This window comes from Canis lupus, chromosome 30 (genome assembly GCF_048164855.1).
Source record: "Canis lupus baileyi chromosome 30, mCanLup2.hap1, whole genome shotgun sequence".
Lineage (NCBI taxonomy): Eukaryota > Metazoa > Chordata > Mammalia > Carnivora > Canidae > Canis > Canis lupus.
This window is the reverse complement of record NC_132867.1, coordinates 34598388-34719015: the sequence shown is the minus strand read 5'-3', so window position 1 is coordinate 34719015 and position 120628 is coordinate 34598388. Positions and strand designations below refer to the sequence as shown.

Below are 120628 nucleotides of genomic sequence, written 5' to 3'. Positions count from 1 at the left end.
ACAGGATGATGGAAAGGCTTTTTGTTTGTTTTTTTTAAATGCCCATTTTGGGCTTTTTGCTTTTTGTTTTTTCCTTTTATCTCTTTATTTGTCCTGATTTTTTGGGGGGAAGTTTAAGCACATGTTAGGCCTCCAACACTGGTTTTTGTTTCATTTATTTATTTATTTATTTATTTATTTATTTATTTATTTATTACTAAAAAAGCCAAACCACTTAACAGATTTCTCCCACCCACTCTCCACCTATTGCATTTTTTACTGTGATAAAACTTTTTTGATGACTTTATTTATTTATTTGACTGAGAGACTGAAAGAGCACAAGCACTGGGAGAGGGAGAGGGAGAAATAGGCTCCCCGCTGAGCAGTGAGCCTTAGGTGGGACTGGATCCCAGGGCCCTGGGATCATGACCTGAGCCAGCCAGCGGTAAGAATTCAAATAATACGGAAATATAAAACATGAAATTTACCCCCAATCTCTTCACGAGAACATATAAACAATTTGTTATACATTAATCTAGCCTATATGCTAAATTATTATTTCCAATTCAGATGGTCTCCCCACTTGCCATAATTCTGCTTAGGATTTGTCATTTTTACCATGGTGTAGAAATGATATGCATTCTGTAGAAAATGTACTTGGGGGGTGCTTGGGTGGCTCACTTGGTTAAGGGCCTGCTTTTGGCTCAGGTCATGATCTCTGAGTCCTGGGATTGATCTGAGTCCTGGGATTGAGCCCTGCATTCTGCTCCCTGCTCAGCATGGAGTCTGTTTCTTCCTCTCCCTCTGCCCCTCCCCCTGCTTGTGTGTTTTTTCTCTCTCTCTCTACTCTCTCTCAAATAAATAAATGCAATATTAAAAAGAAAAGAAAAGGAAAGAAAAGGAGAGAAGAAAGAAAGAAAGGAAGGAAGGAAAGAAAGAAAGAAAAAGAAAGAAAGAAAGAAAAGAAAAGAAAGAAAAAGAAAGAAAGAAAGAAAGAAAGAAAGAAAGAAAGAAAGAAAGAAAGAAAGAAAGAAGAAGAAAGAAAAGAAAGAAACTGTAATTGGAATTTTGAATTTTGCTCTTTGGCTTGTGTGAAAATTAATAACCGGAAACTTCACTAAAGTGGGGTTCCAGCTTCCACAGGGGAACCTCTCTCCTATGCTACCAATCCTTATCAATCCTTATCAATCACAGACCTAACAGGAAGAGATCAATTTAACATTACCCAGACTTGACTTTGCTCCTTGGTGCTACTTTACTATCCTCTGGGGGAAAGAAGAAACCCTTATCTCCCACACCTCTGAAACAGCTCAGCCAAGAAGCCACTATATTTTGAACTCCCAGTTTACTCCAGTGGACTTTTGAGTTTATAACAAGCCTTCTGTATTTTTTTTTTTAATTTTATTTATGAGAGACACAGGCAGAGGGAGAAGCAGGCTCCATGCAGGGAGCCGGACACGGGACTCAATCCCTGAAGCCTCCAGGATCAGGCCCTGGGCTGAAGGCGGCGCTAAACCGCTGAGCCACCTGGGCTGCCCTACAACAAGCCTTCTCAATTTACCCCTTTTCTCCTTAAAAAGGGATACTTCCCCTTTATTCTCTGGACTCCACTATGGGTCTTACTGCAACTTGTTTGTCCTGGGTTACAATTCTCTTTTATTCTTGAGTAAGCCCTTTTTTACTAGTAAAATAACTGGCAGTTTTTATTTTATTTTTAAGATTAACACTGGGCTAGTGATATCTGGTATGATCCTCTCTCCTGATGCTGAATAGCAGCGAGCTGTAGTTCCCTATCAACCATACTATCAGGGTGAATAAACAGCCTCTATACACTTACAACCATTGCACCCAAACAACGCGTTTTTCACTTTCAATATGGTATTTAATAAATTACATGAAATATCCAATACTTCTTATAAAATAGGCTCTGCATTAGATGATTTTGTCCAACTGTGGGCTAACATAAGTGTTCTGAGCACATTTAAGGTGATACTAGGCTAAGCTACGACATTCAGTATGTTTGGGGGTATTAGATGCATTTTCAACTTACAATATTTTCAGTTTATGATGGGTTTATTGGAAGGTAGCTTTATCGTAAGTTGAGGACGATCTGCACAAATGAGAAAATGATTAGGGGCACCTGGACGGCTCAGTTGGTTAAGCACCTGCCTTCAGCTCAGGTCATGATCTCAGGGTCCTGGAATTGAACCTTGCATCGAGTTCCCTGCTCAGCGGGGGACTTGCTTCTCCCTCTCCTTCTGTGCTCTCTTTCAAGTAAATAAACAAAATCTTTAAAAAAAATAAATCTTTTGTTGTCACCCTTACCACTCACCATTGGGTAGATGACATAATGTGAATCACCTAGCACTTGTAATGCCCTGCACTGGAAAATTTCTGTTTCCTCCCACATTAAGATTGTTATGTAAGAGGCTTTTTCATTAATTATTTTTCTTAAATTATTTTTCTATTTTAAAAAACATTTTTATTTATTTATCTTTGTGAGAGAGAGGGCAAGATAGAGAGTACCCTGGAGCAGGGGGAAGAGCAGAGGGAGAGGGAGAAGCAGGCTTCCTGCTGAGCAAGAAGCCCAGCCAGGACTTGATCCCAGGACCCTGGGATAATGACCTGAGCTAAAGGCAGATGCTTAACCCACTGAGCCACCCAGGCACCCTCATCAAGTCTTTTTGAGAGCTTTCTTCATGTTTGTCAACGTCAGGGCCCTAAGGATGGAGGGGTCACCGATATAGAGAATTTATGATCTCAAGGCTGTGTTTGTTAAATTGTGGCCCATTTGTGAGTTCTGAAATCAACTTGATGAGTCTCTACTAGAGCTTTGTGAAGAGCAAAATAGAATTTTAATTTGGTAGTATAGAGCGATGTCAATCTAGGCCTACATCCAACTTCCTCACTTATTAGCTATGTGCTGCTTGCTTAGTAAACTTTGATTTTGAGATGAGATTAGCCTGGATTATGTGGATGGGCCCTAGATACAATCCCAAATGTCTTTATAAAAGAGGCAGAAGGAGACGGGGTCATAGAAAGGTTATTTGACCTCTGCAGCAGAGAGAGACTTGAAAATGCTATGCTGCTTGCTGGTTTTGAAAATTTGGAAGGGGCCTTGAGCCAGAGAGTGCAAGGAATGCAGTTCTAGAAGCTGGGAAAGTCCAGGCGATTCCATTATAGAGTCCCCAGAGTTAACAGAAGGAGGGAACGTGGCCCAGCAGACACCTTGGTTTCAACCCAGTGAAACTTATTTCAGACATCTGGCCTCCAGAACTAGAAGAGAAGAAATATATGTCATCTAAGCCACTAAGTTTGTGGTAATTTGTTAGGGCAACAAAAGACATAGACCATAAATTCACGTATAAGCAAGTGCTTACCTTTCTATACATACAAATTCTTGTCCCTGTCTCCCTTTTTTTTCACACACTTGAGCATACTGTGGAATTCTACATTCTCAAGGCTTACTCATGTCGAAAAAAATGTGAGGCAAACATGTACAGGCTAAGCTTACACCAGGTTGATATAAAGGACATTTTACAAGAAAGTAAATGCCCCACCACACCCCTCTGGTGCTGGTATTAGACAAACCCAAGCTTGCATGGAAATCTTTATTACAAAGAAGTCAAAGTTGATGTGATTTTTAAAGAAAGATTCATTTATTTTAGAGAGAGTGAGCAGGAACAAGGGCTCGAACCCACAACCTCAAAATCGTGGGTCACATGCTCTATTGACAGCCAGCCAGGCACTCCTTGACGTATATATATTAACTTTTTATTGAGTTTGATTGCCTTTAGGCTAATCATGCATTTCAATTAGCCACAAGCTCTACCTCTCTCAATCGTGTTAAACAATTTGCCTGTTTCCTGAAGGATTTAGATTCCTTAACAATTAGATTAACCTGGCTTAGATTCAGAAACAAACATAAAACAATTAGGACAGAAACATGAAAGGAGATACAATCAAGTGCTTATTAGTTAAGATAGTATCTTCACCTTAACACAAAGAGCTCCACACAGTACAGTAGAGCCCAGGGTCAAGTGTTCAGCCTCCGTAGAGCACAGCCATGCTTTGTTGTCAAAGGATCCAGTAAGAATTGAGACAAGCTCAGTGAAGACAGAAAGAGCAGTCCTCACATATTTTTCAGGTGGGTTGGGCTGACTCTGTGGAATTGAGCAGTTCAGGGACCAGCAGGGAAGCGTGGAGGAAAGCAAGCCAAGCCAAGCATCCTCATGCAACCAATACTGGGTGGTCAGTGAGGCAACAGGGAGGTGGTTAGTAGAGTGATGGAGGGTCAAAGTTTGGAGCCAAAGACCCAGTGTTCCCTGAGCCCCCAGCTATCTAGTCCTACAAATCACTTCATCCAAACTTGGTTTATTCCCCTTGCTTCCTCCTCCGGCACCATATTTATCAGAAAAATCAACCTTTATGTTTTTTCATTTAGTTATCTTGGGCTGCCTATATATGCCAGACCCCAAAGGAACGGAAGAGATGGCTCCGTCTCTTCCACAAGAGGGGCACTTGCCTTGCAGCCAGTGATGGGCTATGCCCTTAGTATGCGCTTTAATAGGGCCACCCTGTGACCAAGTGCCTCATGGGGTCTGGGGAACTGTAGAAAGAAGCAAGACTGAGGAGTTTGGATCTCAAAAACAGGCTCCCGTATATTTGTTAAATAAATGACTCGAGCAGTACTTGCCAGGTGAAAAGAGGAGAAAATAGTACCAAGCTGTTGGAATGACATATGGAAGAGATGCATGAGATAAGTAACACTGAGTGGTTGGAGGAGACAGAAGAGACAGCTGAGAGACCTCCAGGTCCCAAGAGTCATTATTTCAATTTCAACTTGGTGTAACATGTTAAGTGACTTCTTTCTTTCAGAGCCAAAACATGGACAGGCAAGTTTCTCCTTCATTTTCCACCTCCCATCTGCCTCTGGTTGACTTTGGGCAGGGGAACCCAGGATGAGACAGATGTTTGCTTCTCATATAAGGGGGAACCCCAGCTGTCTCCCATGCCCTCACTTTAAACTCCCAGGATTTTTGTTTTTGTGTTAAAAATGTTATTGGGGTAACATATACAGAACATAAAATTTGCCATTTTAACCCTTTTTCAGATGTCCAATCAGGTGACATTAATTTTACTCACATTGTTGTGTCCCCATCACCACTATCCAGCTCCAGAGCTTTTTCATCATTCCAAACTGAAATGCAATACCCATTAAACACTAACTCCCCACCCACCGCCCCAAAACCCAATACCCACCATTCTACTTTTTGTCTACGACCTCAGCTATTTCAGGTCCCTTGTGCAAGTGGAATTACACATTTGTCCTTCTGTGACTGGTATACTTACCATGACCTCCTCAAGGTTTGTCCATGTTGTAGCAGGTGTGAGAATTTCCTACCTTTTTTAAGGCTGAATAATATTCCCTTGTGTGTATAGACCACATTGTGTTATGCATTCATCTGTCAGTGGATCTTGGGTCATTTCCACCTCTTGGCTATTGTGGCAATGCTGCCATGAACGTGGGTGTACAAGCATCTGAGACCCTGCTTTCAGTTCTTCTTAGCAGAATTGCTGGATCATATGATAATTCTATTTTTAACTCTTTGGGGAACTACCTTACTCTCTTTCTAGACCTACAGAATTTTGAAGTTTATTTCCTTTCCCCCTTGGCTTAAAGGTAGACTTCTTTGATTTAGATGAAGAACCACTTGGAAAGGGCTACCTATATGGGAGGGACAACCGCTCAGTGGTTGAGTGATACCTTCGGCTCAGGGCATGATCCAGGGATCGAGGGATCCAGGGTCCAGGGATCAAGTCCCACACTGGGCTCGCTGTGAGAAGCCTGCTTCTCCCTCTCCCTATGTCTCTGCCTGTCTCGGTGTCTCTCATGAATAAATAAATAAAATCTTAAAAAAATAAAAAGAGCTACCTATATGGTATGAGAAGTAGTCAAACAGGCTCAGCCTTGCTGGTTTCCATAAAAGTCATCACATTTATGAATAAATTGCTCTGAAAACTCTCCGAGAATGGTCCAGGAAGCACCTGGGACTGAAACATCTTGATTACACATGCACATACCTTTTTTTTTTAAATTGGAGTTCAATTTGCCAACATATAGCAGAACACCCAGTGCTCATCCCGCCAAGTGCCCCCCTCAGTGCCCATCACCCAGTCACCCCAACCCCCCTGCCTACCTCCCCTTCCACTACCCCTTGTTCATTTCCCAGAGTTAGGTGTCTCTCATGTTTTGTCACCTTCACTGATATTTTCACTCATTTTCTCTCCTTTCGCTTTATTCCCTTTCACTAATTTTTATATTCCCCAAATGAATGAGACCATATAATGTTTGTCCTTTTCCGATTGACTTATTTCACTCAGCATAATACCCTCCAAGTCCCACATTGGGCTCCCTGGAGACCTCCCTCCAGGTCCTCCACGTCGAAGCAAATGGTGGGTGTTTGTTGTTTCTAATGGCTGAGGAATATTCCATTGTATACATAGACCACATCTTCTTTATCCATTCATCTTTCGATGGACACCGAGGCTCCTTCCAGTTTGGCTATTGTGGACATTGCTGCTAGAAACATCGGGGACACATGCACATTCCTGAATGTCATCCCATCTACTGATTTAGACACTCCAGGGAGGATGCCTGGCATTCTGCAAGTTAGCAAGCTCTTCAGGTGGGTCTCATGCCCATAAGAGTGGGAGAGACCCTTGCTGAGCATAGTTGCTTTGCTGGATTCTGACAGATTTCTAACCTCAGGACACTCCTATGCATCCTCAAAAATGCTTGAAGGGATCCCCTTCACTCTGAGCTTAAGAGACAGCACCAAGTCTGGTTGAAGAGGATTGAACGGTCTGGAATGATCGCTACATGACTTAACACAATATGGAAACATGATCACATACATAGGACGCTAACATCACACTCACAAGCCCAGCTGTTCCTTCATGTAGAATGGGGAGACTCCTTAGTTGGCCCACATCATGCTCCTAATCATATTCTCTTCTTTGAAGGTGTTGGGATTTGCATGTTCATTGGTTTGTATGCCTCACTGAACTGCAAGTAATCCCTCCTAGCAGGCCCTGTCTTACCCCAAAGCATTTTATTCCAATGACACAGAATTTTGTCTGGTCTCCCAGGGAGTTGTTCAAAACGTTTAAGTACAGCCGTCATCAATTACTCCCACGAATCTAGCCACTTCTCCTAATTCAACTGGGCATAATGTAGACTAATGGGAAGTGAGGCTTGTTCTCTAAAACTCATCTCACCACACCTTCAGAGCAAGGAGCTGGGCCGTGCCCCTTCTGCAAGCTGGTTTTGCAGGAAGTCATAAATGGGCGAGGTAGTTTCAGAGACTGCCTTCCACACGTTACCAAAGAGCAGTAGCCACCTCAGGGATTTCCTCTCGGTTTCTCTTGAGAACATAGGGTTCTAGAGGGAGACAGACTTAGGTTTTGTTTCCTGGCTCTGCTGAACTTGTAGAATGGGGTGAGCCCCTACTTCCTTAAGAGGTTGGAAGAAAGAAAAAGAGGCAGGTGATGCACTGGGCACTTGCCGGCCCCTGGAGAGCACCCCAGTAGTAAGGATCATTTCATCCCCAAGCACAGGCACTACTCTTCCACCAACACTGCCTGCAGCTCTAGGTGTTCAAAACTCTGCTGTTGGAGCATCAGTCTGTTCTCGTGTGCTGTGGCCACTCTTGGCAAGCTCCACCTCCCCCTGCACACTCCTTGCCCTAGGCTCAGTGCATAAAGGCTAGACACAGAGCACCAACTCCCTTGGGGAGGAACGGAGTCAGAGCGGTTGGCTCTAAAGTGGGAAGCAGAAGGCCCTCTGTTTGGAAGAAGAAAATATCAGAACTATTAATCTTGGTTTTTCCTCATGCTTTCAGACATTGGGGGTGGTGGTGAGGGTACACAGGCTTTCTTACTGATCTGTGATCAAAACTGTTTCTGGATCACAAAGGTGGCACAGACAGGATTAGTTTCTACAACCCTAAGATATAGTTACATTTTGATATTCCCATTTTATAGATGAGAAGACTGAGACACAAAGTTTTGCCCAAGTTATCATGTGGGGAAGGAAATGTCACACCCAGGGCAAGTCGTCTTCAGAGCTCATATCCTCAACTGCTGTGGTAGATGCAAACTAAAGATTTAGATGTATGTCATGTTTGTAAAACATCTTTAGTGTTCTAGGAGAAACCTAGGGATGTGTTGTTGAATCCTGGTCTTTTAAGATTTCCATTTAATAAGTAAGGATTAAATGACATATGGTATTTTCAGAGGCCATTTAGCTATTTTAGATATTGGGGAGGAAAAGCACAATGAAAAATTGTAAACCTAAGTAGTGATACAAGAGCTGCCTTTCATGGCATGACAGCTGATGACGTTATTAGTTTTGTTGTAAATTTTGATATATGAACATATGCACATACCCTGATCGTAACCATTAATCAGCCGATGGTTATCTCCTCACAATCTGAATTAAAGCTAACTCACAGTATAAATACCCAGGATTTATAATTCTACACTTCAATATTTAAAATATCAGTGACCAGAGGTACCTGAGTGGCTCAGTGGTTGAGCATCTGCCTTCAGCTCAGGTCATGATCCCAGGGTCCTGGGATGGAGTCTCACATCTGGGTCCTCGCAGGGAGCCTGCTTCTCCCTCTGCCTGTGTCTCTGCCTCTGTCTCTCATGAATAAATTAATAAAGTCTTCATTTATTCATTTTTATTTATTTATTCATGAGAGACAGAAAGAGAGAGAGGGAGAGACACAGGCAGGAAGCAGGCTCCATGCAGGGAGCCTGATGTGGGACTCGATCCCAGGACCCCAGTATCATGGCCTGAGCCGAAGGCAGATGCTCAACCACTGAGCCACCCGGGGATCCCTTGAAGTCTTAAAAAAAATTTTTTTTCAGTGACCAAACTTAAAATGTTTTTAAAGATATCCCCTTATGTGCAAAAAATCATAATTTCCACTTATTTTTAAAAATTTTTCTTCAAAGATTTTATTTGAGAGAGAGAGGGGGGAGAAAATGAGTGATGGGGAGGGGTAGAGAGAGAGCAGCAGACTCCCCGTTGAGCAGGGAGCCTGATGCAAGACTTGATCCCAGGCAGGACCCCAGGATCATGACCTGAGCCCAAGGAAAGACACTTAGCCGAGTGAGCCACCCACCCAGGTGCCCCAATTTTCATGTCACTTTAACACATATTTGTACGAATCCTATATTTCTAGCAGTGCTTTTTTCTTCTTTTTAGCTCTTACTTAGGGAATCGGGTGGTTGTGTGCTCCCCAAATCCTATTTTGGGGCCAATGACGCAAAGTGCTTCCGCACTGCACACAAACCAGTAAGCAGTAGGATGTTAGGAGAAACTTCACCAATAATGCTGGCCGAATTCCAGAACACCCTGGTTTACAGAAAAGATGGACAGGAGAGCGTGCGTGAGGCCTCGTACACATCATCTGGCCTGGGGAGTGATTCCATGCAACGCTCCGGAGGCTGAAAAGGGGACATGAGGTAGGCAAGTCTGGAAGGCAAGCCACGCTCTCTGGCAGCGTTCAGGCTACCACAGCAGAGCAGGGGCGCCAAGCCAAGACTCTAAATAGGGTAGCTGGCATAAAATAGAGAGGCTCCGGGAGAGTGGGGAGACCTGCTGCCAGAAGAGAGGAGGCCGTGCTTAGAAAGGGATTATTTTAATGAACAATGATGTCCCCGACGTGGTAAAGAGATCCCAGGAAGGACAGAGTACGAGGGAAGAGTCCAAAGAGTCAGTTTCCCTGACAGTCACTTCAGGCATTAAAGGCTCCATGACAACATCGATTGATTTATATTAAATGGAAAGTGCTGGCAAAGCACGTCGTGGTACATAACTAAGGTTACAGCTGTCAGAGTTTTGAAAACTGTGTATTTCTTCTCAAGCTGGATACACTGTGATTTTAACACTATTTTTTAAAAAGCATTTATTTCTAATCCTACACTCGATGTGGGGCTCGAATTCATGACCACAAGGATCAAAAGTCACATGCTCCACTGACTGAGCCAGCCAGATACCCCTTAACAAATGATTTTTTAAGATTTACTTGAGAGCCAGCGAGCAAGTGAGTGCACATGCACACAAGAAGGGTAGGGAAGGGGGAAGGGAGAGGAAGGGGAAAAGAATCCTAAGTAGACCCTGCTCTGAACATGAAGCCTGACCTGGGGCTCGATCTCATGACCCTGAGATCATGACCTGAGCCGAAATCAAGAGTCAGGTCATTGACTGAAGCACCCAGGCTCAACAACCATGTGATTTTAATGGGCAAGAGTAAAGCACAGTGTGGTATCTTCAAGCCCTCTCCGCTGCTGATTAGTCAATGGTAATGGGCAATTGTTATTTTCAGAAAATAATATACTTTGGTTTAAAATGTGACACCAAGATAACTGCTTTAAAGGACATTATGTGTGAAAGGTTAAAAGTAATATTCAACAAGTGTAAACTTTTAGAGAAATATACTGACACAGCCCACATTTCTACATCAACAAAGAAAACAACCTTCACACTCTACTTCATATTACAAATTTTGTGTTAGCATTAGATGATATATTAATTTTATTTTCTTTACATAAATTGAGGAAGAAACAATCAGATCCAAATATATTACAAGGCATTTAGAGAGGTGTGTTTTGTTGCCCAACAGAAAATTATCTGAAATCGACCTTCAAAATTGAGATAGACTTCTTTAAAAGCATCTTCCTGGCTCCTTTCTTGTTTAGAACACATCCTGGTTTTCACAGAAGTATCAGTAAGTAGATTTGAAACACTTTCTGTCTTACGTGGTTAAGATTCCAGATGTTCCAAAAAATCATATTCAACACATTCTTCCAGTTGTTGTAAGACCCTGGGACTATCTGTGACAGGAAACTCCAGGGCTGGAGGTCCTCGGGTGTCAGCAGGCAGTTTACTCTGGGTTTTAAAAGCACAATTTAGAGTCTCGAAGAATGGCATCAATTGCCTAATGCTGGAGACAGAATGTTGGCGCAGAAGAGGGAATTCATTCTTCATGGTGATTTCATCAGAGCTGCCAACTTCCTGCAAAAAGCCCCCACAACAACCCATAAGGATGATATGGCTTTGCTAAGGGTTAGAGATGCAAGTGAGGTACATGCAGGTGTCAAACCAAGGAGGTGGGTGCTTCACGAACATTCACTACCAGCGCAATGGTGGTTTCCAGATCAACTTAAGTTCTGGTCTTCAACTGATAGTTTCCAATAGGATGTCAGCCCAGGCCATCCTTGCCGCCCCACCCCCGACCCTCCCCATGCCTCGGGACCCCAGGCCCCCACCATTCTTCCTGCAGGTCCTTTGTCTGCATAATCAGGGGACTCTGTGTATAAAACTACTTCCACAGGACCGCGATCGTGTTACCCAGGATGCTTACCTCAGCACCTGGGACGAGAAAGTGACATATAAATGAAAAAACCAGGATGGAATTTGTTTTAACACATGGATCAAAGAACTTGAGAAAATTATTCAGTCATTAAAGTCAAGTGGTGCACGAAGGACTCGCTACCTAGACTTTCTCCCCTCTGCCACAAATGTAAATTGCCAAAAAGGAAGACAGTTACCCCATATTTTAATTTGAGAAGTTCTAGAATCCGAACGGTGTGGGGCTTGCATTCTTGGTGATTCTCCTCTAGATCTGATGGGAAGGCAGGGCCCTCTGTGTCCACTTCTGGAACAAATGCCCACCTGTAGCTGGACGAAAAAAAATCTGAGGTCAGGCATGTTGGCTTGGAGCCCACTTCAGAAAGATTTTTAAACACTTTTATTGAAATCTAATTCACACACAATATAATTCACCCATTTGAAGTGTGGCATTTAATTGCTTTTCATTTATTCACGGAATTGTCTATCCATCACCCATGATCAACTTCAGGATATTTTCACCACCCCCAGAAGAATCTCTGCTCCCTTTAGCTATCATCCCTCAATCCCTTACACCCCGTTCATCTAGACCACCACCAACCCATCTTCTATCTCTCCATATTTTCTTATTCTGGACAGTTCCTATAAGCAGATTCACAGAATATGTGGTTCGTCGTTGTGACTGGCTTCTTTCACTTCACATAATGTTGTCAAGGTTCATTCATAACCCAGGACATGTCAGTACTTTGTTTCATTTTACTGCTGAATATTTCATTGTATGGATATATCACATGTTATTTGTCCACTTGTACACAGATAGACTTCAAATAGTCTCCACTTTTTACTTATTATGAACAATGTCACTATGCATATTTACATACATTAGAACTCACTTAAAAAAAAAAAACTTCCTTTTTTGGAGTGGTTTTAAGTCTGTGACACAATTGAGCAGAAGTCTATATGCCCCTGCCCTCCTCTGCCACGCAATGCCTTCCCAATTATCAACATCGTCCACCAGAGTGGTACATTTGTTACAATCGATGAACTGACATTGACTCATCATTACCATCCCAAGTCCAGAGTTTACCTTAGGGCTCAATCTTGGTGGTGTGCATTATATGGGTTTGAATGAATGGATAATGACATGGATCCACCATTATAGTATCAAATAAAGTAGTTTCACTGTCCTAGAAGTCCTCTGTGTTCTCTCTTATTACCCCCTTTTTACTGTCACCATAGTTTTGCCTTTTCCAGACTATCACAGAGTTGGAATCGTACAGTCTATAGTCTTTTCAGATTTGCTTCTTTCACTTTGTAATATGCAGTTAAAGAGAACCCACACTTTAACCACAAACATTTCTACATGGCTCCTGTCTTTAGGAGGATGGGACAGAGAGAAGTGGCATCTGGGGCCAGGCACGAAATTAACCATATGAGCAGCTGTGTTAAGCCTACAGGAAATGTAAGCCAATAGGGGCAAAGTGAGCTGGACACAGCGTGTTCCACTTATTATGAACAGACAGACAATCTACACAAATGCAGTGAGAAACACCAGTCCCTGTCCCTTGTTTCATAAGCGTTCAGTAGCAAACCCCCCTGAACACACGCACATACCACAGAAACTCATCCATAAGCACTACAAATTCAGGAAACCACAGGTGTTGTAAGGGCTCTGAAACCCAGTATTCTCATCGGCCACTAGAAACCCCTACCATAGCTTTTCACACGCTCTACACAACAAGTGAAAGCGCTGACAAGGAAAGTCACCATTTCAAAGAGGACACATGATCTTATCTGACTTACATTTGAAATAACGGCATCTTGTCAGGTGGAAAAGAGAGTGCTGTGTCCAAGAATTTGCAAGCCGATAAATATAAGACCAGTTCACTTGGGGGTATCTCCCCCATTGAAGGCCCATTTCCATCAGCAACCGCAACTTTCATTCTGTTGATTTTGTTGCTGTTTCTATAAATTTGCAAAGAAACTCGTGTTACAAATTTGTTCACATATGCTATAGTCCATTTGCCTGTGCAACGTCCATAAGAAGCTGTTCCGTTTAAGAAACAGTCAAATAGCTGGTCCCTTCACAAGTACTTCAGGAAAATAATACTGAGTGTTAGATAACCCTATATCATAGAGTGACGTCCATTCACATATGCATACAGACCTGTGCACAACTTACCTCAACGATTCATCGTCCTCTTTCAGATCTTCTTCAAGCTGTATGAATATCTGAATCTTAAAAAGAAAACATAAATTCAATTTACTGTTTGAGAGAGATTAGACCTAGCATAATGTTTAAAATGTGTATGTCCATATACAGTAACAAAGCAAAAGAATCAGCAAAACGAAAAGACAACCTACAGGGTGGGGAAAAATATTTGCCAACCAAATATATGATAAGGGGTTAATATTGAAAATATATTTAAGAAATTCATACAACTCAGTAACAAAAAAAGCAAATAATTTAATTTAAAAATAGGCAAAGGACTTAAATAGACATTTTTTCAAAGAAGACATCATGGCCAACGGGTCCATGAAAAGATGCTCTGCATCACCAACCATCAGTGAAATGCAAAAAAACAAAAACAAAAACAAAACACACACACACACACACACACACACACACACACACAAACCCCCAAACCCAAACAAACCCCAGTGAGAGATCCCCCACACCTGTCAGAATGGCTAGCATCAGAAAGATGAGTGACAACAAGTGGCGATGAGGACGTGGAGAAAAAGGAACTCATGTTCACTGTGAGTGGGAATGCAAACTGATGCAGCCGCTGCAGAAAGCAGTATGGAGGTTCCTCAAATTTTTTTTTTTCAAAAATTTTTTTTTAAAAATTTTATTGATTTATTCATGAGAGAGAGAAAGAGGCAGAGACACAGGCAGAGGCAGAAGCAGGCTCCATGCAGGTAGCCCGATACGGGACTCAATCCCAGGACTCCAGGATCATGCCCTGGGCCGAAGGCAGGTGCTAAACCACTGAGCCACCCAGGGATCCCCGGGTTCCTCAAAAATTAAAAATAGAATTACCCTATGACCCGGCAATTTCACTTCTGGGAATATATGCTATGTGCTACCAACTTGAAAATTTTCAGATAAAATTAGATATATGTGAAATAGTACATTATTCCTGCAAAAGGAATTTTGAAAATATTCCTGAATACATGAATATGCGTTCAGAATCTTATGGCATAGCTGCATGACTATTTTTATTTATTTTTTTTTAATTTTTTAAAAAATTTTTATTTATTTATGATAGTCACACACAGAGAGAGAGAGAGAGAAGCAGAGACATAGGCAGAGGGAGAAGCAGGCTCCATGCACCGGGAGCCTGACGTGGGACTCGATCCCGGGTCTCCAGGATCGCGCCCTGGGCCAAAGGCAGGCGCTAAACCACTGCGCCACCCAGGGATCCCACTATTTTTATTTTTTTAAAGATTTTATTTATTTATTTATTTATTTATTTATTTATTTATTTATTTATTTATTTATGAGAGAGGCAGAGAGAGAGAGAGAGAGAGAACAAGCAGGAGGGAAAGGGGCAGAGGGAGTAGACTCTGCTGAGCAGGGAGCCCCACATGCAGCTTGAGCCCAGCACCTTGAGATCCATGACCTGAGCCGAAGGCAGATGCTTAACTGACTGAGCCCCCCACGTGCCCCTGTATGACTAAATGTGTGGAGTATTTCAGAAGCGCTGCTCTTAAAAGCCTCCCCATAAACTTACGGCGCTTTTGGAGATTCATGGTTGTTAATAGCCTTCTAAACAGCATTAAGTTTTCAACCTTAAATATTTCTATATAAGATATGGCTTCAAAGAAACTCACAACATAGGTGTAGTGGGCCTCTCTTGGAAATCTAGTATCAGTGAATATAAACATCTGGTCATGAAGTTCTTTAACAGAAATATGAAGAATTTAGTAAAGATAATTTTTCATTAGGAATTTTTAGTAGTGTGGATTCATGGTAGGTTATGCTATGTGGTGGTAATATTTCTAGTTATGAATGTAAACTCTTATTCAGAATTTAAAGGATTAACCTGCAGATTATGTAATTAATGTCACCATAAATCACAGCTTACCAGTAGTTCTGAAACATGATGACCTGACGTCTCCCCTCTAATTTGCTTTTGACTTCACTTGAGATAGAACTTCCAACTCAGATATTGTGAAGGCATGCATATTTGAAAATAATCTGAGTTTTTTTTCTTCCTAGAGGTACTAGATCTAAAAGAGCTTACCGAGGAACTTTCCTGACAGTAGTAGCAGGCTTGTCTGATGGTGGTCAGTTTGTAACATGTATATAATTATTCACTGTGCCTTAAAGTTTTATACTTTGCTTATACAAACTATAAAATTTCCCAGAGATGCATTAAATGGTTTTGTCTTAAATCAAATTCTCTATGTAACCAAGAGCTGACTATGTACTACCAACTTAGTTGAAAATTTTGTGATAAAATTAAGATGTAGATAAAATAGTTCGTTATTCCTGCAAAAAGCATTTCAAAAAGCTCCAGCCCCGCTTTCAAGAGTGAAATAGTTGTACTTACTAATTCAGAGACCATTATGGGCCACAATGAAGTCAAATGCTGGGGAGATATTCTTAGCAGCAAAACTCTGAAAAAAAGAAACATCTGAGCAGCAACTATGGATGTCTGTCCAACTCTGAGATTGTCTGTCAGGCGTTCTAAGGAAAGAAGATTTTAAAGATGTCACACAAATGTGCAGTTTGAGGTTTCTCATTAGACCAAAAAAACCCCACAAAAAAAACTGTACTTGTTTTGACATTTAACAACAATGCAGCCTAAAAAATGGGTGCCAGGATGTTTCTGCCCCTCATTTACCCCAGCCTTCTTCTTTATGAAGGGGAGCAGTTCATGACCTTTGCTAAAGGAAGTGAACTAAGGGGCTCTTGTTCCCTGCCGCAGCTGACCAGAAAGACACTGACTTCTGACTTAAGCTGGACATCCATTGGATGACCAATGACCACTAAATTCCCTTCTGAGAATATGAAATATAAGACACAAGAACCCCAGACAGTCCTTGGTGAGTGGTGGCGCCCTAAGATCACAGAGGTTGGCTGGCAGCTCTGGGAGTGAGAGGTTGGAAGCTGAGTAAGTGAATGAAAGTAGAGGTATTGTAAGTTTGGATTTCATGGCCATGACAGAAACTTTAATTCCTGCAGGAAGAAAAGGTGTGAGTTCCCCTAGCCCTAAACAGTCTTCCCCACTTCTCCACTGAAATAACTGTCTGCAGAATGTGAATCCCCCTGCCCCCCACGATTTGAGGTTTCTTAGGAACATAACAAATCAGTATAGCAAACAGCTGAACTATAGTCATGCAAGTTAAGATTTGTTTGCAGTATCTGAGTAATAAACTTCTCTTTATCTGAGCTAGCTTAAGTAGCTTTTACTTCTTGCTTTGAAAAGTACTCTTGACCAGGGGTGCCTGGCTGACTCAGTCCAGTCCATAGAGTACGTGACTCTTAATCTCAGGGTTGTGAGTTCAAGCCAAACCTGTAGGTGTAGATTCCTTAAATAAAAATTTAAGAAAAAAAAATAACTCTCAACTAATTGAAGAGTTGAGCATCACTCAAACAGTTAACAAACAGGTTGGCATTTTTACTTAAAAAAATTTTTTTAAAGTAATCTCTATACCCATCATGGGTCTGAAACTCAAGACTCCAAGATCAAGAGTCACACGTTCTATGACTGAGCCAGCCAGATGCCCGGGTTGGCATGTTTAAAAAGTGCTTTGCGTTTCTGGTTCTGGATGAGATGGAGTAAATAGATTACATCCCATTTCTCTAACTGCAATTAAAAAAATAATAACCTTGAACAGAAATATATAAAGTGCATCAGAAAACTGAAAAGTGAAGGAAAGGTGACAGGACAGGCTAGAATCCTTGGGACTTAAGCAATGACCTGAAGGTGAGTTCCCTAGGGTTTTTAATTTTATCCTGGCCTGGGCACCCAAGGAGAGGGTAAGCTGGAATGCCAAAGTGGCAACCAGAACGAGAAAAGGTAACAAAACACACCAGTGCAGAGATGCCACTGAGGTTAGGGTTATTGGGAGAGGAGCTTAAAGATGTGGTCTAAAAACATTCCAATAATCAGTTACAGACATTTGGAACAAATAAAAAAAAAAAAAGAAAATGTCAGCAAAGAGATGGGAGATATAAAAAAATGTCAGCAAAGAGTCAGGTGGAAATTTTAGGACTAAAAAGTAAAATTGCTGAAATAGAAGAGCTCACTGATGGGCGTGACAGTGGAATGGCGGTGAGAGGGGAAGAGGGAAGTAGAAGATGGAATCTGTGCAAATTACTGAAACTGAACAAAAGAAGGAAAAAAGAGGTGGCTCAGGGACCAGAGGAAAGATGACAGATCTAACATTTCAGTCACTGGAGTCCCGGAAAAAGGCCAAAGGGTACATATTGGGAAAATATTTGAAGAAATAATGACTGAAAACCTCCCAAATTTGGTGAAAGACACACATCCACAGATTCAAGAAGCTGAGTGAACTCTAAGAAGAATAAAACCAAAGACATCCAGCTCTGCTACATAAGGAAACTTCTGAAAAAGTAAAGATAAAGATAAAAATCTTGATAGTGGTTAGAGGGAAATGATATGCTCCAGTGGTCCCCCTGTCTCAGCCATGGTCTACTTTCTGAGGTTGCACTGGGCCATGGTCAACTGAGGTCAACTGCGGTCCAGAAGCCGATGTCCTCCTCCTGACGTACCATCAGAGGGTCAGTGGTAGCCTGATGCTCAGTCACATACCGATGTCACTCACCTCTCTTCCTCTCATCACGTGGGCATTTTATCATCTCTCATCGGTCACAAGAAGGGTGAGGACAGTGTGACAAGGTATTTTGAGAGAGAGAGAGAGAAGACATTCATGCAACTTTTACTCCAGTATATTGTTATAATTGTTGCATTTGATTATTGTTGTGAGAACGAGAGAGAGGGAGGCAGAGATATAGGCAGAGGGAGAAGAAGACTCCCTGCGGAGAGCCCGATGTGGGATTCGATCCCAGGACTCCAGGATCATGCCCTAAGCCAAAGGCAGATGCTCAACCACTGAGTCACCCAGGTGTCCCTGATTATTGTTGTTGCTAATCTCCTACTCTGCCTAATTTATGAATTAAATATCATCATAGGCATGTGTGTACAGCAAAAAACACAGTGTGTGTAGTATTGGTATTGTCCATGGTTTCAGGCAGCCACTAGGGGTCTTGAGATGTAGCCCCTGTGAGAAAGGGGGGCTACTGTACCTAAAAGGAAACAATGATTTGAGTGAGAGCAGATTTCCCTCAGACACTGCAGTCAGAAAGAAGTGGCACACTTTGCAAGTGCTGAAAGACAAGATCTTCCCCCAGAATTGCATTTCCAGTGAAAATATCCTTCCTTCTGGGTGTTTGGTCACCCAGACCAGAAAGGAGGAAGGTGAGATAAAGAGTCTCCATGAAGGGAAACAGAGAAAACTTGTGGCCAGGAGATGTGGACTCAGAATGTCCAGAAGATGCTCTTCAGATGAATCAGAAATGGTAACAGTGGGAAACATGGAACATTAAGACAAAAGAGCAATTGAAAGGGTCAATCCGTGAGTAAAGACGGCATTCCCTGTCTTTTTAAACTAGGTTGGCCAGTCGATGTGGTTTTCTGAAGGATCATGCTCTGTGAGCTGTTCTCACAGGGAAGGCTGGACACACAGGACACAGGGACGCTCAGTGCTGCCTCTGCAACTCCTTGGGAAATCTTAATCCGTTTCAACATAGGAGGTATTAGGGGAAAAAGTGGTTTGTACACATAGGTACATTTGGTGCTGGAAATTTCATACTGGTGCTCCAAATAAAAGCTAAGTTCATGAGATTATTCTTTAGCTAAGATGCTGTTTTTGAATCACTAATGTTCTTTAATCTCTAACATTCCTTCCCTAGCTGAGTGATGAATCTTATCAACCTAAGGAGTTTTTTCTTTTTTTTTTTTTTGTTGTTGTTGTTGTTGTTGTTGTTTTTTGAGCAGTGAGTGGGAGAAAGCCCTGAGCCAGCTTCCCTCCACCACCATTCCAGGTCCTGGGACCTTGTTCAGGCTGGCTTAATTGTGCTGCACAGTCTCCCATCTGTGAACCCTAGTCTGGTTTCCCTACTCCACTCACCTCAAGGGGCACCTGCTAAAGGCTATTGCCTACCATTGGGAGCCAAAGGGCTCAGATTTCAGGCCAGGTTTTGCCAGTTGATGGCAATACACCTCTGAGCATCAGTATCTTGATGTAAAAATTGAGCTATTAGGTACAGGATGATGAGGAAGACTTCAAAGATGGGAAGGACTCCAATGGACCTGGGACAGGCCAAAGTCACCCAGCTTAAAGGGTACAGAGCGTTGCTGCTAGATCTTTCTGATGCCCCTAATCAGGGCCTATATTGGGAGTGATGTCCATCTTCCTCTCATCTTAGACAAACAGCATTTTGCTTTAAAAAAAAAAAATCCTTGCTTTGGGCTTATCTACAGGCTCTTCTATGATCAATGTAAAATTTATGTGACTCTGAACCAAGATGCATGGAGCTGCTCTACACCCTGTGCACACCAACCTCCTTCAGGGCTACTGGATGGTGCCACCACCCAGGGAAAGGGACTTCCGGGTATACCCCAGAGAATAAATGTTACAAATTCCCTATTCCTGGGTTTGAGATGAGGCCGAAACTTAGAAGCTTCTAGATGTATCTACTCCTTCAACTTGGGCATTATTGCTCCACAGGGGCCAGTCCAGTGTCCCAAGACTATGAGAGAATGCTCTGAATTCCATCACTTGAGGACCTCAAGGAGGCTGGCCTTTCAACAGTTTTGGGGATGACAATAGAGAGGGAAGTGCTTTGTCAAGTGTCAGGTAACAAAAAAATGAAAGGGGGCAAAAATGTTGGTTCTTAAAACATGGAGCATTCTTAGAAATACAGCACTTGAGCTATGCAAAGTAGAGGAGAAATACCTCATTCCCCAAGAGCCCCCAAACCATCTCTTAATGAAGTCGGCACATGCACACACACTTTTATGGAATATATATAGTATTATATTGCCCCTACCTGTCCTCCCTCTCAGAGGCATGATTTCTTAGAACTGTTGGATGCCCAGATCCTGCCATGGTGAAACCACTCCACTGTTTGAGAAGGGTGTCGTCTGTTCCTTTCCTGTTCTACACACCCAATACTGTCCCTTTACCTCTCTGGGCCTCACTCCACATTTTAAAGGTGTGTGTGATGGGAGACAGGGCAGAGAACGAATGGATGTTTGCTCTCAGGGCGGCAAGGCCCCCAAAGGACCAGCTGGGGCACTGGCCAATATGTTCTCCTTTCTGGTTTCCTCCTCCTGCCTTCACCAAAAGCGGACTTTCAGACACTGTGGCATGGCTGGGTGTGTACAGCACCACCATGAACCCTACGCGGGCACCAGGGGACAGAAGATTCCTAGTGCTCCTTCTCCCCTCCACGTTTCGTAGGGATGCAACAAAGTTCAGCTTTGACTCTGCATTCGCTATCTTTTTTTCTTTTTTTTTTTAAATTTAAATTTAAATTTTAATTTTTTTTAAATTTAAATTTAAAATTAAATTAAATTTAAATTAAATTTAATTTAGTTAACATAGTTAACATATTGTTAGTTTCAGGGGTAGAATTTAATAATTTGCCAGTTGCATATAACACCCAGTACTCATCACATCACGTGCCCTCCTGAATGCACATCACCCAATTACCCCATCCCTCCACCCTCCTGCCACCCTCACTTTGTTTCCTCAGTTAAGAGCCTCTTATGGGACTCTGCATTCAGCCAAAGTCTCTGGAGGGCTACCTCATCCGTACTGGCATTCCTGGCCACCATCTGACCGAATCAGCAATTCGAGAAAGGATATGTCAATATTTGAACATTCGCTTTCATTTATTTCAAGTACTCAGGACGTTAGGATGGGACAATCTCCTTATAGGTTTCACAGGTTGAAATTATGTCAGTTTTAGTATAAAGATATTATTGCAAACATAAAATACAGTCATAATTAATAATTGCGATGGCTGTTAACATTCTAAACTACAACAGTTAAGACCTTTCGAATAGTTCATCAAGTAGGCACATGGGCTGACAATTACTACTAATATTAAGAATCATCAGGATGGGGGCGCCTGGGTGGCTCAGTCGATTAAGCGTCTGCCTTCAACTCAGGTCATGATCCTAGGGTCTTGGGATCAAGCCCTGCATTGGGCTCCCGCTCAGTGGGGAGCCTGCTTCTCTCTCTCCTCCTGCCTGTGCTCTCTCTCACACATAAATAAATAAAATCTTTAAAAGTCATTAGGATGACTTGGGAAAGAGAACATGCTTTGTGTGCTGAGAGATACATTTATATATTTATATATTGATTGATGGTAGGCTCCATGCCCAGTGTGGATCCCAGTGCCAGGCTTGAACTCCCAACCCTGAGATCCACGGTCAGGTACTTAACAGACTGAGCCACTCAGGCGCCTCAGCTGACAGATGTTTATGAACGTGTTTTGTTTGTTTTTTAAAGGGCAGAGCAAGACATTTGTGCCATAATTCTACTTGGAAACAACCCAAGTGCCCTACCATTGCCAAACTAGTGAGCAAGTCACAGAATGGAATACTGTTCAGCAATTAAAAGGAGTATACTGTTGATAAATACGATGGAACCGATGACTGTCAAACACATTACGTAAGTCAAAGAAGCCAGACTCAAAGGCTGCACCCCATCTAATTACATTTAGGGCATTCTGGAAAAGACGAAACTGCATGAGCAGAAGGCAAATTAGCACTTGGCAGGTGGAGGGGAGGGGATGACTTCTAAGGGTCACAGGGGAACCTTCTGGGGTGATGGAAATGTTCTGCATGTTGACTATGGTGATGGTTCCATGACTATATGCGCTTATCAAAATCCAAAGAACTGTATACCCAAAAGGGTGACTTTTATTGTATATAAATTACACCTTAGTAAACTTGACCCTCAAAAAAGAATTTACACCATAATTCTAGTATTTGTAAAATTGTTACACTGATCTTCATATATTAAACAAATAAATCCTTCAAGAATTGTATTAATTTTAATTCCATCCAGGCTATGAATCTTTTTTTTTTTAAGATTATTTATTTATTCATGATAGACATAGAGAGAGAGAGAGGCAGAGACACAGGCAGAGGGAGAAGCAGGCTCCATGCAGGGAGCCCGACCTGGGACTTGATCCCGGGTCTCCAGGATCCCGCCCTGGGCCAAAGGCAGGTGCCAAACTGCTGAGCCACCCAGGGATCCACCAGGCTATGAATTTTAAGGATAACACCTATTTGAGAATTCTTTTATATCTTGGAGAAGGGTGAATTTGGACAGAATGCCCACTTCACCACCTCCACATTTTTATGAGGGGAAAAAAAAAACCTTTAAAATCATGAATTGCTGCAATAAATCATTTTTGAAGCAAAGAATATATTGAGTACAAAAAAGAGAAAAACCATTAAGGAAAGGTTAGATACTTTGCTAGCCTCGGTCGACGTTGTAACCTCAAAGTATCTTGACTCTGGGAGGGATCTAGCAGGAGACAGTGCTTAGAAAGTACTGTCAGACTTTTAGTAACAACCTATTAAAAACTAATAGCATTCTAATCATTAATTTTTAAAACCAAGTTTCAGACTCACTGATAAATTTCCGGAGTTGTTCTATGGTAACCCCTGCCGAATACTCCTGTGAACACTCCACCACCCTGCCAGGACGAGCTGTGGGCCACGCTGGTAGCCGGCCTGTCTCAGCCAGCCGGGGGCCCATCCATGAGGGGGGTGGGATGGGGGAGGTGGCCTTCTTACCTTGTATCAGAGGAAGGTAAAGGTGGTATTGATCAAGCTCCCCGCTGAAGACAGCAAAAGCCTGGCGCTTTAGCAGCATGGCTTTCTGCTCAAAACTTGAGAACAGTTTTAAAGAACTGCTCTGCATGTCTAGAATAAACACAGCCAATAAGTTCCATTTAGTGAGAAAACTGCAATTGGTGGTAAGTGATAGGACATTCACAATTGTGTAATTTCTATCCATTCATAATTGTGTAATTTCTATCCATCCTGGTGAAAAATCATGATCCTAAGTAATTATGATCTAGTGGTTATTAATCACATATTTATTTGTAAACATAAATACCTCTTTAATGACACGTAATGATAGGGCATGAGAAGAGGATATGAGGGACAGACAAGCACTCCGAATAAATCAGGGTAAACCTGTCATTACTTTCAAAAGTATTCCTCCGCTGTAAAGCTGTAGGAGAGGTTGTCGGGGCATTCTGGTCAGTAGATGAGCCGGGAGGCTCATTCGTGAGCCCTGACACACTCTGCTCATTACATTACAGTCTGCAGCTTAGAAAGCATCCTAAAAGATCCGAGTGGAGCTTGAGATACATGGTCAAAACGGATTGTGATGGGGTCGGGCCTTTAAAGGTGCGATTTAAGTGCAGGTGACAAAGAACTTACTCATTAAATCTTTAAACATTGTTTTCTCGTGAGTCAGAAGATGGTCAATAATGGACTTCCAACTGGATATTAAAAAGAGCAAAATTAATTAAGTCGGTAAAGGATGACAGTCTGATGAGAGGTGTCGAGAAAAGAACACGCCCCTTTGAGATCTATTAAAACCTGTTTTCTGAAAAGGAGTTAGTGGAATGAATAGGTTTCATACAAGCGAAAGTTGGGCAAAAGCTCTTCAATTCATAAACTTAACAATACAGGTGATGAATAGTAAGAAAGAATAATTCCCAGCTCACAGTAAAGAAAAACAGTCGTTTCAAGAGTTGCCCTAGGTTCACCCAGGAGGATTGTTCATTCGCTTGCGCTGATGGAAAGCAGCGGGGGTGGTGACACCCAACGTGGCTGGTTTTCAAGTGGGCTCCCCAGAAGAGCAACGGGACTTCAAGGTGAAAGCCACAGGGCTCCGGGGGCGGCGGGGCAACTTTTGGGCTTTGCAAAACGCGGACCAGTCTCCACCCTCCATCCCTGCCATTAATTAAGACATCACGCCTGATGGGGGAGAGGCGATTTAGGGGCTCTGCTGACCTCCCCAGAAAAGGCACAGGGAGGTCACCGCACTCTGCAGCTCAGTGGCTCTCTGCCACCAGCACAGTGCCTGGCAGGCTGCATGGGCTCAGGGACAACTTGTGAGGTGTGAGCTGAGACGCAGGATCAGGGCACCACGGTGTCACCACGGGCTCGGTCATTGTATAGTGCTGGAATATTCTGCGACTCCAAGATGCAGCAGTACTAGACCAGGGGACCCTGGAACCCCGGATTGTGCGCTCTGGGGATGATATGCCCCAGATAATGCTAATAAATGCACCTCTGTATCTTTAAAACACCTAATCCCTCTGCCACGAACATGCGAGCCTGTGACAGTGACGTCCTGGGATCTGGGGTGATGCTGACCGCTCCTGCGTCAAGTATGAGGATCGAGTAACCCGAACCACTCTCCCCACTTGAGGATTTGCAGCACCCTTTTGTCAGAACGGCGTCTCTTACTGTGCACAGCAAGTGTCCATCTGAAAGAAGGCAGGGTCCAGGAACAACTCGAGGACTTCTTTCTTCCAGGCTCGCTTGGTGTAGGCGTAGCCACTCAGGGAGCTCAGCAGCTGAGCGCCGGCCCGGAAGCTGGGAGCGTTGTAGGCGCTGAACCGGGGGTGGGAGGAAAAAGGGTCAAAGTCAGAGACAGTGCAGAGGAAGCCACTTAAAAAAAAAAAAATTATTTACTTATGAGAGACACAGGCAGAGGGAGAAGCAGCTCCATGCAGGGAGCCCTATGTGGGACTCGATCTCAGGACCCCAGGATCATGCCCTGGGCCGAAGGCAGGCGCTAAATGGCTGAGCCACCCAGGGATCCCCCAGAAGAAGCCACTTAATGCGTTTCCCACAACCTACGGGGACACCACGGGGAAGACAGCATTACCTGTGATTGCGTAAGTAAGGAAACACGTAATAGAGCAAGCGGGAGACCAACGGCACCGCCTTCTCCTTCTCGTCACTTCGATACACCATGTCCAGGAGAGATGCCAGGACCTAGCAGGGCGGGATCACGAGAAGACAGAAAGCTTCTGAAGCCGGTGACAGGAGGGATTAGTCCTCGAGGGGCGCCTAACCTAACAAGACAGCTGGCAGGGGCAGCCTGAGGCCAAGGGCGGCTCTCCAGGTCACCTGGGAGGGGCCTGAGAACGGGGTGCCAGCACGATGCTTCGGGGTGGCAATCGTGCCATCAGGGGAGGGCAAGCCAGGTGTGCACTGACCTCTGCCAGGAGGGACAGGGCCTGCACGCTGTACACCGAAGGGGCGGACGCGGACACCATTGCCGAGGCAGCGGCGGTGGCATCTGCTGACAGAAAGAGACATTTGTGCTTTAGTCACGGCGGGGGGGCCACGGTTCAGGCCCCTGGAACATTGCACGGGTGGGAGTGATGAGCCCCATCCTTGCACACTGAGTACGTAAGTAAGTATATGTTAGGGGGTCCTGTTAACACGCTCAACCTCAGTAAGAATCTGGGCACAGTGATCAAGGAAATGAGCACCGACTCAGTGTCTTCCGCCCCCGTGTCTTCTCAGCATAGTTCTCAGAACTTCAGTGTCCCCTCGGACGATCCACCGTACCCCCTCGGCCTCTGCCCCCCTGGCCTTCTCTCCCCCAACGGTCTGCTACTCCGCTGCGCCAGCTCAGTCACCCACTGGCACCGTCACACCCTTGCCTCCTCCTCCTCCTCCTTCCTGGACCCGGGCACAGACCCCCGAAGCCTCCAGCCTGCCGTCCTGACCACCATCGGCTCCTCCAGGTCTGCCCGCTCGTCTCCCCCCCGACACCCATGGTCTCCCAGCTCCTGGCCAGCGTCCTGGACTCTCTTGCTGCTCCCTCCCTCTGACGCACTCGCGTGGAAAAACGCAAAGCAGGCTAAACCCACAGATCAGCCCGTGCGGTTCTGGGTAGCTAAATGTTCTGGGGAAAACCAGACAACGATGAAATAGATCTCACTTTCCTTCATGACCGTGAGCTCAAACAGGCCCTGATGTTACCGGATAGACCCAGGGCACGGACGCCGGCGGCACGCTGGCTCTCCTGCTCTGCTGCGTAATGCTCTCGGACCTGCCCTCGGTAACCACCGACACCCTTCCCTTCTCACCTCATCACCTCCCCTCCGATTCCACAGAGAAATGTAAGAGAAACAAACAGGAACTCCCTCAGTTGGGGCACTATGAGCTATTAATCTAGAACATACGTATCGTTGCCTTCTCTCCTGTTTTGATAAACATGTCCCTGGCTCCTCTGGACGAACGGTAATTCCATGTATGACATCAACCCCGGCCCCAAGGCCATCAAGTGCTTCGCTTTCTAACTATCCTTTCTCTCTTTGGCATCGATTTCTTCCTCTCTGCTGCACAGATCCGTCATCATACTAGTATACTCCAATTTAAAAACAAATCAGATAAAGGGTATTCTTCTTTGGTCTTTATTTATTTATTTTTAAAAATTATCTATTTATTCATGACAGAGAGAGAGACAGAGAGAGAGAGAGAGGCAGAGACACAGGCAGAGGGAGAAGCAGACTCTGCGCAAGGAGCCGGACATGGGACTCGATCCTGGGTCTCCAGGATCACACCCTGAGCCGAAGGCGGCACCAAACCGCTGAGCCACCAGGGCTGCCCTCTTCTTTGGTCTTTAGTTCGACTTGGTCACTGTCCTCTTGACAAGCGAGCTTCCAGGAGTTGTGCGTTCCCAGCCTCCTCTTCCTCTCCCGGCCTCCTCCCTACCTGCTCCAGTATGTTCCCCCTGCGGCTTCCACATTGTCAAGCCCCGTGGGTCTCTGTCCGACCTGCCTCTGTTTCTCTGCAGCCTTCCACTGTGTTATTCCTCCCTCCTTCTGGAAGCACCCTCTTTCTCGTGTTTCATGACTCTCTTCTCTCTTGGTTTTTCTCCGACCCCAGTGACCACTTAAGTGTCTTTTCTGGCTCTTTCTCTTTTCTTCTGACATCTCAAATTTAATACTTGCAAAACCAAGCTCAATTTCCTGTTCCAGAATGTTCTTATTTTGGTTTTCTCCACCTCAGTAAGTTACATAAGCCAAAACCAAAGTCATCCTCGACTGCCTTTTTTTGTTTGCCACCGCATCCAGCCCATCAGCAAATTCTGCTGACTCTCCATCTACATCAGTCCACCTTTCCATCGCCCCTGCCTCCAAGCCGACACTGTCTCTTGCCCACACCACTGTGAAATTCTGCTAACAGGACTTCCTTTTTCTGCTCTCACTTGATACAGCCCATGTTGCTCACAGCAGCCAAACTGATGTTTTCTGAAGACCGCATGAGAGCCTGTCACTTCTCTAAACATTTTAATGGCTTCCACAGTGGGTGGGATGAAATCCAAGCTCCCGATCCGGCTCTCTACCAAGCCCAGCGATCCTCAGCTCCCACTCGGCTCCCTGCCCCCTGCCCACCACTTGCTAAGCTCCAGCCAGGCTGGCCTCACCCGCCTCGAAGACTTGCCACCCCTCTGAGCAGCGTCTCCCAGGTCTTGGCACAGCTGCCCCCACACTGCTCACTTCTCAGCACAACTGTCACCTCCCTGGGGACACGCTTTGTAACATCTCCCCACTCCCAGCTGCTCCCTGTAATAGGATTCTTATTGTCCCTGCACCGCTAAGAACCACCTGAAATTCTCAGGGTAACTTACTTCTTTTTTTCAATCTTTAAAAAAACTTCCATTTTGAAATAACTTCAGATTTTCAAAAGAGTTGAAAGATCCCTTTATTAGTGTGCTTTTTTGCTTATCATCTTCCATGCTGCCCCCATGTCTGCTGTTGTTGGGCCCGCCTGCGGGATACGGCATGTGGCACACACCACACGTGAGTTCAGTGTAAGGACCCGTGTGTCTGGGGCATGCGTAAAAATTTTAAATGGAGACAAATGTATTATTTGAAGCCTCACTCTGTTTCATGCTTTATGTGGGTGATACGTATACATAATTTCTTCAAGTCAAGTAAAATACAGTCATGATCTAAACACTCAGGATTTTGGTACTATATAATTAGCTAGTTAAGTTTTATACAGAAGCTCAAAACTCACCTCCAGCTTTGGAATTCTATGATTTCTTTAAACAAAAATCAGGTAATTTTACTATAATATTATTTTGAGGTTAAATTTAATCACAGCACCGAAGTCAGGCCCAGTAACAGTGGACCGAACATGGTTGGCACAGCTATTCTGGTGGTGGTGAAGCAGTTCAATCTGTACATTAGTACATAGGACAGAGATGACTGGGAGCAAATTAGCCCAGGAAAGGCAAGCTCTTCCTCCCTAAAACCACAACTGTTACCATCCCCGCAGCCTTAGAGCACCTTGTTGTTGCTTTATATTAGCAAATGATAGTACACTAGTTATAGGATCTTCATTACAGAGTGAAGTATATTATTTTACTTTATTTATTTATTTATTTATTTATTTATTTATTTATTTATTTATTTTAAATTTTTATTTATTTATGATAGTCACAGAGAGAGAGAGAGAGGCAGAGAAACAGGCAGAGGGAGAAACAGGCTCCATGCACTGGGAGCCCGATGTGGGACTCGATCCCGGGTCTCCAGGATCGCGCCCTGGGCCAAAGGCAGGCGCCAAACCGCTGCGCCACCCAGAGATCCCTATTTTTCTTTTTTTAAAAAGATTTTATTTATTTATTCATGAGAGATACAGGCAGAGGGAGAAACAGGCTCCTGATGTGGGACTTGATCCCAGGATCAAGTAGGCTCCACACCCAGCCCTGAGCTTGTGAGCTCAATCACAATCGCATGCCCAAGACACACAATCACTGAGTGACCCAGGTGCCTCAGCATATTATTTTTCTTATGCAAACCGCAAAACTAGTTATCAGACAAATACGGCAAAAGTAGCGGCCAGTGGTCCCGCAGTTTGTCCAGCAGGCCATCCTTCCTCCTCTAGGGAACAGAAGCCTCCTTTCAGTGGGCACCCATTTCTTGCAGCTCCAGTGTCCCAGCCCTTCCCTCCTCTCCGGGTCAGCCGTGTGGCCAAAGGTGAACCAGAATCTCTGCACAAGACTTGGTTAACCTCCTCTGAGCACCTGATTCCTGCTATGCCTAGAACCAGATGCTGATGCTAGGGCTTTTCACTTACATGAGCCAAAGTGTCTTGTTCTGTTGTTTCTATTATTTCTGTTACTGGTGAGAGAAAAGAACCCTGATTTTCTCCCCACTTTTTCTATGGTATGTTAAAGATCACAAACTTAGCTCTGAGCTGCTGCTGTAACTATTGCTCATGACAATGAAAGAGATAATAAAATATCACAGAACAGTTTTTGAACGTTTACTTTGTGGTGGGTACTGTACTATATAGTTCATATTAAGAACTTAAATATAATTTTTTTTTTGCCCTTGTGTTAACAAAACCAAGAGCAAACTGGTTCACTCATCTGGTGTAGCCAATACTGGGACTGGGCATATGTTCCTGTCCCTGTTAAATTATACTGAGAACTAGTAAAAACAGTAACTTTCTCCAAAATACATTTAATCCTGAAAAAAACTGAACACCAACTAAAACAGCTTCCTTATCAAAATAGCACGCACATCAAGATTTACATCGGGGCTCTCACCTTGTGCTGTGCCCACCAATCCAAAACTCCTTCTACTACCAGTTCTCCACCCTAAAAGATCTGCCACAAATGACTCAGCCAAGATCCTGCAACCCTACAAATGTCCTCCTTGAACTTCCCTGATGAGACATTCCTATGACTCTGCAAGTCTGTCTCTCCCTACAGTAGGTCTAATAATCTACGATCTGCTACATCGACAGCTGTGTCCGGTGGTCTTCGGGGCGCCGTTGATTAACCATCTACACAGCTGCACTTGATGCAGACTCCTCCAGAGTACCTGGTGGATCGATGGTCTGAGTGAACAGATGAGTCTCCCGACTGCTTTCCTAGGAGCTATAACTAATAATACGGCTGCGGTATGCCTAGCCCATGTGACTTCTACTAGAAAATTTTCACTTCCCAGGCAGTGATGAGACACAAGGATCACTGAGAGGCAAGGGTGTGTGAGTCATAAATAAAATATACAATCTGACTGCCTGACAACAGTTCGTCGGTTTACTACATTTTCTTACCATAGTTCCACAGAAAGAAAAACCTACATTTCCATATTCTTTATACCACATGGATTTCTTTTCACCTAATCCTTGCAAATTATCTTACGAAGCTACCTTCTTGGATCCTGATCTAGGCTCAGTGAGGGCTTCCATGGTAGCATATGTCACTTGGACACTATCAGTGGAATCCTATTGTTTATTACACATAAATTATGTTGTAAACAGTAAAACAAGAATGACTGCTTTTCTTAACTTTTTTTTTTTTTAAAGCAGGCTCCACACCCAGAATGGAACCCACCTCGGGGCTTGAACTCATGACCCTGAGATCAAGAGTCAAAAACCTTACCGGGCCGAGCCCTCCAGGAACTCCCAGACCGTTTACTTTTAAGGGAAATCCAGACCCTCTCACACTAGCTGGCAGCAGGCATATCTGGCCCCCTGTACCTACCGCACAAATCTTCTTCAACATCAGATTCTTCTAGAGAGATCTGAGGCTGGGCCTTCACTTCTAGGTTTCTGCTGAGCCAGCTGGTTTGTTCCAAGGAAGAGCCAGCAATGTTCCCTACAGCTTCTAGGACTTTTTGAGTGACTTCCTAAGAGTAGTGGGGAGAAAGAAGAAAGTTAGCTCAGGAGAAGCATCCAAAATGCCTAAAACAGCAACCATCCAGCAGAAACACAATATAGGCCACAACCAGAACCACACAGGTAATATGATGTTTTATAGAAACCACACTAAAGGGTCAGAAGGAAAAAGCTCATAACGTTTAACCTCATATACCCAAAATATGATTAACATGTAATCGACATAAAAACTGTTAATGAGATTTCACATTCTTTTTTTGCACTAGGCCTTTGAGATCTGATGTGTATATTATACTCAAGCACATTCAACTTGGACAGGCCACATTCCAAGGGCTCAGCAGCCACACGTGACTAATGGCTTCCACACTGGCCCCCGCAGGCACACCACAGAGAGACAGGAAGTCACAGCTGCACACTGCATCTAGCAGATTCGTTTTCAGGGTTCTTCAGCACCATGGGTTCTTGCTGGGATTGCATCTTCCAATAGCATAACAAGAAACACAAATAAACTAAACTGACTCAATGAGGGTGAAGTGAGGAGTGATCTGTATCAGGAGTATAACCAGTGAAAGAATCTGGCCGAGGAGCTGTGATAAGGAGAGAAATGCTGAGCCACTTTCGCAAGCCAGCATCGTCAAGTCTCACCAGCAGAGGCTGGCGGTACATCCTTGACATCTGAGAATCAAACAATCCTAGCTTCCACTGTAAGCTATGCTTAGGCATGAAGCGAGGGCACGTCTGCCTGCCTGCGGTGAGCCTGGGCAGAGGTGTGGTGTGGTGTGGCTGGCAGTGGCAAGAGTGAGCAGGAAAAGGGACCGAGGGCTCAGAGGAGGTGAGCACACAGGGAAGAAGTGCAGGTCCTGCCTCGGAGCAGGAGTAAGGGGTTGGCATCAGGAGGCTGGGCATTATGGGGTAGAGGCAACCACAAGGAGCAGGGGCGAGGTGGACCACTTGTACTGGTTGTGATAACACTCGTGGCCAATGCTACCCCCAGAATGGACCGAAGCGAGGGATGTGCTATAGGTAACAGGCCACAAAACAGGGGCCTTGAGAGCTGAGTTTGGGAAGTGCTGTCCAAGTGCTGGTCACGCAGCGTGTGTGCTTTAATGATGTTTCCTTCTCTACAAGTGAAGGCCGGAGGAGCCCCCCAAATTTCCTGATTATGCTTGACTGTGTTTTATACAGTGCTCCAGCACTTCAGCAGTACAAACCAGAGACCCTTCACAAATGCCACAGATCATAACAATTAGCAGACATGTCACCAGAGTCATAGGACTGATAACACATCCCGGTTTCGATGGAAGTCTTGGCTCCAACAGCCCCTGCATCAATGATTCTCACTGTTGCAAAATAGTGACTTCCTAACTTTATCATTCTATTTATTAGGTGGCTATCTACTTGAAGATCTCCCTTCTCCTGGGGTGAGTTTCACTTTTACTTTGCAGGATTTTTCAAATTTCCTTTGAGTTATACGTTGCTTTACTAAGGGGGGCAGGGAAAGAAAGGCTCTCAGGAAAGAAATCCATGTCTACGGAGTTTCTATCCTAACGTTGCTAAGGTGGTGACGGCACCCACGTCTGCGTAGGGTGATGATGGGGGCATCCTGTCAACCCACGAGGGCTCGCTCAAGTGTGATGCAAGAGCTTTGGCAGGAGCCTGTGGCCCAGGTCTATCAAGCCCTCCCCAGACAGCAACAGAGGAAGCCAGATGCGAGAACAATTGCAAATCTAAGGAATGATCCTGCACAGTGCTGACATTCCCCCAGCACCTCCTCTAAAGGCGGGCACTATTCCTGGAACAGTTGCATCTGCTAGACTCTATACACAGACCTGCAGGTCTTTTTGGTCCTTCTTGCTTTCCACGTTGGGAGTTCTCGTCACGAAGTCATTGAGCATGCTGTTGGGAGACAATCAGCGTCAGACTAGGAGCGCTGCAGAAACAAGGTACCTTGGGGCAGAATAACACGGTGACCGGACTGGTGGGCCACAATACCTGAGAAGTAGAAAGTATCCGGGGGGAGCGAGATTCAACTGTACAGATTCCTTTAACACGCCCAACAATGAAGGAAAGTTCTCCTGCAAGGCTGTCACTGGGAGCCTATTTAAAAAAAAAAAAAAAAAGAAAAAAGGAAAAAAAAAAAAACCCACCCAACTGTGAACATGTGAACAAGTTAAAACACGTTATCATGAGCACATTTCAGATCCAGGCAGTTGGAAAGCAGAGGGAAGATGGCATATCTGACTAACTTGTTTGTTCTTTTCTAAGTTAAAATAATGCACAAGCTAAATTTTTGTATTCTGGCAAGAACTTGGGAGCCTGGAGACTAGAAAGCCTGCTGCTGACAAGTCAGATGCTCCTGGTTTCCGGTCTATCAGAGAAAGGCCTCAAACCAGAGGGCTTCTGATCCCTTGGATCTGTCTGGCTTGCATATCTGGCCTCCCCAGTGTTGTTGGTACCAGAGTCAGTCCTTGGGTCACATCACAAGGTCCCCCACCAGGAAGCTGATCTTGGGCAGCTTTCCAGACGAGGCCCGCATAGTACAATATGCTGCAGCTTAGCCACAGCCCGAGGGCCCCGGGTTCAAGTCCTGGTGCTTGATGTACTGCCTCCTGAGTGACATTGGCAGTGCCTCCTCTGCAAGAGGAGGAGGGTAAAAACCTAACGTGCAGCTGTTCCGAGAGCTCCCGTGTCACTCAGACCGCTGCAACAGACGCTTGCTAGCATCACGATGCATGGCAGCTCTCACCAGGAGAGATGTGTGATCAGCTCTTTAACTCCTGGAAAAAGAACTGGGGCGATGCTTGTGGGTGAAGCATCAACAGCTGGTCCAAACTAGAGCCCAGAGCCAGGGACTGCAGGGATTATGACTCTCTCTACCTACCCTCCTGCAACCTCAGGGCATGAGGAGTTGGAAGAAGCATGAAATGGGAACTGGGCTAACCAAGGAGCTTGTCCCTGGTTGTCAGATTGCCTGATTGTGTAACTCCACACCCGTGAGGATTTGGAGACTTCCCTGAGAAGGGGCTTCTGCCCCCCACCTGCCCCTAGTTACTGCAACAGAGACGGCCCTGGATGGTGGAGGCCTGCGAGCTGCACCTGGATGTGCCCGTGTCAGACCCAAGAGCCCAGGAAGGCTTCCTCTCTACTGTGGAGAACCACATGGGGGCTCTGCCTCACTGCCTCCTGCAGCAGAGGCTCCAGAAAAGTGCCAGTAAGCTCAGGACACCCCAGCAAAAGCCACGGGAAGGTGCTGGGGACAGCACCCAAAAGAATCATTTTTCCTTTTTCTAAAAGAAGTCTTCAACACGTTCAACACTGAACATAAAACATTCAACGTACAGCACTGGGACAAAGTGAGATCAGATCTCTGCAAAAGAAGTAAGAGCATCAGGGCATTCTCTCTCCTCAGGAGGAAAGTAAGACACCGTCACGGTATTTTCTCCAGGGGTCAAGTACAACCAGGGTTCTGCTTGGAATCCCTGCAAGAGCATCTCTAATTGAGAAGCCTTTGGGAAGGGCTGCATTACCTCTGGATGAAAGCGTAGCAAAACTGCAACACAGGGATATCCACAAGGGGCGCTTTCTGAAAACAAAAGTGAAACCAGTTACTCCAGGTTGGTAGGAAATGAAGTTAGAAGAAGAATCACAAGAGAAAATGAAACTGTCTCATAAAGCAAAGGGTTTTAGCCTGAGCTTTTCAAATACAGTAACACCCATGACCCCATCCCCATCCCCCCCAGCATAACAAAACAAACGTATGCTATGAGGTCCCCAAACATGACTGTCCCTCTTAGCAGACTTCCCCGGGAGAGTCCACACCAGGCTTTTAATAAATATTCAGGGGAAATGTGGCATCGTAGCTGAACTTCCCTAAACAAGGTGGTGGCCTGTTGACCCTCATGAGGGTGTGCAATTGGCTACAGACAACAGATGATAAAAACTTTTAATTCTTAGCTCAAGGAATTCCCTTAAACTCAGACCAGACAACTTCCCTGAATCCCAAGTGGCTGCAACTACTTAGAAACTGGCTTTGAAAATTTTCCCCCTTCCTTGCTTATAAAAAGCTGTTTGTAGAAATTATACAAGTTGAGCTAATTAAACGAGTCGTGAAACACAATTCTGTTACTCAAACAGCCAAAAACCAGCCAGCCAGATGAGATCTAGTGTGTGTGTGTTTGTTTTTTCAGCCCAGGAGTGGCAGATATTTGTAGAAATTCAAGTGATGTGAAGGAATAAAACTAGAACTGTCTGCTGTGCATAGAAAACCTGTCGCAGAGGCTCCTCCTGGCGGACAGCTCACTCCGGCTCTGCTCATAGGAAGTGACCACCAGTGTGCAGGGTCACTTTCCTGACACTTGAGACTTGTTCAGGGTTATAAAATGTGAAGTCACCAAGAATCTGATGGCTCTTTCACCCCTGCTCCTCTCTTCGGGGTTGACTACTTTAATATTTATGTGCAAGAGTGAAGGCAGCAAGACTATACCCGGCATTCGCGGGAGGCCCGACAAATGCCATGGATGTCACCCCTGTGCATTTTACATCCGATTCCTTGTGCTTCAGCAGTTCCATAATCTGGCCTCATGGTGTTAATTTTTAGGCTGGCTTATCTTCTTTTCCCCATTAGAAGAGAGCTGACTGAGGGCAGTAGGAGTTTCACTATTTAGGACCCCTTACCACTGAAGCACGTAGCTGATTTTCATTTCTGGAATGATAAAGGACCAGGGCCCTGAACACACTGGCTGGGGAGGAGCCCTAATAGGCCTTCTTAGCACAGACGTGTCTGTAGAGGCTCCCCTGTGCCATGTACCAGCTATAAAAATGGCTAAAGAAATTCTTGGCCAGTTTTCCCACTTATAGGGTAAGACATAGCTGAAAACACTGATTCCAAGGTTCAGCTTTTGTTTGCTGTCCCCAGTGCGATGACCTTAATACCCGAAGCTATATGCCTTTTATTTGTTATAAGACTTTTTATTATGGTAAAATATACTTAAGGGGCGCCTGGGTGGCTCAGTTGGTTAAGTGACCGACTCTTGGTATCAGCTCAGGTCATGATTTTAGGGTCGTGGGATTGAGCCCTACATTGGGCTGTGCACTCAGCAGGGAGTCTCCTCTCCTTATGTTCCCTACCCAGCTCATGCCCTCTCTAAAATAAATACATCTTTAAAATATACCTAAAATTTGCCATTTTAACCATTTTTAAGTGTCTAGTTCCATGGCTTTAAGTTCATGTGGCGTTAACATTCATATTGTTGTACAACCATCACCACCATCCATCTCCAGAGCCTTTTCATCTCCAAACTGAAACTCTGTCCCAAAAGACAGTAACTCCTGTTCCCTCTCCTCTCTCTGGCAACCACCACTCTACATTCTGTAGGAACTATGTTCACAACAGACTACTCTAAAGATCTCATGTAACTGGAATCACATAATTTTTGTCTTCTGTGACTGGTTTCAAGGTTCATCCATTGTTGTAGCAGGTGTCAGAATTAACTTTCTAAGGCTAATATTCCATACTCCACTGTGTGGATACATCTGGTTTTCTTTATCCAATCATTCACCAATGGGTACCTGGGTTGTTTCTACCTTTTCACTATTGTGAGTAATTCTACTATAAAAATGGTGTTTCAATATCTGTTTGAGTAAAACTTTATTTTTAAATAATCACTTTGGGGCACCTGGGTGGCTCAGTCAGTTAAGCACCTGCCTTCGGTTCAGGTCATGATCTCGGGGTCCTGGGATGGAGCCCCGCGTCAGGCTCCCTGCTCCAGCAGGGAGTCTGCTTCCCTCTGCCCCTCTCCCTCTACCCCTACTCTCTCTCCACTCTATTAAATAAATTTAAAGATCTCGAATGAATGAATGAATGAATGAATGAATGAATGCTTTGTCCATTCTGCTAGTTTTCATTTAGGGAACTGTCCTTATATTTTTCCAAACAATTTAAAAAACATATTTATTCAGTCATTCATTTATCTGAGAGAGAGCTCACAAATGCACAGCAGTGGGGATGGGCAGAGGGAGAGGGAGAAGCAGACTCCCCGCTGAGCAGGAAGCCTGACATGGGGCTTGATCCAAGGATCCTGAGATCATGACCTGAGCCAAAGGCAGACACTTAATCGAGTGAGTCACCCAGGTGCCACTTTTCTAACCACTTTAAATTATCTGATAGAAGGCAATTATTTCAAAGTCAAAATAAATCTCTGGTTTCTATTAAACTAATTAAGAACAAAACAGCTCCTATACTTTCAATGAGGCACCCTGGGAAACACAAAAAGCTCTGAGTTGCCTGGCTGGCTCAGTCAGCAGAGCATGTGACTTTTCATCTCGGGGTCGTGAGTTCGAGCCCCGTGTTGGGTGTAGAGATTACTTAAGAATAAATTCTTTCTTTTTTTTTTTTTTTTTAAAGCTCTAAGGGCATTAAAAAAAAAAAAGTTAAACCACAAAGTCTGCTCTGTTTCAAAACCATTGCACGTGACTGGAAAAGGCCTCTAGGTACCAAGGACTTCCCCGGCTGCCGTGCAGAAAAGTTGCAGCAAAACTCTCAGAGCTTCACGGTTCCATCCTAGCGCCCTTCTCGCGCCCTGCCTCCACTGCGGCCAGAAGAAATCTCTTCCTTCTCAGAATGCCTCGAAGGAGTCCTGTCCTCTGACCTTTTTCATTTTTACGTAAAAATTATGCAAACGTTTAACTTGCCCTTTGACAAAGACCTTCTCTTCTCTTTGAACTCTGGTCAGAGCTCTCTCTTCTCCTCCTGGGCCTGTGGGGGCTGGGACTTCCAGCCGAAATGACTCCGGCCCCCACTAACCTGTACTGGGAACAAACACTACCGAGGTTTCTAGCAGCTCAAGGCGGTGTCCCGCAGATGATAACCCCGTCACCCTCGAATGCCTCCCCAGAGAGCTCCAGGCTGCCAAAACAGTTTGCCGTTTGCTCTGTCAACACCGATAGGCTCCTGACCTCCCTGCCTGGGGCATTTATTAACCCTTCCTTTGAGATGTGCATGCATCCTCTAGGATAGGAAAGGTCTTCCTCCAGGACCTGGGAGCTGTCCTCTGAGATAGCCACTGAACGAGACCGGCCCCCTCCCTGCTCTTTCAGAATTTTCCACTTCCCTGACTTTGCTGGAGCCCCTGCTCGTTCACTGTTCCTACTCCCCCGTTGTTTGGGCTAAAATACCTTGCTGCCTCTGAGCAAATCAGAACTGAGGTCAGCTCTCTCTCCCAACAGTAGCTACTGAATAAAGTCGGTCTAGGCCACCTTTAGGTGTAGCATCTGGCTTTGCTTCTCTCTGATGCCTCTTAGGCCGTGAGTTCCTTGAGGCAAGTGCCATTTCCTCTTTTTTCTTTTCCTTTTTTTTTTTTTTTTAGATTTTATTTATTCATGATAGACACACACACACACACAGAGAGAGAGAGAGAGAGAGAGGGGCAGAGACACAGGCAGAGGGAGAAGCAGGCTCCATGCAAGGATCCTGACATGGGACCTGATCCAGGGACTGCAGGATCATGCCCTGGGCTGAAGGCAAGCACTAAACTGCTGAGCCACCCAGGGATCCCCTCTTTTTTCTTTTTTTAAGATTTTATTTATCTTAGAGACACACAGAGAGAGGCAGAGAGATAGGCAGAGGGAGAACCAGGCTCCCAATGCAGTACTCGATCCCGGAACCCCGGGTTCACTCCCTGAGCCGAAGGCAGACATTCAACCACCGAGCTATCCAGGAATGCTTATTTCCTCTTTTCCAAAGCTTTGTTCAACTTAGCATGCTGCAAGTACTTGGTAAGAACCCATCTTCGGGCTGGGGTGCTACAGCCTGGGTAGAGACAGCCCTGACCTCCAGCAGCTCCCACCTTCAAACTGGTGAACTGAAGCCCATTAGGCACACTTCACAGAGTCTCCCCCAAGCCCAGGAAAACACCTCCATTTCCCTAACACCAGGAATTCTCAGGTGCTCCTGCGACCTCTGCTTCCCTCCCAAACATAATTATAAAAGATAGGAGGGTGCCATGCATTCATCTGGAAGATCCCCAGGCTTCCCACCTCGTCCCCGCGGATCTGCGGCGGCCTCTTCACCACCTCCTTTGCTAGGTGCAGCACCGTGTCCGTCTGCAGGGTGCTGAGCGCACAGATCAGGTCGACAAGGGTCAGTTGGGATGCACTTGCAGCTGGGACAATCTGCCAAGGAAAAAAAAAAAAAACAGCTCTCTTCAAACTCACAGAGAGAAAACAAAAATAAGAATGATGCACAGAAAGTATTCTGTAATAGCTGCCCTTGGAGAGAGAGCTTTAATCTTTTAAGTAAATATTTAAACAAAACTAGGTAAAGGACTCTATTGGTGGGGATAAAGAGGAGGCTGAGTATTTAATGACAGTGATGTATCAGCATCTGACACACATGAGGAATAACAGGCATAGGTGATGATAGGGCAGTGACATTGGTATGTTCGAGCTTAGAAAGAATTTTGTTTCATTTTTTAAACAGTAATCTCTATACCTATTGTGGGACTCAAACTCACATCCCTGAGATCAAGGTTTGGGTGGTCTACCAACGGAGCCAGCCAGATGCCCCTCAGAACGCATTTTTAGAAACAGATACACTTAATTTGAACAAAGCAGGCTGGCATTGAAAGATAGCTCTGAAAGTATGAAGCTAGTAAACGGGAAACCAGATAAACCAGGTTCTCGATGGTTGGCCTTGGCAGGAAAGCCCTGGTATGGGAAGTACTTTTGTTTTGTTTTAGTTTTTGGGGGGGAGGGGAGGGGAAGTACTTTTGATGATGGAAGTCTGCATAATACGATCGCATGCACTTGGAAGGATAAGGATTACCACCAGGGAAGATCCTACAGGTGCTAAGCAAGGTGGCCTACACCACCAACCTCTCATGCCTCCTCAGGGAACAGGAGCCCATGTTGGGCACTGAGATAGTGTCCAGGGAGTGGGAGAGACCCTCTGAGGGAAGTGAGATAGAAACCTAGATGGTCGGAATCCCTGGGTGGCTCAGCGGTTTAGCGCCTGCCTTTGGCCCAGGGCGCGATCCTGGAGTCACGGGATTGAGTACTGCGTCGGGCTCCCTCTGCCTGTGTCTCTGCCTCTCTCTCTCTCCCTGTGTCTATCATAAATAAATCTTCAAAAAAAAAAAAAAAAAAAGAAAAAAGAAACCTAGTCAAGAAAGAACAAAGGAAGAGGATTATGTTGGTTTTGCAGAAATAAAACAAGTCCCTGGAGGACTTAGTGATAGACCAGTCAGTGGATAAAGAATGGATGAGCTGCGAACTGAAGTCATCTTTGGGAATAGGAATGCGACAATTTAAATCGGTTTTACGTTTTTGCAAGTATTATTTTTCTAAATTAAAAAGCCTATGGAACCTGGGTGACAATGATGTGTCAGTGTAGTTCATGACTGGAACAAACCTACCACTTGGGGGGGTGCTGATCATGGGGGAGGCCATACACGTGTGGGGCAAGGATATTTGGGAAATCTCTGTACTTTCCGCTCAATTTTGCTGTGCACCTACGACTGCTCTTAAAAACTATAATAATAAAGTCTTTAAAATAATAGTTTAAAAAAAGCTCTAGGATGGCACTACATGCAGGGAAGGACCAGCAGGGGTTCTCGCAGGTAGGATAACGTGCACTCGAGCTGGGAGGCAGGTTCATGGTTTCTCTATTTCGTGGAACATACATGCTCTATGTGCTCTTCTACGTATGCTATTAGATATTACATTTAAAAGACTGAATGGAAGTAGTATGTATTCATTACACAGAGATCTGAGAGCAAGCCAGGGGTGAGCTCCCTGCACCCCCTGCCACCTGCCCACCCACCCACAATCCTAGTTGGAGGCACGGCTGTGTTATCTGTGCATTTAAAACAGTGAAACCACTTCAGCAGTTTCCCGCGTCGGTCTCCAATGTCACCTCTGATTACACGCGACTCTGGTATTTCTGGCAGAGTAAGTTTAAGTACAACTTTCATTTTTAGACTCTACCTTCATCTTACTGAGACGTTTAACCTTCTTTCTGCTCCACACTGCTGCGACAGCGGCGGTTAACTGAACTCCCAGATGGGCCGTCAAGGGGTTCAAGAAGTCTAAAATTTTTTGTCGTATGGTCTAGAATGGGAGAAAGAGAAGAGTTATGGCACAGTAGCACCCGGGCTTTCGCGGACCGCCCTCAAATGCTGGGAGTGGAAGCTCGCTGGTCTGCCCGAGGGAGGCCTCCCCTCAACCCCAGGCCGGGGCAGGTCCCTTGGTCACATGCTGTCAGAATATCCTGTGTTTCTTTGTAGTGCTTCTCATCTTTTAATTTTTTAAAAGATTTTTTAATGTATTTATTTATTGAGAGAGAGAGAGAGAGAGAGAGAGAGGCAGAGACACAGGCAGAGGGAGGAGCAGGCTCCATGCAGGGAGCCCGACGTGGGACTCGATCCCGGGTCTCCAGGATCACACCTCGGGCTGCAGGTGGCGCTAAACTGCTGCACCACCGGGGTTGCCCTCATCTTGATTTTTATACTGGTGGTTAGCATGCGTGTTTGCCACGAGGGCGAGGACCTCATACCTTCTTGTATGAACAAGGCCCAGTGCCCTGCAGCAGGCACACAAATATTTGTGGAATGAATGAATTTACTGAGCACTTACTATGTCCCTACGTCTATGTTTAAGATCATGTTAGATGCAACGAGCATGTGGGGGAGATGTCCTCCATCCTGTGCCCCGGGTCCAACCCCTGTGCCCCTGCTTATATGTACAACTGCCTGCAAAGTGCTTCTGCTCTCTACACCCCAACGTTCTTGTTTGTAACCTGGGAATAAAAACAGTGCCCACCTCATACATGTGGGCTAAATGCGCTAATAAATGTAGAGTGCTTTAGATGATGCATGCTTCCAACTTAAGAAACTCCAGCACAGAGAGGCTGGGGAACCTGCCCAAGGTCCCACAGTATGGTTGAGCAGAGCGCTGAACCTGAGTCATCCCGCTCCCCATGCTCTGAATCAGTCTGCCCAGCCTGGGTTGCCGGATGCCTGTGTAAGCCCTGGCACTGGGCGGTCAGCTGACAAGAGATATGACCAGATAATTCCAAGGGGCCATACCAGGCAATCAGAGACTGAGCCACATGCCCCGATGCTTCCAAGGCAGAGACTGCTATAATTGAGAGTGGGTGTGAACTAGAAACACCCTGGGCTATGTAGGTTTGGTTTAACAAAAAAACTGAGACACCATAGCGTTCCACTTGATGTGCCCATGTGTCCAAGGCACCACTGAAAGGAGGACATAAGAGACAAGCTGTGTGATAAAAGTGTTTCAGGGAAACAGGTGAGATCTTTTGGTACCCCATTTCAAGCCCCTAGAGACTTTATTTTTACTTTAAATAAAGAGATGAAAGGGGAAAAGACGGGTTGAATTCACAAAGCCTTTTTTTCCATAAATAGGAAAATTATTCTTTTTAAGATTTATTTATTAGAGAAAGAGAGAGAGGAGGGGTGGGAGGAGGGACAGAGAATCCTCAGGCCAACTCCCCGCTAAGCAAGGAGCCCGAGGCAGGGCTTGATCCCAGGACCCTGAGATCATGACCTGACCCGAAATCAAGAGTTGGACGCTCAGTTGACTGAGCCACCCAGATGTCGCAGGAAAGTTCTTTTTTTTTTTTTTTTAATTGGGATTCAATTTGCCAACATTTAGCATAATACCCAGTGCTCATCCTGCAAAGTGCCCCTCTCAGTGCCCATCACTCAGTCACCTCAACCCCCTGCCCACCTCCCAGAAAGTTATTCTAATAAACTGGAGAGTTCTATTTCTGACTTACAAGTAACTTGGGTTTCACTGATCACATTAAGCTTGATTATTTATGTATATATTCCTGTACATACTTATTTTTGGTGGGACAAGACAAAAGAATAAAACCACAGAGGAAGTTCTCTCACTTTGGTGGTTTTAAAGTAAACGGAAGAGGATCCCTTCGTGGCTCCAAGGAGATCGACGGGTCTCTTGTGAGTCTCCTCCTTTCTGAGAACATTCCAGAGAAGGGCCATGGTGTTAACGATTCGAGGCAACTCTTCCAGAATGGCATTCTTGGCATTTTTCAAATTGGTAGGATCGCTTATGGTAGTGGTCTACAATTGAAAGTGAACATGAGACTTGGCTGCATGTGTGGCACCAGCCCCTTTCCCATGAGGCCAGGAGTGGGTGGGGTGGGAGTCTGGGCAGTTGCACGCCTCCAAGCAAGTCCCACGGGTGGCGGTCTGGAAGCAAAATGCTTCCCCGTGCATTTCAACCCATGGCCTTCTTTCTAAGAGGGGCACCTGGGAGTCTGAGGTTCCATGTTACAGACTCTTTCATTCAGCATTACCTGTATTCTGAAACGTAATCCCCAACAGGGCAGAGCAAATAACAGCTGAAATGGTATCAGACTGGAGATTTCTCAAATACCATGTGTAAAAAATTGGCACCAAAAAGACATTTTATCCCATATGGTTACTGATAAAACAATGGGCAATGGGACGGTGCCTCGGGGAGCACCAGAAAAACAAAGTACATTTGCATTACTTTCCCACATTTGTGCACATATATTTGCATACGCGCTTGCATTCTGTGCAAGTATACATTTGTGTACATATTTACAGTTATTACGTGTGCATATTTCTTATTTGAACTGGTCATAATCCAATGAAGACAACACAATATATGAAAATTGCCTCAAGCCTGGGGAGGGAGGCATAGAAAAAAACTTACCTTTTTGTTTTGGTTGGGTTGTTCCAGAAGACAAAAATGAGTAATGGTTGTCAGGCCTTCCAAAAGAGTGAGGGGGTAATCTGGGGAAATGTTTTCCCTCTTGGAGGTCATGCTTTGGTGAAGAAATGAGAAACTCATGAGAATTTTTATGAATGAAGCTATAAGGTTTTTAACCCTACCTAAACGCAAAAACCAGTGAGCTAGCACTATCTTTGATAAATTAGGGCCCTCTTAATGAAATATCGTTACAATAACGAGGGGCACTGTTTGTGCTTTTACATTTTACATTCCTACAGTCTCTGTGGAAAAATGTTTTCAGGTTATTTCAGAATTTCTGTAAAGGTGACGCATGTCTTTACTTCGGTTTTGGAAAAGTAATGGAGTGTGGCTACAACACTCAGCTAGCCTGGGTACCTGTGTGGAATCAAAAATGAAGGACATGAGCATTTAGCTCCTTGTTACCCCTCTTGACAATGCAAAGCAGGCTTTTGATTAGGTTGGAATTATACTCCAACTGGCTTCTATGGCGCGTCAGGTCAGCCACCTGTTACAAACAGGATCATCAAAGCAGTAATAACATACCAAATGGTTTGCCATACCTGATAGAGAGCTTCACAGCTTCGCTTTCATACTGCTTGACCAGCTCATCCAAATTCTTGCAGATCTGGACAATGAAAGGTGTCACGGTCCAGCCCAGGGACTTTCCAAAGTACGGCAAGGAATGCGTGACCAAGCTCACCCAGGCCGGGTGCATGCCGTAGCCATAGGCCGGCTGCAGACCCCTCACCACGGCGGACACCAGCAGCCCCTGGGAGGTGAGCGGGTGCGGCTGCATGTACTGCATGGCACTGATGGCCTGCTGGAAGTTTAGGGCTCTCCGCCACTCCCGGGACAGTTCTGGCTGATTTTCAGCCTCCTCCTGGACCTGGCCCAGGTGATGTTCCAGGACAATGAGCACCTGCAGGAGCTTCAGCAACTCGATCTGCAGGGGGTGCTCGCTCCAGATCTGATCCTGGCCCAGGTTGATGAGACTCTCCTCAAAGAGGCTCTCCTCCTGCAGGGCCCGGCCTCGCTCGGCGGTGGCCAGGCCATAGCGCTTCTGGCTCGTGTACATGGATGCTGACAGCGAAAGCAGGACGAACTCCTGAACTTTGCACCTCTGCAGCAAGCTGTGAATGAACTCCACGTTCTTCCCCTCGGCCGACTTGGCCACGGAGACCAGCTGCGTCATTATTCGGATCAAAACCTCCACGCTCTTGACCTGTACGTCCCGGTTGCCGAGGACGTCTCGGTGGGAGACCTTCAGGTAACAAGGGTAATAGCTGCGCAGGAAACTGAGGCACAGGTAGGTGAGGAGCTCGATCAGCAGGGAGTGGGGACACACGCTGGGAGACTGCGTCTGGAGTTTCCCGTAGAAACTCTGGCCGACCAGGGCCTCCTGGTGGCGGGCGAGGAGGTTGGAGATGAGGTTGAGGTGCGCGGTGGAGCTGGTGTCCATGCTGGTCCTGGACACCGCCTCGATAAACTCCTTGGGGTTGGTCTTGAGCACGGCCTCTAGCACCGAGAAGGCATACAGGACTCGCCGGGAGTCGTAGGGCTGCAGGTAGAGCAGAATGTGCTTGAACAAAGCCTCGATGGTCTCCTGCCTCTCCCGCTGCTGCTTCAGCAGCCGGGACGTGCTGAGGGCCTGGAGCTCCAAGTCGGCCTCCTCGTCGCTGGAGAACGACTCCGAAGCCTGGGTCTTGTCCGAGTCCACGCGTGCCAGGCCTAACCTGGCACTGGGCCTGAAGCTTTCTGCCTGGAAGGCGGCCAGCAGGGCCGAGCGCTTGGGGTAGGCCCTGCCGCCCATGGGGATGGGCGCGCAGCAGCTCTCTTCGTGGCTCAGCTCCTGCGGGTCGTGGGAAGGGGAGGAGAAGGAGGACGTGTTCTCACTGTCCGTGTGGGCAGAGCTCGTGTCCGCGGACTCCGTGTGCTCGCTGCTGTCCAGCGTGCTGCAGGCCGTCCTGTCGGGAAGGTCCACGTAGTAGGGGAGGTCATCCTCACTCAGCTCGCTTCCGGGGGGGCACTTCTCCGGCTCCTTCTCCACCTCGGCCCAAATGGCCTCACGGTCGACGGTGGTGAACTGGCTGAGAGGCACGCCTTCTTCCGAGCTGCCCTCCTGAAGCTCCGATGCTCCACACGCCTCCTTGAAGGGGATTTTCTTCCTGTTAAACCAACGATGCAAGTCTTCTGAAAATTACAAAATGACAAACGGCTTCAGAACAGAAGGGTTGGCGGTGATACATCAGTTCCAGAATGCCCTTTCTCTTCAAGCCAGACAGAAAGATCAATGCTAATAAAATTCCCCCCATACAACACCAGAATCTACATTGTATCGTGGACAAAAGGCAGTCAAGTAAAAGTGAACGGGTCTTTTAAAATGTTCAGGGAATCCGGTAATTTAGTTACACTGTCACAGAAAATGTAAGTATTGCAACTTTTACAGGGAGGGTGATTAAAAAGTATATTATTTTGTTCCTGTCAAGAAATGTATGCCACAGAAGTGTCCGCAGGATTTCAAAGCTGTAAGGGTATTTGCTGAGCTGTCACATGGGAAGACAAACCGGAAAGCGAATAAAACATTCAGACAGAAAAATTGTGGCACACGCATGCAGTGCAGTACCATTTGGGTTTCTAAAAGATACATCTGTACGTACTGATACAGACCAATGCATGGCATATTTTAAGTAAAAGATGAAAAATCAAGCTGTATTGAATGAGCTCGCTTAGGGGAGAGCATCTATAATACGCCGCTCTAAAAAAATCTGGAGGACTATCCGCCAAACCATTAACAGTACTTAGCTCTATTAGCTAGCATTCCAGGGGACTTTCTTTCTTTTTTAAAGATTTTATTTATTTGATAGAGTGAGTATAAGCAGAGGGAGAGGGAGAAGCAGACTTCCCGCTGAGCAGGGAGCCTGATGCAGGGCTCGACCCCAGGACTCTGTGATCATGATCTGAGCCAAAGGCAGATGCTTAACCGACTGAGCTACCCAGGCACCTGCCGGGGGACTTCCGTGTGTGTTTTACCTCATTACTCTAATTGTTAAAATAAGCATGTGAGTACTTCTGTAATCAGAAAATATACGATGCTTTAAAATATTCAGGTCTCGGGATCCCTGGGTGGCGCAGCGGTTTGGCGCCTGCCTTTGGCCCAGGGCACGATCCTGGAGACCCGGGATCGAATCCCACGTCGGGCTCCCTGCATGGAGCCTGCTTCTCCCTCTGCCTGTGTCTCTGCCTCTCTGTCTCTCTCTCTGTGTGTGACTATCATGAATAAATAAATAAAATCTTAAAAAAAAAATAATAAAAATAAAAATAAAAAAATAAAAAAATAAAATATTCAGGTCTCTTTAAAAAGGAACAGCCAGAAAGAAGTCCTTGGCTTGCCAAACCATTTTCACATGCAGCTCTCAGCAGATCCAGTCCATGAACATCAAGCATGATTAGGAAAGGAGGAAGAATGAGGCATTAGAAACAGCTGAGCTGCCTAAGGCTCACAGTAATATTTCCAAAACAGAGATAGGGTGGAGGGTAAAGCAGAAGGCTATTCTAGTTGCTTCCAGGGTAAGGACATAGCAGGGAAAAGACACTTTCTTTTATCAGGAAGGTAGTGGGAAATACGGGTCACAGGAAGCAGTGGGAAGTGCCCTCAGACTTAAAACTAGGACATGTGGCCTTAGGACTCTCTTCCTAACACAGAGGAACACTAACAAATTTAGAGCCGAAAATGAGAGCCAAGCTTTCAAGAAGGTGCTTTAGTTTTTTTTTGTTTGTTTGTTTGTTTTTGTTTTTTTAAAGAAGGTGCTTTAGTTTATACTTCCCTGGACTTTACTTTCCTATAACGTGGATTAATAAAATACCTCCTCTTTGAGAAGGCAGCCAGCTTTCTCTCCTAAAGGAAAACGAGAAGTTCCAGTTTTAGTTAGAGAACCTTGTAAAGAGAAGCCGTCTCAGAAATCACTGCTTATGTGCATGTGAGGCTGCTTTTCCCTGTAAGATAAGACTGGTGCAGACAAAATATTTACAGTCCAGTGGGCTAAACCAGCTAACTCAAAGCTCGTAAAGCCATCGCTTAGAAAACTGGAGGCAAAAAAAAAAAAAAAAAAAGGAAAAAAAAAAAAGGAAAACTAGAGGAAGTCACAAAACACACCTAGTGTGCAAAGTCACATTAGTTCATAAACTGTGCTCGGTACTGATCGCCCAAATGTAATGCGCTCATTAGGTCTATGTTAGCTCCGTTCTTCTTCTTCCTACCTATAGTCTGTTAAATTTGTGTTAAAGAAGCCTCTGGGGGCACCTGGGTGGCTCAGTCGGTTAAGCCTCTGACTCTTGGTTTAGGCTCAGGTCATGATCTCAGGGTTGTGACATCGAGCCCCACGTCTGGCTCTGAGCTAGGCATGGAGTCTGCCTGAGATTCTTTTCTTCTTCTTCTCTCTGACCCCTCTGCCCTCCCCACTCTTCACTTGTGCTCTCTCTAAAATCAATCAATCAATAATCAATCAATCTTAAAAAAAATGCCTCTGGAAGTTTTTGGAACTCAAAGGATTATTTCTTCCGCATTTCTAATTATCTGTTCACAGAATTTATAGCTGGAGAGAACTTTAGGGAAGAGATAGAAAAACAGACAAGAAATCACTCATCTCGTGGTTGAAGGTTCACAAACGAGTGTTTTTTTGTTTTTTTGTGTTTTTTTGTTTTTTTTTAGTTAAGTACAATTAAGCTGATTACAAGGAAATTTCAGCTTCTAGGCCATTCACAGGTAGAGGCAACCTAATCCTCCCCAGGTCTAAGCATACATCTGGGGATAAGTGCCAGCCCAACCGTCTCAAACTTAACTTCCCGCCAGACACCAAACCCACTCTTCTAAGTGAAGGTGCTAGGATGGAGGATGTGTTATTCTTTCCTCCTACCTTAGGTGCACTTGAATTGTTTTTGGTAGTGAAAAAATAAAAAGTCAGCTATTTTTTTTTTAAATTTTTTATTTATTTATGATAGTCAAACAGAGAGAGGCAGAGACACAGGCAGAGGGAGAAGCAGGCTCCATGCACCGGGAGCCCGACGTGGGATTCGATCCCGGGTTTCCAGGATCGCGCCCTGGGCCAAAGGCAGGCACCAAACCGCTGCGCCACCCAGGGATCCCAAAGTCAGCTATTTTTATTGGAACAGTGGTTACTAACAATTTCCTTTTTTATTAAAAAAAGAAAAAATCTGATTTTTCAGTGAAAACAAAAAACATACTCCCTGGCATTTCGAACTACTCCTTATGTTGGAAGAGTCCTCACAACTTTACAAAGTACCCTCACACCACTGGAATGTAGCTAAACCACTGAGCAGGGCTAGGTGCCTTGACTGTCCCCAGGGGCAGCTAGGGCTGGAGTCGCCCCTCCTCCCTCCCAGGCCCAAAGACCCTGGGGACACAAAGCCTCCCACTGACCCTGCCCACTACCTTGCATGGTGTGCTCACCTGCTGAGTTCTCCTGCTTGAGGCAGTGAATGGAGGTCCTTTGGGTTTTGGGCTGGAGCAGGAGCAGGAGCATGGGTTCCAGGATGCGTGCCACATCACCAAGGGAGAGCGCCCGAACCAGCCAGCCCTGGGCTGCCGCACTGATGGCACCGTCCGTGCAGGCCAGGCTGTCCAGCACGACGAACAGGGATCTGCGGGTGGGAAGGGCACCATCAAGTCAGCATGTGGTGACCCCGTGCACCAGGATGCCCTTGGGGAGCTTCACCCATGCTGGGCTTAGAGACCAAGCAAAGACAAGTGGACATCCACCCAAGAATCACTAGGGGGGGCTTTCAAAATCCTGATGCCCCAGCTTCACCCTAAATTATTCAATTGACTTTGAGGCGGGCCCCCAGCATCGGATCAGCTACCCTTTCTCTAAGGCTGTGTGTCTGGCCCCACACCTAGTTTTGGAAACAAGGAGGAAGATTTTTTTTTTAAAGTACAAAAGACTGTACTGCAGTAAAATTCACATCTCAAGCATACAGTCGATGACACTTGTGTCTACACCCAGCGTAGCTGCACCCAGCGTAGCTGCAGCTCCAATACAGACCCAGACCGCCTCCACTTGCCTACATAGGTCCCTTCACGAGGCATGGTCTCAAAGCTGCTCAGGTGATTCTGATGCACTGGGCTCCCTCCTTCTGGGACCAAATTAAGAAAATTCCTACTATGTATTCACATGCATCTGGCCTAAAGTCACTCGAGGGATCATGGAAATCGTTTGCTGTGCGTCCAGAAAATGGGGTCATGTTATCAGTTTCGCACAGAGCCCCCTCATGGCCTGACACAATGACTAGGATCCTCGGCAAAGCGTCCTTTTTGACTTAAGGGTAATCTACATGAGGAGCACCTTACCTATCAAATGAGCGGTTGTGAGATGTCACACGACTGCCCTGGGTCTCTCTCGTCAGGTGCCAGATGACAGAAAACCTAAACAGAGCTTCCAGTCTTGTCCCCTTGATTAGGAAATAAGCGGGAGTGAGGCACCTCCCTCCCTCCCAGCAAACCCAACCCTAGTAACAAAGGAGAGCTCAGCAGGAAGACAGCAACCTCAGAGGCGGTGCTGGGCTCCCAGTGCGCCTGGGGCCAAGGAAGACGGCATCCTCCCTTCCTCGCTCACTTGAATACAGTAAAGCACATTTTCAAGACCCCTCATCAGCCCATGTCCAGGGTCACACGTGGGTCGAAGATCACAAGATCATGAAGAGCATGGTGTGCTCACACACCCTGGGGGTGCCAGGCCCATGTGGCTCAGAGAAGAACGACACAACTTGACTGCAAAGGACGGCCAGGGCCTAAAAGGGTGATGCATTCCCTACGACTGCCTACTTCAGCAGCAGCTCTGGGATCCTTCCAGGGACTCAGTGTCCTGCAAACATCCTGGGAGTTGGGGGTGGGTTTCCCTGGTGAGTCTTAAGATGGACACAACCCATGTTTTTAGGACTCTAAAGGGGCTGGCTAGTGCTTCTGAAGGCCTCCCAATCTTCTGAGACTCTGTAACACCCCTCTGCTTACTGATCAGGGTATCTGCTGAGCCCCAGAGGGCTGAATACATGTAAGCCAGCCCTGGGCATCTACGGTGATGGGTGGCCTGGCAGTTGGGATTGTTGCAGGACAGAGATTACAGGCTGCAAGGACTTACCTTGTCAGGGTCCAGGAGGGCATGGCAGATGATATCTTCACAGATGTTGGCCGTTGGGGCCAGGCAGTGCAGCCGGTAGAACAACTCTACACAGGTGATGTGATGCTCTCGGGTCTCCTTGTTCAGCTGATTCCAAAGCACACGAGCCACCCTCTGGGGCAGGAGGGAGACTGTTAATATGGGCAGCACCCACATTTCTTCCTTGTGCCAGTCCAACCCCAGCCCCAAGGAACTGGCTTCTACCTACATTTCCTATGTGAGGTTCCCTAACATACAAAGAAATACCACCAACAAACAAAATGAAGCAAACCAAACCCCAAACCAAACCCAAATCCCACCAGGTGTCCCTACACCCAATGTGGGGCTCAAACTCATGACCCTGGGATCAAGAGTCGTGTGCTCTACTGACTGAGTCAGACAGGTACCCCAAGACTACTCTTTTTATTAAGTAAGCCCTATGCCCAATGTGGAGTTTTGAATTCAAGTCCCTGGGATCAGGAGTCACGTGCTCTATCAAATCAGTCAGCCAGGTGCTCTTTCAAACTTGGAGGTTTGGAACTTGCAGCTAAGAACACTGCAGCTCTTGCCCAGACTTTAACATTACTTTCAGAGAGGAAATCCACTGGAAGCAAGAACCTACTGGTTGACACATCCTTTTGACAAGCACACTTGACCAAGCCTTACTATGTGCTGGCACCGGAGGTCCCAGAGATGTGGCCTCCAGGAAGTGTGGGGAATTTGCAGTGAGTGGTGCCAGTCGTGAGGCAGATACACTCGCAGCACCTTACCACCTACAGCTGGCTTACACCGGTTACCACAAGGCACTGACAAAGAATCATGGCTTTCAGCTTTAATTCCACAAACCTGTCCATTCCCATTTCTTTTAAAAAAAATTTATTTATTTATTCATCAGATACACAGAGAGGCAGAGACACAGGCAGAGGGAGAAGCAGGCTCCATGCAGGGAGCCCAATGTGGGACTCGATCCCAGGACCCTGGGATCATGACCTGAGCCAAAAGCAGACGCTCAACCACTGAGCCACCCAGGCGTCCCTGTCCATTCCCACTTCTGTGAAGGTCATCACGGGGGATGCCCAGCTCACTTTCAGGACACAAACCACTCCCCAAATCAAGTCCTCCATCTTCTCAGCCCTGATTTTAGATCTTTAAACATACAGGGTCTAGGGCTGGCTGCAGCCCCTCCCAGAGCCCCAGGAAGCACCTGTGGGGTGCCTGGTGCAACCGGCTGAGACTCAGGGGAAGGCTGGCCCCATTTCTGGGAGAAAATTTCTGAAGGCATTTTTCCAGGTGATGGGAAAGGACTATGCCTCACAGACTGTGACATTTCACAAGTACATCTTAGATCAAATGACTTCTTTTGGATCATCTATTTCTGTTGGACAAAACTATCTTCTCTGCTTAGATCAAATTATCTGTTGACTGGCTTGAGCCCTAATCGTGATTTTTTTTTTAATCTACGGGAATGTGATTTCCAATTGTCAAATTGCAATGAAAGCTCTGAATCAAAACTTCTGACTGAGTAGTCACCTTGTAGCCACTGTGGGCAAATTTATGTGGAAGAGCCTTCTTCCTTCTGGAAGGTTTAAAACAATGTTTTTTCAAGGGCTTGGGGGCTGATGTTGATCACAAAACACACATCGCACACCTGCTCCTTCATCTGAGTTAGACTTCTCAATCCCTATGTTCTGAACGCTTTTTTAGTGAACTGAATTCTGTTACTACCTGATTAGAAAGGTCAGGACACTTGTGGGATAGTGAACCTTATTCAACATGAGCACGGGGATGTGAGCTGTGCTGTGAGAATGAGATAAAGGCCAGAAGATCTGGAAGCAGCCCTGCATCTGGAGTCTGGGAACTGGCACATGGCCTGGCTATCTGTGCAGGTGGCTTCCCTGCTGCCCATCCAGCATCACCACATGGGCCAGCGCCAGCCACTGCCATCGTTCTAGAGAGCTGTGTATTGTAGAAAGCACACTCCAGTGCCCAGCGAGTGGTAAAGACTCAGATATGTACCACATCTGACTCAAAATAAAAATCAAGGCTTCAGAAAGAACTCAGAAAAGCATACTTTCCAAAAACATCACCAAGGGTACATCGTCAAAACAAGAATATTTAATGCAGCCATTTTATTCTATTGATAGCTTTCCAAAGATTCACAGACTAAATTCTTCCTTCTGTTCTTTCCCTGTGCCTTACAACATAATGACCGCAAACTTCTCAGATAGAAGCAGGAACAAGGAAGAGTTGCCCAGGCACAGCTGCTGGATTAGTGACATGGTTCCTGGTTGCAAGATCCACACGGACTCAACTCTGGTAAGAAGAGGAGGGGGCATGTCCGGGATGAGGGACCCGAGCCCAACAGCAAGTTAGTAAGACTCTAAGGATCTGACGCCATAGATGGGGTCTGAGGACACAAGATAGTCTGGCTGTGTGAGGAGCTCCATGTGCTCTCCCAGAAAAACTACTGTAAATAAAACTGAAAATTATGGAAAAAAAAAACAATCAAACATTTAGAGTCTCTGGAAATTATCCTAAGGACATTCAGGAAATAAAGAAATATTTATTCAAGAAAATCTAATTCCAGTAGAAAAAACAAGTCTGTAGCAATGGAACTACAACCCTCCCTCTCACCCCCCAGCCCAGCTTGGTGTGACAAGGAACGTGATTATCCCCCTGACCCTCCCCAGCTCCCAGTCCAAGGCTCTGCATCTTCACGGAAGGCACAGGCCACAGCATTTCACTCCTTGTCCTCACTCCTGGGTGGAGGCTGTGTCCACACACTGTAGGCCAAGAGTGCTTGAGTTCAGATCGTTCTTTCCCTAGTTTACTGGTAGGGGGACATTCCATGCTCAGAGAAGCAAGATCAGATGACTGGAGGCTATACCACTGGGGGTGACCTACAGGGCTTGCCCTCCAAGAGAAGCAGGCAACTGTCTCAGTCCCAGCACTTCTTGAGCAACAGGATGCAGAGACTTTGTCCAGAGTGAGAGGCAGGCCACAAACCAGAGAGCTAGCTCCTCCAGGAAAATGTGGGGCAGTTCAAACCCAAGAGTGCTCTCAAAAGCAATGGAATTTTTTAATAAGTGATTACAAAGAGGCTGGTAGCTCCATGACAGCAATAGGCCAGCTTGTTTATCAGAAATAACCAGGACAAGAGACACTTTGGAAGAACCCTCTTTGGTAAACAAAACAACTCAAAGATGACCTCCAGAAACCATGAGACTGTGGGGTAACGTACGTCTCTGCTCACTGCTGAAAACATGAGAGCAGTGAGCCAGCAGTTTGTGGAGCCCAATAGTGGGGTATACACTGACAGACAGCTTCACAGAGACCAGGGAAAGAGACAGTCAGTGACAAACCTTCTTAGGCCACTGTCACTGCAGGCTGACCGCACGTCCCTCCAGGGAGCAGCACTAAAGGACTCATATGGCAGGGGAGACAGACTCCACCAAAACAGTCTAGGCAAGTCACCAAACAGCAGACAAGGACAAAACAAGATGCGGATGGCGGTCAGAATAAAGTTGCTATGATACATTATCTAAAATATCCAGGTTTTGATAAAAACTGTAAGACATGCAACAAAACAAGAAAATATGATACTCGCATAAGGGAAAACGCAGGCAACAGAAGGTGTCTGGGAGAGCAACCAGGTGTCAGATTTATTTAGCAAAGACTCCAAAGTAGTGATTGTAAGTATGTTTAAATAACTCAAGGAAGCCATGCTTAAAAAAGTAAAGGAAGATATGATGACAATTTCTTTTCAAGTAGAAGACATCAACAGGGAGACAGAAAGTGGAAGGAAGGAAGAGAAGGAACCAAATGGAAATTTTGGAACTGAAAGTACAATAACTGAAATGAAACTTTCACCCCTCAAAGGGCTCACTGGTTCATCTGAACTGAAAGAAGGAAAACTCGGTGAAGAAAATGGATCAACAGAAATGGTGAAATCTGAAGAATAAAGAGAAAGAAACGAAGGAAAGGAAACGGTCAAGTGCAGCAGCAGCAGCACGTCCATAAGTGGAGTGCTGGGGAAGGAGGAGGAGAAAGGAGCAGGGAAAATATGTGCAGAAGTAGGGGACAAAACCTTCCCAAATTTGATTTAAAAAAAAAAAAAAGATATTGAACTACACATTTAAGAAGCTTGAAGGATTCCAAGTAGGATAAACTCCACACGATCCACACTGGACACATCACAACGAGAGGCTAACAGACTAAGAGAAGGAGGAAACTTTGAAGCAGCAAGAGAAAAATCACTCCTCATTCACAAGGGAAACCCAAGAAGATGAAGAGCTGCCTTTTCATAAGAAAGGCTGGAGGCAAGATGACAGTGGGATCACATATCCAAATGGGGGGTTCCAATGTAAGTTCCAACATTCACATGAGCATTTGTCACAGATTATTGAAAAAGTGCTGTTGGGCATCTGGATGGCTTAGTTGGTTAAGTGTCTGACTCTTGATTTCAGCTCAGGTCACGATCTCAGGGTTGTGAGATCAAGCCCCTAAGGTGGGCTCCGTGCTGTGTGTGTAGCCTGGTTAGGATTCTCTCTCTCTCCCTGCTCCCGTGCCCCTGTGTGCACAACATGGATGCTCTCAAAAAAAGTGCTGCTTTACTTACATATTGTATATTCAAGCATATCTGGGGCTGTTTAAAGTATATTTATTCTTATATTCCAAGTGTTGAAAGAAAAAAACCACAACCAAGAACATTATACCTAGGAAAACTATCTTTCATAAAAGGAGAAATAAAGGTATTCCATATAAACACTGAGTGAATCTGTTGCTAGCAGACCTGTCTTATAAGAAACTCTAAAGGAAGTTCTGGTGGGGGCATGGGGCAACTGGGTGACGGGCATTAAGGAGGGCGCCCGATGGAATGAGCACTGGGTGTTACATGCAGCTTCTCAATCGCTCATTTCCACCTCTGCAACTAAGAATTCACTACATATGCATTGAATTTAAATTTTAAAAAAATCAAATCAAAACACAAAAGAAATACTAAAGGAAGTTCTCGAGGTGAAAGCAACTGACCCCAGTTCATCAAATCCATATAAACAGCACCAGTAAAGGTAATTGCGTAACTCTAAAAAGACAGCATAAATGCTACCTCCTTTCTTTCAACTGATTTTCTGGAAGAGGCTGAGCACATAGGTATCCCAGCAGCTATCACCAGAACATGTAGAAACACCCTTGTGCGCCAGTGGCATGGAAGACAGGCAGGGCACAGGTGTGCGGGAGGGAAGGCAGTGGCCTGGGTGCCACCTGAAAGCCCCACCTGAAGGGCCAGGAATGTTAAAGAAGAAAGTTAAGTAACAAACTGTATAGCTATTCAGTCTCCTTTCTCCTCCCCACTTCTTTAAAGAACACAGTATCATGTAGTGACTCTAACGCTGTGTCGTGGGGTCTGTCTCACACACGGACACACACACGGGTGTAACGTGCAGAACAACAGCACCAGGAAGGGGAGGAAAAGCTGACACTGAAGGAGGTCTCTGGGTTTCACTGCATCTCAGTCTGGAAGTGAGTAGATTCTGATGAGCTAGGATGTACTTGGTAAAACCCTGGAGCGACCACCGAGAAAGCTCCAAAGATCTACGGAGAAAAATCATGAAAGCGATGCAAACATTGCACTGGAAAATATCCATTTGCTGAAAAAGAAAATGGCAAAGGGGGGATGACAAAACCCAGAAAAAACAGTAAGCACAAAGGCACAGTTCTGTAGACACAGTGAAAGCCACTGAACTGTACACTTCCAGTGGGTGATGTATGTGGCCTGTGAATTATGTCTAAATACAGCTATTATTAACAACAGCGTCAAGAAGAAACCGAGCTGTGAGGTGGCCTGAGTTATGTGACCTGTTTGGGAAGAGCTCATCCCAAACAGAAAAATGGCAGCCTATTTCCAAGGCCTTTCAGCACAGAGGCTCTTAGGACCCAAAGGGACAGTATAGGTTCAATATCTCATTCACCCATAAAACATGCAAAATATCCCTTCCTAAGCGTCACAGCTTTTCAGGGTGCCTGCCGCCCCATCAGTGCAGGGAAACCTGTTCCATCCACAGGTCCCGGTGAGCGGGCACATTCCTCTCTGCATCACATCACCTCCTGCCCCAGGGCCCCTGTCACTGCTGGGTGGGCTGGAGAAGCTGAAGGCACTGACCCAAGGGTGCTTCACTGACAGACTGTTTAACAGCCCCGACCAGTTGGTCCAGAATTACAGGAAAGACATACAAGCATCATTAGCTATAGGAGCCAAACCTGACGGTCAGGAGGCAGACCGAAGGTCAAGTGGCAACCACGTTTGTTACCTGAACCCCTGGATGGCCCAGCGAGGTGCAGAGGGAGCAGCCTCCGAGTCTCACAGCCCCCCAGGTGAGAGCCAGCTGCATTCCACTCTTGCCTTTTGGCCTCCACGGGGCACTAGCTCAATGTAAACTCCACTTTTTCTTTTTTCTCATAAGCTGACTGGAACTGCTTGTAGCTTTCTGCAATTAAATGAGCCCTGGCATATATAGCTTTAAGCTATTTCGCTTTGTCCCCCAAAAGAGAGAGAACACCTGCTCACTGTCTTTGGCAATAATCTTTCTTAAATTTGACGAGTCCTATGTTTTCCTTGAGGTTAACTAGCTTTGGGATGCCTGGGTGGCTCAGTTGGTTGGGCATCTGCCTTCGGCTCAGGTCATGATCCCAGAGTCCTGGGATCGAGCTCCGCATCGGGCTCCCTGCTCAGTGGGGAATCTGTTTCTCCCTCTCCCTCTGCCCCTCCCCACTGTCCTGCTGTCTCTCTCTCTCTCTCTCTCTCTCAAATAAAAAAAATCTTAAAAAAATAGTTAACTAGCTTCAAAGCCTTTACCCTTATAAGTTAGGGCACAATCTCTTGTTCCATATATTTAGATAATTCAACAATCTTTGCATATGAAGTCCAGTTAGCCTAAAACTGAACACAAATCTTTATGGAACTCTTGCTGCAGAGCCAGAAACTGTGCCAGCAGGCTGGGGTAGTGGCGCAGACAAGGGGAGCACAGGTCTCCAGCAACCCTCTCGGGCTGTCCCCCGAGCCACCATACCCCATCACAGCGCCTGCCACCTCGCAGGCAACTTTAAATAAGTGGTCAGGAAGAGGCTCCCGCCCACCTCCTCCGAGTGGGAAGTACCTGATAGAAGTCTGTTTTCTCTGCAATGACTTTCAGTATTCCTGGAGCAATGGGAGGAACCGTCACCATCTGCAGCTTGCCGAAAAAGGGGTTGTGTCCAGAGCTCTTGTAGCGTTTCATCTTGTCTTCGATGACAAGGGCCAGGGATTGGGAGTGGTTGATCACCTCCAGCAGAGTGGAGATGGCCACGTTCTGGAGGAAGCAGTCAGACACACAGCAGCCCACAGTCATGAGGGATCGCAGCCACGACGGGAAACTACAGTCGCCGGCTCCTGAAAGGAAGCAGGTCAGACAAACAAAATCCCATGAAGACACACCTCCACCATGTGCAGGTTCTAAGACACCCTGAGATCCACAAGTCGGGTGGCCAGCAGGGGGATAACCTTCCGCTGGGGACACGGTATCAGCCATCACGCAGGGCCAGAGGACAAAGGAGACTGGGTCTGCTTTCGAAAGCTTGTCACATTACTGGAATTCTGGAAATGTCAATCTCAAGGCTCCGAGATGACTCAAAGTGTTTACTTTTTATTTTAAAAATTTACATAGAGAATTCACGTTAAAAATTTCTTCTAGATTTATAGAGTCAATCCACATTTTTTGGCATAGAGTTCGAAGTGTTTTTTCAAGGCTGTCTTGATGGTGGGACACATGGCACTAGCTTTAAAAGGGCCCAAAATGCACCGTAGATTTAAAACCTAGTGACGTGCTTCCAAGCACAGGTCATCTGCAGCTAATGAGCCAAGAGACACACTGCACAGGAAATTTACTGTAATGACAACAGGAGGGGACAGCTTTGTCCTGCATTCCCACCAATGTAATCACTTTTCTCTTGTTCTCTATCTTCCTCTTTTTTCTTTAAAGCGTTCACTACCTGCTAAGGATTGAGTTGTGTCTGCCCCAGATTTATACGTTGAAGCCTGATGCAATGGTATTTGGAGGTGGGGCCCTCATGACGAGATGAGTGCCCTTATAACAGACACCAGTGAGATCTCCCTGGACCCTCGGGCTGTGAGCAACCCGAGAGAAGGTGGCTGTCTATAACCAAGGGGAGAGCTCTCATTAGAAACTGACTCTGCTGGCACCCTGACCTCAAACTTCCAGCCTCCAGAACTGTGAGAAGGACATTTCTGTCCCTTAAGCCACTCTGTGAGTGCTGGAGCTGCTAAGACACTGCCTATTATGGGTAGAACGGTGTCCCTCCAACACCCCCAAATTCTTACATTGCAGTCATAAACCCCTTTAGGACCTCAGAATGCAAACTTCTTTGGAAATAGGGTTGATGCACATGTAAGGAGTTAAAGCAAGGCCATACGAGGGTGGGCCCCTAATCTGGTATGACTGGTGTCCGGAACCCAGGACATGTACACATATGCAGGGGGGCACCATGCAAGCTGCAGTTAGGATGCCAATAAGCCAAGGAACTACCAGAAGCTAGGGGAGAGGCCTGGGAACACATCCTCCTGATCCTTCAAATGGAGAACAGCCCTCAGATTTCTGCCTCCAGAACTGTGAGACAATACATTTCTGTGGTTTTAGCCATTCAGCTTGTGGCACTTTGATATGGCACCTTAGCAAACTAATGCCGATCTTTAACAACCGGGATGATGGACTAGTCTATTCACTGATCATCATTAAGCACCTTTTCTGTTCCAGACCTCTTAATGGGCTGTGTGGGACCGCTCAAGTTTAGAGATACGGTCCCATCCTCACCAATCTGCCCCCTTTAAGACGCAAGTCAAAAGCACACACAAATAGTGACAAAAACACACAGGGCAGACAGGGTTTTGACTGGTCTGTGAACACCAGCTGAACGACAGGGCTCCTTGAGGAGGACTCTGGGGGGGGCAGCCCTCTCACCGGGAAGCTGGAAGAGCGTTTCGCAGAGCCGCTCCGTCTCCTCCTCAGACAGGTAGACGGGGAAGGTGGCGCAGTCCAGCAGCAGGTGGCAGGCGGCGGCGAAGGCCTCCCTGCAGCCCTCCCGCGAGCTGCCCAGGTCAACGACCACCTGCTCCACAGCCCAGTCCCTCTCCTTCTTTGGGCCGGGGCTCCTGGGAAGAGGTGATGGCAACTCCGCACTTTTTGTCTTAAATGGAGACCCTCGAGCTGTGAACAAGTCTGAGAGCATCTGCTTAAACTGGGGCACGCTGATGGGCTTCGCGTCCCATGGGTTCTTCCTGTCGGAGTCGCTGCCTGCTGCACACGGTGGCCCGCCTTCATCCCTCTGGCCTGCGGGCTCTTCATGCTTGTCCTCTTCCCCGGACGTTGTCACTTGTACTCCAAAAATGTTCTTGTGGGCAAAATTGGCGATCAGCTCCTGGATGCAAAGAAATGTCCGCTGCATACTCCCACCCTTCTTCCAAACATCGTCTTTTTCGGGAGAAACCCTGGGGACTCGCAAGTGCTCCGAGAGCTCTGGCGATGAGGCACTGAGCCCGATCCCACTGTCTTCAGACTTGAGGGGAGGAAACGAAGCATCTTCATCAACTGGAATCACTGCCTTGGTGTCTATAATCATTTCACTGTTTTCACCTTTTACTGGGCTCTGTAAAAAAAAAAAAAAAAAAAAAAAAAAAGGAAATTTGTATTTTACACTTCTTGTGAGGCCAAGAGATTCAAATATCGGGCATACCATGAATATGTACTTCTTGTTTTTCGAAACCCTAATTCTCTAAAGCAAGAGAATCCCTGCGTGAAAGCATATAATAAAATGAAGACAGCACATCAGGGGGAAGAGAGAGGGAAGAGGCTGCCGGGCCCCACACTCTCCAAGGAGGCAGGCTTTGAGCCCAATCTGTATAATTTATTTAGGTTCAAGGTTCAAAAACCCTATTTAAAAATAGTTTCTGACATATTTTAAATTAAAAAAACTGAATGAGGATATTGAGCTGAGGGTAAAATAAAGGCCTGAAGAAATTAATGAGCAAAAAGCCAGAATAAAGTGTTTACCTGTGTGTATATGGTACCCATCTGTCTATCTATCTGTGTGTGTGTGTGTGTGTGTGTGTGTGTGTGTGTATTCTGGCTTTTTTCCTTTTTTTTTTTTTTTTTAAAGATTTTAATTTATTCATGAGATACACACACAGAGAGAGAGAGAGAGGCAGAGACATAGGCAGAGGAAGAAGCAAGCTATATGGAGCCCAACACAGGACTTGATCCCAGGACCCTGGGATCACAACCTGAGCCAAATGTGGGACTTGATCCCAGAACCCTGGATCACAACCTGAGCCAAAGGCAGACACTCAACCACTGAGCCATCCAGGTGCCCATTCTGTGGCTTTTTCAAGGAGATGACACTGCAACCTTCAACCAGTCAACCTCTTCTCTTACAGTGTGCTCTATAGGGAAGAATGAAATAGAATGCACTTTGTGAAACATCATCAATTGTATTTGTAGACACATGCTTAAATTTTGTGTCTTAAATCATTTAAGGGAAATTTATTAGCTACAATAGCTAGAAAAAAAAAGGGGGGGGGACTAACTTTGGAAGGGAGATTACCAGTCTGTAAGTGAATCTGCACCCAAGTGCAGGCCCGGCCCTGACCACTCAGAGTGGAGGGCCCATTGCCTCGTCTGTCTGCACTCCTGCCTGCAGCTGCACTGAATGGGTGTCAAGAGCAGAATTTTCAAATCTTTAAGGAAAGCAGAAAATAAAAACAATCCAGACTGCGGGCCTCGAGCTGCTTGGGGGAACTCTGGCTGTTATTGTCTTCTGGGAGGACCCTTTGGCAGCATCCATACCAACTTAGAAGGAACATGCATCTCTCCCAGTTTAAAAAGAAATGGGCTTGATCACAGTCCACGTGGAGGAGTTGATCCTTCAGAGAAACCTGCAAGCACGAACTAGTTGTGCAAGGATACTTAGTACAGCACTGTTTTTAACATTGAAAAACCCGAAATCATCTATGTGACCTTGGTAGGGGAAGAGCGGAAGATGAGGTAAAGCAGCAAGACTATATGGCGTGGAAACCAAACAAGAGTAAGAGACCTCTATGTAGACCAAAGTGGAAAGAGAACCAAAGTGAGTCAGAAAACAGCAGATGTTATGGCTTGAAGTGTGTCCCCCTCAAAAGATGAGAAGTCCTAACCCCGGTACTTGTAAATATGACCTTCTTTGGACACGGGCTCTTTGCCGATGGTCAAGTTAAAATGAGCTCCTCAGGGTGGACCCTAATCCAACATGACTGATGTCCTTACAAAGAGGAAATCTGGCATTGTGAGGATGAAGACAGATCAGGGCAATGAGTCTATAGCAGAGGGACACCAGAGACTGCTAGCACCACCAGGAGCTGGGACAGAGGACGGAGCCGTCTCTTCCTCCCACACCCTCAGAGAAAACCAGCCCGGCCCACGCCGTGATCCCTGACTTCCAGCTCCAGAACTGGGAGGCACTAACTTCCGCTTATTTAAATCACTCAGCCAGTGATACTTCCCTACTGCAGCCCACGTAAACTAATATCTCACTTAGATGCTTAAAAAGACACCAGCGTCACACAAATACAAACATATGCATAAAAAGGTCTGGAGACTGAGCTGAATTGAAGCAATAGCTGTAGGAGAACGTAGCGGGGGTGAGCAAAGTGAATGCGGGTGTCAGCTACCAGGCTAGATGCTTTTAGGAAGGGTTTGAGGATTTTAGAAGCATATTTTAGCTATTACCTTTATATCCCCTGATCTTTACTCCTTTTTTTAAAAAAATTCATTCATGAGAGAAACAGAGACAGGCAGAGACATAGGCAGAGGGAGACTGCAGGCTCCCAGCAGGGAGCCTGATGCAGGACTCGATCCCAGGACCCTGGGATCACGCTCTGAGCCAAAGGCAGATACTCAACCACTGAACCATCCAGGCGTCCCTGATCTTTACTCTCACTCCAACCAACCCTAATTCCTTCCTGCTCCCAGGAAGGCAAAAGCCTAGCCCAAGGGAGCCACTTGTGCTCCTCGGGGCCATACCATGCTTCCGCTCGTGGGCTCCATGTCCAAGTAGGAAGGTGGCATCTGGACCTTGCTGAGCACTTTGAAACATGTCTTCAAGGCATGCGTGAGCTCAGGTAAGCTCAATGCCTCCATTTCCTCAGCTAGAGGCTGCACCAGACAGCCCAGCACCTGAGGGAGGTACTGGGTTTGCACCTCGGAGTAAAGTTCCTGTGGAAAACAAACATGAGATTAACTAACAGGTTTCCAATTTCTGGTCAGAAAAAAAATGCACCTCAAAATGGCACCTTGAAAAAGTCCATTTTTAAAAAGATTTTATTAATGAGAGAGAGAGAGAGAGAGTGAGCATGTGTGTGTGTGAGAAGGTGGGGGGGATAGAGGGACAAGGAGACTCCTCGATGAGCAAGGAGCCAGACATGTAGCTGAATCCCAGGACCCTGAGGTCATGACCTGAGCCTAAGGCAGACACTTAACACACTGAGCCACCCAGGCGCCCTGAAAAGTCAATCTTTTTAGAGAATGAGTGTCTCATGTTCATTCCCAAATCAGAAAAAAAAAATCTCTTTGATCTCAACAAATCAATGCACATTCTTTCTCTCTTTTCAAGTGTCTTTACCTTTTCTTTGCTTTTTTTCTTCCTAAAGACTTGGGGGAGAGAGAGAGAGAGCATGCATGTGAGCAGAGGGAAGGGCAGGAAGAGAGAGAGAATCTTATGGAGGCTCCACTCTCAGCATGGAGCTCGATGTGGGACTTGATCTCAGGTCCCTGAGAATTATGACCTGAACCAATCAAGAGCTAGACGCTCATCTGATTGAGCTACCCACCCAGGCGCCCCTCAGGTGTCTTTACTTTTTCTAATAGAAAATCACTGCCACGCTTACTTCCATATTAAGGAAATTAGTTTCCTTTAAGAAAATTAGCCAGTGGCACAATTTTACCTAGAAATACATTTACTCTCACTCCTAAATAACGGCAGTGCAAGGTGATGCCAGTTTATCTGGCTTACGTGACCTGGGCTCAGGCCACTTACAATCGGCTCAGAGTTATAACTTCTTTTATTTTTTTTTTTAATTTTTAAAATTTAAATTCAATTTGCCAATATATAGTACATCATTAGTTTCAGATGTAGTTTTTTCTCTACCTGTCTCTTGCATAAGAGACTTAAGAGGTTACATTCAGCTACATCTTCCAGGCCAAAACAAACATAAAAAGTGTTGTGGATTTATGCGCACCCGCTTTTCAGGAAGGTGTGGTTTATCAGGCCAACAACACTAATGAACGGAAATAACAGCAAGCACGGGGTCACCACTTCTTGGCAGGGGCCTTACCAAGGGGATAACATCCAGAAGGAACACCAGGAGGGTGCAGAGCTCCGAGACCGTCGGGGGAGGGCTGATGCTTTTCCCAACAGTGTAAGTGTGCTTCGTTGGTCTACAGAAGTCACGGGGAAGAAAATCCAATCAATTCTTTCTCCTCTAATAACTTTAAGTATCTCTTATGATGTCGAATCAAGTTACTCTATTTCAAACATAACGAAAGACAGCTCTGTGTTCTAATGAGGAAGCTTCAGTGACTAAAACCACTGGACACAGAGGTGTCAGTCAGTGTCTTGAATCTGCCTGTCTCCCAAACAGGTCCAACTCAGACTCGAACTTCATCAGTTCAATGAGGGTGGTCCCTTGGTGGTGGGATTCCGAGCCCAGCACATCCTGCTTTCAACAGGAGCAACGCTAAGCAAACGCGTGGTCCAAGGGAAGCCGCCTGGCTAGAGAAGACATGGACTGCACAGGTCCACCTGCTGTGGGGGCAGCCTGAGATGACTCCTCCATGTGACACCCTTGAGCTCATCCCCGTGAGCCACTTAGCTTTTCCAGCTTCCACAGAGAAGTTTAACTTCACCGGTCAGCTCTACGGTAGCCGCTTATACAAAAACTCAACACTTGTTTCTAAATAAGCAGGCAGCTGGTGAAATAGGTAAGTCAAAAACCATACATGTTGGTTCTCAAAACAGAGTAGCTTTGGATTCATCGAGCCATCACAGCACAACTCAACCTGGGTTGTCTTCATTGCAAATTAGCACCTGGCTACCCAGGGGTTTATCTTAGCAAGAGAATGCCTTTGAAGAACTGCATACACTATAATCTAGCAACTAATCTCAGGAAACCCCCAGCATATGTCTGTAAAGGGACAGGACAAAGTGCTATTTGTAACAATGAAAAAATTGAAACTGGTGTTTCCACCCGATGTACACACAGATCTCCAGAGGACTGTTAACCAACCCCACAACATCAGACTGCAACGTTATCTACAACCTGATATCCCTCATGTAAAACTTGAACAGACACACTGGACTGTGTCATTTCTGGATACACATTTAGTTATAAGGGCACAGACAACATCAGCGGCACGATAGACACTAATAATCCCAATAGGAAAGGAGCAGGTGCTGGGAAGGTAGGAGGGAGTTAGTTCTACCTAGGAGGCAACATTTTATTCCTTTAAAAAAAAAAAATCTGAAAAACAATGGCCAAGTGTTGCCTAAATTTCCAGTAATGGGTGCATGTGTGCCTGGCATTTCTTGTTCTTTCTTACATTTGAAATGTTGCATAGTTGATTTTTTTTTCTTTTTGAGAAGGCAAGCACACCATGTGACTCCGAAATGCAAATAGGCTGACCAAGATATACTGTAGCTTCAGTCTAACACAGCCAGCTGTGCTCTTGCCCATGGGTCCAACTACGACTAATTTATCCATCACGGAGTTGAATGCCTACGGGGACCTGGCTCCAGGGACACAGAGCAGCACAGTGGGATCAGCTGGGGAGTCAGACATTCCTGGGTTCGCATCTCGGCTGCTGCTAATGTGTTGTGTAGTGCCATACCGGGTGCCTCATGTCACTGGGCTCCGGTTTTCTTCTTTGATACAAGTGCCGACTTCTCTTTGGGGGTGTCCCAAGGAGCTAATGGGTGTGCTTGGCTTTCAGGCCAGAGGAGGGCCCACAGCAAACAATAAGTAAAGCTTCTATTAAGTTGCTAGGTTGAGGAAGAACAGAGACAGCAGAGAGCATCATGCTGAACAGTAAGAGGAAGGAAGCCTGATGCTGTGACTTGGACAAGACAGGGGCTGAGAGACTACACTAGTCCCCCGCTGTGGGGAGAGGGTCCTGGGAGAGGCTCCCCAGGGTGTGCCACCATCCACAATGTTGAGGTGGTGCAAGTCACCGACTAAAGCTGACATAAAGCTGATTATGGCAGTTTGAAACATTAAAGCTTTTATCTGACCCGTGATACAAAAATTTCAGGAAGAATTTGAGAAGACTGATGATTTTAAAATCACTTGCTCTTGTCACTGAGGTGCAGAATAAACCCCTTTAAACAGATCCACCTCCCAGAGAACAATATGAAGATATGTTTGGTCAATGTACCTAGAAAATGCACAGGGTTTTCTCAAATTAGAATTAATAAATTAAAAAGCTCCAGAATTATGTGGCAGAGATTATCGGAACCTTCTCACGGGCAATATCTTTTATTCTACTAAAATTTTAAGTGAATTCTCTCCCATTGTGTGCTCAGCAGAGACCACCCACCCTGAGCCACAATAAGCAGCTATGAAACTACAAAAGCTTCCAATCCTTCCTAAACATTCCATAATCCTGAACTGGATACTTACCTAAAGCAGTCCTCAAAACACCGGGTCATATAGTCCCAGAGAAAGTCTGTGCTTAGGGAGGTGATCAGCAAATTCACCGTTTTAACAATCTCAGAGGCATTTCTGTTTTCTTTTATTGCACTGTAAAGGAAGGTGGATGCTCATAAATATATCTATGAGAAACCGTCTATCATGAGAACAGTGTGTCTGAAAAATTGTAATTCATTTACTTTTTTTTTTTTTTTTAAGATTTATTTATCCACGAGAGACACAGACTGAGAAGCAGAGACATAGGCAGAGGGAGAAGCAGGCTCCTCGCAGGGAGCCTGATGGGGGACTCCATCCCGGATCCCGGGATCACGACCTGAGCCAAAGGCAGGCACCCAATCACTGAGCCACCCAGGAGTCCCTCGTTTGCTTATTTCTAGAGAGACAGACAAAACCCAGTAAGGATAAATATGTTACTAGTCTGACAGAGAAAAAAGTTTGCATAATGCCATCCTACACAGTATATATGCTGATACATTCTCTTAGAAGTAAGTGTAAGAGCTACTGTAAAAAGAATCGGTATAAACCAGTCAGTCATTAGTACCCTGCTGGTAAAATAACAGGGTACACCCATTTGGGTGGGAAATTTGGCTAAGATTTAAATGTGCATCTTCTATGACTCAGGAAATGTATTCTAGGGGTTTCTCCTACAGAAGTCCTTGTACAGGCACACAAGTATGCATGAGAATACCACTGCAAGGCCGTTTAAAAATACTGAGAAAGTAGAGGCCACCTAACAGTTAATCAATGGGAGACTGGTCAGTCAGGATTTATTTAAATAAGTGATAAATCCTCATTGAGGAACCAAAGGCAACGTGATGTTCCACTGGAGAAGGCAGGGGAGCTACTCATGACTGCATTTTAAGAAAATAAGCAACTAAATAATTAATGTAATTCCATCTCTATAGATTATTTTCTTAAAGATTTAATTATTTATTTTAGGGAGAGAGCAAGCGTGTGAGCTGCAGGAGGAAAAGAGGGAGAAGACCTTAAGCAGACTCCCCACTGAGCGAGGAGCCCGATGTGGGGCTTGATCCCATGATACTGAGATCATGACCTGAGCTGAAATCAAGAGTTGGATGCTTAACTGACTAAGCCAGCCAGGCTCCCCTCGAATTCCATCTTTAAAATAAAATATAGGCATCGATATATTTATGATTGCATTGAAAATCTGGAAATAAAAATGTTTTATGTTTTTCTTCTCAAGGGCGGTGGGATTGTGGGTGATATCTTTTTTCTCGATATGTGCAAATATTAGTATATTCCACAAAGAGCATGTACTATTTTCGTATTCAGAAAAACAATAATTCTGGGAGAAAAGAACAAACACTCTGGGAGAGAAAAAGCAAACACTCAGAACTCTTGGTACATTGACAATTAAGAAGCCAGAGAACTCTTCAAATAGATTTATATTTTCAATATACCTAATGCCAATTCAAGCAGAAAAAAGTTACATCAAGAATAAAGTAAAAAAGAAGAGACTGTATTATCTTAAAAGGAACAAAAACAAGGGACGCCTAGGTGGCTCAGTGGTTGACTGCCTTCAGCTCAGGTCATGATCCCAGGGCTCCGGGAATGAGTCCCACACTGGACTCCCTGCTCATTGGGGAGTCTGCTTCTCCATCTGCACTCCCCCTCATCCCACTCTAATAAATAAAATCTTGGGGGGAAAAAGGAACAAAACCCAAAACCTAGGGTTGAGAGAGAGAACTATATACCTACATACATGTCTGCCATGTCCTGAACCCCACTAACTCCACCTTCAGATCCTGCAGCACAGGCCCTTAGGGTGCCCTTGGCCAGCTCTCCCCCTGCCACCAGACCCTGGCTCCACTTCCTGACCTTGCCCCATCCTCTGCCATCCTCCCTGTAAGTCACCACATGGGCACACCAGCTCCTGTCCTTGAAACAGCTTTCACACTTGCTCAGTAAATATGTTCTGTATGTCCCAGCTGGGCAGAGACTAACTCAGATGCCTTTGAAACTCTTCAAAGGGCACCTGGGTGGCTTAGTTGGTGAAGTGTCTGCTTTCAGCTCAGGTCATGATCTTGGGGTCCTGGGATGGAGTCCTGCCTCCGACTCCCTGCTCAGCGGCCAGCCTGCTTCTCCATCTGCCCCTCTCCTCTGCTCGTGTGCAAGCGCTCCCACCACCCTCTCTCACAGAAAAGAAAAAAAACAAAACAAAAACCTCTTGACAGTATTTGACAGGAAGCAGGCCATTTATGGTGATGGACTCAAGAGCATCGGTTACCTTAATCAGTGGTGTGATCCCTTGCCTGCCTGCTTTCTCTAGCCCCACATGACTTATAATAAACAGTAAGGAAAAAAAAAATAAACAGTAAGGAAACGAGACTTGTGCCATCAGGTTATGGAGAAGAAGTGTGAAGCTATGAACCAAAGTGTGAAGTATGGATGGGGAAGAAGTATGAAGCTGGGGGCCAGAGTGTGAAGTGTGAATGGGGATAAAGTGTGAAGCTGAGAGGCAAAGTGTGAAGCGTGGATGGGGAAGGAGTGTGAAGCTGGGGGGCAGAGTGTGAAGTATGGACGGGGATGAGTGTGAAGCTGAGAGGCAGAGTGTGAAGCATGGATGGGGAAGGAGTGTGAAGCTGGGAGCTAGAGTGTGAAGTATGGATGGGGAAGAGGTGTGAAGCTGGGAACCAGAATGTGAAGTATGGACAGGGACGAGTGAGAAGATGAGGGCCAGAGTGTGAAGTGTGGACAGGGACGAGCGTAAAGCTGGGGGCCAGAGTGTGAAGTGTGGACGGGGAAGAGGTGTGAAGCTGGGAACCAGAGTGTGAAGTGTGGACAGGGACGAATTTGAAGTTGGGAGCCAGAGTGTAAAGTGTGGACAGGGATAAAGTGTGAAGTTGGGAGCCAGACTGTGAAGTGTGGATGGGGAAGAAGTGTGAAGCTGGGAGCCAAAGCTGTACCTTATTAGTGAGTTTCCACTCTGGGTATAGCTAAGTTTGAGATCAGAGCCAAGAGCGTCTCTGCAGTAAGAATAAAAGGCTCGGATGACTTCGAGAAACAAATTCCCAACCACTCGAGGCCCTGTAATTGAAAAGAAAATGGTCAGAGAGAGATGAACAACCCAAGTTCAAATCAATAAACAACATATGCGTGAAACAGAGTTTGACAGTGACAACCCAAGCCAGGGGAATAAAATTCATGAAAATGGCCAATATTTTTGCAGCACTTGCTGTATCTGTTACCTTGTTTACGCCTTACAATAGCCATACGACCAGGTACTGAATTGTCGTATGGACTACGGACAAAGGGATGGGGCAGAGAGGTGAAGGAAGGCATCCAAGACAGACTAGCCTGGGGAGCCGGGTGCACGCTCAGTGTGTGTAAGTGTGAACACGCTGCTTGGCCAGAGATGCTACTCAGCATAAATACCAATGGAGCAGGGCAACTTTCTGATTTTATTTTACATTCTTTGAAAACGGATTTATTTTAAAAGGTTTATTTATTTATTTGAGAGAGAGTGTGTGCACTTGAGTGTGGGGGGGGGGCAGAGGGAAAGAGAAACCCAAGCACACTCTGCACAGAGCACAAGGGAGCCCAACCAGGGACTCAATCTCATGACTCGGAGAGTGCAAACTGAGCCAAAACCAAGAGTCAGACACTTAACTGACTGAATCATGGAGGCATCCTTGTTTTTCTTTCTTTCTCTCCCTCTTTTTTTTTTTAAGGTTTTATTTATGCATGAGAGACAGAGAGAGAGAGAGAGAGAGAGAGAGAGGGGCAGAGACACAGGCAGAGGGAGAAGCAGGCTCCACGCAGGGAGCCCGACACGGGACTCGATCCCAGGTCCCCAGGATCCCACCCTGGGCCGAAGGCAGCGCTAAACCGCCGAGCCACCGGGACTGCCCCTCTCTTTTTTAAAAGTAATCTCTCCACCCAACATGGGGTTTGAACTCATGACCCTGAGATCAAGAAGTCACATCCTCTACCAACTAAGCCAGTCAGGCACATCTCTAAATTCTCTTAATCATGAGCTAGAACCCCACAAAAGAAATACCACCACTCTTGAGAAGCTTATTAAAAGGCACAGAGGAATAGACCAGCTGCAGGTCAGAGAAGCATTCCCGCCGGTGAGGCAGGTGGAAGGCAGCCATCAGGCAGGGAAGGGAGTGACTTCTCACGCATGTGTACGAAGGGATGAAGACAGGATGGATTCAGAGGAAATGAAAGTTTGGTCAATATATCTGTGTTAAAAAGCAATCAGGGATCCCTGGGTGGCACAGCGGTTTGGCGCCTGCCTTTGGCCCAGGGCGCAATCCTGGAGACCCGGGATCGAATCCCACATCGGGCTCTATGCATGGAGCCTGCTTCTCCCTCTGCCTGTGTCTCTGCCTCTCTCTCTCTCTCTCTCTGTGACTATCATGAATAAATAAAATCTTAAAAAAAAAAGCAATCAGCAGATTAATCCAATCTTTCATGCTGCTTTTTTCACAAAAACAGAAGGTGTGCCTCTGAGAAAACTTTTTCACGATAAGCCCCGCGTGTATTTTATCTACGCTGTAAGAAAGCTGAATTTGATTTTTACAAATGAAGGCAAGTTTGTTGCCATGATTCAGGAGAAAATGGGGCAGTGAGTGAAGCCTGGTAGCAAAAGAATGAGCGCCCTGGGCCTTCTAGCTCTCCTTCTGTATAATCCACTCCTCTACCTCTCAAGTAGGTCTTCTCTGGGACAACTAAATTAACAGAAAAATAAAATCAGACTGCTAGATTGGGGAGAAGCCTGCCATTCACTGCCTTCCAGCAACTATGACCTGGAGCCCCAGCTGGCAGCAATATTTCACTTGGCTCACCAAGGTGCAGGGTCACAACATAAAACACTCATCCTCCAAAATGCAGTCACTTTTTTCTTTGAATATTTCCCCAAGTTACGTGGGAGGGTCCCAAGACACTTACATAGCTCACTTCACTTTTTAGCCTAAATCATGATTTTCCCAAATTGCAGTTACTCCACACCAGGATGAAAATCTACTGGAGCCACCGCTGGCCAACAGAGGCAGCCGGGGGCGGCGGGGGGGCGGGGGGGGGGGGTGATGAGGGGAGCACAGTACACAAGTACCTTCAGGTGGCACTTAGGGCCGAAGCTTGGAGGGACAGACGCTTCAAGCTTTGACTTTAAGAGCAGCTAGAGCTGTACACATCATGGGACACAAGTTCATCTGTGTTCCAGGACTAAGCATCTCGGGTATGGGGGGTCCAAGCACAGTCAGGTAAGCAGTGGCGTCCTGCCAACAAGAGCTTAGGCTCTAGAGTCAGACAGACTGCGTTTTAATCTCAGCTCCTGGGCAGCCTCTGGCAAACCTCTTGTCTTTTCCATCTGTAAGATGGGAGCAGTGAGAAAACTCACTTCAGGGTTGTCGGGGGCGGGGAGGTGCATAGGGTGATGTACGTTAAATGATGTATACAAGTCACTTCACATTAAAAAATCGCTCAAAAAATGTCAGCTGTTATTACTCACAATAGTAAAACGCACGAGGACCTCAGAATCTCCCTTCCATCCAACTTGACTGGATGCCTTCTTTTTTGCACCTCTAGAGCCTTAGCATCATCCCTGCCACACAGCAAATGTACCCTGACTGCCCCTGAATGAATCAACGAAGACTAGAGGGAGAAGGCTCCTTGGTAATGCCCTTGACCTCATTCTCTGCAAACAGCTACCAGGCGATGTACAAGTCCTGAGAGCTCAGATGATACCATCAAACTTGAAATCCCAGGGCTCCTGGGTGGCTCAGTCGGTTAAGCGTCTGCCTTCTGCTAACATCATGATCTCAGAGGCCTAGGATTGAGCCCCAAGACAGGCTCCTTGCTCAGCACAGAGCTTGCTTCTCCCTTGTCCTTCTGTGCTTTCTCTCTCTCTCTCATTCATTCATTCATTCATTCATTCATTCATTCTTACTTACTTAAATACAAAAAAACCACCACCACCATCACAACAAAAAACCCTTAAAATCCCATGGAGAAGATGGGACCCATCATGGTGTCCAAGTGACTGGATGTTAAGACCTGTCAATGGATATTGAAGCCATCTCTACTCTTTAAGCAGGGAGAACCAACACTTGCAGGACCACAGTGTGTAAGAGGGGACCCTTTAGGAACCAGAATCTAGTTCAACCCGGTTCATTTGGCAGAGGAACAGACTGAGGCCCACATTGCAGAAGTGCCTTGCCCCAGTCACAAAGCAAAAAGACGGAGGAGGGTCCCCTACTCCCTTGAAAATAAAATCTAAGCTCATTTGATACATGATATTTGATTGGAGAAACATTCTCACAAAGTCTGAACTGTCTATACTCTGGAGGCACATGTGCCGACGTGCACAATAGGAGCCAAAGGTATTTTTCTAACAAAAGTGCTCATGTTATTGTGCAAAACTTTTAAGTGGTGCCTAGATAGGATAACTGAACACATAACATGACCGAACTATTTCAAGATTCGGAAACTCCGAAGATGGAATTACATTCAAAATAACCTGAGGATTGTTGTCTCGCCAAGCTTAATACCCTTGGGCCTACGGTGGTGACCACGTTCCGCACATTACCTATTTCTGGCTTGTCAAGCAGACTGACGAGGACGCGGAAGGGCTTCAGGTATGCATGGTGGCGCTCCTCTACATCGGCATCTGAGAACTTCTGGTGCAGTATCTCAGCTAGACCCTATTTAAAAAAAAAAAAAAGCCACAAATCAGGATATTGTCCAGGGACAGTTTGACATTATTGGTTGTTCTACTTGTAAATACTCTGGGAGAGGGAGAAAACCAATCACAGGGCACAGAATGAGCACACAGAATTTTTCCCACCCGTGGATCCAGGAACTTGCCCAATGTCTGCTTTGAGGTCCTGCCAATTGATCTGCTGAGGAATCATGATCAGGAATGTTCTGATTGGGATCTACTTTCCGGAAAGGCTCCTTTACCTCAACTAAAAGATCCTTGGAATATTTTTCAAAAAAATACGAGGACTGGTCTTCGTAAGAATTTGAGAGTTCAGATTCTGGCACAATGGTATTTCCTTTAATATCTGAACCTATAAAAGAACAAGAACCATAAGCTGTAACAAGATCTACAATTTTAAAGTACATAATACTGTGCAAAGGTCTCATGCTCCAGCATTTTTAAAACTAGAATTCCTCCAACAGAAAACCAAATTCCAATCTGGTAAGACTAAGTCACATTTTCTTCTGACAAAAGAAGTGATGTCCCAAGGATTCCACCTCATTAGGAGTCAATTTAGTCTGTTCCAAGAATTCACTCTAAGTGTCTTTAACAAGCCTGATTACAAGGATTGAATGAAATGAGGATCATTTTCAAAAACCAGTGTTTGCATGGCAGTATGTAAAATCGAGCTATTCTCATCTACATGCCTTTATTTTGGGCCTTGGCTAAGTCTATGAGGTCTTTGGGATAAGAAAAGGCATCTTCTGGCACAAGGAGAGACCATGGACTCTGGGACCAAGGCTAACAGGTCTAACCCAGCACTGAATTTGGATCCCAGGTCCTCTCTACACACAAGTCAAGGCCAACTAGGACAGAGCTGAATGTTTCGCAAAATCATCCTTTTGATAAAAATGCTTAAAAAGCCTGCAAATATTCCTCTTGAAATCCTTCCTAAGCTTCCATGCAATGGATTCTGGAAGTTCTATAACCAGGGAGAAGAGAGGAAAGAAGGGGTTCAGAGAACTTCCTGACTTTGGTGTGAGAAGACCTACATGTTGAGGGTTATAAAAGCAGTGAAGCAGAGAATTTCTTAGGGTGGTGAAACTACTCTGCACTGACGCTGTCATGGTGGACGCACGTCCTTACACACCTGTCCACACCCACAGTAAGGACACCCCCAAGAACGAGCCCTGATGGAAACCACGGACCCTGGTGAGGATGTGCCAGTTCACTGACTGTGACGAATGTGCCACGCCAGTGGAGGGGCTGCGGGAAGCTGGGAACTCTCTGTACCTTCCTCTGATTTTGATCTGAATATAAAACTGCTCTAAAAAAAAAAAAAAGTCTTAAAAAAAAGCTACAGAGTCCATTCATGGTCATTTTTTACACCTTTTCTGCTCAGGTACATGAACGTGGGAATTTATAAAATTCAGAAAGTGCCAGGAGCCTCCATGCCCTGTGACTTCCTGGGCTCTGTCCCTATGAAGCCTCCCAACCAATAGTCAAGGGCTCTTTAGAAACACAAGCCTGGTTTCTCATGCTCTCCCCTGAAGTCATCCAAATGTCTTCTAAAACTTTATATCAGTTCCACAAACATTTCCATCTACGCCAAACCTTCTTTTACGCAAACTCTATAACATTTGTGGGTCTTCTCTCACCCACCCCCCAATCCCATGAGACTTCTTTATAGCAACAGGCTTCTACTTGAAAAAGGTTTAACTACAATTTTTTTGCAGTATTTCAAGCCTCTTAAGATGGAATTCAATATTCAATAAATATCCCATGGATTTATTTCCCTATTTTTAATGTAATACTTGCACCATAAGCAAAGCTACAGTGTAGACATAACTCAGCTGAGCAGGGCCATATTCAGTCGGTGTGTTCTCTCTCCACACCTTATGATTCAGAAACGTATCATGAAGATTGAAATGTGTCCCAAAAATCAGCACTAAAAGGTTTCATGTTAACTCTGACTTTCAATGATCAGCTACGGCTCAGTACCTAGTAACCATGCATAAAGCCTTCTGTTGAGAGACATGTCTCTTCTCAGCAGGGTCTGGGTGGCCGCCGACAGGATCTGCACAATGTCAGCTCTGGGCAGGGGAATGGCTCTCTCGTTGGAATCCTATTGGGGGACAGAGAAAACTTTACTGCAAAGGGATGATTGGATGATTATTGGCTTTCTGACATGTGGCCCGTCCTCAGCAGTCTACAAAGCTTTATCTTAGAAAGGCAGTTCTTCTCAAAAGGAGTTGGTTCTTCACAATGTCCACAGAGGCCATTTGGTTTTTGCTACAGAAACACCATCCTCACAAAAATGACCAAGGACCTTCCATCGGCTGAAAGCAAATGGTGATCACAAAGTGGCTGCTTTAAACCGTCCATCCCGCCGCCTTCCCCACGTCCTCAGGAAATACCAGTGACCTTCCTGGAAGAACACAAACGACTTACCAGACAGGTATAAAATGGAAAGAAGAACAGAACGATTTCCAGAGTATTTCTTTGCACCAGAACATTTGAGTCCAACAGTGACGCACACAGAGACTTTACCTGTAAGTGATAAACCACCATGAACATTTCACTCCCAAGACATTTAACATTATTTGCAGGCTACTGTTTACAGTCACAAAAGTGAAGGTAACTCCTGGGAATCTTGAAACCATTGTGTTAAATCACGTGGAACAGAACAGTAAGGTAAAAATGTGGGTTTTAGTTCTAGACACGGGTGGGGGGGGGAGGGGGCAGTGTGTGCTGGGGGAGGCCATCGACCAGACGTGATCTGTAAGCTGGAGGCTCCTCACCCCCTCCCCGGTCCTGGAATGTACATTCTGCTTACCCTCCCTGCTCCAAGGTCCCTGAGGGTCCACAGCCTTGAGACAGTGATGTGCCGCTGAGAACACATGCAAGGTGTGTAGGACTGAACCCAGTAGGGCCTCTACATAAACTTAAGATTTGGCAGGTGGAAGCTGTACGGTGCGGTTGGAGGTCTCTGTGGTCTGTCCTGCATAACCGACCACCTCCACCTGCACGTACACAGGCAGGGTTGGGAATGCTGTTTGTGAGACTCGTGCCGCCTAAGTGACCTTGGGAGCCCGGTTGGTTGACATCAGCTGGCCTCCAGGACAGAACTGGCCCTTCTGCTCTGGACACCAAGAGCTATGCAATTTGCCTTGCATCCCCTCCTGCTCTGGGCTGGGCTGCCCCCCACCCTCAGAATGGAATCCGGAAGGGGAGACAAGCACACCCAGTCCAGGCTCTTTGAAGATGTAGAGACACGATAACACAGAAACGTAGCTCGCTCCAAACTGCACGTAGGTGAATAAATTTTTTTTTTTTAGGTGAATAATTTTTTAACCTCAGAGCCCATCATCTGCCCTATAAACACAGCCCTGATGGGGATGGTCAGTCGGAAGTCTCACTTGAGGGGAGGATGCTCCATCCAGGCCTCTCAATTGGGACCCCAGCTGGCTGTCTCCACGGCGCTTCCCCAGCTAGTGAAGTTGAAGGTTGGAAGCAACTGATCTGATGTAACTTTGCCTTAGTTTCCCCTTTACAGCTTACTATCACCTTCATCTATGTGCAAATTTCCCTTTTCTTTTTTCTGCTTCTATTAGATTTTTATAATATCAATGAGGTGTTTTTTCCCTTTTGAAACTGAGAGTGCGGCTGCTGTGAACCTTTTCTTCAGAACAGATGCAGAGATCAACTGTCTCGTGGCCGCCAAGACAAGCCTTGTAAGTAAGTTCCCTTGCTTATTGAGCTGGCCCCCTCCCCATCTGGAGCGGCTTGTCTCTTGGTCTCTCCCTGCCCTCCACATACACAGGCCAGGTTCAGGTTACACCCAGGAAGCTCCCAAGTAGGCTGTAAACTGAGTGTGACATCGGCGATCCAGTCAGCTGCAGCCCTCACACGGTCCATCTGAGAGCTGCAGAGGCTTGGACCAGATGGTCCGGTTCTAAGACCTCACATTCTATGATTCCAGAAAGGAACATCTTTAGGGTCCAACAGAAACTTCGGGCTAACTTAAAACCCCAAAGACATTCCGTGAAATGGATTCCAAACCAATTCAATACATATTTCGCCTGTCTTTTCCAGATATAGATACATGAGATACAGAAGTGTACCAGAGGAGAAGAGCCATAGGAGAAATGCTAATAAAAACCTATGAGAATTCAGAAGAGGGGAGGGAGAAAAGGGGAGGAAGAGATCTTTCCACCAGGGAAGGCTGAGCCGGAAGGTCAGGGAGGACGTGCGCTGAGATCCATGGAGAAGGGATGGGGAGTGAGTGCGAGGAGCAAGGAGGTGGCATCCCAGACCTCCAGACCAGGCTGGGCAGGGAGCTCAGGAGTGCAGGGGCCTGGAGGGAGCGTAAGGCATTGGTGGGTTGGGAGTGGACCTGAAATACTCTCGAGTTTGGACTTTATCTGTAGGCAAGAGGAATCCAGATACTTTTCAAGCACAGTGTAGGCATGAGCAAAGTTATGCTTTAGCAAAGCAAAGAGCTAAGGGTAATCAAAGAAGCCTGGATGGGGGGAGGGGAAGGGGAGAGCCTGTTGGAAGGTGACCGCACAGGTCCCAGCCGGCATCAGAGGCTGAAGGAAGCAGAGGTGGAGTGGGGAGACACGCACGCTGCTCACGCTTCCCACTAGGTGGCGACAGACTGCAGGCCATCGACACCCCAGAGCTCAGTGTGCGAAGAGAAGAAAGATCTGGAGGGTCATGGGAAGAGGCGGCCTTGCAGGGAAGAAGGCAGCTGTCCGAAGCGCCTGGGGATGGACGCCCGAAGAACCCTGACCATCTAGGTTTGAGGGCGGCCAGACGACAGGACGATGGCAGGAGCAGGATGGAGAGACACAGCAACTGGAGGAAGAGGGAACCTGATGTGTGGACGGTGGGCATGTGGCAGGCCGGCGGGGGACACAAGGTTCTCGGCTAACGCAGCACAGTCCTCGCGGTTTCTGGAGCACTGCCTACACCTGACCAGCTAATCGTACCACTGAAGCCTTGGCCGGGCTTCCAGAAGGGCCTCTTTAGGTGCCAATACATACTGAATACGGCCATCGTTAATGCATACGTTGGAAACAAAGCCCACCACCCTGGGTTTCGTCCTGCCTACTGACCTACGGATGCCTCCCCGGTCTGCTCGGCAGCAGAGCGCACAGACTCGGAGGCTCAGGACACTTCCACTTCCCTGCCACCATCACCGATGTCCCTTGGCAGCCCCAGCTGACAAGCTGTGCGCGAGGAACCCGGCCGCCACCCGGCCGCCACCCGCCCTCCCGAGAGGAGCAGCACCCACCGTGAGCTGGTAATCCGTGCCCAGCATGTACTTCTGCTCCTTGCCGGGCGAGTCCCTGCTGATGTGGCCCACCACGAAGAGCGAGGCGGGGAGGCGGATGGCCGGGCTCACCAGGACGCTCCCCCAAAGGGCCGCGTAAAACACCTCCTTGCCGACCACCAGGGACAGCCTCAGGAGCAGAGCGTCTGTTCTGTGGACAAGAGATGCAGACTGTCAGGGCTGGGTCCCGCGTACCAGCAGCCACCGCTCCCTCTCCCCGCAACGTCAAACACCATGTCCTCATCATTCCGAGCGCCTGCCATCTCTTCTTGCCTTTCTGCTCTGTCCACCTGCCAGCTGTCACTGAAACTGAGTTTGCTAAAACAAACATGTCACCGACAGGTACGGCTTCTTGGCCAACAGGAAGTGTCTGACGGGTCGTGTCACCGTGGCGCGGAGCTCCCTCTCTGCCAGGGCCTTGCTGCAGACCTGCAGGACTTAGCAGGAGGGCGATGCCACCACCGTATCGGGGATGAGATCATCCTCAAAGGTTGGTGCAACTGACTGGAGACTTAAGTAATGATAAAGATAACCCCCCACCTGGGCAGAGCCAGGGGACATTTGACTTTAGGAACACAGGACAAAATTCACCTGGGCCTCCCACTCGATGCAAATTCCATATGGCCTGTCCCTCTGCCCCCAGCACACCCCTATGCTGATTCCTGCTCTGGGAAGTTCTCCTGCTGATGCCTGACATTTCTTTGTCCCTTATCTCTCTGAGTCTCTCTCCTCTGACACGACATCAGCAACTTCATGCCCACCCTGTAAGAGAGGCAGTGTCATCAGTGGGTCTGGGCTTGTTTTTCCATTGATACCAAGGCCAGGCCCCCCTCTGCTCAGTGGCCTGCATGCAGCTGACTAGGGCACCTTCCCTGTCAACACGAGAGCAGTTTGCCGGGCCCGATGACAGCACCTGTCAATAAAACAGCAGAGGCAAATTCCCACAAGTGGATTTCGTTGAGGGAGCAAACTGACTCAAAATCACAAGAATTCCATCCCTTGCATCTCCCATCTGCAAAGACGACACACAAAAATCACAGAAGGAGTAGCCCAGTGTAATGCAGTGGTCTCCCCAGGTTCCTGGAGTCAGGTCTCTATTGTCCAAATCCTGCGTCTGCTTCCTGGCAGTGGTCCCCAGGATGAGTTTATTAACCTCTGTGCACATTAGCTGCCGGCTATGAGATCCAGGGGAGATGGAGATGTCCCAAGCATGACCTGAGAGTCTCGTGTAAAACTCAGGACAGACAAGCAGAGCCAGTGCTCAGGCCTTCTGTTACCACCAGGTCTGCTCTGCTTGCTGACACGTCCTTAACATCCAGACGATCGTCTGACACTCAAAACATTGTGAAATGAATACCACCCCTTCCCTTTTTTAGGACTCAAATTGTCTTCAGCTTACTTTTCAATCATCTGTTCAGGGTATACAAAGACTTTTCATTCCAAAAAAGTATCTACTACCTTTCTAAACAAGATTTATTGTAGAGAGAGAGAGTGTGTGTGTGTGTATGTGGTGGTGGTAAGGGGGGTGGGGAGTAGAGGAGAAAGAAGAGAGAATCTCCAGCAGACGCCCCATTGAGTGAAGAGCACAATGTGGGGCTTGATCTCACAACTCCAAGATCATGACCGGGGCCGAAATCAAGAATCTAGTGCTTAACCAACGGAGCCACTCAGGCACCCCTACAATCTCTTTATATTAACAGCAAGTTTTGTTCTCTTTAAGGCTCATCTGAATCTTTTCATCTCATAAAATATTTGATTTTTACTGTGCAAATGATGCACAATATCATCTTTACAGAAAGAAACAAAACAGGATGCCTGGGTGGCTCAGCAGTTGAGCATCTGCCTTTGGCTCAGGTCAGATCCCGGGGTCCCAGGATCGAGTCCCACACTGGGCTCCCCGCATGGAGCCTGCTTCTCCCTCTGCCTGTGTCTCTGCCTCTCTCCCTCTCTGTGTCTCTCATGAATAAATAAACAAAATCTTAAAAAAAAAAAAAAAAGAAACAAAACTGAAGAGGCACGAGTAATAGTCAAATGCTTAGGAAAAGCACACAGAATGGTTTAGTGGCTAAAGATACCGACTAATCTACTACTGAGGCTGAACAAACAAATACAGCGTATGTTGCCCAGCTCCGAAAACAGTGCAGCAAAGGCCCCAATTTGAGGCAGAAGCACGTGGTGGCAGATCAAGCAGATGGTAACTGTCCCCTGGGCAGACAGGACAGTCCCGAGAGAGGCAGAGATTCCTCTGGCAGGAGATTAACTGAGAAAGTCCCCGGGGTGCTCCCATCGCCAACACTGCTACGTACACACTGACATCACATCCCCCTTTGCTCAGAACAGTGTATTACCAAAGTCAGTTCCCTGGAACACTGGCCACGAGCTGCTCCACAGAAAGGAAGGGTTCCACTGACAAGAAATCAGGGAAACGCCATCTAGGCTAACCCTTTTTCAATATTCGGAGTGCACCGGCTAGTTTTCTTTATGAAAGAAATACAGCTTCAGTCTCATTTTATCCTAAACAAATTAATAGATATCAAAAACTTAAATGATGCTGTGGTTCACAAAAGGGCAATGAGGACAAAACTTTGCTCCGGAGAGCACAGCAAAGAGGAAGACAACTGGGCTCAGACTCAAGAAACTCTCTATTAAGTGAGAATTACTCCCATCCTCTCAGATGTGAAATTCCAAAATCAGCACTCACAGTTTAGAGCTCAGGACTCGAATCTTTCCTCTTCAGAACCAACGGGCAACCTCCAAAGCCCTCCTGTTTCCATCTCTCCTGCCTCACTCTGGCTGGTGTGCTTGTACCTCCTATGAGCACCAGCTCACTTGGACGACAGCACTAACATGCTCTCCTCTATTCAACCGACAGCAAGTGACACGGACCGTTTGCCGTGAACCCCAAGCATCCCCCAACTTCAGCTGTGTAGTCACTTGCCTAGTGGGTGGTCCCGGAAAGCCAAGCTGTCACAAGAGCAAAGAGCTGGGGGTGTGAGCATCTGAGGGAGCACAACAGTGACAACAGCATCCTGTACCACCACAGGTCAGGTCCCCTCCCAGAGGGGTAAAAAACATTCTAGAACCAGTAGAGCTCATCATCATGGTGCCTGGAATCAACCAAAAGAAAGGTCAATAAATATGCTTCTGGGCACCTGGGCAGCTCAGTCAGTTAAGCGTCTGATTCTTGCTTTCAGCTCAGGTCATGGTGTCAGGGTGGTGGGATCCAGCCCCACGTCTGACCTCAGCGCGGAGTCGCCCTAGGATTCTCTCTCTCTCCCCCTCTCCCTTTGCCCCTCCTCCTGCTCGCATGCATGCGCGTTCTCTCTCTCTCTCTCTCTGCAATAAATCTTGTTTTATTATCATTTATTATTATTCTTGTCAAATAAGTCTTAAAAAAATATGTTTCAACTTCTATTTACATCAGGCTCTCTCAACCCTGACAAGATGGACTTTGGGGCCAGATAAGCCCTTGTTGTGGGGACAATCATGTTGCAGCAGGATGTTAGCGCTAGATGCCAGTAGCACCCTCTCTACCCCAGTGGTAACAGCCAAAGGAATGATGTCAAATGTCCGTGGGGGATACAGATTCAGCCCAGCTGAGAACCACTGACTCACATTTTTGCTTGCTCACAGACCTCTGGAAATAGTCACCTTTTCCCCAAATCCTCAGAAGGGGAGTCTGGTACTTTCTCCCTACTACTCCTGCTTTCTCAGGGCAGCAAAACACAGCTGTGAAGCTACCTCATGGGCCCTTTAAAGAAGAAATTCTGGCCAGGATTAGTGTGCAGGCACACAAGGACTAGAAAGCCAGTGTGAAGAGTTAGTCCTAACTGGCCAGAGTCTCTGTTCTTAGGGTTCATGGACAAGCACAAGCCAGGAACAGTCTACGGCTCCAGGGAACTAGTGAGTCACCCGGCCTGCAGCGGCCCCAGCCTAACTCAGCCCTCTGCATCTGCTGCCAATGGGGACATCAAGATCCCCTCTCCCTGCCCCTCCCTTTGTTGTTCCTGCATAGGGTTTGCTGGGGGTATATGCCTCGGTCCCTGAGCACTTAGGGGAAAAGAGAGTTACCGACTTTCCTCAAACTAACATGGATACAGAGACCAAAGACTCTAGTGCTGTTGTCCCAATTACTGTGCTCAGACACATCCACTCAAAGATTCTAGAATCTTCCACCAGCATCCACCTCGGAGAGCTGATAACGAATGGCTTTGGGGTGCCGCAGACACTTGGCCTGGTTTTCTGTCATGGTTCCATCCACTCAGTGATTCATGCAGCTCTACTCAGTTCTTGGTTCGATATCAAGAAATCACACCAAGAGATCCATGTTAAGCAACTTTAGCAACTGTTCCAATGAATCCTCATTGATCAGCTAAGAGAATGCACAAAAACACCCGCCCCAACTATTTAAACTCTTCTGGTGTGATTCATTCTCACAAATTCACATTTTGGGAACTGAACTGATGTATTCATCTGTCAGATGATGGAAAAAAAACATTTATAAACACACACACGAACATACACGGATCTGTTTGGGAAACATGAACGGGCCAGCACTTCTAGAAAGAGCCTGGGACTAGGGGTTAAGAGACAGGTCTGGTAAGGGTCCTCTTGCTGACCCCTACATGACCTCCAGTTCATTATCTCCACACACCTAACCGATCTTGCCTGCGGGCACAGGCTTAAAACAGCAACGAGACAGACTCTGCCTTCTAAGGAAATGGATCCTACCGACCCAACCCAGTGCAAAGATGGACCCTTCACTGGGAAGTGGGAAGCCACCACGTGCTCTACGTGAACGCTAGATATGTTACAATGCATATTTTTGGTTAAGTTTGTCAAATTCTACTACAAATGCTCATGACTTAAATGTAGCCTTGGTCACTAGCCACAACCCCTCAAACCGTTTAATTACTTGGTTTCTCTGAGTTTAGGGGAGCACTTGAAGCAGACCTTGAATTGATTCCTTGATTCCACCCGAGCCTCCGCACCCCCCGAGTCACAGCCAACATGACAGACAAAGGCGGTGTGGCTGGGGCCTCTGGCGTGGGGAAAATCTGAGCAGTGCATTGTGTAATCAGATGGAAACTTTTGCAAGCACAGAGGTTTCTAAACCTCCCAGTCAGGCTGCACATGGGCTCTTGAAGCAGGTCCTATTAACAGAGGTTAATCACAGTGATCACTCAGAATGGTTAATATGACGGAAGTGAGTTCCTACATGATAATTCCTGAAAAATAGGCTACTGTGTATACCCAATAGTCCGAAGGGATATACACTTTCGTCTGCTCCTGAGCATGACCAAAAAAACCCAAAAACAAAAAACCCCTGTGTGACCTTCTATGCATATGAGCTTTACAAATTTCCCCAAAGCGGTGCTGAAATTTTGAAGCTATTCTGCTTAACACCGCCTTTTCCAGCCCTCGCCATAAATAAAGCACGGCTCTGCAAGCAGCCTAGTGTAATGGGAAGAAGGAAGACTTCAGAATCTGACCTATGTGCCTTAGGATCCCAGCTCTGCCACTCGCTGACTGTGGGCCTCTGGGAAACCTTCTCACTTTCTGACTCACTGGAGACAATTCCGAGGAGGACACAGTATTTGGTCAAGTGGAGACCAGCACAGCAACGTCAAGCATGATTCCCTGCCACACAGACCTCTGTACCTCCTGGCCTGCTTCCCAAAGCAGTGGCGTCACACGCAAGCAGCACAGCCATCAGCACCGGATGAGACCCACCTGTCATAGATCTCGGAGCCCTCCTCCAGGCCGGGCAGCAGGCCCACGATGAAGGCCTGGAGACTGGGCAGGAGCAGCTTCTGCAGCGGGAGAAAGTACTTCTCATACAGGCCGAGCAGCACGGGCCTCACCGACATCGCCGCGTTGGCCAGAAGAGGAAACAACCCACAGCTGTGGGAGAGAGGGGATAAATGAGACACCGAATCAGAAGTCTGGCACAATCACCCAGCTAAAAGGAGTTTTCAGGAACAGCCAGCCAGCCATTTACACTGGGGTTGTAGACGCTTGCTGGTGCCACGACGGTCACAACATACCGTTCGGCCAAGAGCAGGCATCTAGATAGACAGTAGGTATGACACGGTCCTACTGAGAACACGCTCAAAGAAAGGCCTGGGCGCTGCGCTCCAGAGGTGACCGCTGGTTATGTCCTGCTGTTGTGTGTACGATGAACTGTTGCCCACCACCCCCTATTTTGCTGGTTTGTCATCTTCTAATCTTGCGAACTGAAATCCTGGTTGCTCAGGTAATAAGACGGTAACGTGATAGGGAGGCTACTATACCTGTATAGGAACAAATCCTTGGCCAGCCATTTGGTCCCCACAATTTTGAAGATAATCTCATAGGTTTCTAGGGCTTTTAGGTGCACACCGCTGGGCAAAGCAGGATGCAGGCACTGAGCTAACCTCTTGCTGATAATGAGCCGTCTTGGCAATAAGGAATACCTCAGGTTACTCTGGAGGGCCTAGAAAACAGGAGGAAAAACATGAGGAAGAAGGTATGGACATTTACAATGTCAAGTAAGTCACCCGCAGCCAGGAAGACTCCAGCAAACGCCAACCGAAGACAGAGGGCCTGTGTAGGGAACACCAGGGGGGCCACAAGCCAGGCTCCAGGGACACGGGTACCAGTGAAGCCCCTGGCAAGGCTGGAGATGAGGCAGGCATCAGAATCAAGAGCAGGGGCACTGTCACCAACAGACCAGTGTGTCAGTCACACGTGGGAACCTGGGTATCGGTGAGGACTCCTGTGCACACACGAGTCCAAACAGAACATGGACTGTATCAGGGGAGGCGACCCTCATCCCTAGGAGGACCCTTGCCTGTGTGCTGGGGAGGCCCTTGGAATCTGCCCGGCGAAAAGAGGACGTCTGAATTATCCCCATCATTCTCACAGCCAGGTGGCTCTGAGGGGTTACCCCAGAAGAAATGCGGGGGGAGGGGGGCACACTTCTAGGCCACGAGTCCTGGAATCTTTAGCAGTGGTGATCCTGCTGGGAGGGACCCACATCCCACTGGAGAAAGGCCCAACCCTGCTGGGGTGCAACAACAGGATTCCTGAGCCAGGCCTCTGCCAGCCGGACACAGGCCTCGTCTGCGCTCAAGCAGCCCAAGTACTGGGGGTACCTGAGAAACATGGTCAGGAGTGTGAGTGGATCACTGCCTCCCTGCACAGCCTCGAGTGACCACTGGCACACTGCTGCGTCTGGGTGGGTCCTCATGACTCAATCTTAGAACACAAAGTGTCTGTCATTATGGAATGATCCACAAATATTTGCTCAAAGCCTACAGGGTGAAGTCCACGCTTCTTAAAAAGCCACTCAAAGGCCTCCATAGCATGAGTCCTGCCTGCTTTGCCCCCCTCCCCCGCCCCCATCTCTTAATTCATCAGCTTCAAACTGTAGCAACACAGATCCAGTTGTGATTCCTGCCTGCGCACTTTCTCTGCCCCAACCTCCTTCCCCGCAGGAGACTTAGCATCCCCTCTCGTGGAGGTGGAATGTCCCCCCATCCCCAGCAGGGTGCCCAAGTTTAGTTACTCCTGCGCTGGGTCCCATGTGTCCATCCCATCTGTCACCAATACAACACTGTTCTAATGATTATCTGCGCCGGGGCTGCCTTAGGCGGTGAGCAACTCTCTGAGGGCCGGGTCTGTTGTCTTCCTCTCTGCGGTTTTCAGCAGCGCTCTGCACAGAGCCTAAAACAAAGCAGGCATTCTGGAAGAATGTCATAAGACGTGTGTGATGCCAACTGCATTCTATCTCTGTCTCCCAACTGCTGGCCCCTGGACCATATGGTCTTAGGGCCGTGACAGCTTTCTTTTTATAAACAAGGAAAATGATCCTGCCCCTAAAACATACACTGAGGTTATGCAGGAGGTAAAGGGAAAGGAAGGAAAATAATATTTTTCATCACAAGCCTGTAGTCTAACTGAACTCTCCAATTCAATAAACCCATGTCTCAAAAACACCCCCATGTAACTAGAGATCATCAAGAGACACCTTAAAACATTGTATGTAAATGTCTGATATTTTAAAACAAAGGGAAACCAACAAAATATTTTTTTAAAGATTTTAATTTATTTGACAGACTGAGAGTGTGAGTGCATGAATGTGAGGAGGGGAGAGGGGGAGAGGGAGAGTCCCCAGCAGACTCTTCACCAAGCATGGAGCCCACTGGGGTGCTTGATCTCATCACCCTGAGAGCATGACCTGAGCCAAAGTCAAGAGTCAGACATTTAACAAACTGAGCCACCCCGGGGCCCCCAAAATAATTTTTTTTAAATGTTCTTCTGTCAAAACAAATCCTGAGGTAACTTGAAACACATGCTGTAACGGGATAAGAACAAAGTGAGACAGCTTTGGCGGAGAGGAAATGAATGTGCCAAATGCACAGGAAGCTGTATTTTATTATGGACATTTTAAAAAACATAGAAAAACAGTTGGAACAGCCATACAACCATCACTCGGCTTCAACAAGTATCAACTCCCGGCCAGTCCTGAAGACTCGGCTTCTAGAAAACCATGTCTGCGACTTGACTGGCTCATTGATAACGGGATTCAAGAGCAGGAAAGAGGGCCTCTGTCTTCACCTGAAGCAATCTTTTTTGTCGGGATCAAGCACTTGTGTTTCCTTTTTCTTCTAAGATTTTATTTGAAAAGAGAGAGAGAGAGAGAGAATGAGGGGAGAGGCAGGGGGAGAGGGAGAAGCAGACTCCCCGCTGAGCAGGGAGACCAATGCGGGGCTCCATCCTAGGAGGCTGCGATCATGACCCAAACCAAAGTCAGACACTTAGCCAACTGAGCCACCCAGATGCCTTCAACCATTTGTTTTTTTTAAGTCAGCATGTCTGTGCTGCTCAGTGTATTCTAAGGACTTCTGCTGTTTGAGGTGGAAAAGATGGGGCACCCCCCATGGTGGTTATCTGGGACCCAATGGTGTTTGCCTTCCTTGGGCTGTGGATGTTCGGAATCCCATTCCTCTGCCCTTTTGACCCCAGGTGTGGCCGCATGACTTACTCGGGCCAGTGGGATGAGTGGGGTGATACGTGTCATGCAGGCACAGGCTTTAAAAGCCAACTCAAAGCATGTTGGGTTCTCTCTCCTTGACTCTAAGATCATGGAGATGTGAGCTGAGCTGACGCCTCTCCCAGCCTGGCTGCCTGAGAAATTACAGAGCAGAAACCGTGTGCTGACCCAGTGAGGCCGAACCCAACTGTGTATGACTCACTGAGACGAGGGACTGTTTGTTACCGTGGCATAACCCTCACTATCCTGACTGATAAACCCCTTCCCACATACACGCAATCACAGTGAACCACAACCACCCATTCCAAATGAATGAGGCTGCTTGCTATTTCTATCTCATTTGTGTGACTTGATTTGATTTGAAAAAAGACATAGGAAAAGAAACATAACCAAGAGCTGAGGCCGTGACTAGTAAACAGGGAATGGGTCGGTCACCGGATACTGTCGGTGTCAATCCATGCAAACACATATGTCTGAGACAGGGAGGGACTCACTGCCACTGAGGTACCTAGAGATAAAGGAAGCTGTCGGAGCTGAAAATTCAGCAAAAACAAAAGATATAAACAGATAGTACTTAGAAAAATGAGAAGGTGCTTGTCCTTCCTGGTAAGAAAAATGTAGATTAGGACTACAAGACAATACCATTCTTTTCACCCACCAGACTGTCAAGTTAGATCAAAGCACACAAGTTCAGGAGCAGAGCAGAGCCACCCAGAGATGGGGAATCAAGTTAAGTTCCTCACCTAGAGTCAGGATGTGGCCAGACTTTGCCAGCCAGCTCCTTAGAGCAGTTAGGAGAGCCAACCCTTCTGCATCATTTTCATCACTAATCACGGGCCTGAAATCGTGCCTAGGTCACAGCATTTGTGCTAACCCACTTTGCACAGAGCCTGGCACTTAACAGGTGCTTCTACACGGAGGCTAGGCTAAAAAAACAATACTGAATTATTATAATGCTGGTTTAATATGGGAAGTTTGGGGTTGAGGGCCTGGCATGCCAGTTCCACCATCTGCTTGTTGGGCAAACTCTTTAAACTTTCTGGCTATGGTTTCATCTAGAAAAATGGAGATCATGGCACCTCACAAAGTTGCACACATCAAATGAGACACCCCATGCAAAGAGGACAGCACAATGTCTGGCACAGTGTCATTATTATGATGACAAATTGAAAATGAAGCACAAGGGACCCCTGGGTGGCTCAGTGGTTGACCCTGCTTCTCCCTCTCCCTCCCTTCTGCTCATGTGAACGTCCACTCTCTCTTTCTCAAAAATAAATAAAGAAAAATCTTCTAAAAAATAAACAAACCTTCTGGGTGAGTAGTAATAAGTAGCATCTCACAAACATGCCAGAAGGGGAACATAAGCCAACTCTTGGTGCCATTAAGGAAACAGTGGTCTGCTCCCTCATCACCCCCCTCCCCTGCGTGCAGAGACTCCGGGGTGGGGCTAGTGAAGGAAGAGCCAGTTGCCTCTGGTCAGTGGTAAAGGCCACCAGGAAGGTCCCCACGCTGGTTCCCCTAAATTCTCCCTCTGTAAGACTTTATCTTTAGTCTCGCTGGGGGTTAATGCATGGCTGTGACCATCTCCATGTTTTCAGGGTAGACTTAAAAGGGAAGGAGTCCTCCAGTGATGCATTCCCCCACTTTGACTGCTGAAGACTCAGAGCTCAGGGCGGTGGTCCAGCCATGGGGGATTTCTTGAGTCGGCCACCTCTGACTTGGGAGCTCTGCTACCTGGGAGCTGGCAACTCAGGCACCCCCGCACTAAGGAAGTGCTTGGCTCATGTGGCCAGCCCACTTTTAGGATCTGAAAAACACTTCTCAGGAGGAAATTGGAGGCCTTCTGTGCCATCCTCTCTCAGAGTAAGCCAGATGCCCATGGCTGTCACTGCTTTTTGAAAAAGAAAATGTTCTATTTAGAAGAACCTGGGCCTAGGAGGTTTCAAAACTGAGTGCTGTGCACTGCTGGTGGGAATGTAAACTGGTGCCATTTCCGGGCAAACAGTAGGGTGGCTCCTCAAAAGATCAGGGGCGCCTGGCCGGCTCAGTTGATAGAGCATGGGGCTGTTGATCATGGGGTCGTTAAGTTTAAGCCTCACATTGGGTGGAGAGTTTACTTAAAAAAAAAAAATCTTAAAAAAAAAGATTAAATGTTTGACCTGTTTACCAAATTACTATATGATCCAGCAATTCCACTTCTGAGCACATGTGCAGAGGAACTGAGAGCAAGGATTCAAAGAGGTATCTGCACACCTCTGTTCATTGCAGCCCTATTCACAATAGCCAAAACGTGAAAACAACCCAGATGTCAATGAATGCATCAATAAAATGTGGTCTACACAGTAGACCAGTACTCAGCCTTAGCAAGGAAGGAAATCCTGAGGCACGCTACATGGATGAACCCCAAAGACTGCACTCAGTGCAATGAGCCAGATGCAAAAGGATGAACACTGACTCCACTTCCATGAGGTCCGTAGTGTTGTCAAAGTGACAGACACGGGGAAATGGAACGGTGGGGGTTGGGGGCCTGGGAGGCGGGGGTGGGGAAAGGGCAGCCCATGTCTCATAGAAACGGTCTCAGTTTTGGATGGTGGTGCTGGTTGTACAAGGTAAACACGCTGAATACCACTGAACAGTACACTCGTAAACAGTTAAAATGGTAAATTTTATATATATTTGATCACCCAAAAAGACAAAAGAAGCCAATGCTGTTTCATCCAACTGCTCCTGCAGCTGAGCTGCCAAGAACCATGAACTCCCGAGTGACGTCTATATGTTGAACAAACTGAAAACTCTTTCCTCACCAGAGAACAAAGGGACTCCTTTTAATAAATCCTGAAGGGACCCAGGGACTCGGTCCAACCTCTCTTGAGTGTGAGGCTTTTTTCCCCCTTTTCTTTTAGAGAGAGAGAGAGAGAGAGTGCACACACACTCATAAGCGAGCAGGGGTGGTGGGGAGGGGGAATCCCAAATAGATTCCCCAACCAGTGTGGGGCCTGACATGCAGCTTGATCTCACCACCGTGAGATCATGACCTGAGCCGAAACCAAGAGTCAGAAGCTTAAACCACTGAGCCACCCAGGTGCCTCTGAGTGTGAGTTTTTAACCCTTAATTAAATTGCCAGCTGAACTGAGTCCACCTTCTAGCACTTCAAAACTCCGGATTTCCTCCTGGGTATTTGAGAGCTGCTGAGACTGGAACCCTGGTGTGGGTTAGGGAAGGCCAGCCTCTATCCAGGCACTGTGCTTCTCCAGCAGGGAAAGCCCAGTGAGGATTTCCAGGGAACTTTCATTATTTGGGTTGTGTTTTTCAGGACACTAAAACCCAAGTAAGCTTAATAGATGCACAGAGAGATATATACAAACACAGTCTATGAAATATATATATATACAACACACATGATAAACACTGAATAAAAATGATGAGAAACATTTGTTAAAAAACAAAGATGAGAAATGTTCTTCAGCTATAGACTAAATAACTCAAGGAAACTCGTGAATCTGGAAGGAAAAAATGGCCATGTTTTCAAAATCACTTTGAAAAGTGCTAAACAGAAAGGAAGAGCTACGATTAAACCAGAAATAAACCTCCCTTCCTTGTTTTCCTTAAAAGCTACACTATTTTGAAAAACATTCCTTGAGCTACAATCAAGATGTAATATTTTGGACCTCATTGTATGCATCAGCTCAGCAGGCTGACCTTAAAATAAAATAATGAAAAATTTACAAAACGTAAGTTTGAAAAAGAAAGGTTTGAGCCACAGCCACACTTCATTAATGGAGACTAGGAAGTGTCTCACTTTGCTCCACCCAAGACAATGTCTGCACTGCACTTTATTTTATTCTGGCATCACGCTATCTGGCAGCCTGATGTTCTCTAGCACTCTCAGCACAATTCAGAAGGGTTTTCTGTAAGAAACAGGATTAAAGATTCCAAAAGGGCAGACCATGGACTCAAAAGGTAATTTAGTACACTTAAAAAATGGTGAAGGTAAATTGTATGTTAAGTGTGTTTTATCACAATTAAAAAAAAATGTTAAGGGTGATTTAACAATATGGATAGGGGGTAACTTATATTCGGTTTTAAAAAGTTCCTAAGGGAGATCACCCAAACCTGCTCTTCACCATGATAACACTGACCTCAGGATGCCAGGTGCTCATCTACAGAGAAACACAAGCAAGCCAATTTAAAAGCAGGTCTCGCATGGAGCAAATGGTAAAATACCAGCAGGTCCTCTTCCTGGAAGTTGGTCATCGTTAAAAGGATGCTCGTTTCACGCCGCAAAAACGAAGCTGTGCAGCGAGTGAGGCTGGCCAAGTGGCACAAGCTTGAATAGTCATTAAATACTTGCCAAGGTACACCAACGGTGCCCTTCAGACAGAAGGAAAACAGGACAGACACTGAGTAAGAACAAATTGGCCAGAGCGTCCCACACTAAAGTAGGCCACGTATGGAAGGTGGAGATGGCAAAGAGTATCATGCCTTGGCTGAAATGGCAGTGACTCGGCCACAGTGCCAGCTTGGGAGCAGGGCGGGGGAGGATGGCAAGAGACAAGAGGAGAAATGATTGGTCCCTAACAGCCACGACAGGGAGCTGGGGTTTCAGAGAACCAACAAAGTCAGCTGTTGTTTGACTGGGGGAGTGACACCGGCACAACCCCTCTGTAAATGAAGAGCTTCCTTCTTAGAAAGGTCACGGATTGAAACACGACTGCGCTGCACTGACGCATCAGCTGACCGCCTGGGGCCAACCTGCAGAGCGGTGACCCCGAGTGAGTCGTCAACTCTTGGCTTGCGACACCCACACCCCACGACCTCAGCTCGCAAGACAGCGGGCTCCTAGCAGGCCACAGCAGCAATCTCTGCTGAACTCCCCTCCACTGGCGGTAGAGACGCGTTGGAACACACTGCTTCCTTTTTAAAACGTCGTAGGATTATTTTTATTCCCTTTGCATCAGTTTTATCTTACTGCTGCAGCTAATATTAACTTAAGCTTTCTGAGCAAATACCACGCTGCCCGCGAGGAGCACAACCAGAGGCTGAGCACACATGCTAGGGGAGGCTTTACGAAGCGCGGCCCGATGGCCAAGGCAGTGGCTACCCCAGGCCCGGCCAGGAAGGCGCACAGCAGGCAGGTCGACCTGCAGCTGCCACTGACCACGCATCCCCATCCCCGGGAACCATGGCCCGGATACCACAAGGCCTGGGCCCACGCCTCGGCGGGGCAGTCTTGGAAACTCATTTTTCTCAGCTGAGCCTGAGTCGGCTCTGCCGTGGAGGGGAGGCTTTGCTGGTCTAACTCATGAGAAAGTGAGGCCAGGGCAGGGGACATGTGACGCAGAGCCCAGGCTCGGAGCCAGCTGACCTGGGGCCCGGTCGGAGCACCACCCTTCCTTAGCGGCCCAGCCTGGCACAAGGTCCTGAAGCACAGGGACCTGGTCGTGCAGGCGGGACTCAAAAGGAGCTAAGATGTTCCAGATGTTCCTTGTTCCGACTCCCCCAGGGCAGCAGGCTTAACAAGGAATGCACACATCTGTACACGTGTGACACAAGCACCGGTGCACCCTAGAGTCTCAGCGGAGAGGACGTGGGAACCTCCATACTGCGGCAGAAAACTCTTGATTTAGGCTCAGGTCATGAGCTCAGGGTCGTGAGATCGAGCCCTGTTGTCGGGACCTGTGCTGGGCAGTGCAGTCCACTTCGGATTCTCTCCCTCCCTCTCTCCAAACACAAAAGCCAAACCACAACACAGCAGAGGCATTGCTACCTCCTAGAAGGCAAGCGGCAACACACATGTCCAAATGTTGCTCTTTATTTTTCCACTTGTGAGTTTATTGCAACATCTAGATTGTAGAAACCACTCCCCCTCACCACTAAGAGCAACCTCCCCTGTCTTCCCACAGGGAAACTTGGGATGGCTAGCTGTCAGGCCTTTCACGCTTCCAGACTCGCATCTTATTCTTTTCCCACAGCAGGGCAGGTCCCAAGCCCCCCACCCCCAGCCGTGCGCCTGCACGTGGGCTCTGCAGCTGTGCCGGCTGAGCCGAAGCACGGTACGCTGACCCCTGACCAAGCCTCAAGCAAGCCTGAGCTTCTTCCCTCAGCATCCTCAGCAGTAAAAGGGGTGGCAGGGCACCTCTGGAGGAGGACAGATTTGAAAAACAATGAATGACAAGCTCATAATGGGGGCTCGCTAAAGGGAATCACTCTGTCTTGGGGGCGAGGAGCCAAGGGGATGGAATGATGGACAAGGGTGGCAGGAGGGCAAGGCAGCGGAGGCGGAGAGTGAGCCACATGAAAGGAAGTGAACACGTGGGGCAAACATGCCCGGCAGGACTAAACAATGACACATACGTGATGCAGAGGATACTAAAATACTTAAGAATTTGTAACCGCAAACCAGAAGATCTAATAAAAGCAAGCATATCATTAAGATACTAAGTGACTCGCTCTGAACACAAATCCTTTTCTGCTTTTTAAACTTTTTTTTTTTTAAATCCACATACAAATGATACATTTAACAAACCAACCAAAAGCCTATTATACGGAAACCAACTTGTTAAAGTCAGAGCCAGAAAAGCAGCAAGAGTATCGTGGGGGAAGGGGTCTCATCGCCAATCCCAAACAGGCTTCAGTTCCCAAAAGTTCAACTGGAGGAACTCAATAGTCTCTAAAATTCACACCCAGAAGAACAGAACTGGCACACTCAAAGGAGACTAAATGTTATCTCCTCCCGCACAGAGGTTTCTCAAGATCCCCGGGGCGGCACTTCCCAATCCTCAATGTCAAGCAAAATGGGCTCAGAGTGGCCGAGTGGAGCTTGGACACGTCCTCCCCAGTGCTCTGGTTCTGCCAACCCACAGGGCCTCGGGCACCGCAGGGCGCTGGAGCGGAGATCGTGTGATCTGCATGTGCAGCAAGGAATGTACTTCAGGGACGCCCGGGTGGCTCAGCTGTTGAGCGCCTGCCTTCGGCCCAGGGCGTGATCCTGGAGTCCCGGGATCGAGTCCCTCGTTGGCCTCCCTGCCTGGAGCCTGCTTCTCCCTCTGCCTGTGTCCCTGCCTCTCTCTCCGTCTTTTATGAATAAATAAAATCTTTAAAAGAAAAAAAAAAAGGGAATTGTAACTCAGAGTTGCGGTTGGGATGTGAAGAACATGTCTCTCCAATGCTATGCTGCCTGTTCAATCTTTTTCTTTTTTAAGGTTTTACCTATTTATTTGAGAGAGAGAGAGAGAATGAGAGAGAGCACACCAGCGGGAGAAGGGGCAGAGGGAGAGGGAGAAGCACACTCCCTCCACTGAGCAGGGAGCCCGACTTGGGGCTCGATCCCAGGACCCTGGGACCATGACCTGAGCCGAAGGCAGACGCCCAACCGACTGAGTCACCCAGGCGTCCCCTGCCTGTTCAATCTGATCTGAATCCCACCTGGGGTTCCCCTTCTCTATGCTCTTCTTTTGCTTCCTTGTCCCTGTGATAAGCCATCTGAATAGAAGCAGGTGGCAGTTAAAGAACAAGCTCTCGGTGATGGGAGGAAGGAGGCTGCTAGAAGGCATCCGGGAATTGTGACCGGTGCACCATTCAAGCCCAAGTGGGCTCTCCTCCCCAAAACCCAACAGCTATAAAACTGCCTGGGACACTCAGAACCAAGAGGCTGAACACACGGTGCTGAAGGAACACTACCTCCTCAGACACATAATGGGGCTCGTGCACTGAGGGAGAAGCCAGTGAGGCCAGAGAGACAAAATCCTCTGTAGAGTCTCTGTATGCACCTTCATTCCAGCCAGAACCGTGCTAATGCAGAGGTGAGGGCCCCCATCAGCATGGGACATTCCGCATCTTTTTTTTTTTTTTTTTTTTTTTTTACATTCCGCATCTTTTAAGGACACACAAATGCCTTTACTGTTGAGAAACAAGTGTGCCTGCTTCTGCCCACAGAGGAAACGGGTTCCCATGGGTTTAGGATGGTCGGACGTTGCAGACTCGGTTACCAAACATTGGGCCGTAAAGTGTAGCATATCCAACTCTACAACTCTAAATGAAGAAATGGATCACCTCACAATCAAAAGTCTAGAGCAGTGGTTCTCAAATCGGGACAGTTCTGCCCCTAGGGACACCTGACAATGTCTGGAGGCACCTCTGGCTGTTATAATGGAAGTGGGATGTGCTACTGGCCTCTGGTAGACAGAGGCCAAGGTGTTGATAAACGTCCTACAATGCACAGGACAGCACCCCTGCCCCACCACAGAAGGTCAACAGTGCTGACGCCAAGAAACTGGTCTGGGGGAGCATATTCCTCTATTTGGCCAATCTGAGGGCTCAGTGACATCTTAAAAGGACGCAAACCTTTTCATGCTTACATGCTCCTCATGGTGAGTTGACTTATCCTCAGCTTTTTCCTGCTGTGGCCTCAGATGTCTGCCACACATCAGGCACTAAATTCTCCCACAATTAAGCAGAGGAACAAAAAAAGACCAGCGTTTGTTCCTTTCCTGCCTCTCTGTATTAGAGGAAACCCTTTCCAGAAGCCAGCTGGCCCCATCTCATAGGTCAGAGAAGGTCACATGCCTATGTCTGAGTCAATCCCTGTCAAGGAAAACAGAATTACTAGGGAGAAGTCCTAGAACAATAACGCTTACTGCTGAGGCTGGACGATGGGAGCTACCACCCTGCAGTGCTTCGCCACTTGATCCCTAGACGTAACTGGATTCCTCTGACAAGACGGCAGAGCGTGAAGAGCTGGGTAGACCACCAGTACATGTGTCTCGATCTCAGAAGTTGGTGGTGAGCCTGAATGTGAACCGCTCCTATGCTGTGTTCCTTCCTTGTTCCACACATCTGAATTAGTGTACCTGCCAGCAACTTACTTCTGAGGTGTATCTCGGGCGTTGGGAGAATCAGTTTAAGGACCACGATCACCAAGAACACGGGAATAAAAAGTTAAGACAGAACTGTGTGGCCCTGAGAAAAGCAACCCAACACTTTACGAACTGATCAGGTAATGAACTGGCTTACGTTCTGGCTCCATAAAGATACGAAGTCAGGGAATCCCTGGGTGGCTCAGCGGTTGGGCACCTGCCTTCGGCCCAGGCGTGATCCTGGAGACCTGGGATGGAGTCCCACATTGGGCTCCCTACATGGAGCCTGCTTCTTCCTCTTTCTCTCTCTCTCTCTCATGAATAAATAAATAAAATCTTAAAAAAAAAAAAGTTACCTTTAAAGATACGAAGTCATTGAAGTTAATAAATAAAGACCAAACTGGTGTCTGAGAGACAGCAATCTGCTGGGCCTGTAGGGCTGAGATAACCGTGAAATAGGAGGTACCCCCTCCAAAATCAGTGCATGCCAGGCGGGGGTAGGGATTGCCACGTTCACCCTAATCATGCTCCCTGTTTCTCTTCCTGTAGCTGGGCCACCAGAACAGAATTCTCTGGCTGCTCCACCCAGAGAATATTTTTCTGCCTTAAAGAGATGCATGGAGGTAATGTGTGCCGTTAAGTTCTGTGCGTGCTCCTATATGCTCTTCCCCCTTCTCGTGGAACAGAATGACAGCGAACAGAGCAATTCTGGAAGCCATGTGTTAAAGATGGCAGAGTCCCAGGCTTGAGTCTCTAGAATAACCATGTGGAAGAGACCGGCCCAGTCTGGAACACCATGCTGAACTGATAAAGGAGCGAGAAACTTCTATCTTATTGGTGGTCCTTAGGTTTTGGAGGGCTTTGTTACAGCAGCTGACATCGTTATCACTAATACACCACCAGTGTCAACATTGTTGGTGTTCCAGCAAAATGCTGGAATGGCAAAATGCCAGGGAAAACCCACCAATTTAGTATCGATTGATGATATGTATGCTTAATTAGTTGCAAAACTCAAAACAACTGGCTCAAAAAAAACCTTAGAAATAAATTCACTAAGATGGCTAGTTTCCAAACTCTGTAAGTTAATTGCTTTGTACACCCACAGCCGGTTAAAACCATATAGTGGGAGATAATCCCATTCACAACAGCAAAATACATGTACAGGCAATCTACTGTATTTAGGACACAGGGAAGACTTGTGTAAAAAAAATGATTAAGTTCCTAGGGACAAAAGTGAACATTTTTTCAACGGAGAGAATGACCACGACTCCCTGTGGGAAGGCCAATTACATCACCACGTCACTTCTTCCCCAAACATTCTATAATTGTTACCTAATACCAGTCAAACCCCCCAAAGATTTCACTTTACAAATGATTCTAAAGTTCATCTGGAGGAAAACCACCTGGCAACGGTAGAAAAATTCTGCAAGAGAAGAGGGTTAGGTTGGTGTAGAGAACCCAGTCCTGCCAGATGGACCTGCTCTAAAGCACTACAGTATAAGGCTCTGGTACCAATGCAGACAGATGAGCAGGACGCAGACTCGTGTGTCCAAAGGTTTAGCTCTATGCCCACCAACACAGCCAGTCTACCTCTGACGAGGGATGGATGTTGGCAAAAACAGCCAAGTGCAAAAAGATGTTCATGAGAGCTTCATTCAGAACCAGGAAAAACTGAAAACAAACCAGGCCAGCCATGAGGGCTTCTAGACCTCGCCCCTTCCATACAATCCCCTTTTTTATTCTCCCCACCAAATCCAAGACTACAGCTGTATATAACTGTTCAGTTAGCCTTTTTTTGTCCCTATTTTATGAGCCTTTGTCACACTGGTAACTACAAGGATACCTCATTCGGATGGTGGCATATGTCATCATACTGTTACAGCATGACTTATCCTACTGCCACTCCCCTACTGAGGGGGGTCACGTTCACTTTTTGTCTATTCTATACAACATGAAATAGTGTAAATTTGGGGTGCCTGGGTGGCTCAGTGGGTTAAGTGTCTGCCTTCAGCTCAGGTCATGATCTCAGGGTCCTGGGACAGAGCCCCAGGATGCTCAGCAGGGAGTCTGCTTCTCCCTCTCCCTCCTCCTGCTCGTGTTCTCCCACTCACTCTCTCAAATAAAATCCTTTAAAACAATAGTGTAGTTTCTTACAGTTATCCTTGTATTGTATTTCTGTAAGAGTAACACAAGTTTATAGTGATCATGTATTGAGGCTCTAACCAGGAGTCATTTAAATGGGAAATGTAATTTAAAAAAAAATAAAAATAAAATAAAATAAATGGGAAATGTAAAAGCCACAAGGAGCTACTAGTACAGTCCTACTAAAATGGCTAAAATAAAGACTGCCCATACCAAGTGTTGAAAAGAATACGGAATAACTACAGTCCCCGTACAATACTGGAAGGTATGAAATTGTGATACACCACTTTGGAAAAAGATTTGCCAGTTTTTTAAAAAAGTGATATGTATATCTACTGGAAGCAACCCAAAATGTCCATGAATAGGAAAATAGACAAGTGAATGGTATACATCCACGGCATCCTACTCAGCAGTAAAGAGGAATGAACTATCAATCTACACGACAACCTGGGTGACTCTCCAAACAGTTGTGCTGAGTGAAAGATGCCAGACCAGGAAATAAAATATATATACCATATGATTCTGTTTATATAAAATTTTAGAAAGTGCAAACTTGTCTCTAGTGATAGAAAGTAGATCAGCGGCTGACTGGAGCTGGGGGCAGGGAGACAGGGTGCAGAGGAGGGACCACAGAGGGCGTACAAGGAAACTTCCAGGGCTAACAGATACATGCCCATGTCATGGTTTCACATGGATGCACACAGGTCAAAACTCATCAAATCATACACTTTAAGTATACGTAGTTTTTTGCATGTCAGTAAAGCTATATACATTTTTTTAAAAAAGGAAAAAGGAAAAGGCCATTTAAAAAAAGGTAAATAAATGGGAATGCGTGTATTTGGCTCACATACAAGCTTGAAATAGGCGTCCATGTACAATCAGCTGTCTTTTTTGAAAAACAAACAAGTGTAACTTAATTCCTTCTGTATTAGTTTGCTTGAGCTGCTGTAACAAAACATCACAGACCAGGTGGCTCAAAAAACAGAAATTGATTTCTTACAGCTAGAAGAAAGGCTAGAAGTCCAACACCAATGAGCCAGCTAACCTGGTTCTCCTCCAGGTGGTGGAGGGTCACCTTCTCACTGTGTGCTCACAAGGGGGGGGGGGGGGGAGATATCTCTTGCTCTCTCCCTTTTTTTTTTTTTTTTAAAGATTTTATTTATTTATTCATGAGACACACAGAGAGAGAGAGAGAGGGAGGCAGAGACACAGGCAGAGGGAGAAGCAGGCTCCATGCAGGGAGCCCGACATGGGACTCGATCCCAGGTCACCAGGGTCACACCCTGGGCTGAAGGTGGTGCTAAACCACTGAGCCACCCGGGCTGCCCTCTCTCCCTCTTTTTATAAGGCCACCAACCTATTGGATTAAGGCCCCATCCTAATGAATGACCTCATCTAATCTTAATTACTTCCTGAAGATGTATCTCCAGGTATAGTCATGATAAGGGTTAGGCCTCCAACATACAAGTTTGGTGGAGATGGAGGAGACATAATTCAGTCCACAGCACCTTCCTTACCATGGCCTATCATGAAATCTCTTTTCTTTTTTTTTTTTTCTTTTTTAAGATTTATGTAGTTGACAGGAAGAGAGAGACTGAGCACACAAGCAGGGGGAATAGCAGTGGGAGAGGAAGCGGCAGGCTTTCCACTGAGCAAGGAGCCTGATGCAGGGGTTGATCCCAGGACCTTGGGATCATGCCTTGAGCCGAAGGCAGTCGCTTAACCAGCTGAGCCACCTAGGTGCCCTGCCATGAAATTTTTAGTTTTGTAACTTTCTTGACAGGATTTATACAATGTAAGCAGGTGGCAAGCTCTTTCCCTTATCCATAAACTCAATTAGGCCAGACAAGCTATTTCGTCCCCCCAGATGACCTTTTGTCATTAGATTACCAGAGGAACAACTCACCTGCCCACACCTGGACTACTTCCACCCCTCCAAGAGGTCTCAAAGAACTGCAAAAACATCCTCTGTTTGCATGCAAAATACATACACTGCTCTAGCTATAAATTATCGAGAATATATCAGCCCTCTGATGTCAGCAGAGAAATGTTCTTTCCAAAAGGATCGTGTCAGCCTTCTGTGGACATGTGTTTGAGCGGCTCACAGTGAGGCAGCTCCCACAAGCCCAAATCAGTGACACTCTTGCTGATTCTCCGCAACTTCCGGAGAGCGTGGGATAGGGTAAGAAGCAAGAATGCCATCAGAGCCCCAGTGCATCAGCTACCAAGAGGAGGAGGTTGGCACAGGACAGGACTTGGCAGCCTCTGGCACACAGGACATTGGGAGCTCTACCTGACATTCTATCAGCTACGCCTTCTACTTTCTGGTACCAAGAATATCAGCACACTGCCAGAAGCAGATGGGCCTTGTGCTTACCACTGTCCTGCAAAGAAACAGCTCTATTTTGCTGACAATGTGAAGAATCAGTAATTGCAAAAAACAACCTTCCCATTTGGCCTCTTTCCAGAGGCATTCAGGCCACATCTTTCCAATATGGCCCCGGCACCACACTTACCGGACAACTTCTACCCTCAGGGTCACTGCCAGAGGTGGCAGCAAAGGATTACTGGAAAGTGGCCTCAAACAGCTGCCCCAAACTGAGGTACCACACTCTGACAGAACGGCCCCTCACAGTGAGGTGACAAGAAGGAACCAGGCATCACATAGCTCAGAGCCGCAATTCATAAACAGTGAGAGGGGCTCGGGTCCTGCCCCAGGTCACCGGCTAGAGGGAGTCTGGTCCAGGGGGATCAGGAGAGGTGGCTTAAACAGCATCTCACTGGAAGGAGGAAGAGGATGGGGAGGAGGACATGAGGAGACATGTGGGAAAGGCCAACTGGAAGGACAATACCCCTCACCCCTCAAAGACACCCTACAACAAAGCTCCTATGAGAAAATGGTGCAGAGCTTGTGAGGTGAAGTCAGATGGGACACAAATCATCGGTGTTACAGTCTGAAGGTTTATGTCCTACAGTGAGATGGCATTGGGGGTGGTGGTGATTAAGTCCTGAGGGTGGACCCCTCATGATTGGGATTAGTGCCCTTATAAAAGGGACCTCCCAGAGCTCCCTGGCCCCTTCCACCATGTGAGGACACGATGGAAGACGGCCACCTGTGAATCAAGGAGCAGCCTGCACCAGCCCCTGAATCTGCCGGTGCCCTGTCCTTGACTCGCAGCCTCCAGAACTGTGAGAGAGGAAGGCCTGCTATCCAGCCAGAAGCCCAGTCTGGGGTATTTTGTTGTGGCAGTTCACACAGACTGAGACAGTCAGGAAGGTGGCCCTGAGTGACTCGGAACATCTTGGCGCACATCAAACCACTGCACATGCAAGAAGCGAAGGTCTTCACGATGTTGTGGGGCAGTAAAAATAAGTTTAAAAAAGTAACACCCTACTGTTCCATAAGGGGTATGATGGAAAACCATCTGGGATTCCATCAGAAATGAGCTTTTTGGAAAAACTGGTACATGGAGAGACAATCTGTACTTCACTGTCAGATCCTGTTATGGGCTAAATTGCATCCCCCAAAATTCCTATGTTGAAACCCTAACCCCTAGTAGCTCACAATGTGATTGTGTTTGGAGACAGAGCCTTGGGAAAGGCAGTTAAGGTAAAATATCACTGTCTAGGTGATGTCCAGTAGGACTGATGTCCTTGTGAGAGATTAGGACACAGGCACACACGGTGGAGAGACAACGAGGGAAACAGGGAGAAGGTGGCCGCCTACAAACCAAGGAGAGAGGCCTCAGAAGAAACCAAAACTACCGACACCTTGATCCTGGACTTCTAACCTCTGGAACTGTGCAGAAGTTCATTTCCATTAAGTCGCCCAGTCCGTGGGATTTTGCTATGACAGCATTAGCTGATTGATACAGACCTCAGTCTAAAGAGGCTTTGTCTGAACTCCTACTGCCTCATGGAGAAAAGTGTTGATTCAGGCGAGGGTAAGAATCGGGATCCAGCTCAGACTCCTCGAGTTTCGGGGCAGAAGGGGTCCCACAGCTGATCAGTTCCGCGCAGACCAGAACAGTTCAGGTTCTTCCTGGAGCAACACAGAGCTAACCCTGCAATGCCACCAGGAGGCCCTGCTTTAACCAGGAGGTGCTCAGGCTTGAGAAGCTAAAACTAACAATACCCCGCACCTCTCATTTCTATTGCTATTCACATCACCTGCTTTCTGGCCATTTTGTGAAACAGAAGAGTGCTGGAAAAAGGCAGTGGAAAAAAAGGTGCTTCATTTAGGACCAGCATGATTTTTTTTTTTAAAAGGAGTTTCAAAGATAAGGTCTTTAAATGCACAGAGTTTATTAGTTCCTACGATCCTTTGTTTCCATACTCAAAGTTGTAACCTAGGCTTGGCAAGTGGTTGGAGTCGTCAGGGCTCAGTATGTACTTGTTAATTAAAATTTCTCTAAAAATAACTAGCGAAAGATGATGGCTTGAGGTCTCCGAAAAACAATTAGGCAAAAATTACCCTATTCATGTTGCTGTACCTGAAAGCCATGAAAGGTCAACTTTTCTCCCATACATAAAATTCTAAAACTGATACTGGAAGTTCAGAAACTCATACCATTATAACTTTCAGAGATGCTCTGAAAACCAAGACCTCTTAGGGCTCGGTTCTCTCATTTGCCAAGAGTGGAGTTAAATGAGCCTTCTGTTCTGCCTATGTTTATGTTTTACAACCAGCAGTCGCCCACCTTAATTAGAAAGCATCTTGACCTGTCCTTACTATTAACCTACACTAGTGTTTCTATTTGCATTATAAAGATCTTTAACTAATTGCTCACTAACTTACTCACTGAATTTCTGTGTACGAGTCCAAGAAATCTGATCATCGCCAAGGCCTTAAATTCTTTATTCACATCAGGTTCCCTGAATGCAGAAGTTGTGAGTCTCCTAGAAATAACTGTGGACACTGACTGGGGCTTGCTCCATCTAGCACCTTCTCAAATGCTCTGCTCCAGTAACTCTAATCGGGCTGCAAAAGGTGCCCGCCGCCACCCCAGCAGGCTCTCAGGCTCAGCCCACACATCAGCCAGGGGGATGCTTCCAGCAGGTAAGGCAGCGGTCACCCTGCTCAATGGCTTCTCCTCCCTTGCATTAAAAGACCCTGTGATCTGCCCCAGCTAGCTCTCCTCCCTCATCTGCTATCACCTCTCCACCCCAGCCACACCCACCCCCTGCTGTACCTTGGACCCAGGCCCATGCCCCAGATGGTCTCCCCGCCAGCTCACTCACTGCATCCGGGCCTCTCTGCTCCAATCTCAAATGTCACATTATCAGAGCCATCTCGGTCTGAACTAACACCCCACCCTCCTTCCTTGCTACCCTACTTGCCTTGCCTGCTTTGTTTTTTCCTTCCCATTCAGCATCTGATGCCACATATTTACTCATTGTCTTCTGCCAACAAAGCCTTATGAGCACTGTGTTCAAGGCTGTATCCTCTGCACCAAGGTCTTCCATATATCTTGGTCCTACCACTGTATCAGGTTGCCAGGACTGCTGTAACATGGCACCGCACACTGGACAACTCAAACAACAGAGACGGGCTGTCTCTCAATTCTGGAGGCCAGACGTCCAAGATCAAGGTGTCAGCAGGGCGGTTCCTTCTGAGGGCTGCGAGGGAGACTGCTCCAGACTGCCCTTCCTGCTTCTGGCGGCTGGCTGGCAATCCCTCCGGTTCCTTGCCTTATAATTACATCAGCCAGATCTCTGCCTGCATTGTCACATGGCCTCGCCCCTCTCTGCATGTGTGTCTGTGCCCAGATTGCCCCATTTCTTAAAGACTCCAGTGTGGACCAGGGTCCATCACATCCTAACAACTTCACTTTAACTCAATTAGCTCGGTAAAGACCCGATCTGTTGGGATGCCCGGATGGCTCAGTGGTTGAGCATCTGCCTTCGGCTCAGGGTGTGATCCCAAGGTCCCTGCATCAAGGTCCCCGCAGGAAGCCTTCTTCTCCCTCTGCCTCTCTGTGTCTCTCATGAATAAATGGATAAAAATTTAAAAAAAAATTTTTGAAAAAAGACTGATCTCTAAATAAGGCCACACTCTGAGATACTGGGAGTTAGGACATCAACATATCTTTTCTGGAGGACACATTTTTAACCCATAACAACCACTGAGCAGCCATGCGACATGGGGAAAATTAGTTACACTTCATTAATAAAATGAATCTTAACTCACTGCACCTGCTTCATTTGGATACTGAAGATGGTGCCCCTGACAGCAAAAATGTGTATCTCTGCCCCCTTGTGTGAGCCGCACAGATAGGGACATGGAAAAAGCTCAAGAGCATGGGCTTGGAAGCCAGGCAGCCAGGGTTTGAGCTTTCTTCTCTCTGCATTTGCTGGTTCTCATCCTGCAGAAGTTGCTGAGACCAATCTCCAGATATGGTAAATTAGAAGATACTGCACGTCAAGTCCTTAGAACATAGCACGCTCTCTAGGAATGTCTGCTGTCACAAGCAGGGCTGAGGCAAGGATGGACAGTGTCACCTCAACCCACTGATGTCTTGCAAGTTCATTCATCACTTAATCATACACAGCAGAACAGGAAGCTGGAGCACAGAAAACACAGTAGTGCCACTACACAGAATTGGATACCAACTGTCACAGAAAATTGTTTTAAACTTTTATTCAGTATCACTCATATCCAACTGCCTATGGACATCGTATGGGGACATCTACCAGACACCTCAAAGTAGCCCGTCCCAAAGTGAACCCCTGTTCTCCCTGCCCACCCCATGGAGCAGGGTCCTCCTACTTGACTCTTTTTCTCTTGTATCCCAAATCTAATCCCTCAGCAAATTCTGTTATACCTCTGAAATATATTCAAAATTCAAACCCTTCTCTGTTGGCCCACCTATGTTACAGCAACAGCTCCTAAATGGCCTCCCTGTTTCTGCCTTGCCTGACCCCCACCCATTTTCTACCCTCTAGAGAGTAGCTGAAACCTGGTCTAGCATGCTAAGCCAGGCAATGCTACTGGCTCAGCTGTCCTCAGGGCAAGCACTGCCACTAACTGCCCACCCCCTCCCAGCCCTCAATTCAGTGGCCACTGTCAGATTCCAGTTTAAAGGACCTACAAGACTGGATACCCTCCCCCCACCTTCCCTCTATGGCCTTGCATCCTATACTCTCCCCATCCCTCTCTTGCTTTGTGACCTCACTGGCCTCAGACAAACCAAAGCCTCTGTACTTGGTCAAAGGGTGCCTTCTCAGCAAGGCCTTCGTTAAACACCTCACTTAATATCACAATGCCTCCCCAACACTCACTGTCCCCTTCTTTACTGTTCCTGCACATCCCTTTCTACCGTCCTGAGTATTTTGTTTACCGTCCAGCTTTCCCCTCGGCCCCACATGGGGAGAATCGTGTTGGTTTTGCTCTCCGCTGTGCCCTGATACCTAGGACAGTACCAGCACATTGCAGGGACTCACACAGCTACTGAGTGCATGAATAGTCAGTGCTTTTACAACTCCTCCAAGAAGGGTTGATCTGTACCTGATGATCTGCATTTTAAAAGGTGGGTTAAAACGATTAAACATTTTTGGAAGTTTTTCAGGCATATTGAAACAAGACTTGTCTAACAGAATACCTCATGGCTTGAGAACTGCACTGACCAAGTTGATTATTTCAGCTAGCTCAAAATGTGTATGTTCCTAAATAAATGGAAGACATCTAGTGTTCATGGACTTGGAAGACTTCATATTGTTCCCATAGCAACACTCCTCAAAGTGATCTACAGAGTCAATGCAATCTCTGTCAAAATCCCATTTGGCTTGTTGGCAGAAATTGACAAGCTGATCCTAAAATGCATATGGAATTTCAAGGGATCCAAAATAGCCAGAATAATCCTGAGAACAACAACAAAGTCATGTCTCTGTTTCAAAACTTACTACAAAACTACAATCACCAAAATGTGTAGTGCTGGCCTAAGGACAGACAGGTCAATGGAAAAGAAATGGAAGTCCAGAAATAAAGCCATCTATTTATGGCCAACTGACTTTCAACAAGGGTTCCAAGGCCCTTGGAAAGAACGCTTTCTCCAACAGATGGTGCTGGGCCAACTGGATTTCACACAAAAAAATACATTCAGAGCCTTACTTCACACCATGCATAAATATTAACCCAAAATGGATCGAAGACCTACCTAAATGTAGGAGCTAAAACTATAAAACTCTCAGATGAAAATACAGGGGCAAATCTTCATGATCTTGGGTTCGGTTTCTTAGATAGGACCAAAAGCACAAGCAACAGAAGAAAAAGCAGGTAGCTTGGACTCCATCAAAATTACTTTTGGGGAGCCTGAGTGGCTCAGCTGGTTAAGCATCTTTTGATCTCAGCTCAGGCCTTGATCTCAGGGTTGTGAGTTCAAGCCCCATGTTGGGCTCCACACCCTGCTTAAAATAATGAAAAGCTTTTGCATAAAGTTTTTTGTATAAAGCCATCAAAAAAGGTAAAAAGACAACCTAAGAATGGGGAAAAAGTATTTTCAAACCATATATCCAATGAGAGCCTTGTATCCAGAATGTGCAGAGAACTCTTACAAAACAACAACAAAAAGACAACCCAGCTAAAAAAAAATGGACAAAGTATTTGAACAGAAATTCCTTCAACGAAGATACACAGATGGTCAATAAGCACATGAAAAGATACCTAAATTATTATTCATTAGGGAAATGCAAATCAGAACCACAAGGAGAGAGCACTATGACAGCTATCATCAAAATAAAAAAAAAATCTGAACGTAAGTGTTAATGAGGATATGAAGAAATTAGAACTCTCATACATTGCTGGTGGGCATGTCAAACACTGCCGCCTCTGAAAAAGGAGTTTGATGGTTCCTCAATAAATTAAACAGAATTACCACATGACTCAGTAATGTCACTTCTAGGTCTATACTGCAAAGAAGTGTAGACAGGTGTATACAAATTTGTACACAAATATTCACAGCAGCACTATTCACAATAGCCAAAAGGCAGAAACACAGATGTCCATCAATAGATGACTGGATAAACAAAATGTGGAGTAGCCATCCATATAATGAAGTATTATTCAGCCATAAAAATCGACGAAGCACTGGTACATGCTCCAGCATGGATGAACCTTGAAAACACGCTAAGTGAAAGAAGCTAGACACAAAAGGATATTGTATGTGTACGTCTATATGAAATGTCAGAGGGAGGCATGGGGAGGGTTTCCTTGCGGGGCGGTGAAAACGTTCTGGAACTAGATGGTGGTGATGGTTGCACAAAGGCACAGTACTGTATGCTCTAAAATGGTGAAGTGACACATTATAGGTTTTGAGGATTTTACCTCAACCACAACAAAAAAATAATGAACAGATCCCCTCCCAAAGTAAGTCACTATTTTTAGATACCAGGAGAGTCAAGTACCAAATAAAATACTGAAACATCCAGGAGAACTTGAAGATGCTTACACACCATTTCAGCACTTCTCCCTTTCCGCTAAAAAAGAGACCTACCTTCATGCAAGGCAGTGACTGTTCTCTTCGGCTTGCAAATTCCTGAGCTGGAGCTCTTAGCTGCTGTTTTACTACATCTGTCTATCCCAGGCCGGCCAGCCATGACACTCACATGTGGCAAATACACCTTGTGAGAGACCTCGGAGTGTCCCGGCCACTACCTGTCCTAACTGCTGGTCCCCACCATGCCTGACAGCAGAGAGAGCGAGGGCCGAGAGCTGCTCTCAGGCAGTTGGGGGTGGACTGCTGCCCAGGCCTGGTACCCACCATCAGGCTGCCAGCATTCTTCACTTCCTCCTCACACCCTCCCCACAATCCCTAAGGAGGAAGACAGAGAAATTTTTTTTCTTCATTAGAGGACCTGGTGTGTGTGACCTGGTGGGTGGAGATCTGAAGAGTGGGCGTGCACATCTCTCAAGTCCCATATGGCACTAGGGTTCCAAAGTCAGGGCCCTGGCCATAGAGCAACCAGAACCTGGGGACGCGTCTTCAAGCCCAAATATCTTCCACTCACAGTAAAGCATCAGGCATTACTAGGTTATCCTCCTGGTCAGGACAGGAATGTACAGGGGTCCCATCTACAGAACACAAGGTCAAACCTACATGTGACCAGTTCTGGTCTTCCTACAACAGACCCTTGTCTCCTCGCCCAGACACGCTCACAAGTTCTAGGCAGATTTTAAGATTTATGTCATCCCATGGTCTTCCACGAGTTACCAGCAGTCAAAGGGCCAAAAGAGTAGACCAAAGAAGCAAAATCCATAAAAAGCCTAAGTAGTACATGAAAGATAATTCATCTTTGAGGCACCCGTGTGGCACAGTAGGTTGAGCGTCTGACTTTTGGTTTCAGCTCAGGTCATGATCTCGGGGTCCTGGGATCGAGCCCTGCATCCAGCTCAGCAGGGAATCCGCCTGGGATTCTCTCTCCCTCTGTCTCTGCACCTACCCTCCTTCTCTCTCTCAAATAAATAAAATATATTTTTAAAAGATTTTATTTATTTATTCATGAGAGACACACCGAGAGAGGCAGAGACACAGGCAGAGGGAAAAGCAGGCTCCCTGCAGGGAGCCCGATGTGGGACTTGATCCCAGGACCCCGGGATCACGCCCTGAGCGAAAGGCAGATGCTCAACCATTGAGCCACCCAGGCGCCCAATAAATTAAATCTTTAAAAAAAGAAAGATAATTCATCTTTGAATAACTGATTGGTCAATCTTAAAGTTTATTCAGACACAAATATAGTTGAGAAAAAGCATTCAGCTATTCCATCGACTATATCCATGGAGTAATTTTATGCCCGGGGGTGGGGGGGGGGGGGAAGCTGGAAGGAGGCAAGTACACTGACCAAGTTAACTTAACAGCTGGTAACTTATCAGTGTTTCCTAATTGTTATAATGAGCATGCCGTGTAATAATAAAGAGAATTCCTTGAAATAATAAAAAGATAGCTCATGTCCCCACCTCCATGCTATCTAAACACTCGACACCCCACATACCTTGTTGAGCTTGCCCAGTGAGGATATGAGATCCGCCCATTCACTTGAGGACTCGAAATTTCTTAAAGCCTTTTCGATCACCGAAGAGTAATTCCTGTATCTGTAATCATTCAAGAGTTCCTGTTCTTCTGGATCCATCTTACATTCTTACAGCAGAGAAAGTATCTAAAAGTCAACCAAGAAAGAAAGGAGGGAGTTATTCAAGAACACAGAGCATTCCCAGCCCAGAGCTACAGGGGACACGTGTCCATAACCACCACCACGCACAAATGCACGCAGCGATGCAATTCAAATATTTAGCAAGGCTCCTGGGCCAGGTCGAGTGGTAGATAAAAGATAAACAGTTCCGGTCCTCTTGGATTCTGAGACACACGGACAGAGCAGAGAAGCAAAAAATGTGAGGATTCCTCTTACCCAACAAAGTTAATTTTAGGAGTGAAACTTATAAAGTGGCTAATGAAATATGCTCTCTGGTACTTCTGAATGCAGGTGGCCCTTCCCACTGCAGGGCATTTATAAAAGCTAAGGAAAAACAGGTCAGGCTATTAACCAGAGCAACCTCTTTGGTGATCCAATCCTTTACAACCAGACTATGAGAGGATTGGGAATATTCTAGAAGAAAATCTAATGGGTGGGGGATTTAAAAAATCAGGATGTAAGCATGCACTGTCTGCCATCAGTGCTGCCAGAAATCCACCAGGCGCTTGCTCAGTTACTAAGCTCCAATCACCCAACAATCCCCTCAACCAGCCACTGCCCTGATAGTGTCATGTCTCTCTGTGTAAACCCTGGACATGGGGTGGTGATGCCAGGGCCCAAGCAATCACAATTTTTTTCTTCTTGCCCTTGTATATTCTTTGATCCTTTTATTTTATTCCTGTGGCTAGACGCATTCATTATGTATGAAGCACTGCAGCTATTACAAAGCCTGAGACCAATATGGTCTTATCCTGGCTCCAACAGCAACCAGTTCCTCTTTTTATCTCCAGAGTGACAAAAAGGAAACAAAGAACAATGCGGAATGCTGCACTCATTTGACTTCATGAAAATATTCTTTATTCACATACAACAATGTATGCAGTATGAGTGGATGCTAACGTCGAGCTGTTTTTTTTAAAAAGATTTACCCATTTGAGAGACGCAGAAACAGCGAGAGAGAGCATGAGTGAGGAGAGAGGGAAGCAGACTCCTTGCCGAGCAGGGAGCCCGATGTGGGACTTGAATCCAGGACCCTGAGATCATGACCTGAGCCGAAGGCAGATACTTCACTGACTGAGCCACCCAGGTGCTCCATCAGGTTTTGTTTCATAAACACAAGAATCTGTAGGTCAACCTATCAGTTTATTGAAACAAATTACAACTATGAAAAATATTCCACAGGACATAGAAATGTTCAATGGGTCCCTTGATCTGTCACCAAGTTCCATACTTTGGCATTTTCTCAAAAGCGATGACTTAGGGCTCTGACTTATGCTCCTCTTTTAGTTTTCATCTGACTGAGATCTATTTAAAGCGTGGCTGACACCCACCTAAGAATCCCATGGTATCTGCTGCTTCACTTTCTGGTCATTCTGGGCCCATTCCAATCTTCCCAAGGCCACCACAACGCTCAGGTTTCCATCAGTGGACTTTTTACCTCTCAGAGGACTGTGCAGCAGACCATTCCCTCCTTCTCAAAACAGCCACCCGTCAGCCCACACCCTCCTCTGACCCCACCAGCCCTGTGCTGGTTTCCACCTCTCTGCTGTTCCTTCTCCTCTGCAGGCTAATCCCCCTCGACCCTATTGTCAAATAGTGGCATCTCCTGCCACCAAACCTCAGGTCCTCTTTCTCTCTATCCTTGGTCATCTCTCCATTCCGTAACTGGCAAATGCCATCTTCATGCTAATGACCCATGGATTTATAATGCCTGCCCAAACCTTCCCCACCGAGGTCCTGATTCATGCAAGGATTTCCTCGGCTCATTCACCCAGATGTGGCACAAGTGTCTCAAACTTAGTGCATCCCAAACATCCATCAACAAAATATGGTCTCACTGTACAAAGAACAAAGTACCGATATACACTACAGCAAGGGTGAACCTGAGAAATACTAACATAGTGGAAGAAGTCGCACAAAAGGCCACACTTTGTAGGATTCCATGCATACTACACGTCCAGAAGAGGTGAATCTGCAGAGATGGCAAGTAGATTAGTGGTTGCCTTGGGGGAGTAGCAGCAGGAAGGAACTGCAAATGGGCACAGGAATCTTCCTGGGGTAATGGATATGTGCTAAATTGCATTATGGCAGTGGTTGTACAACTCTGTAAATTTGCTAAAAACCACTGAACTGTACCCTTAAATGAATGTATAGACTTATTAACCTTGTTAATTATACCTCAAAGAGTGCCTGGGGGCTCAGTAGGTGAACTGCCTGCCTTCGGCTCAGGTCTTGATCTCAGGGTCCTGGGATCGAATCCCGCACCAGGCTCCCTGCTCAGCGGGGAGTCTGCTTCTCCCTCTCCCTCTGAACCCCGCACCCCCGCTTGTGCTCTAATGAATAAATAAAATCCTTAAAAATCACATCTCAGTAAAGCTGTTTTTTTAAAAAACTCTATACTCTTGATGGCACCCCCTCAATATGCTCCTTCTTCAGTCCTCCTTTCCTCAGAAAGCGGCCCCACCACTCATGGGACCTTTCACATCATCCTGGACTCTTCCCTCTCTTCACCTGCCTTACTCAACCCAAGTCCTGATTCTTCTAAAACACCTGTGGATTCGATTGCTCGCCTGTGCCACCACACCACTGTGCAAGCCACCTTTCCCCTACAAGCTTGCAGACACTTCCTGATAGTTCTCCTTCATTCTTGCCCCTCTCCAATGCATTTTCACACAGCACTCCAAAAATCCTCTTAGAATATAAATTAGAGCACATCCTCACCATGTTGAAACTCTTCCCTTTAAGCTTATATAATCCAAACTTCCTCACCCCATGGCCTACAAGGCTCCAACTACCTCTGCTTTCAAGGCATTATGCTTGTCCTAAAATTGACTCAGCCTATCACAGAGCCTTTGCACATGCTGTGGCTCTCTGCAAAAAATATACTGGACTATGCATATGAACGTACACAATAAGGGCCCCCACTGATTTCTGGGAAGGCCTCTTCTTCTGAAATACTAGCCTTTACACTTAAAAATTTTTTTATTTATTTTTAGGAAGAGTGTGCAAGCAGGGGGAGGGACAGAGAGAGGAGAGAATCCTCAAGCAGACTCTGCACTTAGTGCGGAGCCCGACTCAGGGCTCGATCCCAAGACCTGAGCCAAAATCAAGAGTTGGTCACTTAATCGACTGAGCTACCCAGGCAGGCTCCCCTTGCCTTCATGCTTTTTAAAAATATTAAAGAATGAAAGACAAACAATTAAAAGATCATGAGGATAGATTAAGGGACAAGTTCATGGTAAAGAGGGAAACTGAGGAAAAAAGAGACAAACAATTAAAAATATTAAAGGATGGCAATGAGAGATGGTAGTTTATTTTCCCAAGATGTTAGTATATTCAAACAGTCCATACTTTTTTTTTTTTTTTTCAGGACATTTACAGGTTTGAAATGCAGCATCTCTGAACCATGGGAAAACTCCATGCATAATCTAAGTGTCTAAGCACTGGGAAAAGAAACATGAAAAAAACAAACAAACAACAACAACAACAAAAAACAAGGGTTCCACTTTCATAGCTCATAATGTAAGGAAAGAGGAAATACCCAAACATGTAATTTCAATTTAAGGTGGCACAATTTAAGTGACGGAGGCTGTACCGAAGTAACACTGGTACAAGGGAAGCACAGGGGAAACCCACCTACCAGCAGAGGAGTCTGGGCGGCTACTTAGTAGGAAGAGATCGTTGATCAGCTGTAGTTTGTAATTAGGAGCTGGGGTGGCAAAGAGGCACCCCTGCTTCTGGCAAGGAAGGCGTTGACCAGGTTAAGAGGAGGTAACTGGAGCAGGTCAGTGTTATGGTTGGCGACACGAAGAAAGTACTATTCGATGTAACTAAAGGCACAGATGAGAAGTCTGGAAATAGTCATTCAAGCAAGCTCCTTTTATTTCAAAATATGGGGCCTTCAATACTATGCTACTTCGCAAGACTTCTGGGTGGGCTTGGTAAATCCATCACTATGCACGCGTTTATCTTATGCAACACACAGGAATCCTACAACGTGGGTATCATCTTGGGGTTGCTCAAGATGTGTATTTTGGGAATCAGCCTCCCCAGAAAATTGCGCAGGGCCCTCAACAAACCAACCAACCGGCAGAATTAGGAATCCAGCTCAGGTTAGCACAATGGCACAGTCTTTATTAACTACCTTATGCAACAAGTAAAAGTAACGAGTTTGGCCCCTAACACAGCACTTCTGACAGTGATCTTGCAGTGTGTCCTGAATACCTTTTGAGAGAGAGAGAGAGAGAGAGAGAGAGACTGCTCAATAAACCTGGTGGAGTTCTACAGGCTACTAACAATCAGAGACACAAAAGAGTCATCATATAAACGAGTATATCTCACCAGCTGTATCTGCCTTAAAGTCCATAATGCCAGCCAGAAATCTCTCACTTGAGCCTTTCTAAATTTCTTAGAAAAACAAGTTTAGGCGAAAAAAATCAACTGCCAGATGAGAAAGAAGTTCACTATAAAGACGTTGACGCGAAGGGTCATGTGAAGTAGATGAAAACAGAGCAAAAAATGACAAACGGGCAAGAACGTTGGATAATGACCCTTAGTCTACAGCACGGAAACGCTCTCCTGCAATCGGTTTAATCAACGCTGGGGCACATTATTTTGAATTTGGTCTTTCAGAGCGGTAATTCAATTGCAGTGGGGGAAAAAAAAAATGTAAGACACTAAGGGGAGTAGGCTTTGAGGGGGAGGAGAAGGCCTCCATCATTAAAAAAAAAAAAATCCTACAAAGGTTTCTCCGAACGCAGCACGGTCTCAGGTCTCAGGTCTCCGGTGTCAGGCCAGGCCAGGCCCGGGAGGCAGGTGCAGGTCGCCGTCTCCATCCGCAGCCTTCCTACGAGTTGCTCCAGGTGCCCCCGCCCGGCAGCAGGCGGCGATCCTGCAAGGCGCCCGGCCCCGGCGGGCGAGCTCGCGCACTGCGGCTCCGATCGGTTCTCCCGGGGACGGTCGGGGAGGCTTCGGGGCTCTTCCCTTCGCAGGAAGGCCCCCTCCCCTTCCTTTTACAAGGCTTTCGGCCCCTCGCGCTCCGCCGGGACCCGGACCCGGACCGCGCGAGCAAACAAAGGCGCGGCTGGTGGCCCCCGGCTGCGGGCCGAGGGGAGGGGAGGGGAACGGAGGGGAACGGAGGGGAGCGGAGGGGAGCGGAGGGGAGCGGAGGGGAGCGGAGGGGAGCGGAGGGCGGGCCGTGACCCACCTGACCTCCACCTGCCCGACCGGAGGCCGCGCGGGGCCGCCCAGGGCTCGGCCCTTCCTTCGCCGCTGGGACCGGGGACCCCGCCCTGCCCCAGGCAGCCCCCGGGGGTCCCGGCCGGAGCCCACGCCCACGCCCACGCCCACGCGCCGCCGCGCCGGGGCCGTCGAGCCCGCACTGCAGCAGCCGCCCTCGCCCCGGCCCCGGCCCCGGCCCCGGCCCCGGCCCCCCCGCAGCGCCGCTCGCACCCCGCGCTCCCGGCGGAGGACGCCCGCGCCGCCTCGCCGCTCCCGGCCCGCGGGAGGAGACGCCCCGGCTGCCCCGGCTTCGCCCAGCGGCGGAGGGCGCGGGGCCGGCTTACCGGCGGCGGCGGCGTCCCTGGTGGCAGGCGCGCCCACGTGCGGCGCGGAGGAGCCGGCCGGGCCACGGCAGGGGGGCGAGCAGCCGCCGCTGCGGCTCAGCCGGGAGCCGCGACCGGGCGCCGGGACCGGGAGGAAGCGCCGCGCCCGAGCCCGAGACCGAGCGGCCGCGGCCCCAGGCGGCGGGGCGGGAGCGTGAGGTTGGCCCTCGGCGTGGGGGGCGGGGCGGGGCGGAGCCGGGCGGGGCGGGGTCAGGGCGGGCCCTCGGCGCGCGGGGGCGGGGCCAAGAGCAAGCCCCGGGCGCGGGGGCGGGGCCAGGAGGCGGTACCTCAGCGCGCGGGGGCGGAGCCGAGGGCGAGCCGTGGGTGCAGAAGCGGGGCCGGGAGGCGGGCCTTTGGCCGAGGGGGCGGGGCCAGGAGGCGGTACCTCAGCGCGCGGGGGCGGAGCCGAGGGCGAGCCGTGGGTGCAGAAGCGGGGCCGGGAGGCGGGCCTTTGGCCGAGGGGGCGGGGCCAGGAGGCGGTACCTCAGCGCGCGGAGGCGGGGCCAAGGGCGAGCCGTGGGTGCAGAAGCGGGGCCGGGAGGCGGGCCTTTGACCCGGGGGCGGGGCCAGGAGGCGGTACCTCAGCGCGCGGGGGCGGGGCCGAGGGCGAGCCCTGGGTGCAGAAGCGGGACCGGGAGGCGGGCCTTGGGCCGAGAGGGCGGGGCCAGGAGGCGGTACCTCAGCGCGCGGGGGCGGGGCCGGGAGGCGGGCCTTTGACCCGGGGGCGGGGCCAGGAGGCGGTACCTCAGCGTGCGGGGGCGGGGCCTAGGGCGAGCCGTGCGTGTAGGGGCGGGACCGGGAGGCGGCCCTTTGGCCGAGAGGGCGGGGCCAGGAGGCGGTACCCCAGGCGCGGGGGCGGGGCCAAGGACGAGCTCCAGGCGCGGGGGCGGGGCCAGGAGGCGGGCCCTCGGCTCGCGGGGCGGGGCCTGGGCGTCCACCCTGCGGCCTGGGGCTCTAAGCCCCCGAGTCCTCCGCAGCTTCCGGGCGGTGGCTGCAGCTCGCTGCGGCCCTGACAGCCGGGCTGCTCCGTGCAAAGCCTGCACAGGTGGGCGGCGTGGCTCGGGATTTCACCTGGGGGCTCCCCCGACACACCCAAACGGAAGGGGACAGCGGTCAGTGAATCAGCGTGTCCCAGCAGGGGCTTTGGAGTTACAGACGAGAACCGCGGGGCCCCGGGAAAGTGGCCGATGACACCTGGGTCGCCCCATCCTTTCCAGCGGGACCACACCCAAACCCTCAGGGAGGAGGTGCAACGAACCCTTCCAAACACGCTGGGGCCGCAGGAGGCCCCGCGGACCCTGGTGAAGACATCCCCGCCCCCGGAGGCCGGCCGCACCTTTCTGGCCCTTGGCATCAGAGGCGAGGGAATTAATTCCCGAAATGAGTTTCATTCTGTGGGTTCTGGCTCAGGAAGGAGACCTCGGTCAGTTTAAAGAGCATTAATATTTCCAGATAAGCCCTGACGCCTTCCTGTCATCCTCACGAGCGTCCAGACCTGGACAGTTGAGACCCACCCAACCTGGCCTGACAGCTGCAGAGCCAGACGCACCTAGGACTGGAATCACGCAGAGTTCACCTGCGCATCCTGATTGCACCAGCTGGGGCTCCCAGCCAGCCCAAGCAGCAGCACCTGTTGATTGAGGTAGTAATTTCTGCACAGGCCTCTGACCATTTAACCCTTGACAGCCCCTTAAGGAATTTTCAGATCTGGTCTGGGGCTCCCAAAAACCATGAAAGAGTTAGGAGGTGGGAGTGGAAAGTCTGTGAACACATCGAAATTGTACAGAACATCTTGTGTATGTGTTTCTGGAAAAGGGTATATGGTTGGTCTCAGATTCCCAAGGGGACCTATCACCTCCCCCAATCACCAAGAATATTTTCATAGTTTGGGGTATTGGGCCCCTGGACTGCCCAGGCTTCTGATTCTGATTCCATCTACATTTGGCATATACCAAGTGCACCAGATGTAAATCCTCTAATGGTCAATTTTAGGAGTGGTCTTTAATTAGAAGTGGAGGAAAGCTAAAGGATGGAGCATTTAGTAGAAAAAAATTAATTTCATGAAAACTGATTTCCTGATGTAGATACAGGAAGCTCCATTTTTACCAAAACAGTTGCCAAAGAGGTGAGGTGGGGCTTTTTTTGTTTTAGGTTCCTCAAATCCTAGCCACACTCCACATTGCATTTAGCTAATAATGAAAGAACTGCTTATACTCCCCACTGAAAGGGAGAACCGGTCTATCCGTGTCAAAACCACTATGTATAACTTTGTCCTAATATATTAAATAATATATATATATATGCCTTGTATTTTTTTCATTTAAGTTCGATTTGCCAACATATAGTATAACACCAAGTGCTCATCCCATCAAGTACCCTCCTCAGTGCTTGTCACCCAGTTACTCCAACTCTCTGCCCACCTCCCCTTCTACAACCCTTTGTTTCCCAGAGTTAGGAGTCTCTCATGGTTTGTCTCCCTCTCTATTTTTCCCACTCAGTTCCCCTCCCTTCCCTTATAACCCCTAGGACTATCTCTTATAGTCCTCATATGAGTAAAACCATACGATGATTCTCCTTCTCCAATTGTATGTCACCTATCTCTAAAGAACTCTAGGTGTGTGGAACATTAAGTTAGTTTTGACAGATTCAAGTACTGTCAACGCTTAAAAGAATCACTACATTTATAATCAGGATTGACAGTAAATGTACAGCATTAAGATTTGAAAGTTTATTCCTACACAAAATCTGTTTCTGTGGGTCAAATTGTCACGTTTAAAAGTCTACTTAGCTGTGTTTAAGGCATATAAATAGAGCATGTTCCCCATATAATCTCTAATCAGAGCATTTCAGATTTAATTTGAATCAAAATTTTAATCCTTACCCCTTCTGATAATAAAGACGGGGTTATAGGGACCCCTGAGTGGCTCAGGAGTGGAGCATCTTGCCTTTGGCTCAAGTCATGATTCTGGAGTCCTGGGATCGAGTCCTGTATCAGGCTCTCCACAGGGAGCCTGCTACTCCCTCTGCCTGTGTCTCTGCCTCTCTCTGTCTCTCATGAATAAATAAATAAAGGCTTTAAAAAGGGGGGGGGGTTCTAAATCAGAAGTGACTACATTTTCTGGTTCTCTCTCCACCTTTTAGAGAGATTGGCCAGGTAAACACATTCTGAGTTTCCATATGCAAATCCTGGTGATTCTCTAACCTTGTTTTTTCTATGAATAGATCCTCCACTACCCCATCTGGAGAATATCCTGTGCAGTTCTATATTTGATGCTGTGCCCACTTTGTGGTTGACTTGCAGAAACAAGTATACCTTTGTCAGAATCATCATTATCACCAGTTTCATCTCCACACTACATCACTGTTCAGGATCTTGCTCTGTCACAATCTTTGCTGAAGTTCAGTAGGTGAGGGAGAAGCCCAAAGGGCAGGCCTAAAGCTGATACTGTATGTGGGTTTCACACCCACGTGTCAAGCTAGAAAAGTGTATCACAGAGAAGCTGGTTCAGGCAGGGTCACTGGCTCCTTTTGGGGCCTAAAAGGCACACAGAATGGGATAATCCACTTAAAATATGCCACTTTTAAACCTATTTCATTTACCTATTTTATGGAAAAGTTCACACAGAGGTTAACTTGGAGATCTAACAACCATATGGCTTACAAATCACTTAGATTCAATATATCATCTCCCTTAATTTTTACACCAAGGGGATTGCCCTGGTCTCTAGACTCATGATAGTGAAGCTGGACATGCCAAGCACTAGGCACCAAGAAAAGCAAAGGAACTGCTATTAGACAGTCCTGGATATGCTGCTGGCTCCTGGCTCTTAGCTGTGTGATCTTGGACAAGTTCTCCAAGCCTTTTTAATTTTTTTTAAAGATTTATTTATTTATGATAGAGAGAAAAAAAAGAGAGAGAGAGAGAGAGAGTCAGAGACACAGGCAGAGGGAGAAGCAGGCTCCCTGTGGGGAGCCCAATGTGGGACTGGATCCCGGGACTCCAGGATCACACCCTGGGCCAAAGGCAGGCGCCAAACCGCTGAGCCACCCAGGGATCCCCTTTTTTCCTTATTTGAAAAATGGTATTAATATATCTATCTTGGGGCACCTGGGTGAGTCAGTTGGTTAAGTGTTTGCCTTCAGTTCAGATCATGATCTCAGGGTCCTGGGATAGAGCTCCATGTCAGGCTCTCTGCTGAGCGAGGATTCCGCTTCTCCCTCTCCCTCTGCCCCTCCCCCAACTCATTCATTCTCTCTCTCTCACTCTCAAAATCTTAAATACCTATCTCAAAGGACTGCTGTAAGAAATACATATAACAATGAAGGGAAAATATTAAGCATGACATATGGCCTAGTATGCCATGGTTCTTAATTCATGATTTTTTTTTCCTTCTCATTCTAAACCTAATTCTTTTTTCACTACTACACCATGAAACATCTTCATGCACATATATTAGATGCCTTTCAGTTGCAAGCAATAACATAATTCAAACTTAACGAATGGGAACATTTCTTTTAAGGATACAGAGGTATCTTGGAGCATCTCTTAGAATCTGGGATCTCAGGAATAGTCTGAGGCCAGGTAAGGGATGCCACTGTGGGGTGGTGGGACAGTCTCTTGAGAATTAGTTGCCTTTTTCTGGCTATACTTGGTTCCTTCTGCTTCTTAGACCATGTAGGCTGGGGCAGAGCCAATCAGAGTAATAGCTCTGAGCTTTTTCTGATCCAGTCCAGCTGGTGGTGGTCCTCTTTAGAAGCTGGGCCCAGGGATCCCTGGGTGGCGCAGCGGTTTGGCGCCTGCCTTTGGCCCAGGGCGTGATCCTGGAGACCCAGGATCAAATCCCACATCGGGCTCCCAGTGCATGGAGCCTGCTTCTCCCTCTGCCTATGTCTCTGACCCACTCTCTCTCTCTCTCTCTCTCTCTCTGTGACTATCATAAAAA

At 46.9% G+C, this 120628-nt stretch overlaps 1 protein-coding gene and 1 long non-coding RNA gene across 6 annotated transcripts; one reads left to right on the top strand and one right to left on the bottom strand.

Annotated features, from left to right (window-relative positions):
• Positions 1-10544: 10544 nt before the first annotated feature.
• On the bottom strand, positions 10545-115775 carry DOP1B (DOP1 leucine zipper like protein B). Of its 5 annotated transcripts, XM_072806903.1 has the most exons (38): positions 114424-115194; positions 113723-114306; positions 109885-110049; positions 85157-85338; positions 84597-84767; positions 78825-79014; positions 75977-76075; positions 75527-75650; positions 73786-73895; positions 73412-73526; positions 69783-69903; positions 66826-66945; positions 64486-64588; positions 63176-63367; positions 60083-60767; positions 58226-58497; positions 51054-51206; positions 50267-50367; positions 49370-49560; positions 44463-46092; positions 43864-43975; positions 43056-43244; positions 41125-41247; positions 39178-39312; positions 34671-34726; positions 33136-33240; positions 32973-33039; positions 31010-31154; positions 25710-25792; positions 25376-25485; positions 24952-25098; positions 23914-23975; positions 23260-23388; positions 15964-16100; positions 13587-13642; positions 13208-13369; positions 11605-11734; positions 10545-11068 (listed from the first exon to the last, which is right to left on the bottom strand). In XM_072806903.1, the coding sequence occupies exons 3-38, from the start codon at positions 110020-110022 to the stop codon at positions 10817-10819; spliced, it is 6897 nt and encodes a 2298-aa protein (XP_072663004.1). In that variant the 5' UTR covers positions 110023-110049; positions 113723-114306; positions 114424-115194; the 3' UTR covers positions 10545-10816. The 5 variants fall into 5 exon arrangements, 4 of the variants coding, with proteins under 4 accessions (XP_072663004.1, XP_072663005.1, XP_072663003.1 ...); XM_072806904.1 differs by lacking the exons at positions 113723-114306; positions 114424-115194 and adding an exon at positions 115647-115775; XM_072806902.1 differs by having other exon boundaries at positions 113723-115194.
• Positions 57324-68058, top strand: LOC140621637 (uncharacterized). The gene is made up of 3 exons (XR_012021390.1): positions 57324-57443; positions 64792-65131; positions 67795-68058. It is a non-coding gene; the product is annotated as an uncharacterized lncRNA (long non-coding RNA).
• Positions 115776-120628: the final 4853 nt, after the last annotated feature.

Excerpts from the sequence above, each read along its gene's own strand:
- DOP1B (XM_072806904.1), bottom strand. The coding sequence starts at position 110,022 with ATGGATCCAGAAGAACAGGAACTCTTGAATGATTACAGATACAGGAAT. Across the intron at positions 49,561-50,266 it reads CACAACCGCTCATTTGATAG|ATCCCTGTTCGTCGTGCTGG; the intron begins GTAAGGTGCTCC and ends TCCCACCCGCAG. Across the intron at positions 43,976-44,462 it reads GCTGTGAAGCTCTCTATCAG|CATGACCTCCAAGAGGGAAA; the intron begins GTATGGCAAACC and ends TCTTCACCAAAG.